Below are 127,715 nucleotides of genomic sequence, written 5' to 3'. Positions count from 1 at the left end.
GCGAAGAGGCGCACGCGTTATTCGCGTTCCCGCCAAAAGTCTTAATTCAATTCGAATCTTCAACATCCCCACCCCCTGGGGAACTCTTCCGGCATTTGAACTTTTGAATGCAACACCCCTCCCCCGAGCCAAAGTACGTTCAAATGCTACGATGCTTTGTGCGATCAGCGAATGTTCTAGAGTTTGAAGTCACGTAATAGTTTTTAGTGCTGCTGTTGGATTTTTCGCTTGTATACATCACTCTACAGTGTGAAAATCGTCTTTCTAATCCATTCGCGCAGGAATGCAGAATTATTACAGCAGCTTGACTTTTTCTTTGGATAAAATTGTTTTTCACTAAACACATTTCGGTCCATGATTTTTTGATTAACATTAACTTATGATCGTGCTTCTACAAGTACATAAGGACCTTTCTTCTCAGGCTCGCTCTTAAAGAGCTTCGTTTAATCTTATATGTCATGAAAGGAAAAAGCCTGTCCGCAGGTGAAGGATGAACGAGGTTGGAAATTAAATGACTTGCTTCTCTCTTTCTCATGGAAGCACTGGAATGCCCCAAATGTTTAACAGAAAGTGTGAAAAAAGCAAGTAGCGGACCTACACCTGAAACTGTTTCTTTAACTTTCGAATCCTCCTCAAAATTTACTTCTTTTTTCAGTCAATGTTTGTAAAGAGTGAAACGCAATGCAGCAACTTCTCACGGAAGCGAACAGCTTTAAGTTCAAGTTCATTAAGTTCGAGTTGATAGTTCTAACTTTACAACACCATTTGCAGCTCTCTTTTGAACTCCTTCGTTTGACAATTGAACGGATCAAACCGATGAACGCGGAGTCAATTATTTCGAACCCGCCTTTAAAGTTAGAAAACTCATTTGAATTACAAATAATTTTCGAAATTCATTTGCGTATTTTCGCTCAGCCTTGCACGTGGAAAGAGCTTACGAACTACACTAAATTCGAGCGTCTATTTAACCTTCTATGGAGTCTAAAGACACGCTATTTCTATACTACCTTGGATATTGTCTGTTCTGTCCCGGTCGGCGAGTGTTTCGTATGTTGGATCAAGTTGTTCAGATACCTTAGTCACGATTTTTCTTCAGGTAAATAACCTATAGAAAGATATAGTTGTATAAAATACAGTGTTCGTCTTTCCCCAAACGTTTCCACAATATCGTAGTGGTCCTTACTTACTTAGTTTACTGAGTCAAATGTAACAAGGAAAAGCGTAAAGCACATGCACGGCGCAGTTTAAGATAAATCGTCTGTGGTAGCCGCCATGACAGTTCTACTTGAACGTGACTTTAGATGCAAGAATTTTTATGGAATTTAGAAGCAAGAAATTCGTTCTTTATGTAAGAATAACATCCAATTAGATGGGGTTTTATATTTGCAACGGATCAGCACATCTAAGCCCACAAATCTGGTAAACTAAAGACAAATTTGAGTTTGTAATGAAGCAATTCTATCGCTCTACATCTCTTGGTGGCAGACATTAGTATAAAAATTACCATGACAACAGTTTGTCAAATACCCATGTCTTGAAAATACCCATGTACCCATGTATCCTAAGATAGAAGACCAACAATCAAAGTTAGCTTAGCTATTCCCAATAACTACACTTTTTTTGATGTCTAGTGAGTGTTTACATTGAAATTTCCTGATGTTCAATAACATTAAAGGACATAAAACTTATAAGCAGAAATTGTGCCGGCCCGAGATGTTTTTTTTATCACAATGTGGACCATTGTTACAATTAAAAGGAAAAGCAATAACTAGCTTATCAAATTAAACTTTTCCTACATCTTTTTAAATACTTATGAGAAAAGTTATAAGGTTTAAGTATGCTTCGTGTTTGCCCAGGGGCTCATCCAAGATCTTGAATTCTTTCTTGTCTGAATCTACCCTGGCTTTACACAAAGATTATTACTTTTATTATCTCCAAATAGATGTAATACTGCCCTTGGCTTCGAGCAGAAAAATTTGCAGTGCTATTCAGGATGCTTAACTTTTGCAAAGCAATCATTATTCATGACTAAACTCATAAAAAAGGAGCTCTTTTAACAAAGACTAGGGGGGTCTTAAGGTAAGGTCCACGAAGCTTTGACCGTTGACGGTTAATTTGTTTTTTCGATTTTGTCGATTGGCTAATAATTTTTAAAGCCTTTGACAATTGACATTTATTAGGGAAATATACATCTATAAGTTCAAATCAATACTTAGTTTTTCTGTTTTTTTGATATGATTAATGAACGTTACATTAGTATATGATGTCGGCATTTAAAGAATTCTCTTCCACTGGATTGTTACCTTAGTATCTCGCGCACTTTTAGAATTATTTTTGAATGGATTGTTACGTAAGTATCGTATGCACTTTTAGAATTATCTTTGATTGCATTGATACGTTAGTATCTGGCACAGTTCTAGAATTCTCTTTGATTGGATTGTTCTTTAGTAGCTCGCGCACTTTTAGAATTATCTTTGATTGAATTGTTACGTTAGTATCTTGTGCTTTTTTAGAATTCTCTTTGATTGGATTGTTACGTTAATATCTTGTGCACTTTTAGAATTCTTTTGTTTGGTCTGTTCCGTTAGTATATCGCGCACTTTTTTAGAATTCTGTTTGATTGGATTGTTACGTTAGTATCTTGTGCACTTTTAGAATTCTTTTGTTTGGTCTGTTACGTTAGTATATCGCGCACTTTTTTAGAATTCTGTTTGATTGGATTGTTACGTTAGTATCTTGCGCGCTTTAAGAATTCTGTTTGATTGGATTGTTACGTTAGTATATCGCGCACTTTAAGAATTCTGTTTGATTGGATTGTTACGTTAGTATCTTGTGCACTTTTAGAATTCTGTTTGATTGGATTGTTACGTTAGTATATCGCGCACTTTAAGAATTCTGTTTGATTGGATTGTTACGTTAGTATCTTGTGCACTTTTAGAATTCTTTTTGATTGGATTGTTACGTTAGTATCTTGTGCACTTTTAGAATTCTTTTTGATTGGATTGTTACGTTAGTATCTCGTGCACTTTAAGAATTCTGTTTGATTGGATTGTTACGTTAGTATCTCGTGCACTTTTAGAATTCTTTTTGACTGGATTGTTACGTTAGTATCTTGTGCACTTTTAGAATTCTTTTTGATTGGATTGTTACGTTAGTATCTTGTGCACTTTTAGAATTCTTTTTGATTGGATTGTTACGTTAGTATCTTGCGCGCTTTTAGAATTCTGTTTGATTGGATTGTTACGTTAGTATATCGCGCACTTTAAGAATTCTGTTTGATTGGATTGTTACGTTAGTATCTCGTGCACTTTAAGAATTCTGTTTAATTGGATTGTTACGTTAGTATCTTGTGCACTTTTAGAATTCTGTTTGATTGGATTGTTACGTTAGTATCTTGTGCACTTTTAGAATTCTCTTTGATCGGATTGTTACGTTAGTATCTCGTGCACTTTAAGAATTCTGTTTGATTGGATTGTTACGTTAGTATCTCGTGCACTTTAAGATTTCTGTTTGATTGGATTGTTACGTTAGTATCCTGTGCACTTTAAGAATTCTTTTGTTTGGTCTGTTACGTTAGTATCTTGCGCGCTTTAAGAATTCTTTTTGATTGGATTGTTACGTTAGTATCTTGTGCACTTTTAGAATTCTGTTTGATTGGATTGTTACGTTAGTATCTTGTGCACTTTTAGATGTCTTTTGTTTGGTCTGTTACGTTAGTATATCGCGCGCTTTAAGAATTCTCTTTTATTGGATTGTTACGTTAGTATCTTGTGCACTTTAAGAATTCTGTTTGATCGGATTGTTACGTTAGTATCTCGTGCACTTTAAGAATTCTGTTTGATCGGATTGTTACGTTAGTATCTCGTGCACTTTAAGAATTCTGTTTGATTGGATTGTTACGTTAGTATCCCGTGCACTTTAAGAATTCTGTTTGATTGGATTGTTACGTTAGTATCTCGTGCACTTTAAGAATTCTGTTTGATTGGATTGTTACGTTAGTATCTCGTGCACTTTAAGAATTCTGTTTGATTGGATTGTTACGTTAGTATCTCGTGCACTTTAAGAATTCTCTTTGATTGGATTGTTACGTTAGTATCTCGTGCACTTTAAGAATTCTGTTTGATTGGATTGTTACGTTAGTATCTTGTGCACTTTTAGAATTCTTTTTGATTGGAATGTTACGTTAGTATCTTGTGCACTTTAAGAATTCTGTTTGATTGGATTGTTACGTTAGTATCTCGTGCACTTTAAGAATTCTGTTTAATTGGATTGTTACGTTAGTATCTTGTGCACTTTTAGAATTCTTTTTGATTGGATTGTTACGTTAGTATCTTGCGCGCTTTTAGAATTCTGTTTGATTGGATTGTTACGTTAGTATCTTGTGCACTTTTAGAATTCTGTTTGATTGGATTGTTACGTTAGTATCTTGTACACTTTTAGAATTCTGTTTGATTGGATTGTTACGTTAGTATCTTGTGCACTTTTAGAATTCTTTTGTTTGGTCTGTTACGTTAGTATATCGTGCACTTTAAGAATTCTTTTGTTTGGTCTGTTACGTTAATATCTTGTGCACTTTAAGAATTCTGTTTGATTGGATTGTTACGTTAGTATCTTGTGCACTTTTAGAATTCTTTTTGATTGGATTGTTACGTTAGTATCTTGTGCACTTTTAGAATTCTGTTTGATTGGATTGTTACGTTAGTATATCGCGCACTTTAAGAATTCTGTTTGAATGGATTGTTACGTTAGTATCTTGTGCACTTTTAGAATTCTTTTTGATTGGATTGTTACGTTAGTATCTCGTGCACTTTAAAAATTCTGTTTGATTGGATTGTTACGTTAGTATCTTGTGCACTTTTAGAATTCTGTTTGATTGGATTGTTACGTTAGTATCTTGCGCGCTTTTAGAATTCTTTTTGATTGGATTGTTACGTTAGTATCTTGTGCACTTTTAGAATTCTGTTTGATTGGATTGTTACGTTAGTATCTTGTGCACTTTAAGAATTCTGTTTGATTGGATTGTTACGTTAGTATCTCGTGCACTTTAAGAATTCTGTTTAATTGGATTGTTACGTTAGTATCTTGTGCACTTTTAGAATTCTTTTTGATTGGATTGTTAGGTTAGTATCTTGTGCACTTTTAGAATTCTTTTTGATTGGATTGTTACGTTAGTATCTTGTGCACTTTAAGAATTCTGTTTGATTGGATTGTTACGTTAGTATCTTGCGCGCTTTTAGAATTCTTTTTGATTGGATTGTTACGTTAGTATCTTGTGCACTTTTAGAATTCTTTTTGATTGGATTGTTACGTTAGTATCTTGTGCACTTTTAGAATTCTGTTTGATTGGATTGTTACGTTAGTATCTTGTGCACTTTTAGAATTCTGTTTGATTGGATTGTTACGTTAGTATCTTGTGCACTTTTAGAATTCTTTTGTTTGGTCTGTTACGTTAGTATATCGTGCACTTTTAGAATTCTGTTTGATTGGATTGTTACGTTAGCATCTTGTACACTTTTAGAATTCTGTTTGATTGGATTGTTACGTTAGTATCTTGTGCACTTTTAGAATTCTTTTGTTTGGTCTGTTACGTTAGTATATCGTGCACTTTTAGAATTCTGTTTGATTGGATTGTTACGTTAGTATCTTGTGCACTTTTAGAATTCTTTTTGATTGGATTGTTACGTTAGTATCTTGTGCACTTTTAGAATTCTGTTTGATTGGATTGTTACGTTAGTATCTTGTGCACTTTTAGAATTCTGTTTGATTGGATTGTTACGTTAGTATCTTGTACACTTTTAGAATTCTGTTTGATTGGATTGTTACGTTAGTATCTCGTGCACTTTAAAAATTCTGTTTGATTGGATTGTTACGTTAGTATCTTGAGCACTTTTAGAATTCTTTTTGATTGGATTGTTACGTTAGTATCTTGCGCGCTTTTAGAATTCTGTTTGATTGGATTGTTACGTTAGTATCTTGTGCACTTTTAGAATTCTGTTTGATTGGATTGTTACGTTAGTATCTTGTGCACTTTAAGAATTCTGTTTGATTGGATTTTTACGTTAGTATCTCGTGCACTTTAAGAATTCTGTTTAATTGGATTGTTACGTTAGTATCTTGTGCACTTTTAGAATTCTTTTTGATTGGATTGTTAGGTTAGTATCTTGTGCACTTTTAGAATTCTTTTTGATTGGATTGTTACGTTAGTATCTTGTGCACTTTAAGAATTCTGTTTGATTGGATTGTTACGTTAGTATCTTGCGCGCTTTTAGAATTCTTTTTGATTGGATTGTTACGTTAGTATCTTGTGCACTTTTAGAATTCTTTTTGATTGGATTGTTACGTTAGTATCTTGTGCACTTTTAGAATTCTGTTTGATTGGATTGTTACGTTAGTATCTTGTGCACTTTTAGAATTCTTTTTGATTGGATTGTTACGTTAGTATCTTGTGCACTTTAAGAATTCTGTTTGATTGGATTGTTACGTTAGTATCTTGCGCGCTTTTAGAATTCTTTTTGATTGGATTGTTACGTTAGTATCTTGTGCACTTTTAGAATTCTTTTTGATTGGATTGTTACGTTAGTATCTTGTGCACTTTTAGAATTCTGTTTGATTGGATTGTTACGTTAGTATCTTGTGCACTTTTAGAATTCTGTTTGATTGGATTGTTACGTTAGTATCTTGTACACTTTTAGAATTCTGTTTGATTGGATTGTTACGTTAGTATCTTGTGCACTTTTAGAATTCTTTTGTTTGGTCTGTTACGTTAGTATATCGTGCACTTTTAGAATTCTGTTTGATTGGATTGTTACGTTAGTATCTTGTGCACTTTTAGAATTCTGTTTGATTGGATTGTTACGTTAGTATCTTGTACACTTTTAGAATTCTGTTTGATTGGATTGTTACGTTAGTATCTCGTGCACTTTAAAAATTCTGTTTGATTGGATTGTTACGTTAGTATCTTGTGCACTTTTAGAATTCTTTTTGATTGGATTGTTACGTTAGTATCTTGCGCGCTTTTAGAATTCTTTTTGATTGGATTGTTACGTTAGTATCTTGTGCACTTTTAGAATTCTGTTTGATTGGATTGTTACGTTAGTATCTTGTGCACTTTAAGAATTCTGTTTGATTGGATTTTTACGTTAGTATCTCGTGCACTTTAAGAATTCTGTTTAATTGGATTGTTACGTTAGTATCTTGTGCACTTTTAGAATTCTTTTTGATTGGATTGTTAGGTTAGTATCTTGTGCACTTTTAGAATTCTTTTTGATTGGATTGTTACGTTAGTATCTTGTGCACTTTAAGAATTCTGTTTGATTGGATTGTTACGTTAGTATCTTGCGCGCTTTTAGAATTCTTTTTGATTGGATTGTTACGTTAGTATCTTGTGCACTTTTAGAATTCTTTTTGATTGGATTGTTACGTTAGTATCTTGTGCACTTTTAGAATTCTGTTTGATTGGATTGTTACGTTAGTATCTTGTGCACTTTTAGAATTCTGTTTGATTGGATTGTTACGTTAGTATATCGCGCACTTTTTTAGAATTCTGTTTGATTGGATTGTTACGTTAGTATCTTGTGCACTTTTAGAATTCTTTTTGATTGGATTGTTACGTTAGTATCTTGTGCACTTTTAGAATTCTTTTTGATTGGATTGTTACGTTAGTATCTTGTGCACTTTTAGAATTCTGTTTGATTGGATTGTTACGTTAGTATCTTGTGCACTTTAAGAATTCTCTTTGATTGGATTGTTACGTTAGTATCTTGTGCACTTTTAGAATTCTTTTTGATTGGATTGTTACGTTAGTATCTTGTGCACTTTAAGAATTCTCTTTGATTGGATTGTTACGTTAGTATCTTGTGCACTTTTAGAATTCTTTTATTTGGTCTGTTACGTTAGTATATCGTGCACTTTTTTAGAATTCTGTTTGATTGGATTGTTACGTTAGTATCTTGTGCACTTTTAGAATTCTTTTTGATTGGATTGTTACGTTAGTATCTTGTGCACTTTAAGAATTCTCTTTGATTGGATTGTTACGTTAGTATCTTGTGCACTTTTAGAATTCTTTTGTTTGGTCTGTTACGTTAGTATATCGCGCACTTTTAGAATTCTGTTTGATTGGATTGTTACGTTAGTATCTTGTGCACTTTAAGAATTCTTTTTGATTGGATTGTTACTTTAAGAATTCTGTTTGATTGGATTGTTACTTTAAGAATTCTGTTTGATTGGATTGTTACGTTAGTATCTTGTGCACTTTTAGAATTCTGTTTGATTGGATTGTTACGTTAGTATCTTGCGCACTTTTAGAATTCTTTTTGATTGGATTGTTACGTTAGTATCTTGCGCACTTTTTTAGAATTCTCTTTGATTGGATTGTTACGTTAGTATCTTGTGCACTTTTAGAATTCTTTTGTTTGGTCTGTTACGTTAGTATATCGTGCGCTTTAAGAATTCTCTTTGATTGGATTGTTACGTGTTAGTATCTCGCTCACTTTTATAGTTTTCTTTGATTGGATTGTTACGTTAGTATCTCGCTCACTTTTATAATTTTCTTTGATTGGATTGTTACGTTACTATCTCGCGCACTTTTAGAATTCTCTTTGATGGGATTGTTACGTGTTAGTATCTCGCTCACTTTTATAATTTTCTTTGATTGGATTGTTAAGTTAGTAGCTCGCGCACTTTTAGAATTCTCTTTGATGGGATTGTTACGTTACTCTCTCGCGCACTTTTAAAATTGTCTTTGATGGGATTGTTACGTTAGTATCTCGCGCACTTTTAAAATTCTCTTTGATGGGATTGTGACGTTACTATCTCGTGCACTTTTAGAATTCTCTTTGATGGGATTGTTAAGTTACTATCTCGCGTACTTTTAGAATTCTCTTTGATGGGATTGTTACGTTACTATCCCGCGCACTTTTAGAATTCTCTTTGATTGGATTGTTACGTTAGGATCTCGCGTTCTTATAGAATTCTCTTTGATGGGATTGTTGCGTTAGGATCTCGCGCTCTTTTAGAATTCTCTTTGATTGGATTGTTACGTTAGGATCTCGCGCTCTTTTAGAATTCTCTTTGATTGGATTGTTGCGTTAGTATCTCGTCCACTTTTAGAATTCTCTTTGATTGGATTGTTACATTAGTAAGTGGGTCATGTTGCCTCAGTGAGGAATTTTCTTTATTGACATAGCTAAGCCCCACTCACTTAGCCAAATAAAAAAAAATGCATGTAAACGATAGGATTTTGTTTGCATTCAACAAAGTATCATGCAATTTGAAAGTTAACGTTAAGATTGAATAGTGAGATTTTATTTTCTTGTTTCTGTTCCTGGATTCAAATATCTACGTACTGGACAGTAATGAACACGGTCAACGTATCTGACTAAAATTAGTAGATGTTATTTTTTTTAACATTCTTTAGAGTTTCCAAAGTAATTAAGGCTTGCGTAAGCGTAATTTATCTCACCAAGGGGTTCAAAACCCTTCAACCACCTCCCGCTCTCTAGAACAGTTACCTCAATTTAATTCTAGTTCTTAGGGTAAACTATCTCATTCGCCCATAATCTCGTGGGTACTTAGTTTCGCGATTTTGTCGAGAAAATGTAAACTGTTGAAGGTAAATTCCATCGTCCTGGAACTGTTAATGTCCGCGGACAAGCATCTGTGCATATTGTCGCACCAAATATAGGCCATCGTTCATATATTTAGACAGTTGGCTATTCTGTATTGTAAAACAGATTACAAGTTTACTAAGAATTTCAGGGGAGACGAATGGTAAGTGTAATTACAGTTGAACGTATAGTTGTGTAATTTTGTTTGAAAGGTTCCCTTGATTTTCGCAAGAGCATTGCTGCGTGGATTAGTCGAGAGAAACGAGTAAACCCATTTCTTTTATTTACCTAGTAAGAACTCTCTTTTATGGGTTCAGTTTTAAAACATGCGTATTAATGTCATAATTTTATAATGTTTCAATGTTGTTCATTCGAGGTTCTCTCTTCCTAGAGTTCATGAAGGATGACCAACTCACGAAACCAAGGATAAATGTCAACACCCACCACGCCCATCTCTTGAAGGAAGTTTTTAAGTGGTTGTAAAAACTGTCTACCTCGCGGTAACGACATCTTGCTATACGCATGTGTCTTAAGACAGATGTTTGGTTACAAAAATGCATGCGTTTGAAATAAAAGTCACTACCACAAGTTAGACAACTTTTAAAAAGAATTAAAAAAATGGACCCCAGAGGTGGGTGTGGTGGGGGAGGCTGGATGGAGAAAAAAAAACTGTATCAAATAATTGTAATATTACTGTATTATATGATTGTTAGAGAAAGATTGTAATATTACCATTGTAATAGATATTAAAAGATTGTATGGTAATCATTTACTGTAGTGCTAGTATATTAAAAGATGTTTGTACCCCTTATGAAAACTGACCAAATGTGGCGGGTATGGGGAGAGGTGGTGGACGGGTAGATAAGTGTTATAAACTTTCTAATAGAGGGGGGTGTGGTGGGAGTGTGGCGGGGGATGGTGGACGGATCGACCCCCAATTTTTCATTTTATTCCCTGAATTGGGAGTCGATCCAATTCTGATTTCTTTCCAAGATTTATATTTGTCGCTGGTATAATTCTTAAGGTGATCGTGATCCTTGGTATCAGCTTTGGGTGGTCGAAGAAACCTGCAAAACAGGGAAATGAAATTAAGACCAAGAATTTGAGCCAAAGAACGTTACCCGCCTTCATACTTTGTCGGACTTTTACCCAAAGGATGACAAACGAACTTTTCCGGCCGAAAAACAAACCTCCACAAGCTTCTGTTCAACTAGGCACTCAAAGACTTGGAAAAATGTCCAATTCAGAAATACAATGAACCCGCACGTGTCCTGAATAAACCTTCATCACAAGGGCGACACAAATTTTTCCTGTCAAAAGACCATGAAAAACCTCTACGAACGTTACACAAGTTTTCACTCATATGAACAACAAAGCTACACTCACCAGAATAAAAAATAATCTCGTCTCTCTTGATCTTCTACACTTGTGATCTTTCAGGCAGCTGAAAGCGGAAACGTAAGCGATAATTATATACATAAAAATTAGCAGTCGTAATAATTTACTGGTCAGACCATTTATGGAACATCGTAACAGAAATACACAAGTTTCTGTTCAACTATACCACAAAAAATACACCCATTAAATCTAAACTTTTAACCATAACTTTCCGGCATCTTACAGATCAGGAAAACGAAACGATAACATTTTTTGACCTCTAATTTCGGTTAAATAATTTGTTTGCACTTGAGCAACACAAAGCAATGAAGATGAAATTTCAGGACCACCGCTTACAAACTTAAACTTATCAATTAAATTTAAAATAAAGAAATATCTTGGCAGTTCTAATAGTTTATTTGTCACGTCATTTCTCTTTTTTGCGTAATCTGAAATATTTGAAATACAACTGAAGAATCGACAAATTTAGAGATAAAATTAAAACAATTTTCCGACGAAATCTAAAAGATTGACTTTGGTGCATTTCGTTTTAACTCGAGCGAAAGACCAAGTAACTACCTACCGTTTTCAGGGGGTATGAACTGTAATTTTTTGGTACGACAGATCGTCTCTTACCCTTGAAAAAGGAGATAAAAATTCAGATCTTCCCCAAAGCAACTCATCCACCAAAAGCAAATTTTTAGAGGTGAAAGACAGCCGAAATCTTGCGTCAAATCACATCCCCCATCAATCTTTGTTCTACAATCGTAAACACATCATGTTACTAAATAAGAACACTGTACGAAACCAGTTTCACTTAACTGTACAAGTGTAAAAACCCCAATTCTAATGCTGTCGAAGCTATCAGAGTAAATGTTTAAGTTTTCCAAGATAGAGTGAAAATACTTTTGGCAGGTTTTTTATTTTTCTCTAGCAATCTGAAGTAAACTACATAACACAAATATATTTAATCACCTGAGGAATACGAGTCCTGAACGCGATAGTTTGGAATGTTAGCAAATTCCTCCTTCCTTTCCACGCTGATACTTTCTTGGACCTTTCATTTCCTTCTTTCCTTCTCTTACAGTCTGAAGGAAACTTTAAAACACACAGAAAAAAATTGCAGGTATTTTTCCATCATATGTAACTGGCAATAAATTAATAAAATATCAGTCACTGCCAAACCTGTTTAAGTGTTCTGTTTAAGATTAATTAACAACACAGTAAATATTTAAAAAAAACAACAACAACAAAAAACTAGAAGAGCTAACGAAATAACAACGATTTCTGTTCTCGACGTTCAACAATAACACATCAGTTATACTCACCATTCTCTTCTCCCTTGACTGTCATTTTAAACTTGAGATTTTTGCGTTACCGTCTGAAAGAAAGAACAATAATAATAACAATAATTTTACACCAGCGGCAATCAGAATAAAACAAACTAACTGTACATCGTTTGCCTGCACCTTAAAATAGAAATCTATGTAAACCAAGATGGCGATGGCAACCATAACGCGATGAAACAAAAGGATTGAATCAGCACGCTAATAGGTCAGCAGGAACCCCGACGGCAAATTGTGAACGCATCTTCTTAGAAGTAGACGACACCTTCAAATAAAAGCTGAATGGGAAGACGGTAGTTTCAAGCCGTATGTCTCACTAACTTTTAAAAAATTGCAGTTTTTGGCTTGAAATAAAAGAAAACAAATTTAACAGCAGTAATAGCTGCAAAAAAAAAGTTACCGGTCTCCGTCACCAAAGAGAAGTAAAATTATAACTGATCAAAAATAATATTCTCTTCATTGTTTAACGGTTGACATAGGACGCAAACGCGCCTCGCTGCTAGGTAAGCAGGACTTAGGTTTAGAAATTAACTATTCCGTTCAAAAAAATTTGTGGCATTTGATTTCCCTTTTTATCATAATTTTTTTTCGGAAGGAAGAAGAATCCATATCACTTTGTTAGAAGCTAAACTAAAGTAAATTCGGAAAATTCCACTCCACGATTTATAAGCAAAAGCCAGATCCACAACCAGAAAAAGCCGGTCATTTAATTATAGTAATTATGTCATTTCGCGAACGTGCCATTCTGAACATGGTTGATTTACAACCGAAAAAGCCCCAAAAGTTACAGTTCTATATCAGAGCCCGATAAGGGTAGTGATCTTTTCAAAACTTATTGTATTGTTAAGTTTTCCGATCAGTTTTACTTGTTTCATATCTAAAGACTTCAGGAGTAATGGGCTCCTGTAGACTTTAAATAGCTTTTTTATGCTAAATAGATCTGTACACTCTAAGTATAGACAGATGTTTTAGTAGTAGAGGACTTTATTTGCGCATGCGCAGACGAAATGCCCCTCTACTCCCAAATCTTATATAAATTATATGGTTAGAGTTTTAGTAGCCAATCCGCAGCCAGAGGAAGGTATTTGTCATAGCTGACCGAGGTAGCTGATTGGCTACTACCCCAGATCTCAATCTCGATCTCGATATTTTTTTGTTTGTCTGAATCCTGCCGAGGGGACCTTAAATACACAGTTTTCATGAATATTTTAGGACAGTTCCTTGATTTGAATATATATGACTTTCATAAATTCTTAACCGTCAGTTCCGTGATTGTTTGCCGGAGAGTCAAAATAGTTGCGACCAGTAATTTCGAAGGGGTAAACGAAGAAGTTTGCAAAATTGAGAGAGAAATACGCTCAGACTCAAAAGGACTCTGGTTGCAAAATGTCAGATTCTACTAGAAGTTGGGTAAATGGTGTCACTCTCACCGAGAGCGTAAAAGAAAAAATAAGAGCCAAGCACATGCAACCAGGAGTACAAGGAAAAAGCCTTTTCCTTCCGTTCGACGAAAGCGTCACCTGGAATCTGGTTAAAGATACATTTATGCATCCTGATGTCGTAAAACCTCACAACTCGGATGATAAGAAGGAGGTTCTACAAAAACAATTTCCTTCACAAGTTGGCAATCTTGGATGTAATGGAGCTGGGTGTTTTTGTGTGACCGTTATCTTCCACAAGGTGGATCAAAGAATAATTACTGCCTATCCAACGTGATAAATTGACAAATATCTTTTATATATATTGGAAAAAAAATTGGTTTTCTGAAGTTCGCAAATAATTGTAATGACGATATTATTATGCTTCCTATTTAAGTTTTTAGTCACATTGTGATACCTTCGTTCACGTGTAGTGTGTCACGTGACTTGTGATGTCAACAAACCCCTAAACGCACAGGTGTTCAAACTTCGGCTTTGGAGCAATAGCAATAGCAATATTGATCAGGGCGAAAACGTTTCAATGACGTCAAAAAAATACTAAGAAAGCTACGTGCGTCATTGTTCCTATCATAAAACAGCTCTCAAAAAAGTTTCCTTCTGACCCATCAGCAAACGCTTGCGAATCAAGAAAAACAAAAAGGAGAATAATTTTATGTTATCAAGGTAAAAAAGCGTCCATTTTATTTTCACTTGTCTACTATCTTTCGCAAAAATCCGGTATAACTGTGCTCCCACCGCATACCTGTACATCGTCGTGTTGTGTTTATTCGCGATATTTTCAGCTGTTTCGGGCCAAGATTCATGTAGTGTTGGACCTTGTTATCCTTCTCCTTCAAAGCATTTTAATGTTACGGCGAATTCGACTTGCAGTAATCCGTCAGAGCCATACAGCGTTAACTTGGATTGCACTAACTAATGTCTCTTGAAATATCACAGGTTCTGCTTTGATCAGATCGAAAAGAAAACGAATGGTCGAGAAAAAGTCAAATTTCACGACATGTTTGTTTCTTCAACAGAGTGCAGATTGAGGGAATTGTAGCTTGGCAACATTGAATATCAAATTTTAGCACCAGAATCACTATTTCTCTTAGTCGGGCGAGGAAGTATTGTGAGTCGCAAGGCTTAAATTCACTGCACGTAGGAATGGAAATGAAATAGTGGCGCTGATTCCCAAACTACTGCTCTGAGCTTATTTCATATCAGTCTGTTAGTCAATTGACCAAGCAGAAAGTCCGTCATTTTCCTCAGAAAACCCATTTAAACAATTAAGCACAGCTGATTTGCTGATTGTTTCAATAAACCTTGGAATTTCCAAATGAATGTGTCTATTCATTCAAAAACCATCACGTGTTTCTTGAGAGGGACAAGCTTCAGCCCATCATCAGGTCTCTCAAGTTTGGGGTTTCAGCATTTAAAAGTCATAATTAGCTTAAAGTTGAGTAAATAAGCTTATTGTTCCCTTCCTACCAGAGAACCCTTTTATCTATATTTTCTTTGATTGATCCTTGTAATACATCCTCAATGTGTAAAATAAACCATGATTCTATTAATCCACAGTTTATATGTATGATATTCATTTACTCACAATCATTCAAAAAGAAACCTTGTGATAGAAACAATAGTCTGGTGGTCTGGAGCCCAGAACTCTAGGTCAATTGTCCTATAATGATATTATCCAAGAAAATACATTTTACTCACACATTGCACTCAGGATGAATAAAAAGAGTACAGGGAAAATGTCAAGGAAAGCTCTGACAGAGTGCTAAGGCAACCCGGCTGTGCTCTGGCAGAATGGGCAATCTGACTTATAAGCCAACTTAGCTCTTTGTTACCTACTTGTGATGTTGCACCACCTTATAAGCATACTTCTTCTGCATGAAAGGTTGTTCATACAGCTGAGTTGAGTTGCACCTCTGATATTGTTAAGTAAACATTCTTTTCAGACAACTTTAAACCCTTGCAAGTGGTTATTAAGAATATATATTTCTACCCAAATATCGAAGAACAGGTTGTACAATTCCCATCAAAACTCAGTGTACCTTCATTTATCAGAAGTTCTACTCCAATTCTAATAGGCAATTTTTGGAATGATATGCTAATGGAAAAAAAAATAAGATTGCCATTTTAACTTAATTTATTTATCCAGTAATCAATTATGTACCTTGCTAGCCCAATAACCATTGTTACTCAGTCAAGTCTAACCTGATAATATTTCATAACTGAGAATGCCAGCTGCTAGCTGCCCATCATTAAATGGAAGTCCCCTTCCTATGTAGGCATAACTTATAAGAACCTGAAAATAAAAGATAAGAAATAATTGGAAAGAAAGGATTTCAAACTAAACTATATCATTCTTCGTTCAGTTAATTAAAGTCAGAAAGTCTCTGATCCAGAGAATACTACATGGTGAAGTGGATAAAAGTTTAATCTTTGAGTATAGATAGTAGTCTCTAACAAAGGAGCATGGAAAACAAGTGAGATATATCACCAACCCATGAACACAACCCTGTATCCAAATGCTGACATGAGTTGTTCTCTTCCTTGTATAGATATATTTCAGTTAATATCTAAATGTGACAATTTTGAAAAACAAATGTTTCAATCAAAGATTAAATCCACATCAACTCAGCTCAGGGTAATTCTACAAGTTCTCCAACCAGTGTACCTGCAAATGTCAATTCAAGTAGCTTTCACTACTTGGTTCAGGCAATCTGTCACTGGTTAATATTTTTTACATTTCAATCAAGAACTCTCATTAGAAACTCACCCCAGACAATGAGCCAGAATCACAAAGGAACTATGTAATATGCAATATGCGCATAGATACATGCATCTCCATGAGCCAGATGAGAAAGTTTCAAATGTGTCCAGAGAAAGCTGAATTTGAAAATGATCTCCATTCCTGTTCTAAAAAAAAGATGGATAACAGTAAATAAATATGAATAGAAATGATAAATTGGCAAAAAAAAAAAGACTTAGGGTGAAACCTCATAATATTAACTCTTCAAGGAATGATGAATGACATAACAAATGTTTTTGAAGGATGAAAACCAACTCTCTCACACTCTTCAAAGATGTCTGTAGGTCAGAATTCAATCAATTGTGTGTGTGTGTGAAAATGGAAAATTCTCTAGGGTAATTGGACTGTGTCACACTCTGTTATTCAACCCAAACATTTAAGATATCCACTCTCAAGAAATATGTGATACTCTAAATTTTACTCACCAACCCCACAGTGATGAAGCTGGTTACCATGACAACATTGTTACCTTCACAAATGTCATGTGCAATGAAGAGGTAAATTCACCCTGCACAAAAGTGGATTCATGTTTTTAAAAGAGGGAAATTCTTGTATTTCATCAATTGTCACCATCCATTCAGGATAAAGAAGGTATGGTACAATAATTGAGCCATGACATCTTGTCACTTAAATAGTTATATAGACCCCAGCTTAAAATTTATACCACAGTAAATAAAAAAAATGCAAGAAAAATTGATACACAGATCCACTTAACCCTTTGACTCCCAGATCAAATTTGTACTTCTCCTTACTGTCCACCAAAAAATTCTTATAATGTTAGTTCAGAGAATTTAGTATTGGATCAACTTATTATCCCCAAATTGATATTTTTATTTATTCTCATCACTTATCTGGTTGATATTTTATTGATATTGTAAGGAGAAATCCTGTGCTGGCACACATGGGAGTTAGAGGGTTAACCAATGCTGAGAAATGAAATCTAAAATTTTGAAAAAAACAAAAAACAAAAACAGCCCCATATGTTATGCCGCTAGTGAGAAAAACATAAGTAGATAAAACCAATGTCAGACTGTCAATAACAAGACTTCCACTGAAATAAAATTTGCATTATGTACAGAATACATTTTGATGAATTGTTCCTTGCTGCTGGTAGAAAACATTTTTGGTGAAATAAATTTTAAATCATGATTGCCATTTGGAGAAGGATCTATTCAAACCAGGTTGAGTGTAGTTGGTTCTGATAAAATATATTTTTGTCAATTGCAGAAGTTAATCTTTAACTAGGTCCATTAAATGGAATGTTTTTCATTTGATGATATTAAGACTAGTTTTTCAAAATTAAATTCACTAATAAAGCCAGTCTTAAAAATGACTTGAATGTGTGTAAAACTACCAATTATGGACTGAGGGTAAACTTTGGTTTACATGTTTCACTATAATAAATATAGTAGCATTTATCATCCAACTGCACAAAGTAGAGTACAAATAACATGGAAATAGAGTACAAATATCATGAGATGTTGTATGGTTATTTGGACAGTTGGTTATTTTGTACTTTAAAAACCCCTTTGACAGGTTGGCTACACTTGCCTTCTCTAGTGCGGTATTTAACAACTGTACCATTGTTCGTGGTTCATAGCCTTCAGCTCCTCATTCCTGATGTGAAACTGGGAAGAATAAATGACATCTTCTGTTGTCTAATTTGCGCATATTATTATTATCTAAAACTTAAATATCTCAAAAACTGACCAAGATATTTTGAGAATCATATTGTTATTGCAAGCAGTCACATTCCCTTACGTAAAGCCAAGGTTAGAAAAAATTCACTACCTTGGATGAACAGTGAGATCCGGAAAGAGATGAATAAGAGATATAAACTTCTGAAAGCCTGTGATGGCACACCCGCTACTAATAAACTCTGGGTTGATTACAAATCCTCTAGGAACAAAGTATCTAAGATGCTACGACGTGCTGAAGCTCAATATTGGAAAAAGAAATTTACAGAGACCAAGGACTCAAAATCTTTCTGGAAAACTGTGAACGAGGCCACTGGAAAACCTAAGAATAAACATATTGGCCCCCTCAGAGATGCTGAAAATAAGGAAATCACAAATGACTACGAGAAAGCTGAACTGATTAACTCTTACTTCATAAATATTGGCAAGGAACTAGCTGAAAAATTCCCCGAAGCTGATGAACCCCATCAATTCATGTACAGAGTTACCCCCACTGTGCAGGTCTTGGAGGTCAACATCAACAAACTCAAAACTGATATCAAGACAATTAAAATTAACAAAGCATCTGGTCCTGATGGCATCTCTTCTCGTAGCTTAGCTATTGCAGGAACATCCGCCCTAGAGGGCATTGTAACTGTTTTCAAGAGCAGCATGGCTCAGTCCAGCTTCCCTAACACATGGAAGATTGCAAAAGTTAATGCAATCTTTAAAAAGGAAACCCAGCAGATGCTTCAAATTATAGGCCAATATCACTTTTAAGTATCCCCAGCAAGCTGCTCGAAAGCCAGATCTGCAACATAATTGATACCCATCTGAACAGCTGTGGCATAAAAAGCTGTAAACAGTGGGGGTTTAGCAAGGGACTATCGACTGAAGGAATGCTTACCTCTATGACTGAAGGATGGAAGACAGCAATTGACAATGGTCTGACAGTTGGAGCAGTCTTTATTGACTTCCAGAAAGCTTTTGACACTGTCCCCCATTATATTTTATCGCATAAACTACACGCCATTGGAATATCAGGATCTCTTCATGAATGGCTAATGAGCTATCTTACTGATAGATGTCAATTTGCTGAAGTTAATAATTGCAGGTCGGTCACTGACTATGTGCGATATGGAGTCCCTCAAGGCTCGCTTCTTGGCCCCCGGCTCTACACCATATATGTTAATGATCTCCCTGACCACATCGACTCGGGAGATCTATACATGTATGCAGATGACACTACAGTTTACTGTATTGGACCAAATGTTGACCAGGTTATGTTGTCACTAAATAAATCATTGGAGCAAGTTCTCCTGTGGAGCATTAAGAATCAGCTAACCATCCACCCAATTAAAACTGAAGCAATGATACTAAGTAAAACCTCTTTTGTTGGGCCTATACCTCCCCTCCACTTTAACACTGGCCATATCGACCTGGTTAATTACACCACTTGTCTTGGAGTTAAAATTGACAATAAGCTGACATGGTCTGTGCACATTGACTCAGTGAAGAAATCTTTTACGCAGAAGGTTGGAGCGTTGAAGAGAATGAGAATCCTTCCGAAGAAGGTTCTCGAGGAAATATACTTTAAAACAATTATCCCCAGTGTAACGTATGGAATTTCGGTATGGGGAAATTGTTCTCCTTCCGCACTGAACTCTCTAAACCATATTCATGCAAGAGCAGCTCGTATTGTGAATAACCTCGACTCAACGATGGCAGATGACACATGTCTCATGAAATCCGACTGGCTGCCCATCTCTTACTTCTATAAAAAATCTGTACTGTTTCTCTTGCACAAAGTATATTTTGGAACAACGACCCAGTCGATATGTGAACTGTTTTCTAAAAGAGTTTCTTCTAGATCTTCTCGTGTTCCTAACCAATTTAATGTCATTAGATTTAGATCAGAGACCGGCAGGAACTCCCTACGATACAGAGGTCCTGTTATTTGGAATTTTGTAAATAGATTAGTTAAAGTACCCGAAAGTTTTTATTCTTTTAAACAAATTTTACGCAAACATGTTAAGACTATTGACAATTTTTCATTTGAGAAAGAGGCAACAGTAGTTGCCAACAGAAAGGACCATTTCATTTACTTTTAGATTTATATGTTAGTCTTAGTGAACACCATTTTATTTGTATATAGTAGTTCTAAGTTATTATTGCAATTTTTATATATATGTAATTCTTAATATTTAGTATAGTAGGTCCACATCAGCCCTTTGGCTGCCTTTCACACAACCTACTTATCAAATAAAGAATGTATGTATGTTGCTAGATATCACCTCTTCTCTAAACAAGGCTATATAGAATATCTTAACCAGATGTCGTTCTTATCAACTCGGTCAAATAACTGTGGAAGTAAGCAGTAACTAGCGAGAGCAACATGGCGCCTTAGGAGAAACTGAAGCTTACCTCGACACTGAGAGCGCAGCATGTGGGCTGTGCGTATGAGCTATAATAGCCATTCGTCCATTTCTATATTTCGCAGGCAGCTATCGAAGATATTTTCCTACGATTCTGCTGTATTCCTCCAGTCTTTCGCCGCCATGCTGAATTCATTAAGTTGTTCTCAGTCTCTCTCTTTCATCACCAAAGAGGGACGAGATGGACAAGGTGAGGACTGTGGATAATATTCATTTCCATGTGACGTCACCAGCAACTCAAATCTACTTGCGAGTCTATTTTCGTCAGCCGTGAGCGGTGTTTAATTGCTACCTAAAACGTTGCGACAAGGTTGGTTTGTCAACACAAATTTTCAGTAACCTAGAAAACCGAGTACCGTCATGATTCGATTTATCGCCTGGGGCGCTTCATTTTTTATGGTATCTCCTGGAGCCTATTACTTGGGCTCCTGGTACCTCTAGAAGGATGCTTATTCGAAACAGGGCGCTTATTAGGGACAGGGCGCTTATTTTTGAGAAACAGCAGAATGTGCAAAAAAAAAGTTCTGATGTCTATCTAAAAAGGAACAATAACAAATGTACAGTTTATATTCAAATATCAATGATAGGACTGTACTCTTTCGTTGCTATTACTAAAACAGAATAGGGGCCCTTATCACATGGGGAGTGCTTACGTAACAGGGGCACTTATTGAAACGAGGGCGCCAAATTGAGTCGTTACGGTAACTTCTGCATTGCACATGAGACACTTTTTTTCACTGGGCTCCACAAATTTTCATTACGTGAGGAGAATTTCGAAAAGGATTAGATAATCAGAGAAAACAGAAAAACGTTATCTCGGAAAAAATATTCTCCGTTCTTCCTCTCCTGAATTATTGCAATTATAATGGCGGCCTGATCTCAGCTTCAATAACTTATTGTGAGCAAGCTTCGTCTTTTTATCCCTCTTGCTGCTACTTGAATTCCAGCCAGCTATTGGAAAAAAAGAATTTTTAAATCTAAAAGTTCTACAAGGAAATTGGTAAAATTTTTCCTTGATCCAAAATGAAAATACGGTGTTATCTCGCAGAGCTGGTTACCAACTTTGCGGCTTGATTTGGAACACTGCATGTCCAATTAAGTAGAATCGCAATCATGACGTTGTTCTTTCATCATTCCTGTCTTTATTTTTTTTAACACAAAACGAGATTATACGAGAGTAAGTTGTATTTGAATTTTCAGTATTACCCCACTTACGCATATGGCAATCTTACAACGTGAAAACCTTCAGAAACTTGGAATGTCCATTTTCGAGTAAAGACAAAGAGATGATTAAAATTCTCGTAAAGCTCCCAAATGTTAGTCGTCAAAAGAGGAAAGACTGCCAGAACACTCAGGAATACAGGTTGAATAACTGCTCAAAAGCAATGTTCACTCCTCATGTACCTTTTCTCTAGAGAGATGTTTCAATGGCTTCTCATCAAGATGATGTACGTTTAAACAGAAACATATTCCAAATCGGACACTTCTTGATTGGAAGGAAGGTGAAGGGCACCACTTGGTCGAATAATTAAGAAATACAACGAGGTATCTCTAAGGAGCCCTCGATTTTTTTTTACTGAGCGAAATAAAAAATACTATTCTCGCCCGAAAAAGCGCATGTTTTCGTTACCGATGGATCCAGTAGCTAATTCTGACATTAGATAATTGAATTAAATCAATAAGATCGAAAACAATCGAAATGACTCACAACAGTGTTAGGTTTGCTCCTAAACTCGAATATTTTTGTGTTCAACGATGCTTAGTATTTGCTCTTAAAAAAATGTTGTGAAATGGAAATTCAAATGTTAAAGGTAAAAGTCGATTGGAAGAACTTAAGAATGTTGCGAGGTGTTTACGGTCTCACTTTGCGTGTTAAAGGTGAAGATCGATTTTTGGAAGAACTGAAGTAAATTCCGAGGTGTTTTTGGTCTCACTCATTATAGGCCAGTAACCACAAAATAAACCCCGCTGATTCATCATTTAGGAAGACATACATCACCAGAAATAATTGTTTTAATCATAAAAGAGTGACTTTGGGTGAACAGGATAAAATCTTAAGCCATTTCGGTATACCGTCAGTCTTTGCACTTTGGGACGACTTACGAACTTACGAACTTCCATGCAAGGATGATATCGTAGAATGTTATAGGCTAGAGGCTAGAACCCATAGGGTACAAAATTGTACCATTTTAGTATAATTGTTCGGGTGATTATAGAAATGCACGCTCTCTGATGGGTCAAGGATTGCGTCATATCTCGCTATAATCACCTCGAGGGAGGTGAGTATAGCAGGGGCGCTAAATTTTAAAATGGCTGCCTCACGTTTTGTCAACCTTTCCGACGAAGTGATAAACGCGATAGGAGAAAATTCAATTGCGAAGGGCTCAAGAGATGCCACTGAGTTTGGCGAAACACCTCTCAAAAGAAAGATATGAAGTTTTTGCTGATCATATTAAATAAACCTGCTAAAACTCCTTGCTTATCTTGATTCAAGTAATCACTACAATTGTAACAAAATATGTGCAATGCTCTCTTTAGTTGCAGAATTTGCAACAGAATTCTAAAGGACCTGAGCAGTTATACTAAAAAAATATTTATCTCAGGCTCATTGTAGAATAGTCCCCTCGACTTCGACTTCGTCTCAGGTATTATTCAACAATCAAGCCTGAGGCGGATAATTGTTAAATAGAGGAAGGGCCACTGCGGCCTCTTGTTTGTTCATACGCCAAGGTTACAGAGTAGATGTTAATTTTATTTTAATGCAGTAAATTTCAACAGTTTTACACTTATTACCAATTTCTTCTGTGTGTGTGTGATTATATCACTTGTTCTAAGCCAATAGACATGCTGAAATTTCTGCACGAAAACTGTTTTCCGCTGAATATGGTGAGTTATGGCAAAATAATGACAGCTAATGACCTTGTTCAACTCAAAACCTAGTCAGCGACCCCCATACTTTTATCTCATAATTTCACAAGTTTTAGTTCAAAATCTTAAGTTTTTAGTTTTAGAGGCAAATACAACACAGTAAATACCAACAGTATCAATATTGTTATAACCATACACGACAACAGAAATACAGAAGAGGACAACATTGCAAAAACACATTGAGCGTTCTCAGGACCAGGAGGAAGAGAGACTGGGAACGAGTTTAAGCGATAGTCACCGGGCGAACAACTTTATTAGGCTCCCAGACTCGGTTTCCAGCCACTAATAGCCCACTATTAGTGGCTGGAAATGAGCCCACCCGTTCCTTATCGGGGGTATAGAAGACTGCATTCCCGACAAAAGCGTTGGAAATCGAACTTGCTAGTCTCCTTCTCAGACGTTATTTGGACAGTCACGCAACGCTCCTCTGAGAAAACGTTTTCTCAGGGACGTCACGTAAAATCTTATCTAGTTTGTGTTGAAATACATCAAAATACATTTATGTGACACACAATCACCGGCTACACAGGCTACGAGATTTTCATCGAGTTTTTAAACTGAATGAAATTAAAATTAAAAACCACAGTACAGAATATTGTCGAAAATTTAAGTAATTTTGGCCCGCCGGTTACTTTGCCTGTTGGGTAACAATTTGACTCCCTCCATCATAATTTACCTCCTCATCGGCGGGTTATTTTATTTGAATTAAACATCGCGCTAAATCTCAATCGTCGATCTCTAAACAAAATATTTGAAACGGCCCAGTGTGAATCCCCAGAGTTTCCATTTACTAGTTGTCACAAAACCCCGAATATATCCACCTAAAATAACTATTGTTTCCTCTTTCGCGTGACGACACGTAATCGACTGTGTAATCGTAAACAAAGCGGAAGTTCAAAAAGTATTTAATCCGCTGTAATGAGATTTCGCAGGCTCCATCAGCTGGAAAGCCTGCAAGATTTTGCCACGTCTAGGTCAACGTGTTTCGTCTAGTTTAAAAGTTACTGCAGGGATTGTTTGGACTATTTCCCATTCATAGTTCACAACTACCAGTAGCACAATCTACCTGTACAATTTTCTTGAGTTAAACATGGAAGGAATCCTTTATTTTTTGGTGTGTGCACTCCTTGTAAACAGCTGTATTTGTGCAGCCACTACCGGCAGAGATAATCGGCCGAAACCACATGAAGATATCTCCTTGTCAGAAAAAGAGCATGAAGAAGATGGTGAGCATAACTCAGAGTACGACCACGAGGCCTTCCTAGGAGGCATGAAAGATGAATATGACGATCTGCCCCCAGAAGAAGCCATAAAACGGCTAAGAGTTTTGGTCAAGAAAGTGGATTCTGATAAGGACGGGTTTGTCACAGAAGAAGAGCTGACAAAGTGGGTGAGAGATGTGTTCAACAAACGTCTGCTGGAGGGAGTGCAGGAAGATTTGAGTTCAAAAGACATGGACTCGGATGGCAAAGTAACTTGGGATGAGTACGTAAAGGCGACTTACGGCCCGGAGGAAATGGGAGATGATGCCGATGAAGAATCAAAGAAGTTGTTGAAAACGGACAAAAGACGATTCGATACAGCTGATAAAGACAAGGACGGAGCCCTCGTCAAGGAAGAGTTTGTTCACTTTATGCATCCAGAGTCATCTCCAGAGATGGCCGATATTCACGTTCTGGAAACTATCGAAGGTTTGTAGTTAGTTACTAAAAATTTTACCAAAATATTTTCATTGCATTTCAAGGTCTTAGAAGATTTGACTCGTGTGCCCTCAGAGAAAATACACGTTCATATCAAAACACATCAGGCCCCGCATTGCGATGATAATTGATTCCGGAATATTGATCATTCTAATTACAATGATGAGCCGAAACAGTTTTTCTTCATTTTCAAAGTGTAACACAACCATAATATTTCTCTGTTAAGCTGTGAAACAGTCATCCATGAACATTGTTTCTGTTTTCTATCGTTGCCAAGAATTTGAAAGGAAAATTTATTAACTTTTTAGACTTAGTCTTTCTTATGTAAATCAGAGATATTGAGTTTACAAATCATTTTCCTTTTCAATAAAATATCCACACTTTTTCTACATAAAAATTGAGAGCAATTATTATTGGAATTCACACGTAAAAAATTAATGAGTTATGTTTCCATGGAGTACTGAGGATTAAAAAGATATGCCCTTAAAACGTATACTCATAACATTCAAATAGTATCAAGGTTAGTCACAATGGTTCTCAAAAAATACAGCTTTTGTATAGCTCACCTATAATCATCAAAACCTGTCTAACATTATAAATATCTCGGCATGCAAAAAGGCAGTAATAACCTCTAAACAAGTTATCTTTTTCTTCCCATTAATCTGTAGCATCTTTGGGCACCCTGGATTTTCCACACTTTTATTGGTAGATGTTTTGGTTCTCTAATGTTTCTTAATGATGACCCATTTATTCAGCTGTGTTTCCTCTGCTCTGATCTGCATTTTTCATAACAACCAGTCGTTACAGGTGCTACTTAAACATTTTTTGTCATCCCCTTCAATTTAAAGAATTGTGTCAAAATGTCTTGAAAGAAAATATTTCCAATATAAACATTAAGCCCTGTAAGAAAAAGAAGAGGGAATTTTCAAACACTTTTTGAGGTCATCTCTTTACCTGATATTCTTCACAGTCATTTGTACTCTCTCATTTATGGTCTCTACCTACTGGCTTCAAATGAGACATTTCTGCCATGTTTTTCTATTTGGGCTTCAAATCAGTGACAGTGTGAAACCTGTTCGGCCAAAGTTTTAATTTGCATGACAGAGAGCATCCAGTCGAAATTTGTTTTAATTCATATGAACATGAACATCTTTGAAATGTAGACATTATAAGCAACTGAAAAAATGCCTGTTAAAACAATGACTGACAGAATATTCATAACATTCATTATCAATTTGAGTATCTTTTGGTCCTGCTCAATTAAATTCTTCAACCTGCCTGGCACTTGTTAAGAAGTCTATACTTGAGAAACAGAATGAATATTTCTGACATCTATCTCACTCTTTAGGAAATGTGTCTTCCTTTTTAAACCTTTTTTATTGATGAATTTTGTGGGACTTTTTAAGTTCAGAGGTTGGTCTAAGATCTAAAGTGTATTTTTGTTTTGATTCTCAATTTTGCATTCAAATTGATTTATGACTAAGGGAAGAAAAACTGTTCTTTTTTTAGATACTGATAATGACAAGGATGGCTTTATCAGCAAGAAGGAATTTTTGGGAGATTTCCAGGATCCTAATGACGAGGAAGCAGAGGAACCTGAATGGGTGAAGGAAGAAACCCAACGGTTCAATGAGGAATATGACAAAAATCATGATGGCAAACTTGATAAAGAAGAGGTAAACTTATAATCCTGACTTCATGAAAGGCAGTTGTCACTTGCAAATCTAGTGAAGAGCCTGACTCGCCAAAAAATGAGTTGTGGCTCACTTAGTAGAGCATCCAGTTATAAAATTGAACCTGGCTTCTGAATCTTAAGGGACAAATCAGATTTTTGTGTTTGTTTTTTTGGACAGATACAAAGGTTGTAACAGCATTTAATTCAGTTAGTCTGTGTCTCTTTCATGGCAGTTTCCAAACAAACAGTTCAACTGACTGAGTGTATATGATGTCCCCCAAAAGAAACAAAGCCAGTTATACCATGAAGCAAATTCATCAGTTCACAGATATCTGACTATTTTGATTTCTGACTCATGTATTTCCCCAAGAACTTTCACTGCATGGTAAACTATATATTGGACCAAAATGACTTTGAATTTAAGGATTGCAAATTAATTGTGATACAAACATTGCTGACTATGAGTCTGATGATAAAAAATTGCAAAAAAAAAAAGGTCAAAAACCATCTAGGTTTGAGGCTGTTGGTAAAATTGTGCACTATGACCATTTGAAAGTTGACAAAAATTACAGACAAGTGTTGAAGTTTAAGTCCTTCTGTTCAGTCAGTGAAAAGTTAAAAACATTTTTTTCATCTTTTGGGGCTTTGAGAGGGAAAGAAAAGCGTTGTAATAATCTCTACATCTCATTATTGTTGTAGGTGAGGCAATGGATTCTTCCCGAGACGGATCACATGATGGCACTGGAGGAGGCAAAGCATCTGATTCAAAGTGCTGATGAAAACAAGGATGGAAAACTTAGTGAAGAGGAAATTGCACAACACCATGAAGTTTTTGTTGGCAGCGAGGCCACAGACTATGGTCGTGCCCTACCAAAACATGAAGAACTTTAATTGTTCTGGTTCAGTCTTGGTACTAGATTAAATCTTTAAGCATTTTTGTCAAAATTGGCTTTATAATTAACAGTTGAGTCTTAATGAAGAAGCCCTTTATACAAAGACATGTTAGAAAATGTATTAGTTCAAATAACATTTCTACTTTGCTTGAACCTGTCATTAGTTTTCAATCATCGTGTTTACGGTACATTGCTACACGGCAGGATTTTGCAGATGTTCGTTCGTTTTGCTTTTTATCCATTATTTATTCCTTTTGGTTGTAGTTGTGTAGAAGACTTGTATTTTCATTCAGCAGTTTTTACTCTTTGTGTGAAACAATTAACTGCATTTGACAATTTCTAATTTGTTACAATATGTTTTCAAAACATGAAACGAGAATCTTATTTTGGCAAAAGTGATTTCATAACTATAATATTACAGAGATGATCATTAAAAACAATTTTCAAAGACTTTATTAAAAATTGTTTTCTGTATTTTTTAATCCCACAACCCCCATTTCCTTGGGTCATGAAAGCGATAGAACTCATTTACACCAGATTGCAAGCTCTAGACCTTTCTACGATAACAGGGAACCATTAAAAAAAGACACCACTTAAGGAGGCTCAAAAGGGTTTTTCATTGTTGCAGTGTTTGTGAAACGATGGAAGATTACAAAGAAGGATATTTAATGGGGTGGGCAAACTATATGTCTCCTTGCAACTCTATTGCTGGGCTATACTTTGAGGGCACTTGTGACGTCATGTCAGTTACCATGGCAACGCAGAAGGTCCACAAAAACGTCCACTAAATTTTAGTTTTTGTTGATTATCTGAAAAACGAATTCGGTGACCTACCATTTTTATTTCTTTGTTGGAAAGTCCCCTAAATTTTTAAACTTTTCAGACAGTATGGAAAAAATTTATCTAGTAGAATTAAATATATTTAAAGAAAATGCGATTTATGGCTTACAGAAAATTCTACTGGATAATTTTTCCCGAAACTTTTATATTTGAAGTGCCATCGTGAATGGTGCGTGCATGCAAAAAATCAAGATAGGTCACCGAACAAAATTTCGAGCTAGAAACAAATGTATTTCGCAGATTTTATTTCCGGTTCGCGCAATTTCAAGCAACATTTAACTTCCGGTGTGCTGATTTTCCTTGACTTCCCCATGTGATTGATCTGGAAAACTCACACTACTTTCTCACCCAATCAGATTCAAAATTTGGGGGAGTTCCCAGTCAATTGTTGGTCAACACCCACCAACAGATGATGGTTTTCTGGGTCGTGAGTTTTTAAACTGGGTTATAACTGTTACTGTTTAACAAGTTGAACAGAAGCCTTGAACAAGGTGTGACCAAGTCTGCATATGTGGTGCTGAACGTATATGGCAAAAAATCGGTTTTTCAAAATGCCCAAGAACGGGCTGTTGTCATTACTATTGACTTACTTTCTTCAGTTGTAAATTGCTGACTCTTTATGTCAGTTCTCTCATAGACCACCGTTGCACGAAACCTTCCTTTTGAAATGAGAAGGCTTTTTTTCCTGAGTGTCTTGACGATCCTTGAGTTAATCCGTTTGAATGATGTCAAAACCAAAATTCTCATTTCTTGACAACCTTTTTCAATATTCTTATTTTCGACAAGAAAGGAATCTCTTTGCCTCTTTGCGGGTACGTTAAATCAAAAACCCCGAGTCCTTGCGAATCACTAAGACTAATTTAATATTTAACAAATTTACTATTAAACATGGATAGTTCCGTACGTCATGAGTCTAATGACGAAAAGCACCACATACTTCGGGAGTAACAAATAAAAGCGACTTGCAAACAGCACCATATACTTCGGGAATAACAAAGAAAAGCGACTTGAATGAAATATTTCAAAATTTCTGCGCCCAAGATAAAAGATTTAACTTGTCCACGCACACAAAAACGATCATTAGCGATGCATCGTTGGGTTGGAAAAAACACAAAATGGCTGAAAAAATCATGATACATGACGGTAAGTTTCTTCAACTAAAACATTTGAATCCAAACGCAAAAGGGAATGAAAATTCGGGTCGAAACACCTGTTTCCAAAGCTCCGTCAAAATTATTTGTAAAACTGCGTTTCCTTTAGAGAGTAATCTTGTAAATTCTGTTGTCGTGCTTAAAAAAGAGGAATTCAACTCACTCGATGAAAACCGAAGTAATATCTCCTGGAAACAAAGATTTACAATAGAACCGACGTTTAGAATTAGCTCCTATGTACCGCAAATCACATTATAGATTACAATAAAAGCTTAACAAGTAATCAATGAGTCAACAATAGACTAACCTACCAATAACAATAATTGGTTGTTATCCACGCAAAGGGTATGTTGTCTTGAATATCGGTGCTTACGTTCAAAAGTATTCATACAAGAAATTCCAAGTTTGGTATAAGCATATATAAGGAAAATGAAAACCGAAAAAACCTATTTATTCTGCGAGCATATTGTTTTAATACAGCTGTAGTGACGTGAAGTGAAAGTTCTTTAAGGAGAATTTCGACTTCCACGATCACGAATTAGGTGAAAATAATGTGCATTAAACATAGATAAAAATACGGCCAAAAGATCAGAGAATCACCATCAAACAATTACCTCAGTTGACAGAGAAGACGATTGTTTATGGATTTGGTGAAAGAGCAAGACTAAAAACAAAACAAAAAGTAACGTCGCCAGGAACACCTTGATATTTTAATGATTCGACGAACATATCTGAAAAACAAAAGGTTCGCATTTACATCTATGTTTTAAAATTAAACAATTTTTACGCTGAGTCACAGATTAAAGAAACTCTCTTAAGCTTCAGTTTTCCCGTTGACGAATTCATTTCAATAAAAATTGAACACGTCAGGGGTTTTTAAAAAGCATTCGTCATCAATAATATTCCTCAGCTGTGAATCTAACTGTCCATTCATGAACGATAACAAAGTAATGATTAAAATGCACAAGACAGCGATTACACAGCTGTCTACAATCGAACTCATGGCAAAAACTGATTGGTTTTTTGTTACAACCCAATGGGAATTCTTGTTTCAAATTTAAATGCTATCGCTGACGATGCTCAGACATTGTATCCACATTTCTTAATAGAGTCTTTCAAAATACCTTAAACGGCTTTAAGATTTTCACTGAACTACAGAACTAAGAAATCCACCTGTTGTTATTTTTGAAGGGACAATGCAACCTGTTACCTTCGGATCTTTTTATCTCATAGCATTTTCAGTAATTCTTAGTTTAAAATCTCCTTTTTCCGCCGCAGTAGAGCCGCACAAAGATAACTTTCACAAGCACGAGCATTTCGGTGCAAACCAGGAACACGATGTTCGCTACGATCACGAAGCCTTCCTCGGACCCGAGGCGGAGGAATTTGATCATTTAACTCCAGAAGAATCCAAGAAAAGGTTACGAGTTATTGTTGTAAAAATGATTGACACTAACAAGGATGGTCTGGTTTCGGAAGATGAACTTCGGGTGTGGATAGAGAAACAGAGAAAGGCATTTATGTACGAAGACGTCGACAAAAGAATCGCTAAAGAGGACAAAGATGGAGACGGTGAGATTTCTTGGGAAGAATACAGAAAGTCGGAATACGGAGAATGGGATAATTATGATCTTCCGAAGGACCACGTAAGTATTTTATTACAGTTGTCACATTGTAAGAAAACTAATATTTTCAATTCCATTTTTTTTTCATTTGTAACATGTTACATCGTCGACATCACAACAGGTTAAAACAAATATTATACATATCGATTTCTATCACTGCTTCTCCGGCAAATAAATCACCAAATGTATCTCTTCTGGTAAATTTAATTCCCCTTATAGTTTTGCATGTACATCCAGTATTCCACCTTGATAAGAAAGACAAAGAAACCAATTTAAAATTCTGTCCGCAAAATTTTTCAGAGAGCACAGAGTGCAAAAAAAAAAAAAAATGGAAAAGCAGCTAACCATTTGTTGCGGTTATATTCAAGGGAAAGTTTTTTTGAGCAAATGATGCAAGAAATACTCTTTGACCTGTGTGTGAAAGAAATGAACTGATCATGATATGAAAGTGGTCAACTGCAGTTACCAAAACAACTTTACAAAGTAAAGTTCGAAAAAGGAAGAATTTGACTTTCCACGGTGATTAAACCCGAGCCTGTTGAATTTCATTCCTAATCATGACTTATTTAACTCTTTACTCACATTGCTTTTACTTTTACTTCAATCAACAGAATTTACGCCGTCAAATACGAAAAAAAGAGTACAAATTCAACATCGCAGACGCAGACAAAAATGGCAAAATGAACAGAGACGAGTACGTGGATTTTGAGCATCCGGAAGAGAACATAAACATGCAAGAAATTGCGTTGGATGAAGTCATCGAGGATGTGGATCAAAATGATGACGGGTACGGCAAAAACACGAAGAATCTTTTCAACAAAGTTAGCTCTTTTTATGATTTACAATTTCAGAATGTAAGCAGAGAATGCGGGAGTCTATTTCCTCCCACACATCGCATACAGAAAATACACAGTCATACAATCACAATCATTACTCAATCCACTTAATTTGCCCCGTTTTAAAGAGACCGATCCGCCACAAATTCGGACGCGCAGGACATATCAACACGATGTACGCGCGAGACTTCCCTTGCTCGTACGCAACAGAATACACGCATGAATATTATGGGGACCATTTTTTTTTTCATTATTATTAATTTAAACCTTTCCTCTTACATATCACTCCAACCGGCTTGCAAGAGCTTTCACCAGAGCCACTCTCAGCCTGCACTGCTCTATGTTCCCCAGTCTTATTTCGTTGGCCCGAATTATACTCGACAGTTTACGCCCTTGCATATTCCCACAAGATGGCCCGATTCTCAAAAGCTTCCATGGTTTCACTGACACGGCATCTTCTCTTTTTTATTTTTAGCCTCATCACCGTCGCTGAATTTCTAGGCCAGTACCACGAGGAAAAAGAACCTCCAGCATGGGTGGTGCGACATCGGGCAGAATTTCACTCAAGGTTCGATAAAAACAAAGACGGTAAAATGGACCGTGAAGAAGCGAGAGAATGGGTCTTTCCCGAAAAGAATGATTCCCATGACGAAACACTTCATCTGATCGACGGAACAGACGAGAATGCTGATGGTTTCCTCTCTGTTGATGAAATCTTACTGCACTGGAATCTGTTTGTTGGAAGTCTAGCCACTGATCATGGCAACACTTTGAGAAAAGTTAAACATACGGAACTCTAGTTCGGTGAAAAAAGTTGAGTTTGGGTTACACTACAACAGATAACAAACTTAATAAATATATGCTAGAATCGATTCGTCTCAGTATTCTGTCAAAGCTATCTTCGTTTTCTATCAAACTAGCTTATCTCTTTTAATCTACAAATTAAAATTCTTGTAATCAGCGAGGGCCTTAAAGTATGAGATCGCTAGTAATCGCTGTATAGCTAAGATATTATCTTTCTAGACTAATTTTTTGGTTGTTAAAGGAAGCGATAACAAGCACAGTCAAAGTGATTGTAAGATGTTTGGTTAATTACATTCTGTTTTGATAATGCTGGAGCTTAACATTTCCCAATAAAATGAATGCTGATGATCTGTTTTACAAGGCGGCGAAAGTCATGTTAGAGTGTTAACGTTTGTCCGAGAAATAAATTTCTTTTCTTTCCTGAAGTTTGTGACGGTAGCTGATGTAATTTAATATGGATTACTTTTGCTTGAAAAACTGTAACATGAGGTCTTCATCAATCTCCCTTTTAACAGAAAAATAACAATAAAATGAATGCTGATGATCTATTTTACAAGGTGGCGAAAGTCATACTAGAGTGTTAACGTTTGTCCGGGAAATAAATTTCTTTCTTTCCTGAAGTTTGTGACGGTAGCTGATGTAATTTAATATGGATTACTTTTGCTTGAAAAATTGTAACATGAGGTCTTCATCAATCTCCTTTTTAACAGAAAAATAACAGTAGTTCATTATTCAATAATGATTTGAGTTTATTTACAATTCAGATCTAATAGGGCGCGACGAATTGAAAACATCTTCAAAAAAAACTAGTTTGCTCAAAAGATGCGATAAAGTTCAGCAAGTTGCACACTAATTGTCAGTGTCAGTGATATTCTCCACGATCTTCAATCTGCGACATAAACAACTGTCGAACCTTATGCCGCTTATGCATGGCAATATCATCATACCGCTGTGCATAAATCCTGTAGATCTCGCTGCGCCTCTCTCTGGTGTCGTTGATTGAAAGCCGTGGCTCCTCCTCTACAAGCCGCCGGTTGCAAGAGGGTGTCATACCGGCTTGCACCTTCACTTTTCCCGCCTTTTCTACAGTTCGCGCTTTTCCTGAAGGCTTGTTCTGAGTCTCACTCCCAATGACCGGGAGTTTAGAACCGGGGGCAGACTGGGAAAGAGGGAAAGGTTTTAATACGGTACACGTATGTCGGTTTACTAAGCCTATACCGAACCTGTCCCACCAAAACGACACTATTAGGCGCGATTTCTCATCGTTTAATGTATCAACGATACATTATTACAAAACTCATTGGTAAGAGCAGAAGACCACTTAAGCTAAGTGAGAAAAAATTTCTAGGGAAGACTTCACGTTTGAGTATTTTGCCACAGCTTGACGTGAGGCAATAAAGGTGCATCCATCTTCCGTAAAGAAGAGCACACACAAAAGTAAAAACTGTTTACTTTTGGAAAAAAGGACATCCGTAACGTTCACTAAACGGTTTGAACGTAACGTTGCTTGCTGTTTAACCTCGTTTATTGACGATCCTACAATTCACTTAAACATTAAAAGTAAAAAGAACCAATCATCAGATGTTTACCTGAGCCCGAAGTAACTGAGCATGCCAGTAATTTGATATCGTCACATGACCTGCGAACTCTTTATTTATTCCTTCCAATCTACAGAAAAATTCAGTTTCAAATCAAATGCAACTTTTTTTTTTGAGGGGAAATTAGTGCATTGGACTAATGTGTTTAAGTCAAAAAAAAAAAAAAGATCTGGGAAAATAAAAAAAAGTTAATCGAACTGTTCACGACACCGCGCTCTGTGAGTACCCGTTAGAAGGTGTGTATCACAACCGCTTATGATATTTCCAAGGCTATTTCTAGATTGAGAATATCTTACCCTACAATTCGCAACAAAAGATTGACACATTGCAAAATGGAAACGGTTTATAAATTAAACCAGCGAGGACTCAAAAGTGATAAGGAGTGTTCCCCATAAGGTCACAGAAGCTATTTTGATGTACCAATGCTACGGAATGGCAGCCATGTTGGTGCACCAAGCTAATCCTTCGGGATTTTAACTCCTTTCCAATGCAAACTACCGTCATTTTTTCGTTTAGAGGCATTTTGATAACTGATCACAACTCGAGTTAAAGTGCTCTATACAAGCTCAAGACACTGGAAACTTACTCTTTGGCAAGTGCCATCTTCAATTCATTTTCACTTCTATCAGACTTTGTAGACATCCATGGAGTCTCCATCACAATCTGCGACAGAATAGATTATTATTGTTGTTGCTTTTTTTTTGTTTTTTTGTTTTTTTTTGTTTTTTTTTTCCCAACGTTATGCACCAGGTGGCCAACAAACACTCTAGTTTCGCTACAGGCCATACTTCATACACAACTGTTAAAGTACCGTTATTTTCGACAGTCTCACTTGTTTTGGAACAAGTCGATCTCTTGCTAATTTGAAGGTTGATCACAGCTATATCGTTAGAACAATCAATGCTAGCGCTAGAGAAAGTCAGACACTCGAAGCATATACCCGTAAACCAAAACTAAAATGATAGAAATTATCACAAGGAACGACGGAGACTAAAAAGTTAAAAGAAGAGTGAGCGTCGAAATCGTGTTGGTTGTAGTCTTGTATGTGACAGTTTAAGAGTGTAGTGCGCGTTTTCTAAATAGAGTAAAGTAAAGCAAAACCAATGCAATCTTGGATTTTCCACACATTCCCATACTTAGTAGGAATAGCACTCATGGGTCTCATAGCGAATACTAAAATATAAAACTGACCTGTTTGGATGGAGTGAGCTGGGGCGAGAGTGAGGCAAGTTTGGGGGGACGTTCACCAGAAGAGACAGACTGAAACAAAAGAGGCCAAGAGGATCATGGTCATGACACGTGGTTTGGGAAATAGAATACTAGTGATGTTCTCAAAACGTTGTTGTTGTTGTTGTTGTTGTTGTTGTTGTTGTTTTAATGAGGTCCACAAGTAGTATAATGTCGCTTAAAAGTCGCTGTCAACTAAAAAATTATACTTAATAGTTTCTGTTTCTTGTATCAATAAAGGGGAAATGTAGCTCATGAGGTTTATCCACATCAGACTTTCTACTTTGACCAGTTACTGTATTGTCAATGTCTTTTTCCTATCATGCTACATAACTCACATGATGGGTTATTAAGTGAGAAAGAGAGATTCGGAGCTGCTTTGGCCTCAGAACAAGCGCTTTTATTGTTGTGTTTTCACCTCGCGCTTGCCTCTCTGTAGCCTAAAAAACGCACTGTTCTGTAGGTTAGAGGTCATTCTGGCTTCGCAATAGGAAGAAAATAGAGTATTGTTCTCCTCAAGTGGAATGCTGGTCTATCGCATTTTACGTCACTCCTCCCCACCCCCTCAGAATTTCATCTGGTTACCCAGACAGTTCGCTGGTCTCCATTTCTATTTAGAGATCTCGTTGCTGGGAGGGACTGGGAAGCACTCAAGTGCCAATCAGTAGGACACCGCTTCTCTAAGGATTAATGTTGAATGGGATTTACTGATGCATAGTGCCGGTTTAGACCAGTAACAGGAAGATTGCTCTTAAGAAAGAAAAGGTACTTACCTCACGAAGGGACGAATAAGTCCGTGTTTTCCCTTTCTCGATATAATCTGTGGAGGAAGAAGACGATTAACATTTCGTTGTTGTTATTGTTGTTGTTGTTGTTGTTGTTTCTTGGAAAAATAAGAGGAAAGAAGAGAAAGGCAAGAAATGAAAGAAAGAAAACACATTTCCACTACAACAACTTTCCCTTAAAAGTTTGCGCCTAGATTCATGAGGGGTTTTACCCCCTTACCAAGCAAAGCTGTGACCACAGCCAGTGTAGATTTCAACAGGAGCTGGTTTCCTTCGGTCTTGTTGAAAAGTAACGACTGTCCTACTTCGTAAAAGCCAAGGGAGGCGAGGAGCTGCTGCAACTCAGGATTGTACCACAATGAGCGGAGGACAAAATCACTCGTCTTCATGATCCTCTCAGGGTAACGACTGCTTAAGCTGAGCTGAAGCGGGTAAAATAGCGTATGTTTATCATAATTTACATTATGCATTAGAACGATTCTGAAATAAGTATGGGTAGTATAAGCAGTCGTGGGTATATGTCCAGCTCCACTGGAGAGTTCATTGCTGCAGAGTAAACTGAAGTGATAAGATACTTACAAATTCTTTGAGCTTTTCCATCGTGTTTTTCTTCAAGGTGTTTGTTATCTTAGCTAAGGCGTAACCTCCACTGGAAGATTCCTTCAAGATATCTAAAGAATTGAACAAATAAATACAAATAAATACTTAAAAACGAATAAACAAAAAATGAGCAAACAAAATGGTGAGATTACGCGAGTTTTCAACACTAATTTTCCATAAACGTCTAAAGAAAGATAGTCTAGAAAAAAAAGGTTAGCCCGGAAATTTGAGGCTTTTAATTTGCTATCTGTTTAAGTCTACCACATCATTAACCACGTTCGTCTATTTCTGATTCATTCTTCCTGTTTTAATGATTTTCAATATCACCAAACATATCATCGTGGTTTCTATTCCGTGAAAGGCAAATATACTTATCGAAGAAAATGATGTAAAATAATGTAACAAAGCGCCTTTACTGAAGCACATTTTATGAGGGACTACACGAACGTAGCTCATCGAGCAGAGTTACTAATTGCTCCTTTGCCTCGCAATAACCTTTACGTCCAACTTGTCCACGACTATTGATGGCACGTGAACGCTACTTACCGCAAACAGCCTGCAGGATTTGTGACGTCATAGTCAGGGTCCCGTCAGGGTCCCAGTGAGGAAACACAACAAATGGATCTTTGTCATGTGCACCGTCCTTTTGAAAGTCAAACCCTAAGAAGATGAGGAACTCTCTGGCACAAGGGGACTCCAGAACATGGGAGCTCAGTTGTGCACACATGGTTGGGTCCCCCTTAAGGAGGAGCTCAGGATGGTGAGTTAATAAGTGCATTTGATGAGCCAACTGTATCTGAAAGTTTGAAAATTGAAAGAGAGTGAGAGGTCAAGAGGTTTAGAATAGCCGTCAAGTAAAACACTCAAAACAAAGGGAATGGTTCAAGGGATCAGTTTTGGAATAACGAGTCAATACATCTCAAACTATCCGTGAAAAGATCATCTGAGATCTTAGAGAATGGTAGACTTTTGTACGACTAGGGGTGGGGCATATGACCCGATCATACACTTGATAACTTACATACATTGCACACTTGATAGCTTCGGACTTGATTATCCGAGATTAAAAAAAAATTTTCTATCCGCGAAAAGATCATCTGAGATCTCAGAGAATGGTAGACGGTACGACTATGGTGGAAATGGTAATGGTGCGACTAGGGGTGGGGCATATGACCCGATCATACACTTGATAACTTACATACATTGTACTCTTGATAGCTTTGGACTTGATTATCCAAGATTAAAAAAATGCATTATTAAAATTATTAATATTGATTATTAAAATGTATTACATATTGTATTCCAGTAAATGGTTTGAACCGGAAGGTAATATGTGATAGTGTAGTTTGATCGTTCGGGTGAGTGTAGTCCTGAGAAGGACTGTTGTCAGTAGTGGTTACTGACGTTTCGACAATATGAGCGGAAGTCATCATCAGAGACTGAGCGGAACTCATCAAATTGTTGAAACGTTAGTGACAGCTACCGACAATAGTCCTTCACAGGACATAACTGAAAGTTAATAATTACATAATACAGAAATAACAAGAATTCATTGGTAGTGCACCCGTGAAGTTAGCTCTTATCTTACCAAGTCCCGGAGAGCTGGCAGCACATGCGATACTGATGTGTGCTGTAATAAGAGCTGTGTCAGCATTTCTTGAAATTTCTTCACTTTAAACGTAACTGAAGGGACTACAAAGTTAAATAAAAACACCCAATAATGAATAAAAAATACTATTTTAGACGCCTTAAACCATTAAGCTTTCCAGATCTAACCTGGAGTTCTGATTTCTAGCTCCTATACTTTTCACTGTTAATTAGTTAAGAGAGATTGGTGTTAACCGAGATATCACCCACTGACCGATAAGTAAGTCACTTCTCATCACCTATTTGTGGATCAGTTAATGCTATTCTTAGCAGAGGTTACATACTTATCAATTCTCGGCGTTGAAGGATTCAAAGGTCCACTGCTTCGGAAAAAGTGTCCTGTATTCGACTCAAAATGCAACTCACTTTTTTTCCTTCCGTTCCTAGGACTTTGTTTATTACTCTAAGAAACGTTCCTATTCTCAGGCTTGCCTGTCAGACTGCGTAATCCGTGATAGGAAAGAGATGTACGAGAGCGAGATATTGCTGAAGATGATTGAATAGTAGACTCTCGCTACTCATTTAAACCGCCAAGAACCACCTCCGCCATAACTTGTTGATAGAAAGTTCCTTAAAAATCAGAAAGAACAAAACCGCCAGACTAACCTTTGCTGTCCAGTGTCTCTGCAGTGACCAGAGGGAACCTCTCCGGAGATGAACTTTTCACCACTTGATCCAATACCCCATCAAACAGCTGATGCCTCAGCTTCATGAAATTTACTGTGGTGTCAAACCCAACATGAACAAATGACGCCCACGAGTCTGGGGTCGACATGTGCTCAACACTCCTCAAAAGGGTCCACGCTTCTTTTAGTGATTCACTGACAGTTCGGCCCTAAAGACAACAGTTAAAAATAAAACATAACAGTCTCAAAATCACTATGACTGGCTAGCACTAAACAAACGAAGTGCTACTGATTTACGTATTTCGTGTTCTGCCTGTTGTGCGGTTCTCCAGTTTCGATATACGATAAGATTGAAACTGCCTCCTTATGCCTCATCCTTCATTTTCAATTTTTTGTAAACTCCTTGCAAGGGCGAGGAATTTGGTATTATTTAGATACACGATGAAAAGTTTATGCGAGGATCTCCTAATTTCATCTCTCCACCGCAGTGCAAATATGTGAATTTTCATATATCTAAAATCTTTATTCAATCAGTTAATTACTTTTTTAACCGACATTAATACATGACTTCCCATGATGAACACTATGTTATTTGTCTCTTCTCGGGGAGGAAGGAAGAACGGAACAAAGAGATTGACGGAAATAGAGCGTACGTTACGTTACGTTACGTTACGTTACGTACGTTACTCAAGGGTGTTATCATACCATAAATGGCTACATACCTTTTCCAAACCAGTGTAGAACTTATAAAACAAGTTCAGCATTGCAGCCTGAGGGGTAGACCACAATGGCATCATCACAGACTGTACACCAGCTGCCAGGAGAGCTGTTGCTAAGTCGAAACTTGCATGCTTCAACTGGCAATACTGGTGGCCACACCCACAGCATGCGTTTAACACCACAAGCTTAGCGGACAATTTTAACATGGCTATGTCCGACACTGTCACTAAGAATGCATCTTCCGATGGAGGGTCGCCAAAGTGATGCGTGTTTGGAGACAGAGCAATACAGGCATCTGGCCAGCTTCCGTAAGTCACTAAATGAACCACGCTTGTTTGAGGCAACATCGTAAGAAAGTGCTCCTTGGTTGCCTGGCGACCAGTGATTGGATCCGCCCCCAGCAAGGACGCAATAATGTTCACTTCTTCTTCAGCGAGACCAGATTGTTTCTTTGGACTCCATACTTTCCCATTCAACTCTACTCTTGATATGTCTGGATTTCCTTGAACGAGAATCTCGAAAGAATCTGCCACTTGTTTCCCTGCATTTGATTTAAGCATTTCTCCTTTCTGTGAAATTGTTCTAATGCATGGCAGAGTTCGAACATTGAAGAATTCATGCAAGAATTTCCCTTCTTTGTCTTGTAAACTTGAAAAAGGAACTGAATTAACTTCCAAGTCTGGAATAATAACCAGTTCATTGACGCCACTTCCAAGCTCAATTTTCAGCTCATCCTCAATAGGACTTAAAAGCAGATGATGCAGCTTCTGAAGCGGTGTCAGTTTGGTAGAGTACAAAAATTCACAATAATAGCAAGATTTTTTGTCTTCTTTTTCATTCACTGACTCACTGCGTTTCCCAGTTACAGATTCGGGTAGGGCTCGGTGATCAAAATTGTAACTCTCCTTGTAGTTGCCGTGAAACTCTTCGATACAATGTTTAATTTTGTTGGTAAATGTAGAATGGTCACAACTCTTGTGCCAATGACATCTCACGATGCCCTTCCCTGGCGACAAAACCCACAAGAGGAAGCCAGTAGGAATAACAGAAAAGAACAACAATGCTGCTTGCTGCAAATCAACGATACTCATTATATCCTTTGCTGAGTATGCTGTAACAAGTCGCTGACTTGGTGTTGACGAGGCCTCTGAATTGGCTAGAATTTTCTTATGTCTAATAATGCTGACAAGAATTCGTGATCTGCAGTGTTCGGCAATTTCTAAGGCCTCCTCTTCTAGATTCATCTCAATCAGGGCTTCTTGCAGGTCCTTATAACACTGATCCAGCTTTTCAAGCAAGGGATCTCTGTAAATCAATCTATTACCATGCTTTGACAACAGCTTGTCTTCCAAGACAGGAATGGCTTTGTTGAAGTACAGACGGGAAGTTTCAAAATTTCTCATGGCTTTTGAAATCTGTGCAAGGGCAAGATTACATTCCAGTTCTTCTTCTAGATCATTTTGCTCAACGGCCAATTTCAAACATGTGTCATAATAATACTGAGCATGGTGTAACTGGTGAAGGTCTCTGTAGCAAGCACCAACAAGTCCATATGCCTTACATTGAAGTGCCTCCATCTTGTTCAATCTGGCAAGCTGTAAATGCTGCTCAAAATAACCAAGAGCTTTGGCATGTTCCCCCATGAGTTTATAAAGACATCCAAAGTTCCTAAATGCAATAACTTCTGAGACTTTATCATTCAAGTTCTGTGCGAGTTTCAAGTGTTGCTCATGATTGACAGTTGCTGATCGAAAGTTTCCCATGTTTGCATACACTGTGCCAATATTGCCAAAAGCATAAGCAGCACCATGACGATCATTAAATTTCTTGCAAAGTTGTAGTTCAATTTTGTGGCACTCCAAAGATTTTTCATAATTACCTTGCAGTAATTCCAGTTCACCTAAATTTGAATAAGCTGTGGTTAGATTTCCCTGGTCAATAAATTTCAATAATTCCATGTACTCTTGGGCATGGTGTAGGGCTTTTTTGTAGTCACCCATGAGTTTGTATGCTGCTGATAAATTCCAGACTGCTGTTCGTTCAATGTCATTATTCCAGTATTTTTTAAATGTTTCTTTATCCTCACCACTTCTCTGCAGATCTCTTCCCACACCTAACAGCTTGCCATTGTAAGACACAGCTTGAACATACTGTGCAAGTCTATGATGGATGTTTGCAATTTTAATGTAACACTTTATTTCATATTCTTTGTCCTTCAAATCTAAAGCTACAAACAGACACTTTTGAGAGACACAAAGAGCTTCGCTGTATTGGTACAAACAGTAGTGAGCTTCAGCCATAACAAGCAGTGCCAACATAACTGCTCTGCCATTCTGTAGTGACCCTTGGCTGTCTTCACGGCTTTCCTTTTCTTCTGTTCCATCATTACCAGTTGCAACATAAATTGATGCAAACCCATACCCAGAATGAGAGACTTCTGAATCAAACTCATTAGAGACATGGTTGTGGCTTTGCATATCTTTCTTTGTCTTCTCAAAATCTTTTTCACCATGCTGGTGTTTGATGCTTGCTTGTGAGTACAGCAGCTGTTCATCCCAACCATAATGTGCCTTTAAGGCTGTCATGGTGACACTTATGCAAATCTTGTAGTTTTCTGTTTCATACAACCTTTTGCCAAGTTGGACAAAACTATCAAAGTTTTGAAAGCTTGCTCCTGAAATTAACCAGATATAAGACATGTTAATCACAACTACAATGAAAAGTCTAACAATTTAATTACCTATATATATGAAATGTTTCATTATAATTAAAAAATGAATATTATTGACCATACAATAACTGAAGACTTTTCTATTTTAAGTTTTTGAGAGTCTTTGCATATTAAGGCCTCTGAATCATAAAATCTTGAGCTCTCTGCACAGGCATAAGCATAAGCCTATTAGCATAAGCCTAATAAGCCTGCATCTGGTTGAGACAGTTGCGATAAGCAAAAACTATTTACATATCAAAAGACTGAAAATGTGTTATTGACAGTACCTTGGTCTGACAGAGAAATTTCTTCCATCTCTGACATTTGGCAGATGCACCCAACAGCTCCAACAATTCTTAGCATGAGTTCAGTTGGGTGTCCTGGGTCCAGCTCATAAGCCTTCAAGTATGAACTTAAACTTTCTCTGTAGTTTCCAAGGTTTTCAAGTGAGACAGCTCTCAAAAAATGGCCCTGTATTTCCAAGAATAACCAGGTTTTTGTCATGTTTTAACCAGACTGGTTAATGTATATATAAATATAATTTAAAATAAATTTGCAACAAGGGCCCATTGGGCTTGAGCTTATTCTAGTTTCTTGTCATCAAGGGACCACAAGTATATTGGTTGATCATGGATTACCAGTTGAGAACATTTTTTTCCAGGTCTCCTTAACAAATCACCAATACTCATTTACTTCTCTTGGTGAAAAGAAGTCATATGGAAAATATCAAGGAAAACTATGACCCAACAGAAGCTTTACCTTGGACCTCCCAACCCAGAATACAACCACATCAACCCTTTACTGCCAGTCATCTGTTGCATACAAATTAAAGAACAGTTTTTAAGATAGCAATTGACTGTATTACCTCCAAAAAATTATAAAATCCACTATCACAGATATCAAAGCTATTTGGCACTTATAGTCTTAAAAAATGGGGTTGATCACAAACCTACCAACTGTTGAAATCTGATCTGTAGCTCAAGTGACTACTGTTCATGATAATATCAAATTTATTATGAAATTTTTGAAATGTTATGGTTACAATTAGAAACTGAATTTCTTTTTTAAAAGAAGTTAAAACTTCCTCAAAATCATATTATGTGATTGTGCAATTTTTTACCTTGGGTTTCTGTGGAATTATGCTTATAAGACTTTCAGCATCCTTTTTGGATTCATTGAACATGCCTAACTTGGCATACACCACTGATCTACAGCCAAGAACATCTTCATTATAAGGTGAAAGCATCAAAGCATCAGAGTAAAAACTGATGGCTTGAAGGTACTCTTCATTTTTAAAGGCTCTGTCTCCCTTTGAGCAAAGTGCTCTCAACTGCAAATTAAGAAATAAAAAAAAAAACAACCTCGGTATAATTCATCTTTGAATCCTCTCATTTTCCAGCTTAGGGTGTCAAACTCAAGTTATTTTGAAAATCACTCTTTAGCCCCCTTAAATAGTAAAATGGTTGCCAGAAGAAAATTATCCAGGCACTGAAAAAAGTATGCAATAACTGGATCAATGTCAGTATCTGAGCAACTACACACCTACCCCTCCCCTGATCTAACAACAGTCAACTGATGACAATTTAGGGTTAATATTGGATTAGGGGAGGGGTATGTGAGCAGTTGTTCAGTTACTGACATTGATCTCAATATTTAATGGAATACTCCTTTGCTAAGCATATCGCTTGTCTTTGAGAAATGCATGGTCAACAGAAAGTGATGGAGTCGTTATAGCATTGTATGCCATTTTTCATCTCACTTCAACTTTACATCATAAACACCACATTTTAATACGAAAATTAACCCTTTCACTCTCAAGATCTTACTGGAAATTTTCCTTACTGTGTGCCAAATATTTCTTTTCAAATCAATAAGCCATTTTACAGCTGTGTACTTAGTTGCCAAGCCTTTGATTTGGAGTGAGGCTGAAGGTGACCTTGTTGTGATAGAGACCAGTATCTAGTTAGCATGATAACAAAGTAATTTGCATTTGAAAAGCAGCAAGGTTTGTATCATAACAAGGTCACCCTTAGCCTCATTCCTGTTCAAAGGCTTGGCAACCAAGCACATAACTGTAAAATGGACTATTCCAAGAAACTAGTGCTGGATCAATAAAAAATTCTGTAGTAGATATTTTTCTATCATTTCATCATGTGTTTGCTTGATATTGAATTGAAATTTTAAGAAGAAATTGTGTCTTAGTAAAAAAAATTGGCGACTTTCGCTGCAAATTTAATCTCCAACGTTTCCTCTGACAAGCCATTAGGCAGCCTGATAGATGGCTGTAGCTCAAAGCCGCTAGCTTAAATTTCTCTCTCTACTATAGAATAATTTAATGCAGTTGGGATGATACAGCAGATGGTTAACAAGGATTAAGATGGTGTCTTGGACTGTCGGTTTAAATGTTCATCGTGATTTGGTTCACTCGTCATTAGCTTACTATACCAGTATCTTCCACAGTTAACATAAGACAAGTAAAGATTTATATGATGTTTAGTATCATAATTCGTGATATTTGTAGGGACAAAACAAATCTGACTCACCTTTTCCATGGCTGAAGTTCTTTTTCTTGGATTAATAATTCCAGTTAAACTATCACAGAATTCAACAAGTCAACTATTTTTTAAATGTAAAAATTTGATTCAAACTTCGACTTCACATTACAGCCATCCATGGAAAGAAGGAAGAATAAAAACACAATTAAGACTTCAACTCCTTGAGTCTAAATTTTCACATTTCAGACGATAATGAGACTACTTTAACGCCACTTATCAAATAAACTTCACTTAAAGTGGCTTGTTTACAACATAGACGAACTCTCCGCCATATTGATTTGCTTGGCAACCAGCGCGACTCGGTCCTAATCTCTTCGCAGTTTAACCAAAAGCGCCTTACAAATTATGGCCATTTGCCTGCCTTGAAGCTGTTAAATTTTTAATAAGACCACATTTCTTTGATTTAAGGATCTTTTCTTTCCCCCAAGGCTCCATTGTATCAGACGACGTTTCATCGACGTATTTGGAATTTTTCAAAGGAATTGTCACAACATTTATGAACAATGAAAGCTAAATTGACTGCAGCGAGCTCTTTACTATTGACTGTCCTCTTCCTATGTTTCCTCAAAGGCACGGAATTAGTAACTAGTGGTGACTTGATTGAGTTCCGTAAGTGGTTTGATGATCGTGGTGGAAAATGCCGTTGTAAATTTCTGGAAAGGAAAGACCACAAGCTCACTGCTGTAGCAGATAGACGTATTGTAGACAAAGAGTCCATTTTGATGGTTCCCGAGTCTTTACTAGTGAACTCTGCCACAATTGAAAAGTACAGTAGCGCCATCTCTAGAAGTATACATATTTAAGCTGTTCTATTTAAAAAATACATTCGTTTCTTGAATCCATGTTATACTGTCAAAAGTAGCCAAAACCGGCTGTTGGGGTGTTTCAAGTTTGCTGTTCAAATTTGAAACTTGAGCGGTGAAGTATACCTTGTTGCCCCGTAATACTGATGTTAAGTCATGAGATGCGAACATTGTTGCTATATCACTTCTTCCCAAAACAACCTCTGATACCCATGCTAGTCTCAACATAGTCCTAATTTCAAACTAGTCCTACTTAAATAGTCCTACTGTCAAACTACGTATTAGAGGTTTTATATTTTGGCAGAAGTTATATAGTATCGATGCCTACATCTTACAATTTAATAGGAAGTCAGGTGAAGCAAAGGTGAATGGCTGAAAGGAAGATAGGAAGAAAGGGGGCTCATTTTAAGAAAAAGATATCGCATTTATGAGCCTCTGGAATAATAACTATAAAGGGTATTATGACCCTGAAACTTAATTGTGTTCCCAAATTCATTCCCTGTCCCTCAAATTGAATTTCAATCACGCTGTCACTCATATTGTTAGCAAATGGAAAAAAAAAAGGATCGCCCCGACAAAGAATTTCTACCTGGAAGGGATCTAGCTGGGATCCATTGTGGGAAGCTAGAAAATACAAAATTCCATATGGTGATAATCACAATGCAATAAGTATTTTATATTGGTAACATTTCTTGTTAATCCTGAACGGGCAGTTCAGAGCTAAGTATTCAGTGATTCTTGTGTGGTTTATATCATATCAGGTCAACCATTGGTCCAACGTTGGAGCAGCTATCTCTTGTTCAGCACCAGATCCTTAACCATCCAGATTACTTGGAACAACAAGTAATGCGGTTTATGCAGATGGCAATATTTGTGCTTTATTCTGTTCACACCAGCGATGAGCAATGGCTACCTTACTTTAATATCCTCATAAACCATCAGTGCAATGCTTTGTGGATGTGGAATGAAGAGGAGCTGAGGGAGCTGCAAGATGAAAAACTACTAAAGAGAGCAATTGAATGGAAGGAAATGGTCTCCAGGCTGGCATCTAACATAACACCAAAACTGAATGGCTTTGGCTTGTTCTATGGAAAGGACCTTACTCCAGAGACCTTGGTAAAATATTAAGAAATACCTTAACACCAGTAGTTGATGCCAGTTTAAGTAGAAGGGTACCTTATCAGGGATTATTCTTATTTTTGTTTTGCTTGTTTCATGTGACAAATATCTCAGTGTCTTTTTTTCAAGGTTGAGTAAGCAGGTGTTTCCCTTGATCTGTAAACCCTTTAACTCACATGAACAGTTCCTTCTGATTCCAATGTGATATCTTGCTAACAAAACTTATGAAAGTTTGAGTCAAGTAACATCACATTACCAAGGAGTATCATATAGTTGCAGGAATTTTTTGCAGTAAGTACTGAGAGCTTTACAAAGATAGTGGACTCTTGTTTATGTGACACTGCTTGTGCTGGAAAATTTAATTAACACATGAATGACAAAAGGAACAATTCAGATCTATTGTATACACCTATCTAGCAGTAAGAAAGAGGGTAAGTTTCTAAAGAAACTGTGGTGCTGCATTCAGTGGGAGAGTATAGCAGGTAATTTAGTGTTGACAGCTGAGTTGAAAATGTAAATTGGCCACCATAAAGGGTAAATAAGCTGATGTTTCAAGCCATCATTCCCATCACTCTGACAAAGGGCTAACACACAAAACGTCAGCTTTTTTATCCTTTATGGTGGCCAATTTACATTTTCAACTTGGTTGTTAACACTAAATTACCTGCTATCTAGCAGTAAGGTTGTTATATAAAATAGCAAAAAGGAAAAATTGCCAAATCTGAATTAATTATCATATAGCATAAGTACATGGCATTGTTATGTAGATTTTTTTATTCTTGGAATGGCTTGAAATCTCTAAACAACATCTGGTACTCTAAAGAAGTTTAAAATAACTTTTTGGTATAAAAATTGCATGAAAATTGTGCAGCTGCCAAGCAGATAGCCTGAGGGTTGTTTTAAAGGCTAATAAACTCTTTGGCTTTTTCCTTTTTGGCGTTTTTTATTTTTTTATGACAAGTTATTGCAGTTAGGTGTATGTTGAATTTGTTTGTTTGTATGTTTGCTTCAGATAAATGCAGTTTGTGCAGTTCAATCAAACAGTTATAATATAACAAGTCACTCTGGACGCCCGGTCAGGACCCTGGTGCCAGTAAGTTAATTTTCTCTACAGTCTGATTTGTTATTTTTCCTCAAGTGTTCGACCTTAAACTACCATTTTGCTTCTTTCTGTGTTGAATAAGGAAAGCTTTCTGTGTTGTCTTATTTTCACATATCCACCAGGAAATTTTTATTCTATCTACAATCACTCATCCTTATCTTTATGTCATGTGATGCATACATTGGAGCTCACTAAAGAATACCTGATCAAATGCACAAGTATCTGAGTCGTGCACCTCTGCCAATGTCATTTTCTGCATAACTTGCACTTATTGCAAAAAGTTATACATTGGTGAAACACGAAGACGACGAGGTGACCGATTCCAAGAACACCTTCGCGACGTTGGAAGAAATGACAAGGACGCATCCAAACCAGTCGCTAGACACTTGAGTCTCCCTAATCATTCTAAACAGATGTAGGGAAAGGCCGCAGTTTGCGGCCTTTCCTTAAATCTAGGCAGTTCGGAAAGTCGTAAAACTCTAGAACAAAAATTTATCTCCCAATTCGGCACTCTTAATTCCAACGGTATCAACGAGCGCTTTTCGTTCAACTAATTTGTTCTTGTTTTCTTGTCAACATATTTCCACCAACAGCGTAGCTCCATTTTCTGCATATAAACCCACACACAACCCACAATTCCTCCAATCACTCTGACGAAGGGCTAACGCTCCAAATGTCAGCCTTAAAACTCTTTGCGGTGACCAACTTACGTTATCAACTCAGTTGATAACACTAAATTACCCTGTTATACTCTCCCACCGACGCAGCACCACAGTTTCTTTAGAAATTTACCCCCTTTATTTAGAAATGGCTTACTACTCAGCCAGGGCTGGACCCTAAAATGCCCGCCATTAAACCGACTCCTCTCCTTTAAAACATAAGGTTTGTGGATCTCTCTAGAAACTACCATCGTGTTAATCTTCAATATTTGGTGCGAAATTCGGATCGAAAAGTTTAGCTTCCTTCTTAACAAAGTCACACTTGTTGTTGAAAACTCATGTCATTTTCTTTTCAGGGCCTTAACATGTTCGCATATCGGCCCAGTGTTGGTGGAACATGGTGGACCAAGGGTGGCGCCCTACGTTACAGACGTGTTAACACTACAATTGAGGAAGGAGACACTATATTCATTGACGTTAATCCGAATGGTGACAGCGTTCAAACGCTTCTGCAATATGGCTTGTTCGTTTCTGAGGGAAGCAAATTCTTCACTCCTTTGCCAGAGCAAAAAAGCAGGATGCGGCGAAGATTTGTGGACATGTTAAAACTCAAGAAGAAAATAAAATACAGCGAGAAATTCACTTTTAAGGCAGCAGGTCTTCCAAGTTTCAGAGTACAAGCGCTTTCGGACAAAGATGTCGACGCTTTAGTGAGAGCAGGAAGCAATCCGAGCAGATTATCTGAGTTAAAGAAAGTATTTAACAGTCCATCGCTTCATGTTGGAACCAACCCTTCATACTCTTGCAAGGACGAAGTGGTCGCCTTAAATTTGTTAACGCTTCACCTCAGAGATGAAATGTTAGGTAGAACTACTGGAATGCCACAGGATGAAGAGATCTTGACCAAGGATATTCCAACAAGGCAACGTATTGCTGTGGAATTTAGACTGAAGTTTAAAAAGCTTGTTACGAATTATCTTGATATAACCAGCGCTCGAGCAATAGAGACAAAAAGGGAATGTCTGTCTAGAAAGAGAGATGAACTTTAACCCTTTTTTCGCAGCCCGTAACTTGTGTGCGTTCCACCATACTCGAACTACCAAATTTAGTCTGAAAATATCCCAGGAAAGTTCTCCAGTACTGAATTAAAATTTTCAGATGGCTGAATTCTAAAACGTTTACCAGAGGCTCACACATCTTCAAGGGCTACGTTTGAATTACTTTTTATTAGTATGTCAAACCTCAGGTCCAGAAAATAATTTATGTTTGCTATTTATGTCCACTATAATTTCCTCGATTAATAAATGCATATTAAGGATTGGTCGTTTGTTTGAAGTTTCAAACGCTAAAGACTCTGCGTCAAAATGCGTTGGTAGGTGAGTACCCAAGGTCGGATTGCACTAATGAATGCCCTTGTGTGACATACTTGATCTCATTTTCATTAACAACATGGGCGACATTTGGAGACCACGTTACAAACCGACTTTTATTCAGTCAAGTCTTTACCTGACAAACAGCAAATAGTACTTGTCATAAAACTCGGAGTGAGATGGCTCAATGCCAAAAGTTAGTCTCATGTTATGGTTCTTTTTTATTGAAATCCTGTTCTTCCTCATTAGGGGCGCAATTAACATTCCAGCAGTTTGACTATGTTTCAGGATCAAGTTTGGATTCAAAACAACAGCAAATTTAGCACGTACATTGGGTGTGGTCACCATCAAGAGAACTTGGTTATGGTGAACTAATCGATTGTATAATTACAGTTGACAAGAAGGCAGAAGCTTCCTATCATATTTTGCTTTCATACCCCATTAGGGAAGTTATCAGATGTCTGTTACTTTCAAGCGATATCTATTTGAAGATTGTCATTTCAATTTCGATCGGGCCATCAGTTTCAGTCAATAAACTTCCTCTGCCTGTCGGTATGGTCTTGATTTGAAGCTCGCTGTTGCTGTAGTCTGGAGGAAAATCTTCATCTTCCAAATCCTCCTCACTGATGAAACCTGATGATTCTACAGCTCCACGGCTTCCACGACGTTTTACATTAAATATTTTGTCAATGCTACTCTGAAATCGCTCTAGTTTTTGTTTTCTTTCCCTGTGACGCTTAACTCCAATACGGACAAGGACACGTTCCATGCTCCGTCTGACTGCTCGTCGAATCCTCGATGGAAGTTTTCGAATCCTACAGAAAATTTTGCTTAGGGTTAAAAGCTAACCTTTGATGACTTTTAGATTCTGAGTTTTTTCTAAGATTTCTAGAAAGACAGAAGTAATACAGCAAACCAGATCAATGATGTCAATCAGGTGGTACGAGCATATCTAGAGGGTATTACCGTGCATTTAGCACTCTTTTTGCTAAGATATTTACAACAATTTTGATGAAGTGCTTTGACATGTCTCAAATGCTTAAAGACCTAATGCGCAATACTCCTCTCGAGAAATTCATAACCTCCCCCCCCCCCTTCCCCCAACCCCCGCCTGCCTTGCCCCCGCCTTGATCAACATATTTTCTCCCATCAGATGCGTTTTCGATGTACATACTTGAAAAAGAGCATTTGTTGTTACACACGAACAAACCGGTGGATTTCTGGAAATTAAAGTTGGAGGCACATTATGCAACAAAGAAATAACGAAATCCGTGCCAGTTCACTTAACTGTCTCCCGACCATGCGCAGATTTTGTTGTAATCTTGGAAGAACAAGGTCCATCTTGGGCAAAAATTTCAACCACTGGCAATGAAAATAATTTGCGCAGTTGTCACCCTTTCACATAATAGCAAGCTTCCAATTAGAAGCAAAATACAAAACGAACTCGAAGAAACTTATCACTTAACGAAGTACCTTTGTAGTTGGCACACTTTGTCCCGAAAGATATTTTGCAACACATTACCAACTGTAACGTGGTTTTTCAAAACTATAAAACAAAATTACTATCTCTTGATTGTCTTGCATGTCTTGTATGTCGCGACTTTGAACAGAATTTAATTCAAATATGACGTCACAATTTAGATAATTACGAGCGCAAAGGGAAAGTCAAATTAAATCGTGAGATTGTCAGTCACTGAGATAATGAGCGTTTACTTGTAGACAAAAAGGGTTACTTAGGCTTCGTCTTTTTAAACTACGAAAAGGTCAGAGTGTATAGCCGGAGAGTCGAGTCACTTCTCTTTTCTTTACGTCATTAAAAAATGTTTCCTTGTGTGTGTGTGTGGGTGTGTGTGGCGGGGAAAGATTCCCCTGTATAAGATAAAACACGAAAACTGAGGAAGTCATAAATATCATGAAAGAAACCAAGCTCGTTAAGGATTACGCTTCTGTAAAGAAGAGTTGGCTGGGAAGGCAATACCGAAATGCGGCGCACGCAAAGTTCAGTACAGCGGACAAGTACTATAAAGATATGCGCGCCAGGAGGTAACATGGCGGACGAGCTGAAGATTTCGATACAATTTAGGTAAGGTTCTGCTCCAGGTTTTCTCCCAGCCTTACAACCGCAGATCGTTTTGATGAGAATATAAACTTTGACTAAAACTTTCTCTTCTTTAAAAGTGGCGGCGCCGAGTTACTGTTCAATAGAGTAAAGGAACATGACGTGGTCTTACAGAAGGATGGAAAGCCATGTGAGTGTCAGATTATCGTTATTTATTTCTGCTAAGAGCTTATTTTCCGAAGAATTTAGCGGTTCACTTAAGCCTTTCCGCTAAATCCTTAATCGGCATACAGATGTTAATAAAATTACTTAAGATGAAAATGCTTTGTTGCAAGTCTCTCATCAATCAAAAAATCAAAAATTCGTATCCTCTTTTTTTGGTCTTTTTTTCAACAGGGAATATTAAAAGATTACTGGCATGGATCAAAGACAACTTGCTTAAGGAAAGACCAGAACTGTTCGTTCAAGGAGAATCAGTGTATGAATCACTGTCTATTGTTAATGAAATATTGCATGTAAAATGCCTTCCTGGATTAATCTAGCTAGATTAACAAGTTATTAATAATTATTTTATTACTCCTTCACTGCTTAATGGGATCAACATCAGACAATTAAAGTACTTTTGTTGCATTATGGTTATCTCAAGTTGAATAAAAGGATGACAGCTGTAGTGGTTGGTACTCACAGACAGCCTCAGAAGTCATTTGAGTGATATTTTGAATAAAAGTAGACTAATGAAATACTCAGAAATAGTTGTGTTTTTTCCTTAATTTTCAGACGGCCTGGTATACTAGTACTGATAAATGAGGCAGACTGGGAATTAATGGTAGGGACAAGGATAGATTTTCTACAAAAACAGCACAAAATACGTCTCCTTGATAACTGATGCTTTTTGCTTTCTGTTAATTAGAAAATTTTCCTTAAGCTTGTAGATTTTGAGGTTTAAGAGCCAACTGAGATGAGCATCAAGTAAGATAAATGAACTTTTTCTGATTTAATAAATCAGAGTTGGTTTCAACAGAAAAATTTTCCTTCCTAAACTCATTACATTCCCTGTGATATCTTTTCATTATTTTTTTTTACTGAAAATCAAGAAAATTTTCTTTCCTCTTTATCCTGGTTTTTAGTGAGTTTTTCTTTATCAAGAGTACACATGAACATGGCAGACATACATTAAAGCACAGGGTTTTACATTAATAGCCCATTAATGCTTTCTTCAAATTATGTAAACTAATTTCAATGTTGAAAATTTCCTCTGCTCTGCATCATCCAGTTTCTGCTCAAACATGCAGAGCAATTGCTTAGGTGTCAAGCACTTATTCCTTTTAACTGCAATGCATTCCTCTCCTTTGATTACTTCACAGGGTGAACTGGACTATGAGTTGCAAGAAAATGATAACATTGTTTTTATTTCTACTCTCCATGGTGGATAAGACTGCATAACTTTATAGAACATTTTCATGGACTAAGGATCAGATAGATGTTGACATTGGCTTGTATTCCATGGGCTCATGATCAAGGTTCAACCAAGAGGAACATGAAGGTCTTAAAAAATTCTTAGAATTTGGAAAGTTTCAATCAAGATGGGAAAATCATCCTGCAATAATCTGAGTTTCATGGAAATGGCAACCAGTTGCAGAGGTCCAAATCTACTTTTCAAGAACAATGGAAATATATGTGCTGGACATTGTGTAAAGACAACAATAACATCTGTGAAATTAGCCTGTATGTTTACCTAAAAAGGAACACTAATCAAGACATATTTGGGTGTACCCAAGGGCTTTCAATGATAAAATAGAGACATAGTTTTATGATGATTTTCACACTCAATTTAGACATTAGATATGCAAGTTATAAGCAAAAGCATTTGAAAAGTGTGTGAAAATGTTGTCCCCTTCACACAATATTGCACACACTTTTCTACTAATTCTTGAAGCCTCTCTGAAGAAAATGTACTCTGATGCATGCACTTTAGAGCCTCAATGGTGATTTGTGACTGAACATGGACAAACCATGATTTCACTCCTATCATGGAGTGCTAAGTAGCAATACCAGAGGTCACACTGGCAAAAATTGAAGATGTGGTTACTAAGATATTCTTGTACAAAGGTTTCCTCAGTGATCATACATTTAGAGGTAAAGAATATTGTCAGCCAGGAGACACTAATCTAACCATGAAGTTTAAACGATTTCATTCTGCAAAGGTTCAAAGACTATTCATAAATACCCTGTTCAGTGAATAAGAATCATGATAACTACATCATATTCAGAGATAAAATCATGAATACAAATGAGTGGCAGACCAGTAGCCTTACCTGAATCTCTTACTATAGTGAATTTATCATGAGCCAATCAATTCAGGTAAACATTATTACTAAGCATTGGTCCATGTGATGGATCAAAGATAGATAATTGCCCTGGATGAAAAACTCCATCCCAAGATTCTCTCTTCAATCCACCAAATGGTTCTGTCTCCAGGGAGGAAAAAAGTTTTCTCCCTCATCATGTGTTGGTGAGTAAAGGCCACTTTTGCTCTGGAGGAGACATCCCAAGTGAAAAAAAAAAACTTTGAGGGGAAATTTTCACTTTGCAAACTTTGACTCTATGGTCAATCTATCAAAAATACCCATTATTTAGCAGTAGCTGACCATAAAACCTGAAAAACATCCACAGTTAGACATTCCACCTACATTTCTATTACAACCTAAGTAAAGCTGGGTCATAGCTATCTCAAGCTTCTAGACACCTCTGTAGAAAATTTTGTGATCAGAGAAATTTCTCTCGCTGGAGGTGGAGACTTCTTGCCTGAAATGAAGGCATATCTGTCATAACTCCCAAAAATACCCATAACATGACAAGTGGCTTGTAGTAAAGATGACAATAAGAACTAGTGTTTGATGAAAGGAGCCTTTTTACCCTTGTGGCAGTAACTTAACCTGCTAACAAGGACAGTGTCGAATTTAGCAAAAGTATCTGGTACTGAAGTATTGAGTTACAAGGAATAGATAGCATTTTAACATGAATTACAAGCAATCATGGTGTTGGCAGATTTTTTTACTGTGTTTTCCTTAGAATAAAATTTTATAAAAGCACTTCCCAAGGAGAAAAACAATTAAAGTACTGGCTTAAAACACAAACCAAGAAAACAACATTTCTTGTTATTTATACATGGCATTTATTGAAAAGCAGAAAGTTACTCCTTTACAGCATATTTTCTCAATGAGAAGTGTGCGAGTTTCTTCTGCTGCTTCTTGGTCTTAAGGGATGCCTCATGCTTAGTAAAAGCACGTCTCATGGCACGCGTCTTCTTGGGTCTGAGATCAAGAGGTTTAAACTTCTTGGATTTGTAGAACTTGCGCAGGTTTTCACGCTGAGTCTGGCTGATAACAGTCAAAACTCGAGCAATGGATTTGCGAACAAGTTTTCTGCAAAGAGACATATTCCTAGTTAGGAATTTATAACTCTGAAAAAATCATCAACAAAGTTTACAATAGTTCTTAGTAGTTTGATAATAGTGTTTGCCAGTTAAAGAAATCAAGGAGAGTCTCACAAGACTAAAAAAAATATATATTCAAGGAACAAAATCATGCTTCTTAAAGCCTTTTTATGATCTGTACCATTAAATAATTTGTTTTAAATCAATCCACTAGCATCATGATCATAATGAAACACAGCCAAAATCATTAACTTGTTACTTATCTAGATGCCAATCTATAAGCAGCTAACATCTGCACCTGATTGGTTAAAGCTGGGTTAAGATAACCCAGGGTTAGTGTGAAATCTGATTTCAGATCTGAAAGCTTCAAAGAAAAATTCAGTATAACTCTCCTTTTCTAAAATTAATGATTGGATGCTTGAAGAGAATATAGAAAATTATCCCATAGAGGCTTTTGAACAAAGGAATAAAGAAACCTAGACTGAAATTTAACCTTGGGTTAGCACTAATCTGCCTTCAAACAACTGGATCTTAATTAACTTTTTCTCCATCATTTCTCAAACATATGTTTCAATGATGTTCCAATATATATAAAAAAATTTCAACTTGATTGGGAGACTGTGCATCCAAATAATAACAAACATTTCTAATTTTCACTAATTCCAATGACGTTGGAAATTGAGCATAATTGCTTACAACAATTGACAAACATTTAATAACAGTTGTGGGAATGTACTAGGCATTTAGATGAAGGCAAAAATAATTAAGGGATGCCTGTTTCACTTCACCCCAGACTTAAACTGACTCTAGAAAACTTCCATCTGCCCAAAAATTGTGTTTTATGGCACTAAGAAAATCAACTGCTGCGAGACTTCCAGAAAGTCTAAAATCATGCACACAGAGCATTACTCTTTTGCAAATCTATTTTTCAGCAATAGTAAATTGGGTGTAGGAAATCATTTAGTAATGAACAATTTTATCATGTTTTCACAGTTAAGATCTAGCTTTAATGTGAGTAGAAATAAGTACAGGTTTTGGAGTTCAAACAGAGACAGTTTTGGAAAAAATCATGTTATCACTATTGGTTTAACAACTTAGGATTGGTTTATTAATTCATTTCAACTCACATTTTGGACAGCTTGGATGCAGCCCCTCCAGTAACCTTGGCGACTTCTAAGGAGGCCAACTCATTCTTCAGCTCATCGAGCTGCCTTAGAAGATCTTCTTTTTTCTTCCCTCGAAGTTCGTGAGCTTTGACCTTCACCTGAAGTGTATTTAAATACATATATATGTACTTAGCATCTTCGCATCGCGTGATCAGTGACAAAGGAATATATCAAGGAATGTACCAACGTATTCACGAGTCAAGACAAACCTCGTTCGAATGGATACTCTTACACTTCAACTTTATTTTCAAACTCTCGTGTTTCCTTTATTATTTTGCACGGAGTTCGCTCCATAGGAAAATCTACCGATTACTCGATCCTTAACAGCTAACTTAACAGTTGAGTTCTAATATTTTAGATTTTGGTAGTAATATACTTAATATCTTAAGTCGATGATTCGTCACTCAGTGAAGTTTACGCATAACGAGGAGCTGTTACCAGAAGTTACGAGTGTACAAATTAACGCTTTGATAATCAGCTATATCAAGGTTGAAACGTTAAGATATAACTATCAATGAGGAGATTAAGGTTTATTGTCACTAGGGGAAACTGCATGGTGAAGTAAAGACAATAACAGATTCGATGGAAAAGGATGTTTACAACATAGATTTTCACGAAAACCCACCATTTTGGATGTTGGTTAAGAGAGAAAGAACTATGGGATTTTGAGTAGCCTCATGGGTAACGAAACCGCTGAAAGTTTAAGGAGATCGTGGGCCCAATATCGGCTCGAAGGATCCGGGAAAGAGGGAAAGAAAAATTTGAGAGAAGTCTAATTGAGAGGTTTGGCAAGGGAATACGATCAAGAACGGTTACGGCCCAAGATAATGAGATTCATGAGTGAAATATCGTAGAAACTAAGCAACAAAACAAAAAGGGTAGGAGCCTACTCGCGTGTGCAAATTACTACAGACAAGATTATTTTTCTAGCCTTGAACCATATGCCCCAGGAGGTTTACGTTGTATTGCATCCAGCATAGAATCCTGATTTTTCGAATGTGAAATATTTGATTTTCTCAAAATCTTATGAAATGGAAATAAAGGAACAAATTGTACTCTCATTTGTGAGTCAAGGAGAGAAATCATTATGACGTAACTGAGTACTATTGTTACGCGAGGATAATTAATGTGGAAGAGCTTCCACATCTATTGGGCGAAATCAACGTATTGGTGTGATTTAAAAGACCAAATTTAGGTAGAAGTAAGACTTGGATTTGCAATTTTTGCCCCTGCATTTCATTCTTGCCCGCCCCCTTGATGATTCAGATGGACTCTGGTGATTTTGAACAGACAAGTAAGTAGATTTCCTGCAACGAGAGCTATCTGAGTCTAATAAGGATAACATCAGAAGTAGAATTGCTTCCACTATACAATCAGCGTCACTACATGGCATCAACTTGACTAAAGACGAACAAAATGCCCTTAAACGACTGAAAAACGACAAGGACAAAGTTATTCTACCAGCCGACAAAGGACGAGTTACTGTTGTCATGGACAAGACTGACTATCACGACGAAATGGACGCAATAGTTAACGACAAACAAACCAACGAAGAACTCAAACGCGACCCGACTTCTGCGCTTCAACGCAAACTGAACAGCACATTACTGATACTTAAGAAGACAAACGCCATTGACAGCCAACGCTACTACCGACGATGGTGTTCAGTACCACAGCCACCGAAACTTTATGGTCTGCCGAAACTACACAAACCTGGTTTCCCAATGCGACCTATTGTTTCTTTCTGTGGTTCTCCGACATGCCATGTCCAAGTACCTGATGACAATAGTGCAACCGCTCACCGACAAATCCAGACGTGAACTACACTCTACCGGGGACTTCATTAACGCCACTAACACTATACAGATACCTAACGACTACAAACCAGTGTCACATTGTTTCGAAGCGTAAATAAGATACTTTCGAAACACTTCAGATTCGATTGTCTAAATGGACTCCCCCAGAGGGCCAATTTGCATCTTTCGATTATTTCATCGAAAATAAAGATTTTTTCATCATCAAAAATGCAGCCTCAAATTTAAATTCAATCGTAACACCAAATTTTCTAACCTTTCTTCAGAAGAGTGGTCGGCACTAAAATGTCTAAAAAACGCAAAGACATAGTTATTTAATTGGCTGACAAAGGCGGTGCAGTCGTTGTTTGGCGGGCCGACCCCCTACCAAAAAAAAAGAAGCACGCACTTGAAATTTTTCGTTATTTTAATTTCCTTAGCCAAAACAAATTTATTTTCACTATGAATATTACATCTCTTTATACTGTCATTCTCGATGACAGAGGTGTCCGGGCCCTCAAACTTTTCTTTTTCAAGCAACGCACTGTTAAGGAACCTAGCTCTGAAACACTACTCCGTCTAGCTGAACTAGCATTTACAGGCAATTGCTTTCATTCGGTAGCAACTACCACAAACAAACTGATGGCCTTGTCATGGGTACTAAAATGGGATCCAGCTACGCAAATCTTTTCGTTGGTTTTATCGCACACCAATTTTTTAGTCAATACCACGGCCTCAAACCTGAACTCTACGGCCGATACATTGACGACTGCATCGGCGCTACCTCCAGTGTACCAGAGTGGAGTGCACTCAGTTTATAACCGCCGTCAATTCCTTTCACCCGGCTCTTAAATATACCTGGGAAATTTCCGACACTTATTTGGCTTTTCTAGACATCAAAATTTCAATTGAAGGCAACGGTCTATGCACTAGTGTTTACTACAGACCTACAGAGTCACATAGTTGTTGTATTCATCTTCGCATCCATCACACGTCAAGATTTCCATAACTTTATCACAGTTTCTCAGACTTCGTCGTTTATGAGTAGTGACGACTCTGATTTTTTTGAAAATCAGAGACAATGTGCCAGTTTTTCTACAAACGTGGCTATCCTGTTTCTGTCGTTCAAGCGCGCCACCACCGTGCTCAACAAATTGATCGACGGACAGTACTACAACTGGATTATTTAGTGTCAACAGCTGGGTTGAAAACGTAAATTGGCCACCATAAAGAGTAAAAAAGCTGACGTTTCGAGCGTTAGCCCTTCGTCCAATTCTCTGACGAAGGGCTAACGCTCGGAACGTCAGCTTTTTTACTCTTTATGGTGGCCAATTAACGTTTTCAACCCATTTGTTAACACTAAATTACTTGCTATACTCTCCCACCGACGCAGCACCACAGTTTCTTTAGAAACCTACCCCCTTTATTTATTCGTACGACAAACGGCTAAGAAGGAAAATACTAATCTCATTCCATTCACTGCTCGCATTTCACTCTTACAACCACGCAGTTAAGTCTATCAGTCTTGAAAAATTTAAATTACTCCAAAACGATTCAGAGACTGGTACTATCTTTCGCAACTACCACTAATTTCATTTAAACGTGATAACAAAATAGGCAACTTTTTGGTCAGAAGTTAATTTCAAACCAATGACCAATCTGGAACTTTCAAACGCGCGCGCTCGCTCACGATGCAAAACTTGTCGTTTCATTCATAACGTAGAGACAGTGTCGGAATCCAAGAGATCCATTAACATCACTGATCACTTCACGAGCACCTCCACCAATGCCACTTACTGCATAACTTGTACTTATTGTAAAAAGTTATATATTGAAAGAAATGACGAGGATGCATCTAAGCCAGTCGCTAGACACTTAAATCTCCCTAATTATTCGAAGCAGCATATGGTGGTTTGTGGCCTTTCCCAACATCTAGGCAGTTCGGAAAGCCGCAAAACTCTAGAGCAAAAATTTAGCTCCCAAATTAGCACTCTTAATCCCCACAGTATTAACGAGCGCTTTTCATTCAACTAATTTATTCTAGTTTTCTCGTCACCATATTCCCAGCAATAGCGTAGCTCCATTTTCTCCATAGAAACCCACACACATCCTACAATTCCTCCAATTGCTCTGACGAAGGGCTAACACTCGAAATGTCAGCCTCATAACTCTTTCCTGTGGTCAATTTACGTTGTCAACTTAGTTGATAATACCAAATTACCCTGTATCTTTTTTAATGGTTAGGCCATGCAATTTTGTGCGACTTTAGCACTGACAATGTGGTCAGATATATCTGAAATATCAATATATTATCAAGATATTTCATATATTTATTTCATAGGTACTGAGATTTACCCACAAAAATCGTAGTGAATAAAATTCGTACTGATTCTAAATGTAGCCAATCAGGAGTACGAACGACAAAATTTCACCGTGAGAAATTATCGTTCGTCCAATCAGCAACGCGAACGACGAAATTTCACTAATGATGAATGAACGTACTGAAAAGAACGTCATGCGAGAGCCGTTGCACAAAACCCGCGCGCTTTGAAAAATGGCCGAGGGAAGGTTCGCTTCTGTTTACTCAGTTGAAGAATTCATTTTAGAACACGAAAACAAAAATACCGCTCAAAAAACTGGAAGAGATGTAAGATTGCTTGAAAGATTTTTGAAAACGAAGGACGAAGACAGGAAAATTGAAGATATTCCAGCGGCTGAGTTGAATGAATTCATTAGCGAATTTATTATCTCCGTACGCACTAAAGATAGCAACGAGTACGAGCCGACTTCGCTTCGAAGTTTAATGGCCAGCTTCGAACGACATTTTAAGAAAAAGGGCTATTCTGCCCCATTTGTGCTATTTGTCTACCAAAGACAACACGAAAAAATCTCAGCACCTATGAAATAAACACATTACAGCATGGAAAATGCTTTGTACGATTTTCATTCACTCGTTGATACGTATCAGAAAACTCACTCGTTCGCTGCGCTCACTCGTTCGTTTTCTGATACTACACAACTCGTGAATAAAAATCGTACGCGCGCATTTTCCATGAAGTAATCTCTGTATCTGAAGTGTCAAACTAAAGACTTAAAACTGGAAAAATCTGAAACAAAAAAAGCACGATGGATGACAAGAGACCACAAGCTACTCATGTTCTCCAGTATAGGATAGATCGCATTGAGATACTGATAAATTGTAACTCTTATAAAAGGTTGTCTTTTCCAAGTTTATCTTAATCTCAATGAAGATCTAACTTGCGATATTGAAAAATTATTTAGGTTAGTAGGTGAAAGTTACTTTCTTAACTGATAGGATGATTAATCTACCTTTCAATTCAAAGTTTACCAATGATCGCACGTCTCAATGAACCAGAAAAGAGGTCGCATATGAAATGCCTAAGATTTCATGATCTATCTCATTTAACTCCCTCGCATACAATTTCTTTGTTTGAATTTTTCGAAAGTATTTATTTGCATGTTATAATTCCTTTTTCAGCTTATCCTCGGAATGATTGAAAGCGATCTCCTCTTTCCGTGGCTGGATCCTAACATTCACGCCATGAGAGACCACTTGAGGTATCTCCATAACTGCCAAGCGATGAGCAAAGCGAGAAAATTCACCCATTTTGTCCAGAGACACCCTGTGGCTTCAGTCTTCCTGGGCACCTTCATGATAACTGGTTTTCTTCCGTTCTTTTTGTTCCTCGCCTTCGTCGTAGGATCTTCAGTATTTGTACTGTTCTCTATTCTTCTGTTTCAAGGCGGGGCTCTTGCGATAGGCTTATTGTCTCTCCTTGGAGTTTTTGTCCCGATCGTGCTATTTGGAACTAAAATAGCAGCCCTTGTCTACATCTTCTACATCATCACTGCAACAGGTCTGAGAGCAATACACGTTTTTACCGGCACGATCGTGTGGGTACCGTCAACGATTTTCAAAGCCGTGAACCAAAAATTTCACGACACTTTTCCATCTCTGGGGGACGAAATACGATTAGAAATCCCGCATCGACGTCGCTCTAGTTCATTTATGCAATAATATGGATAGTCCAAAACTTGGTGAGGCAAAACGACGCGCACACGTCTTTTAGGTTTGATGTTACAGAGCCATCGCAGATGATACCAGAGAATAAACTAATAATTTGCTGAAGCTGCTTCCACCAGTAAATCTCACTTTACAAATCACTCTCCCTATAAAACAGAAACGCTTTTTTTCGGCCAGGGGAAATTAAACCGCACAAAGCATAACGTCTTAAAAAAGATAGAAGAAATTAAGATAGCTAAAGGGAACTCAGACAAATCGAGCGAAGGCCTGATAGCTGAGGTCTCTAAAAGATCGTTAGACTTTCACCGATCACAGTGCCCAGCGCTGCAGAGCCATCAACAAAGATTTCACTCAATTCCTTTTTCCCTCAAAGTTGAAGAAAATGCTATTAACTTCAGTGTGGTTTCTCATTTGAAAACTTTTGGCTAGAGAATGTAATATTGCCCGAGTGAAGCAAGAAATTTGGAATAATCCCGAAAAACCAATGGGCTTGTAAATCCTACAACATTGGTTTAAAGTTTTACAATTTCTCAAAATTCAATATGGATGATTCAGAATTAATGCATATGAGATAGGGATGATTCAGAATTAATGCACATGAGTAAACCCAATCAGGAAATATGATAACAATCCTCTCAATCCTCAGGGTTATTTAGTTTCCCGTACTGCAGGGCTTGGTGAGTAGTGAGAGAAAATCGCCTGGGAACCCCCCCCCCCCCCCGCTTATTTTGACCCCGAGAGAGTGAATTTTCTTAAAGACCAAAGCTGTAAACCAACACATCTTCAAAATGTATGTCGACGTCATCGTCTGAATAAGACAAGTAGTTGTAGATAAATACTTTGTAAGCCAAAAGATTGTACTTCATATAATGTCCCTTAACCCTTTACATCCTAAGATCAGTATGCATTTTCTCCATACATTTTTAGAGGCTGACAGGGAGAATTTCTTATACAATCAAGAGGTACTTTAGTTGGTGATCATCTCCTCTATTCTCATGACTTCTATTTTTGATTCAGGGGTGATATAGTGAGGAGAAATTAGATTCTAGTCACTCTTAGGGGCTAAAGGGTTAACAAGGGAATAAACCTCTCCAGTACCAACGGATGCTTCGTACTTTACTTCTCTAAGACACTTTAATAAATATTTCTCCTCGATAAATCCATATTTACAAAACGCATCTCAATCGATAACAACCGAATCAACGGCCGATCTCTTTGGCTGGGGGGGACACGGAGGGGAAACCATATCACGACTTCGCTTTCCGAGTATTTGCCGTTGCACGTCCCGATCATCTTCGGAAACGGCGTTTTTCGTGTGAATCTCATTTAACATATGTTGAGGAACTAACACAGGAGTGTGGCCGTCTGAACTACCCCCCGTGGATGCTATCAGACGCTTGGCATCCTCTATCGTAGGGACGAGTACCACGAGCCCCTGGGGAATGTTTTGTTCGCTACTTCGTGACGATCGTCTCGACAGAATGATCGGTTTTTTTGTTGGAGACGTGATTTTTTGAGGCGTAACTGAGCTTTCAGCGTTATTAGGTAAAGAGATAACGGCCATGGGTGGGGCCTGGGAGGCCGTCATGTGACAAGTTGACGACAAAACTGGAGACTTTTCAGGAGCATGCTCCAGTTTGGAAACTACCGCTGCCAATGACACAGGCTCAGTCGAATTGTTCAGTGCAGAACTAATAGCTTCAGTCTTAGGTGAAATGAACGGCATACCGACATCTGAATTTAGGGGGCTTGTTCCTGTATATCTCCTATTGGGTGAAGAAAGGCCGTTTGCATCGACCCGCGTGTCTGTTTGTTTGTTTTTCTCCGGCAAAGACGTAAGCGAGACGTAGCCAAGAGAATCACTAGAAACTCGACTTGGTTGTGATTTGTCATCAAATATATTACACGATCCTTCGGTTCTACATTCCTCCAAAACTCTTTTTCCGTCTGGAGCACCGCTTGGCTGTTCGGGTGGTACATGTGACCGGGCTGAAGACACGGTATCAGTCTCCTCGCGCGTTACTGAAGATGACACGACCCTCTCGACCAATAAGCTTTCGGTTAACGTTTTTGTTTTCTCCTTCGCGTCCTCCTCTTTTTCAGGGCGATCAGTCGCTGATGCTGGCGGGCTGTCATAAGAGTAGCTACTGGATGGAACCACTAGGAACTCTGGCTCAAGGGTAGCAGCCAGAACAGGAGCAGGCACTCTCATCAACTCTAAGTGATCTCTGAGCACAGTTTTTACTGAAAGACGGAAAAACAAAGCAAACTTCAATAGCTGCATGGGGCGCTTCTCGATTGACTGTCGTAAAACTAAAACCTGGCCAATCAAAAAAAGGAAAACCGTAAAGAGCCAATGAGGACTCAAAGTTAAAACAGGTCAACCACCTAAAGCGCGAGAAAACGCGGGCGACCAGGTCGCGATACGCGTTATCTTTTCATCTGATTGATTGAGAGAGTGGCGGGAATTCTCTGAACCAATCACAGAGCAAAGTAACGCAATTCCGGATTACTTTTGACACTCAACTTAAAGTTGCTCTGATCACATATTACCAACGAGATCTGAAATTTGAGTATTTAGGCTTCGCAGACTTCGGCTCTAGCATAGTTGTTCAAAGTTTAACTAATGTTATCCACCACATAAATCACTATCCGCTTGATATCATACATTGATTTGCGAAGCGTTATTTGTTAAATAGTGATATATTAGGCAGTAACAGTTAACCAACCAATCACAGCCAGGTCAGTAAAAACAGCTGCAGTAACGACACCATGCTCGAGATTGGTTAGTCATCAAGGTGGATATTGTTAACCCTTTAACTCCCAAGATCTGATTGTCAATTCTCCCTTCTAGCTGCCGCACATTTCCTTGTAAATTAGTTACGAGAATTTGGTGTTAGATCTAGATAACAACTTCTACCTGGTACATTTGAGTATTCTTATTACCTGTTTGCTGGATAGTAAATGGATATTCTAGGGAGAAGTTACTTGTTAATCACCTCTGGGAGTTAAGGGGTCAAAATAATAATTACTCAACGTATATATTTAAAGCAGGTATTACCTGAAGAGTTCTTTTCTTGAAATGCTGCTGTCAGAGATTCAGAGGATATCACCTTAGCGGGACTCATGCTTTGCTTGCGATGTCTTCGTGAAAACTTGTGGAAAGAGACGGCACCACCTCCATATGGGATGTTAAGGTGATCACCTGTCATTGCATAACCAACAGGGACACCACGAGACATGGACGAAAGTGTGGTAGACCTGCGGGAGCAACCAACTTCATCATCAACCGTTTGCAAGACATCAATTACCTGAAGTAACTGATGTGCCATTGGAGAAGTTGAAGCAGACTCTTTCCTTGAAGAACTTCCATCCTCGCTTGAGCTGTTTTTGCTCTCCTCTTGACTCAGTGCACTTTTACTGGTAGGACTGGATTGAGGTAGGCTTGTTGAAACATTTGTTGGTTCCGTTACCACCACACTGTTGGGAGACATGCTCACCGCATGAAGTGGAGGTGGAGGCACATCTGGACCTACTTGGATGATAGCTCTGGCAGGAGAGGCATGACATTGGGAATGAAATGCCTGTGGAACATGATGGACATTTGCACGGGAAAGGCATGTTGAGCAGTGACAATGCACTGGGACTTGATGCATAACACATGGCACTTGGCCATGCTCATGTGATGTTGCACAGTCTGATGGAGTGGCAGCTTGATTCCCTAACGACAAACTTGACTTGCTCAACTTGTATACCTTAGGCCCCTCACTGTCATGAACAATCACCTTCTGTTCATCAGATGTTACAGTGGGAGGAGCCCACAATGGTTGAGACCTACTCACTCCTGCTGTAGCTGCTGCACTCTGTGGCTGTGGTATTGCCAATCCAGTGGCACTACCTTCTGTCAAAGTGCTAACAGTTCTTTGGGCTAGGTCAACTTGATCCTGAAGAATGTTCAGGGTGTCTGAGGCGTGCTTCATTTGGTTTCGAAGAAGACTAAGACACTGGTTTGCAAAAGAGACCTGATTTTTAAGAACAGTAATACTTTCTTTAGCATCCTGAACCTGACGTAATAGAGTTCCCTCTGGTGCTTTAGGTTCCTTCACAATACTGCTAGATTCACTCTGTGCATTAGCTGATGTGGAATAAGAGCTCTCAGTCACAGGAGCTGACTCCATGATCATATGAGATCAGCTTCATACACAACTGAAAAGAAGAGAAAACCAGGTTTGGATCAATTCTAAGTAATCAGTGTAATAGAGAAGAAATGAATTGCAAGTAAAGTGAGTAGCATATCATCACATAAAAATTTTCAACCTGATTTATAAACAAACAAAGATCAGACCAAATGAATAAAGGGGTACATTTTCAAACAAACTGTTGTGTCAGTGGAGGTATTACAAGATATTTTTATTTTATCAACTGAGTTGATAATGTGCATTGGCCTCTGTAAAGAGTTGCCTAAGCTGAAGTTTTGAGCATTAGCCCTTTTTCAGAGTTCTGACAGCTACAAAGCTCTAACCAAAATACTGACAATTCCCTTTAAACAACTTACTTCTTCTTGGAAGGGTAAGAATTAAACATTAAGTTAAATTATTTTGCAACCTGACCCAATGAAATAAAAAATTAAATTCTGCATTGTAACTTCACCAGTGTGTCACTTTGAATTAAGCATTACCATACTCCATAAAGGCTTTCTACATATACCTAATTGCCATAAGGTTGCCATAGAAGAGGCAAAACAAAAAGGAAAAAAGCCAAAAAGGATCCTATTGGTACATAAAATTAACCCCTTGTTACATGATGTATATCACAGAATTTCCATGAACCAAATAATTTTCTGATTGTTATATCATCCTTATAAAATATGTCCTCATTAAATTTGGATCTCTTATACATTTATTTCTAAGCACTGAGACACTAAGAGAAAATAACTCAATCAACACTATAAAATCTATAAAAGACCTCCATAGAGAATTTATGTTAAAAATATAAAAACACAATATTTCCATTTTGTGCACCTCCTCAAGAATATACATTCATACAGCCTTTTGTGAGTTAATGAGGCATTGATCAATTAAGACTTGATCAATTAAGACTTCAAGTGTGAAATAACCTGTTATAGGCAGGGTTAATTTCTGAATAACAACCCATGTTGGTGGAATGTTGGATACAGATAATTAAAGAGATTTAAAAAGAAAAATTAAAAATTTTTGTAAACATAACAGAGAAACCTATACATGTATCATTTGTAATTGATAGAACTTGAAGCACTAATACAATAAATTAATTTAAATTTGAGGCTTTTGCCAATTTCAAACAAAATCTAAAAATGAAACAAATGATACCATCAATATTGCTATGGTCAACTGAAGAGAACTTAAATATATATATATATATATTAAACAAATAAAAAACACGCCTAGTGCATTGTTGAGTTATATAAGCATGCAGGAATTTTTAAGAGCTGAGAAGCACGAGCCGAAGGCCAGTGCTTCTTGCACTTCTTGTGTGTTCTTAAAAATTCCCAAGTGCTTATATAACTCAACAATGCTCAAGGAACAAGTTTTTCTTTTTCTTTTCTAAAATGTATTGTGAATTGCACATGCTCATACTAATGACATAAGCTGCATGCATTATATCTCAAAAGTGCACTCCTGTAAGGCGCATGCTTTATGGAAATATAATGAACTAGTTCTCACCAATCATGGCATGCACATTTCTCTGAACATTTTATAAATAAATATATATCTATATTGCAATTACACAAACAATAGAGCAGGGGGGAAGGAGCAAGAGAAAGTTTTAGATTCAGTCAAGAAGTATTTTTTTCATTGCCTATTTCATCAGCCATAAGACTTTGTTTGAGAAACCTTCTAGTACTTATGAATCATCATCAATTGATTACAGACACACTGGACACTGCCAAGATTGCAAGAAGCATTGCTTATACCAACAAACCACAGAAAGGATATTTGAGAAATTATGAAGGGCTGTGTACTTTGCTTCATGTATGATCTGCCCCCCCTGCCCCACCCACCCCAGCCATTTCCAAACAATTTCTCACTTCTGATTATCAATCATCATTCTGCACTGTATTACTGAGTTTCACTGTACACATCATTTGCTTAACAAGCATTAGCACATTATCATAGTTCTAGCAAGGCTGTTAATGAGAGGAACACTTTTATCAACAAGTTTTGTTGGAACTGAAATAATTCACCAGAGCTCTGAGTGGCTGAAAAACATATCATTAATTGTAGGAGTAAATCAATAGAAAACTACAGCTTATAAATTTGATGTTTGAAAGCAAAAGACTGCACTTTTCATGTTCATCCAACAAAGCAACCTCCTTGGAATGCTAGGAGAACACCCAAAAAATTGTTAATCACTCAACACCTGCCTTTGACTTGTGTTCTCCCTACATCCCTTAAAGGTTTTTAAGCTGCTTACATAATAGAGAGTGTAGTCTATGGTCTAAGTTTAATCGATTTACATTTTTTATCCACTGGACAGAAGTTTATCCACGAAGAGCATCATCCAACATTTAAAACAAAAAATGTAAGCTTCATAAGAACACAAACGTAATAAAAGCAATAATTTAATTTTGCCCATATCTTTATCTTTTTCATAGTGTTGAGGAAACATGACACCAGAAGCTGTTTTATGCATTTGAGACAGACCTAGATTTTATGTGTGTAAAAAAGCTGACCTTTGATTTATCTTATTCAGTGTAGTCACAGGACACTCCAATGATTTATCTCAATGAATAGGAAAAAAAATATATTTATGAGTAATGATCAAAGGTGAATTTAAATCAATCAGAAAATTGCAAACAGCAAAAGATCTGTTTATGAGAAGTTTGAAATAAAAATTGCCACTCTATTTACACCAGTGTCCATATGTATAAATAACTTGAAAATATAATTTTCACGCGAATTCAGTAACTCGAGCACAAAGACATCAAACAAAAAATTATAGAATATTTGATACTCCGTAGGAACAAAGTCCCATAGACATCTATTTAAGAAAAAATTGTATTTGGTTTTTATAAAAACTTCTTTAATGTTGATCACCACATGCAGGGCAACCTTATACAAAATATTCGATTTTTACAATAAACTGTAAGATACCACATGTGTCGACTGACTTACGAGTTTGAACCATGCGCTGAATTCTACGATCAAAAGTACGTGTCTCTACAACGAAACAACTCAACTATCTCGCAGTGCTGAATTAAGGTTTACGTACTCACTTGAATTAAGGCTTTTCTTTCGGACTTACACGAACAAATAAGCATGGTCACGCGGTTGAAAACAAAACCTTACACACGCCACGATTCGGTGAAAATAAAATCTACGCAAAAAAGTACATTGTTCTGTAAATTATAGTGGTGCTTCACACCGTAAATTGTAAATTTTTCGCACCTGTTGAGTAAGACTTCGACTGACGTACCAGCACCGAAAAAAAAACAGCCCCTAATTCCCAAAAGATTAAGAAAAAAACACGATCGAACGAGAACCAATGTACTCGACTGCACACAATCGCAGCCCAAATTTTCCGCAGGCAATATTAAATTTCCCGGGAATATCACTCAACCCTGTAAAATACGATTTTTGGTTCGGAAGCGTTCAACCGATAAGTGATCTTTTAGAAAATCAATCGCAACAAGGACAATGAAGCAAATTCAATCGGACCGAATTCAACACACAAGAAGTGACAAACACGCAGTCTGTAGCTCGTACTCATCGGAAATTATAACTACCTTTCACGCGATGATTTTCCTTGCCAAGCTTCAAATTTACTTCCCTTTCGCGCCCGTCGACAAAGCTTTCACGAGTACACATCTAAAGATCGCAAACGCCGACGAGCGACGCAAGGTTTCGCATCCAAGGATGAAATCTTCGTTTAGGAATCGCCTCAATAGATGGGTCTTCGTTACTGCGAAGGCAATTAGAATATAAAGGGTATATTAGCCGCGGATTTCATTTTGCAATTAGGTGCCATTGTCTCACGAACCAATTGGAGAACGAAATGGGACAGGCGGCAGTCTCGTTTATTTCTTGGGCAGACCACTCGTTGATTCCAACCAATGATAAGCAAGGAAACCACAATGAATGCCAATCAAGTCGTTTTAATCACGGGCTGTTAATGAGACACCCAGCCAATACCGAACTCGCTCGTTCATTAGCTTACCATGCTATCAGAGTTGATTTCTCAGAACATAACAACCTTGAATTGATCCAGATAGAGTTTCAACTTTTGATATCGAATGAATAGATGAGTGTTATTTTGCAGATGCAAAGGAAATCGTTAAAGATAACGAGCAAGACAAGTCGCTTATTAAAATCGCATCTCTGGAGAATTGTAATTAAATTCTTTTAATTGTTACAATATACTTCGCGGGAGATATACCTTAAGCTGGGGAACACCTGCACTATCTTCAGTAATAAACAGCAAAGTGATTCAGGAAAAATACTACTGTTCATACCATTGGTAGAGGCAAGAACACATGAGGAAATCAAAACTCTGTTTTTAGATTCTTTCAAAGTAAACAGTCTAATTTATTTAAACACATCAATTTTATACATTTGCATTTTCCTATTTGCGTTCCCATCCACCTTTGCGCCCGCAAATTTCGATATTCAGGAAGATTTCATTATAAGGAGCCTACTTCACATCCTCAAGCGAAAACTTCACCTCGTTTCGAGGAAAATGAGAGGAGGTCGGTATGATGGTTTGGTTTATCGAACGCCAATATGCTTCCTAAGAAATCACGCTTAATTTTTTGCTCTAAGAAAGTGTTAAAAGGAAAAAGGAAAAAGGAAATGAAAACTTGTTGACAGTTTAAGAGCATATGCCCGGTCTTGCTTACTAGTCAGGTATGGAAAATAATCCATGGCAATCTGACAAGCAATGCGGGTAATCCGAATTCAGAAAATATACTAATTCCATCGGATTTTCCTCTGTTCCACTCAGAGATAAGTCTTTACAAGCTGTATCACTTGTATAACTTGTTCACTGCTATTGTTTTCCCGCTAATACATGTTCACCTTCAGTTCCTATTGGTTATTCGTGAGAATTGTCTCCGTTCGGTTTGGTTGCCGTGATTTCCTCGGTTTTAGTTTAAAGGTGTTATGAATCACTTGGTGGAAAATCGTTCTATTGACCCTAGACCGATGTGAATCGTAGCAGCAGCAGCAGCAGCAGCAGCAAAACCTTTGAAGGATTCATATCCAGTTACGTTGCTAGAAATCAATTCTCCGTTGAGCTTTTCTCAGATTCTCTTTACTTCCGCTAATACACTAAAAGGAAGGCGTTGGTGTTCGTTGACTTCCATGGTAACAAGCCAAGTCGCCCGAAAGTCATCTCGTCCAAAGTCAAGTCGCCCGATATAGAAATCGGAGGACATGATTTAGGTTTTTGGGCGACCTGACTACAAGTTTCGGGCGACAGGACTTCGGGCGCGATGACTTTCGGGCTACTTTACCGCGTAAACCACTCCCACAGTACCTCTCTCTTCTCTTGTTCGCATTGTTGATAACTGTTGGGGGTAGGTTATCAAGGCAACCTCGGTGATTTTAGCATGGCACTTCAGGGGAGCGGGGGAGAACGGGCAAAGGAAAGAACTCTGTCTGCTTCCTGAGAGCTTGGAACAAAGGCTAAGAAGTTCCTCTGGTGGATGGCCATTTCATACTATGAAATGAGAGGTAGCTTTCTCCGGGCTCTCGGTAAGTAGAGACGCACGAGACACCCTGCTGTTAACCAGGGATCTGAACGTGTACGTGACTATCAGGAAGCTTGGAACCTAAAATATAATCTTCACTGAAACATTCTCGTGAGAGTCGCCGAGCTGAACAATTTATGCACTGATCTACAAAATCCTTGCGAGGTTGTAAAATATCATGTCTAGATATCATAATCGTAATAATTTTCCTTTCCCCTCACACGAAACCACCCTTAGAAAAAGTATGTTTACGTAAACAAAGTAGGAAACTGGCAAAAGGTTTAGAGAGTTTTTTACGACAATTGTTTCAATAAGACTTGAAGCGAGACACGTGCAACTCAAGTGTAATTGAAATTAGTTTTAGCTTTTCAGGCAATTCACGGATTAGCGCCACTGTATGTTGGTGATTTAATTAGTGTTAAATCGAAGTCGTCTTTCAATTTTAGATGCAATGGCACCTTTTTACTGGAGCCACATAAAGAGAAAATGCTTTTTACGCTTGTTGCTATATCCTATTATCCCGCTACACCATGTTTATTGAATAGTTCGCCCGCTAAATTGCGTGCAATCCCATCATTGACAATTGCTAAACGCAAGACCTACCCTTTTGGGTGGGTTTTTCTTTAACCGTATTACATCAGAAATTTTATTTTATTTCAGTTTTTGAATATTATTTAATGTGAATTATTTTATTTATTGTAAGTATCATTTACATTTTACATGGTATACTTAGATTGTTGTAGAATAGTTTTGTAGGTGAATCATTGTAAAGCACTAATGATCATTTCTGCGTAAATAGCGCTATAGAAATACTCGAATTATCAAATCATTGAATAATCATTTTATCTTTACTAGAGAAAATTAGCAGCCAAACAGATGTTTAGACAGTCACTTTTCCTTTTCCAGCGTAGTCCCGTGCGTATCCTTTTCTACGGCAACTCCTTATTTGTTTACTGGTCTTATCGTGACAGGTTAACTGTCACGCAAGAAGATTGAAGAGTTACGCCGACGTGACAAGGTACGGGGCTTTCCTCGAGTGGTATGTCAAAGCGGGAGATGTTGCTCAATAACTTATTTACCTCACAGAAAAGAAATATAATTAAAATCTTTTGTTACCCTTTCGTGAAACCGGAATTGAACAGCTGATATGCAAATGACAAACAAACCACAACAGGTGTCCAAAGATAGCCAAGAAATTCATTATCTCAGTTATATTACCACTAAATAACCACAAGATTTGAGCCCATTTTTTATTTCTTGGTCGGTTGGCGAGAAAGGGTAGTCGCTTCTATCATCAAAGCCTTGAATTTAGTTCTTTGGGCTTGGACAGAGTAAAATATTCATGGAAATCTACGTAGAAATTTTAGTGTCAGCGGCTGGATTGAAGACGGTCACACTAAGGCGTTTAGTTACAATCTCAAGCTTAAGCTCCTTTGCTGTTTCAGTCTTTCATATCTTCGTCTTGCCTCAAGTTTGTGTAATTGGTTTTGTTCTAGTTCGTCATGACCAGGGTGACACATGTTTGCAAGTGTTCTCTCGATGTTTGCCGAATATACAGTATGCGAGGGAATCACTCTCCGATGAACCTGCAGAAAAAAACAAGATTTTATCAACTGCGGAAGTTAATTTAAAAATGTAACGCTTTATCCTTTGAAACTGGTTACCAAGGGACTCTCCCGGTCTTTGCCCTTTCTACTGATTTTATCTCCCTTCCCCTCCCCTCCCCCTTCCGCTTTTCTTATCATATGTTAGGGCATGGAAGGGGCAACTTGCCACCGGGCGTTCATCTCGATGGAGGAAACGCGAAACTCCGTTACGCGAACGTCCGCAGATGTGAGAAGAGAAAAAAGATAGCCTTCTCCTCAAAAGAGATACCTAGGAACCGGAAGAGGCCATCAACTCAGGTTATGGACGAGAGTAAGACCCACAGACGTTTTCGCCCCGCATTTGGCACTACGACTATTTTCGTCTGATTGACATGATGAGGAAATGCTTTTTCGTTGAAGTCCACTAGTAACTATAGACATAATTAAATCTCCAACCTACCTGTAGAGCATCCCTAAGATCCATAAGAGAAATTGGAGGTTTAGCTGTTCCCGTACTATCACTGCTGGCAACTGTGACCGCTGCCTCAGCTTCGGCTTGCTCCAACGTTCGACCACTGTTGCTACTACTGCTGGCAGCACCATTAACACAGCCTAAAGATCTGAACCAACACAAGATAAATATGTGGGTGAGTCTAAACTAGTTTCTTGACAATATTGGCAGTACCAGACCTCAAAACGCGAAGCAATTCTTTTACGAATATCAGAGTCGAAAAGCAGGCTCTCATTAGGGTTGTCTTCTAAGCGTGAGAGGTCCTACAGGAGCTTGCAAGTGTCTAGGCTCGAAAGTCATGCCAGACCCCACACACGACTCTCGCACGCTTGATTCGCGAGGCAACACGAGTCTTGTGGCCCTCGCCGCTCGTGCCACAGCGTTAATGAGAGCTAGTAGCATTTTTCAGACTCTACTTTCACCGCTCTTTTTTGTTCGTAGTCGATTCCACAGCGAAGTTTTTTCTCTCCCCGAACCCATGCCCCTCCCCTGTTTTTCGCGCACGCCATTTCGCTTGTTTCCGCCAACCAAAAGCTGGAAAGCTTAGCGCGGGCTCACTTCTCGTGGGCTCACATGCCTAGTTTTCTTTTGCTTGCTTTTTAACTATAACTTTTCTTTCTCGCTTCTCAACTGATAGAAAAGCCTGGATAAACTTTCCGCGAGGAAAAGCAAAAAAAAATTCCATCGTTTGATAGGGGAAAAATTGTTTATTTCTTAGTACATCCTGATTGATTCGTAAACTCTACAAAAATCGATTTCAACTTGTATTTTGCTGTTCATGCTGAAGTTGTTGCTATCTTCATCTCCCTTCTGTTGTTTTCCTTCTTCGTGTAAAAATCTTGGAGTTGAGAAGTCATAGAAACCATTTTCCTGAGTAAGAAGAACATAAAAACCCACATTGTTCGTTCTTATTTTCTTTCTTTCAGTTCAGTCAGTACCTCCCCTCCCCCAATACTGAGCCAAGACTTAGAAGTATGGTTGCGTTAACTTGAACAGTCCATATACAGCTACTGCATCAAACACCAATGAACAGCCAATCTTCACATAGCGACAGACGCGACCAGTTAATGTGTCCTGCTCAGTGTTTCTGGCCGGTTCAGGCCCCTTCTCGTCTGCCGCCGTTGTCTCTTCTCTGACTTTCATCCTCTTCCGTTTACCCGTCATTTCTTGGACAGCAAAATACAAGTTGGCTTGGAAGACGGCATCTCTTTTTGCTATCTCTTTTTTGGCCTGAGCTTCCAGTCGAATTCTCTCAACGTCTTTATAGGAAAGATTCCGCGAAGATTCCTGTCTGCTTTTAATCGAAGTTGAAGCCATTTTTCGTTATGGAAACTTGCTCAAAACGCTTTTTCTGTAACAAAACTGGCAACTTGAAGGTCGCTGACAGAAAGTTGTGTCCTTTGCGTACGCTAACTTTTCTGCAACTAACGTAACAATGGCCTTTTTTCCTTTGTTGTCAAAGCGCGCGCTTTTACAGGGAGGAAACGCTCGCGCTCAACTGCATGTTTTGCGTATTGCAGAGGAGGCGGCGGTTTCCATGGTCAGCGCGCTAGTCTTCGAGAGACCTGGGTTAAAACTCTCATCGGGTCATGGCAACGGGTCTCACCGCCCGTAAGTTGATTCGCCCGGAAGTCGATTCACATGAAATGATTGTGACTGAGGACTACGGTTTATTTATTATCAGATGACGCGTCCCGCGCCGCTCGTGCAATCCCATCGAAAATCACAGTGAAAACTGACGTGTGTAGGGCCGAACGGTTTGACGCGAACTACGACCCCTGCGCGGGAAAAAAAATAGCCCGGGGCTTCATTCGCCAGCTTTTCGTATCCAGTGTGTTCGCTTCTTCACCCAAATAGAGTATCATCTTATGTGGTAAATGAAAAAGGTAATAATTCGATTAAAGAAATAAAACATCAGAATTTTCATCTAAGCTCGCCTTGAATTTGAAGTTAATTTTTTCAAAACCTTGCGAGCTGTCATTTCATGACTTCCACAAGACACAACGGGCTGAGACAATCATGAACCTTGGGGGGGGGGGGGATGGGGAGTAGCAATACTAGAGAAAACAAGATAAACTTTGGCAAGTTAAACCATTAAACTCCCGTTCAAATTTAACCATTATGGCCTTTGAAAGTTTATACGTAGGGTGGTTGCTTGTGTAATTTCAGAACTGTTCTGGCCTCCTCTTATAGTTGCAAGAACTAGGGCTTAAGCAGAAGCAAGACTGCTTTAAAATTTTCAACAATTCATAAAACCTACCGCTTAAGGAAATAATACACGCCTTTAAAAAATTCACAATGCTTACCTTTCAGCACCTGGTGGCCAGGGACTGGTACTATTTCTGAGGTGCATCCTGGGGTAGGTCCCACCCATGGCATAGCGGAAATGTCCATCCCTGAGTCTAAAGTTGCTCCTCATTGAGCAGCAAACTGTCAAAATATCTTTCACTAGGTACTGATAAGAGAAAAAAATAATTGAATGCCATTCATTTAACCTGAATAGGAATGAGCACTGGGGGGTGTCTTGAGTTGGAGATGTTGATGATAGGGAAGAAAGATTGAAATTGCAGGTACTTAGAAGTTGAGAAATTTTTAAATGAGAACCAGTTTCCGCTTGAGTACATGTGTTTTTTCTCAACTGATACACTTCAAGCCCTTTTTTTTAAACATTATTTTGCTTCTTTGTGATATTTCTCTAAGAGGTAGTGTGGCTGAGTGGTTAGGGCATTGGTCTTGTTATCTGTTGGTGCCAGCCCTCCATCCCACTACGCACTGGATTTAATAGTGGTTGTCTTGAATTTGACAGCTTGGCTGCACTTTGTAATTAGCCAACTGGTCTGCCTCCTGCTATTTTGGGGTCCTTAAACACTATATTTATGTTTATTTAAAATTTTCAAAGAAATTAACTTCTTACCTACTCTGTAAATTCAAGATAAAATAAAATCAAGGTTTCTCTTCCAATATTTTAATTTAACAATAATTTATTTCTTGGCTATTGTTAAATGATGTTTAATATAGAGGTTCTTTAATGATAGAAGTGCAAACCAAAACCACAGCTTCTCCCACATTCAACCATTAATGTAAAGAATGAGGCAACAAAGTAAAAGATTAAACCTTACTAAAGAAAAGAACATTGTGCACTCAACCTTTAACCTATTACACTAGGACAAATTTGCAGTGACATTCCAGTACCTCTGTGGCATGAAGCATTAGGTTCACTGTTTCATCCGCAACACTGTCCAACCCAGCATCCCAAGCACCAAGAAACAATCTGCCATATATGGTAGCAGAGTCCGGTAACATCAAGTCATATGAACAAAGACCAATTTCACTGTCTTCTGAAAGCTCTGTAAAAACACAAAATGCTTAACCCTTTCACTCCCAAGATCTAACAAGTAATTCTCCTTACTGTCTGCCATACAATTCTTATGATGTTAGCTCAGAGAATTTGGTATTGGATCAGCTAATAATTCCCCTTATTGATATTCTTCTCTATTCTCATCACCTATCTGCTTGATATTGTATTGATATTGTAAGAAGAAATTTTGTCTTGGTCACTTGTGGGAGTGAAAGGGTTAACCCCTTAACTACCACAACTGATTGCCATGTAAATTCTCCCTATACTATCCATGCATTATACAGCAAACAAGTTGTGAGAATACTCAAACTCATCAGCTACAATTTATTACCTTGATTGAACACCTAATTCTTGAAATCAATTTACAAGGAAATGTGTGGTAGCTTCTCTGGAACTATTGTACATGTTTGCACTATAAAATATCTATATCATACTGCACAATATTTGCAACATCTTTTTTCATTTTCACAATTGTGATTAACCAAACTTTTGTGTATGGATCAAAAAATTATAATATTACAGACGGTGATCTCCCTTCATTTATGCACAACTGGTAAAATGTTTTTAAATGGGTAGAACAATCTTTTATGCGATAAATTTTCAATAATCCCAATAAATTCTAAGAAGTGAAAGAGGTACTACAGGCAGTAAATTTTTCTGGTTACCACCAGAAAAGGAGAACGCTTAGAAGAGAGGAGAACCCCAATAAAAGAAGGTGAGATATCACATGCATAATTGCCCTGAGATTGCTGGAATTTATTCCCCTCAGCTTTTTGTCAACTTTCCCTGACAGTTCACAGGGACCCCATTAACACTCCTGGTTGACAAAAGGCACTGCAAGAGTAAAGTATCCTGCTAACCATCACCACACATTGAGCCCAGGGAGGGTGCTTACCCAGATGTCTGCACCCTCAACCACATCTCTGAGAACAACATTTAGCTATAATCAACATATCTTATATGTGCATTGACTTTTCATAATATTCTACTAAAAATCTAGCAATGTTTTAATAAATGGATACAGTATTTGCTATGATCATCATCATCATTATTATTATTATTGTTATTATTATCATTATCACGAGTGGTACTTACCCTATATATGGGAAATTGCAACAACATCAGCCAAAGGAGAAAACATATTAAAAAAAACAAAAAAACAAGAACATATGTGGTTGAGAATACAAGCAACCCATGTAAAACAATGTATATTATGTCTAAGTTTCAATTTGTTTAAATTTCATTCCCAGATGAAATAATAATCAATAATTATACTTGTGTTTCTGTTGCTCACAGCAATATATGAACAGGAACTACAATCAGCATCAAAACTAATTGATATATCATGTTTGAAAAGTTCTGTCCATGTGCAGAATAACACTCCTGTTTCTACCACTCTCTAAATCATCAACAAGAACCCCCCTTCCCCCATTCAATGTTACCTGTATGCAGCTTAAAGTTCATGGAATTATGATACAACATTGTTTTTTTTTTGGGGGGGGAGGGAAGGAGGGGGTTTCTATGTTAAATAAATGGGGGCAAAAGAGAAAATATTGAAGTCATAAGGGTTGAAAAGATCTGATTGTAAGTAGATGATCTGAATATGTTTAAACAAACCTTCAAAGACAGCTGTGGAGCATTCTGTAAAGGGTCACATGGAGCAAATCTTTGCTGGTGATTAAACCAAAAATTAAAAATATTAGTCAACACCTATTCAATTGACTTTTCATTACAAGTATCATACTGTATTACCAAAAAGAGCATGGACAAGGATAGTATAGTGAAATATGAGGAAATGAGATTTCATTATGACCAGTGATACATTATCCCAAACAAAGACTTGAAAATCACTGTACCTCAAAATTGGCCCTTAACACTTTCTTTTGCTTCTTAATTTTTCCTTTCTTAATCAGCTGTGGTTTGGGAGGTAACTTCTGTGGAGTTTTTGGATGAGGTGCTACAAGACAGGAAGAAAATTAGATTGATTTCATCAATGTTTACTGCAAGATGATATGATAGATCTGAATGGCAATTTAACTCTGTTAGAATCATTTAAAAAGTCTTAATTTTCAGTGACTCACCTGGAGAAGATCCAAGGGCTTGACATTTTGCCAAAATGGCAAGAAGAAATTCATTATGGAAATGAACTACAAAAGAGAGAAGAAAGGAATTATCTTAAGACTGCAAAAATAAACCATAATCTCCCCTCCCACACACAGTCTCAGGCAGCTGGCATATCAAGCAATGACATCTGTTGTTTTTCTTGCTATTGAATTATAATGATCCATATGCTTAATACAAATTCATTTGATCAAGTTATTTTTTCTCCATAAGCTAATTTTTCCAGAGGACATGTCAAATGAGGTTGGATATGATGTTCAATACATTCTCTTCAATTTGTTCCAAATAATACAATTACATTTCAGGCTTGTTTAATCTGATCATCTGATTAATGAGTTATATTTTAAAGTATTTAAATTTTTTTTAGTTATAAGCCTAACTTAATAAAGAACTAGGAAAATCATAGCAGAAAATTTAGTAACCATTTAACTCCCAGAAATCTTAATCTCTTAAATATCCACACTATATCCACTAAACAGGTGATGAGAAATCTCGAACTTATCAGGTAGAAGCTGTTGTCTTCATTTAACACCAAATTCTTGTGACTAATTTACCAGGAAATGTGTAACAGTTGGAGGGAAAATTAAACAATAAGATCATGCAAGTTGAAGGGTTGATATAATTTGTCAGGTGTGGCACAAAATGGATTTGTTTTGAAACAGTATCTTTTGTGAAAGTGGTGAGGAAACTAAAGATTTTAATCATTTGTAAATCGTGACGCTATTTACTTACGGTTATCATTCCCAAGACATTTCTTGGCTTGTGCATCAAAATCCTCCTTGGAAATCTGTGTAAAACAAACTCAAACTAAGAAAACATCATCCCACAAAAATTAATATGTGCTTATCAAAAGAAACATCCATTATCTCTGCCATGGTATCAGCTGGCAAAACTAAGAGGGGAATGTAAAATAGGTCCAAGGAGATTTAGAGGGGAGGGGGGCCTTGGGTCTGGGTTTCCTTCCCACCCTCTGACGGATATCATAAATGATCACAATAAAAACACCAATTTCTCTCGTTGATGTGGCCAGGTTTAACTTCTGCTCATAAATATTTCACTCTCAAAATCCTTTTGAACCTGATTTGCGCTCTAAATTGACAACTAGGGGTTGGTATAATATTTAACACTGGAGTTTCTACGCGACCAGCCAACGGTTCGCCATCACCGTCTTTCTACGCAAAGTTGAGAATAAGTAAAAAACATAAATACATCTTGAGCCAGGAACACACTTTGAGGCTCTCTGTTGGAGGATAGTGCTGTCAAGCTTGACAGCCCATCACCTTGAGAGGGTAGATGTGAAAGTTCACAGTTACTAACCTTTTGTTTATACCAGAGCTTCATGTTGTTCCAGTACCTTAAAGATATAGGAAATCAAACATAGCAAAATTTTAATAATTGTTTAGCTACAAAAAATACAGAACAAATGATCATACGTTTGAGAGTAGTCCCCAAGAGCCTCTGAAAGTTGTCGGCGTGCTGCACTCAAATCCACCGCCATCTTTGTTCTTATCGAAGTAACTTTAAGAGCGAAACCGCTGAGTAAGTATGGCTCAAGATTAGGAAGTGTAAATAGAAGACAACTACAACAACGTGATCAGAAGAAAATTCGAACTTTCTTGTATACTCAAAGATTTTCCTTAAATCTTCTGCAAATAGGGCTTATCTACTAAGTTCCGAGAGTTCCAGAGATGTCCTTAGATGCGCGCCTCGTCGTAGGAAGAAAAGGGGAACGAAGAAATTTCCCGCATTCGGATACAACAGGAACAAATTACAGCAGCAACAACGATGATAGCTACAACAAAATGAGTAACTGTGAAATTCCAGTAAAAATGAATATTTTTTGTGCAGTATCAGGAGGACATGGGCTCCTGACAGAGTCAAAATTCCTCGGGCCCCCGGTCAGTCTAAGCAGTACCACCCCGGCTTATCACAGATATCTTTCTTTTTGCATCTTTCCTAAACCGCTTTTTTTAGAGCATTAAAAATCCTTTTTCAATTCTTTTTTTTTGTTTTTCGTTCTGATTTTTTTGTGGGAGGGGAAGGGAAGGGGCTGAGAGTGTATTCGCTAATTTTTTTCACTTTTTACCTCTTAACATTGCGTGACATACGGTTCTTCTGGAACTGATTAGTGACGTACACTTTCAACATACTCACAGATCGAGTTTCTATTTCGCTTCGGACGGATCTCTTTGTTGGCCACCGATGCGGTTTTAGCTAGTTATCGTGTTTACTAACAGTGATATTTCGCTTCGGGATATTTTTTGTCCTTCAAACTGTTTTGTTCTTCATTTTATGGGTCAGTTTATGCAGTACCCAGAATATCAGTGGATATCTTTATTTTTGCATCTTTCCCAAACCGGCTTTTTTCAGAGTATTAAAAATTCTTTTTTTTTCTTTTTTCGTTCTGTTCTTTCTGTGAGAGGGGGGAAAGGGGTGAGAGTGTATTCGCTAATTTGTTTAATTTTTACCGCTAAACATTGCGTGACATACGGTTCTTAGGTGATTAGTGACGTATACTGGTGCAAGTCCAAGTCAACATACCCACATATCGAGTTTCTATTTCGCTTCGGACGGATTTCGATGTTGGCCACCGATGCAGTTTTAGCTAGTTCTCGTGTTTACCAACAGTGATGTTTCGCTTCGGGATTTTTTTTGTCTTTCAAACTGCTTTGTTCTTAATTTGCGATCGGGCAGAGGCATCAGCTAACTCTACGCACTCTACGGGTGAGTAACAATGCACGCGGTTGCTTATATTGAATGTCTTAGCGCATAATCACAGAAAGCTGGCTGTTTGATATCAAATACACATGTATTCTAGTGTAAACTTACAAATCATAAGATCATTGCTATATTTTTCGCATTGCTTTAACGAGCAATCCTTTAAATGAACCTCCTCTCCTGATTCTGTTCTTTACAATCGCAAACAAAAAGGCAAATCACGCCGATCGACCTCCGCGGTTGTCTCAATAAGGAAGCGTCTGTCTTTTCAGTATGCTTTGAATGTAAGTAAGGGGCATTTCAATTCTGTCTTCCTCCCGCAGTGTCAAGTCACCATAAAGAAGTATGATTGAATTAAGCCGGAGTTTCTGGAGCATTTTTTCGGATTTGTTTGCTTTTCCATCTTGCCAAACATTGAAGTTCTATAAACCTTCGCAGAAAATTCCGCGTTGCTATGGGCAAGAGACTGCGCTAAAATGCTTTTGAGAAAATCGCTCCACGAATTTCCTCATTCAGGTTTATCAAACTCGGTCTCAAACATGTAAGTTATTCGATTCTTAGTAGTTTACGTTCACCTACTGAATTAACTTGAATTAAAATGCGTTCATAATGCGACGGGATAACCGGTGCAGAAAGAGAAGTGTTTGTTAGTTTCTTGTCGATGGTGACCTCGGAGCCATGCAATCATTTCTTTACAAAGATATTCTGACAGATATTCCTGTAAGAGACTGCATTATATGAGCATAGTGATCAGCCGCAGAAACCTTTCCTCACAAGTGCATCAGTATTCACAGAATAAATAAATCTTGGGTAGTTGCAGGAGCCCACTACCCGTACATTATAGCAATGAGCTCCTGGTAGTTGTAAGAATCCACCGATTCACTACTATCACTCGTGGTATATCGAAAAGGAAACAAATTGAAAAATGGAACAAAATCGCAAAGTTTCGTAAATGTCTACCTCTTTTAACCAGCGGAAGTGGGTTTTTCCACCAGAGAGTTACACGTAGGCAATATTGATAATGATATCCCAGATATCTATGGATACAACAAATATTTTCCATACAAGTGACAGAAAGGCGTCTTAAAACTTCGGATGATTAATAATAACCAGATTAAAAGCAGTCTTAAATTTATTTCATTATAGTTGTATATTGGGGCTGAACTTTTAGAGAATGCCACCGTTGAGACTCTATTACCTTGGAAAATCATCGAGGATAATTTTCCAAATATATGTTTCGAAAAAATGGTTTGTGTAATGCATTTTCCGCCAGTTTCTCCAGCAGCCTTCACGCAAGCTCAAATAAAACCGCTTTAAACTGACTTAGCTCGAGGAAGAGGTTTTCTTACAGGGTCTCCCAGAGAGATAAGTTGTAGGGGTAGAACTTGATTTTAGTAAAGGAATTTAAAACGTGACTACATCATGCTCGCTTTTTCAACAGCACTTTATTCCACGGGAACAGTACTGGCAACCATGACCGCTTCAACAGGTACACAACTCTAAAACGTCTTTTTTGATTTGTTCAAATACAAAAATAAAAATTCAGTCGAAGGATTTAGATAGAAACCAACGAGTGAGATGTTTCTAGCGTAAGGCGATTGAGATAGTGGAAACCGCAAACTAAACTGTTTACAACCCCAGTCACTTTCTAACCCAAGTGAGACTGTAAGACTTATCCTAGGAGATAGATAAAATCAAAGTTAGACAGAAGTGTATTCGATTTTTCATCCATTTCCTCTCTCGGTTTCAGTTGCCTCAACTGGCATAACACCGTCTTCAACATTTTCCGCAACCACAACGTCTGCGCCACCTGTGACCAACTCAACCACAGCACAACCAACTGTGACTTACCCTACTGCGACCACAGCACCACCAACTACGACCACAGCACCACCAACTGCGACCACAGCACAACCACCATCTGGGGGAGAACAAGAGGCAGTGGTGTTGTATATATCGGACATGACAGAAGCTAAGGTCAGAGAAGAATTAACTATTGTAGAAAAAAATAGCAGAACTAAAAATATCGCACATGTTTTTGCCTTGCTATTTACTGTCTTAAAAGTAAATTTCGACTGTCGTAAAATTAAAACCAATCACGGTAACCACTTCAGTCAATCGGAACAACAGAATTCGATGCATTCACTTCATTTCGAATAAAAGATGACTTCTCCTGGTAAAATCATGCCCTTTAACATTCAAGAGTACCTAGCATCTACGTTCTCCTTACAATGTCACCCCTGAATCAAACATTAAGGTCATAGGCATACAGAATATGATCACTAACTATGAAGCTTTGGAGCTTACCAGCTTGTCAGCACCTACGAAATGTATGGCGAACAGTATGGAGAATATGCATACTGATGTTAGGGTGTAAAGGGTTAATTTAAAGTTTACAATAGTTTTCTCGATATTGCGTTCTTGTAGTTCGAAAAAAGAAGAGTTAATTTTACTGTCGCCGTGAAGAAAATTGTGGGAAACTACTGCTCCAGTACACCACAAAAATGTGACGAATCAAGTCCAGAGAGGTATGATGACGATGACATCATAACTTTTAGTTGAGTTTGACATTTTAACCACGCCACATTCCAATTGCAAGATGTTAAACATCGCTGACTAGTTGGCATGTTAGAGTGTTGATCGCTGATCAGTTTGCAAAGTTGTGCTCCGAAATCTGATTTAGAATCGTTAGCAATTTGGCATAGATGAGTAGGTATGAACCTGGAAAAGTAAACACGACTTTGTACCAGCAACGACTTGGTTAGCGTATTTTCTTCCATTCAAGTTGGAATTTGTCTGCAAACTCAGTGCTAAGTACATCAAGTTGAAGGCGAGTTGACCAAGACCATAAACTAGTTAATTAGGGGTAGTCGTTAGTAAGTTGGCTGAGGTTGTGAGTGAATTTATGCGTAAGTGTGTAAGTGAATTTATGCGTCAATTCGTAGGCGAATTGACTTCTTCTATTGTTGATGAGTGAGAACTTTGTTACTTTTTCTTATGCTGGTTTTTGTCTTCTGATTTAACTGCCAGTTATCAAGTTTACATAGTCTCTGAATACCCGATGGAGGACCCATACAGTCCTGGAGAGCTTCTAGTGGCGTTTTTTATCTCAGTAGGAGACGGCAAATTTTTATCGAAGAATGTGTTGATTACCCTTGTCAGAGAGCCTGCGAATGAAGAAATCCTCAATACCGCATTAGGATGTCAAATCACTGGTTCGGCAAGGCTGCATCTTGACTCCATGAAGCCAACAGAATTTGATGGGACATCGGGCAAGACAAAGCTATTATATTTTTATTTTGCTGCATTTTGTGGTGCTGTACTCTTAGCGGGGTTGTGTGTAGGCGTCACATGCTGGTAAGATATCAGATGTTATTATTATTACTTGAAGTGATGCAAAACCCTATCCTGAACATTTTCAATACTCGCAAGCATGACTATCGTTATCACTAAACAAAAAACGTGGGATCAGTCTTAAAGGAGCGCTTTTAACATGCCCTGTCCCCAAGGTAATCGTTTACCCCGGCCTGTCTCCCTAAGGCAAGCGGCCTGGCTGCTAAACAAAACAAAATGCAGGATTCGAACACATTTGAAAATATTTTGTTTAAAGATTAGGGTTTTCTTTGGAATCCCAAACTGCGTTGTCATCATAAATTCATTTATACTTTTCAAAAGGCAGTGGTAAATCACGGATTGTAAATGTATGGACTTGAGCAGGACAACCCCTGGCTGTGGCTCTACCCTCCTTTGCAGTCGTTCTTTCGGCTATCACCTGCGCGACGATCTTGCGAAAGATTTGCGTGACATACCGAAAAGCGTCTCCGAAGGAGACTACGAAAGCTCTCGCCATATTGTTCTTTATCAAAAAAAGTAATGATAAAATAAAAAATAAATAAATAAAAAATATATATATATTGCTCTTTATAAGCAGGGGCGTAGATAGCCCATAGTCTTGTTGGCCCTAGAAGTCTTTTCTGCCCGCCTGACTTTTATAACAACTCTTTCAAATTTGGGTACAAAAATTTAACTTTGTTAGGATACAGGCCAACAAGTCGAAAAGTTGGCCACGCCCGTGATCAGGATTGGAGGTTATAATGCTCAGATGTGACAATATAACTTAGCTTTGCAATCATTAATTGTTTTCCTAGGTATGGCCTTAAAAAAGAGAAAGACGATGAAGTTCGTCCTTTGACCACAAGTAACATGCAACTCGTCGACAAATGATGAGGGCCGTAAAAGACGCCATCCCGCCATAGTGTTGAGGAAATCATTATAGGTGCAGAAGTTAACTGTGTCACCAATGATTCTGGTGTACATTTGTAAATAAACTTCCCACGCTTTTTTGTATCTGTAAATAACTCGCTTTAAATGGCAGTTTTCTTAAAATGAAACTTTTTTACAGATAAATAGGAAGCAATAACTAATTTAGTCGAGTGCCACTGACCATACGATATTTTGAGAAATCTTTTGCGCTGTGCAAAACTTATAAAAGTATAGAAAAACGCCAAAGAGGCAGTGATAAACTAAGAAGGCGCAAGGATGGCTTAGGGATGTTGGCTTCATTTTTCAAGACCTCACAGGTCATGTCTCCGCCTCTTAAAGTCAATGTTTCTTACCTTCCATGTGAAATTTGCAACTCGGTAAGTTAGATGAAGATTGCTCTGAAAACGTATTGGTACAATTTTCCTTACTTTCATAATTTTATAGTCGACATGTTAGCAAAATTATCGTTTCCTTGCGGAAATGTTCAATTGACCAAAAGTCTTTTGAACTCTCTTGGGTTTGTCTTTCATATACTTGTAGTTAAGGGAAGTCTAAGTCTTGCTTTTCAGTGCAATTTCGTAAAATTGTATTTGTATATAAATGTTTGAATTTTTTTATGTTTACACTATTGTGTTGTACACAACCCAGTATTTGAGAATTATTTCAGTTCATGAGATTTTTTCAGTTTATAATCTCCTGTTGGAATGGTTCAAGTGACCAGCCGCCCTAGTATTTGAAGAAAAGAAAGCGCATGCGTTATACTATCTCCGCCTGATCTGTCAGACTGTCTTGATACACCAATGCGACGAGATCACTCAAAAAGATTCTTTGCTTATTACTTACTGAGCTGAAAGACATCCTGAGACACAACGTTTTTCGTTTTGTTACTTTTTTTTTCATCACAGTTTAACGAAGTCAAAGCCATGTATGTTTTATAAATCAATAATCCAGGCCGGCATAAATTTGTAGCGGTGAAAACAATTAATAATTACAATAATGATGGCAGTAACTAATCAATAGTGCTTTTAGGGCTGTGAAAAAAAGAACTCCCATGGTAGTTAAAATCCCAGGGCTCGAACCACTTCGACCCAGTGTGCTCTCTTATTTCTAATCGCTGACTCAGTGCTTAAGCAGCTTATTGTGCCTACATTAAGAATAGGAAGTAAGCGAAAGAATGGTTGATTGTTTCCCACAGGGTGTTCATCACTTTCCTGAACCTCCTAAATGTTTTTTCATGAAGTCAATCATTCGACCAATCGACAGCTCAGCTATGGATTCGTTATAATTTCTGCTGTGCGGATTGGTGAAAGCGTGACCAGCTTCGTATTCATAGAATTCGTAATTCACGTCTCCGGCGTCCAGTTGTTGCCTGAGCTTGGTATATTCTGTAATGTTAGCTGTGTTGGATCGGTCTAATTTGCCAAAGTGACACTGCACCGGTATTTTAATGGTAGACATGTTTGCGAGCCGAGGATCAGGAATGCCATAAAACGGTGCAGCGGCAGAGATTTCTGGCACAAGAGCTGCGGCGGCGAGTGATAAGGCACCTCCCATGCAGAAGCCAGTAACACCAACTTTCCTGCAACCTTGTTTTAGAAGGTACTGTGCCGCACCTTTAATATCCTGGATGGCACCTGTGAAATGAATAACAACTGAATATCAACGCTCGACCAAAACTGCAAACCCCATTCCCCTCTCAATGTCGAGTTGGTCGAGTTAGATAATGTCAAGTCGTCAAATTTTTCGCTAATCACATTGACAAAGAAGACAAAACGGCTGAAAAAACTCCTTTTAATGTCACGCGCGAATCTCGCGAGTAATTTACGCAGCTGAGCTGAGCGACTATGCCTGAATATTTTACGTTTCACGTTTGATCAGTTTCGAAACCAATGGTCAGTCACGAGCATACATATGAAGGAAATGATATGCCACACTAGTAAATCGTCGTCTTCTAATCCGAGATAAATAGACGACCGCTCTAGTGCAAATATGGGTGCTCGTTGTGAATTAACTTACCCGCGTAATCCAAGTTGGTTACAAGATGGAACGCTTCCGTGCTGTTCTCAGCCACTATTCCCCGGTATAAATCAGGTACAATTGTCGTCATACTTCCCAAACCGGCTATATCTAACGCTTGTTGTTTTATCTGCTCGTTCATGCCCCACCATTCTTGGATGACAACAAGACATTTGTCTGGGTCTCGCATTGCTCCGTTCAGTGATCCGGGGCAATCACCGACAGGATTCAGCGAAGTAAAATTTACGGGTTCTTTCTGTACGTATGTCGAGTCGAACCTCATGTGCAGGTTTATCAAGACTGTTAGAAACCCTGGGAGTTCTTCCAGGAGTAACATGTTCGCCGTCACTTGCTGTTGTCTTCTAAAAGGTTGATAATCAAGCGATTATGTAACTAATCCTTGCTGCCAAGTGACTCAGCAAGTTTGTTCTAGTCACGCTTGATATACTGCGAGTTGAAGGGCCCGGAGCGCTCATATATGCTCATTTATGTGCTTAGTAATTAGCGAATATTGAATCACTTTGTCACGCAACATTAGACGCTTTATCAACATGTGAATAAACAAACATTCGTCAGATTGAGGCATTCCTGTATCTCCTTGGGTCGTATTAAAGAGATATACTTAACCATCGAATTCATGAGGGCAAATCTGAGGACTGGTTTATCTTTTACATTCTTATATCAGTATGCTCATTCCGTCCTCTTCTCATAACTCATGGTACTGACAGGGATAATTGGTTCAACAATCAAGAGTTTCTTTGGGTTGGTGATCGTTTCCTATATTCTCACGACCTTACTATTTAAGAGGTGATACTTTAAGGAGAAATAGAAAGCTCATCACTCTTGAGGGTTAAAGCGTTAATAAGGAAGGAGAGATGAGAAGAGGAATATACAATGAAGAAAATAAAACGATAAGAATATGGAACAAGAAATTACATGAAATGCAACAGTGATGCAAACCGTTGCAAACGATGTTCTATTTTGCTCGAGGTTAGCCTTCATTTTAGTTCAAATAGTCCTTGCGGGCGTTTGATCCTTCAACCTTCTGACATCGATAAAGACACCTAAAGATCATTCATGGCTGTAACACTACGTACCTACGCTTACAATTGACGTAACCACTAAATTACTCCTTTGTTAAAACTAAGTAATTCCCTTCAGAACCCTTCCGCAAAACACGATGGCTACACAAATGTTTAACAGCTCGTATAAATATTCTATCCATTTTAATAATAAAGACCTTTCTCGCAAATCGCTTAAACGAGAGAATACAGCCGTGTGTGTCAGTGTATTACGATAACATTTTTATCATAAGGTAAATGGCGATCGTAATATAACTTCATCTTAAGATGCGATTATTTAAAAGCAGCAAGGATAAAAGTGATTTCCTAAATTGAACAAGCAGTTTGTAGATAATTTTGTTAATATTTGTAAACTCAAAATTTCTGGCAGAAAAGTTAAAAAATCATGGAACCAGTGTGGTCTGGAACAGACAAGCCAGAGAGAATAAGAAGGGATGAGAAAGGAAAGAAAGAAGGAAAGCATATAAAAAGAGAAAACAGGATAAAAATGGAGAGAAAAGATTAACCCTTTAACTCCCAGAAGTTATTAACATAAAACTTCTCCCTAAAATATCCATACATTCTTCAACAAAAAGGTAATGAGAATATTCAAACTTATCAGGTAGAAGCTACTATCTTGATCTAGCACCAAGTTCTCATAACTAATTTACAAGGAAATGTGTAGCAGCTACAGAGGAGAATTAACAATCAGATCTTGGGAGTAAAAGGGTTAAGCAGATTTTAAATCATATGGAGAGATTAGACGCCATTTCCAGGCAACTTCTGAATTTCATGCATCTGTTAAAATTTTAAAGTTAAAAACTAACGATCAAAGGAAAGGTCGAGAAATTATTTCTCAGCAAGACTCCCTGGCAACAGATCAGATAAAAGTTTATCTTAAGGGACACAAAGCCTAAACAAAAAAAATATATATTTACAACAATATACTATGACCGAGCACGATCTTGCATAATATTTTACTCCCATGGAAAATTTATATGCGATGAATTTATATGCGATATTATCAGCCAATCAGCAAGTGACATTCCTACGCTCTCCACATGACAGTGATACGTCATCCAGTCCCCTAGCTTTTAGAGCGCTCATATTGGGTTAGTAAAAGACGTCACAGTCATTCATAACCTTCTCGGGTTACCCTTAGGTTATCCTCGTCAAAAATTAAAAAAAATAACCACAACAAAATGTTGACTCCAGCTTTAAAATTGCTGTCCATGACGGAATGTCTTAAAACATGAGAATTCATAAAAACAAAATTAAAGTTGGTGCAATTATATCAAATCGAATAGTCCATATTAATGTTGCTAGACTTCCTATGCTATCACAGGCAGGAAAACCGCCTATATTTTCAAGCTTTTTCTCTCTGTCGTGTATTCTTCTCTTTTACTCTTATATCGCGTTTACATTATGCTCTCATTCGATATACATTTGCCCCAAATCAGACCATCGAGTATTCTATCTAACGCCAAGGTTCATTCTCAAGTGTTCGTACACAACGTAACTTATACTGACTGCAGGCGCAACTTTCATAAAGTTAGGAGCCAGTCCCCTATAAAGTCCACGTGGTCCGTCTTCTTTTATAATGTTTTTAATTACTGAAACCATTGTATCTCCCCTGCCTGCAGTGCGGGAGCGCGCTGGAAAGAAAAGACGTTTCATATAAATGTTACAAAAAAAGGATGATTTACAATTCTCTAGCTAAATATGTCATTGCCGATGTCTGTAACGAAACCGCATGGGATAGCTAGCGGGGTTTATCTCGGTTTGTGTTATGAAGCAACAGGGAGTAGTACCGCTCTACCTGGATGGTACTCTGGTCCATCGCTGGTTACTCAGCAAATCCTCAAGTTTCCCTGACAGCTCACGGTACCGGTGCATACTACTGGGATGACGCACTAGTAGAGGAGAGTGCCAAGAAAATGACCCCCGCCAAGTTCCAGCCCAAGGCCTAGTTGTATAATGGGCGGATTACGCTATCCAACCGATAAATCGCTATTTAGCGGATAAGTGATGGCAAAACGTACTGCACTATCCACCGGATAAAGATTTACATAGTGGATAGCGTTATCCAACCTTCAAACAGCCGTGGCCTAAACTTAAGCGCATAGCCCAAAAGGCCATCGCTCTAATAGGCGCTGCGGCACGAGTGGCGAAGCCTGTGATGTCTAACATTTTCGTGGTTGACCCCTCTCGCAGCCATCGCCACTCGTGCCACAGCGCAAACGAGACCTTGCTATCAGGCTACACCTCATTCAAATGGGAACAGCGGTCAAACGTCGGGCATGCGCGAGGAAATCAAATCTAGCCGTTAGCACGCCAATTTCTTACGCAAATTATGAAACTAAAACAAGCAAATGACAATTGAAACATTTATGGAAATCTTTACAAGGAAACACAGAGACGAAAAGGAGTACTTGAGACTTTGAACTGAAAGTATATTCAAGTAGGGATATCCTATTGATTTGGCATTCTATTTTGAGTTCCTCGTAAGGAGAGACAATTTAGCATTAACAACCTAAAAGCACGTCACCAATTAATCACAACGTTCGCACATGCGCAGACGTTTGGCCACTGCTCTCTGCCCTCTCTCTACCATCAACCCCCAGCATTGTTTTTAAGTACATTGCAAAAGCACGTAGCTTCATACCTTGCGCTTGTAATTTGGTCCTCACTAATGACAACGGATAACTAGCTAACTGACCACACGTGCTGGACGCTGTACCACACGCTAACAATAAAAACACCCCTGGGTCGGCTGACTGGTTTTTGTGGTAGTTAAGGTAAAAGTTTTTGAGTGTCTGAAAAAAAAGACAATGATGATAAAAGGTTATTCAACTGTTTCAACTCAGAAAAATGAACGCGCTAATGTAGCGCGGGTTTAAAGTGTAACTGAACACAAAGGAGGCAATGAACCAAGAAGGAAAATTAAGATTAACCTCGTATACAGCAAGATCTATTCCAGCATAGGGAATGATTCCTAAAAGACTCGGGAACAGCCCTCGATAAAAACTCCTGATTCCTTCAGTAGTAAAGATGACATATGCCGCATCGACAAGACCCTTGTACTGTCCTGTCTTACGAAGCGCCAGTCTTGTTTTCAACACCTATAAACCAATAAGGGCATTGATAAGAACATTACATTACATTACGCCTTCTCATGAAACGTAAGAAATAAGGAGTTGGTCGGCAAAATAGCCACAATGAACAATACCTCCAATTGTTTGTTCTTTTTACTTTTTTTCTGAATGAAAAGACAAACGCTGGGATATTTGAGGTGGCTCCATGTTTGGCACTATTTGCACTAATTTCTTGGAATTGCGTTTCAAATGTAAACTAGGCATGCACTGCTTTTCGTGTGACTCTACTCTGTGATAAGTTAAAAACTAAACTTCATTTAATCTAAGCTCTCGTTGATCCCTAAAAAGCGTCAAAAAGAAAGGCTAGAGGATTAAGAGCAACATTTTTTCCAATGCCTCATTTTCTTAACCTTTCTATTCTCAGGCTCCTGGCTTTTTCTTTGACAACTTCTCGTCATTTATTAACAAATTCTAAGATAGATTTTCGTAATTTATTTTTACAACTATTTCAAGAAGTTTCATTCCTTGATCGCGCTGGTTTAAGTACCTCCAGTGGGTATATACTTGTCTGTGAAGCTACTCCAGCCATTGAACCTGCCATAAGTCTTTCTCTGACCCCCAGCTGCTTTTCATCTGCACCCAACAGCTTCTTTGCCTGAAGAACAAACAATCCCAGCGTGAACTACATATTGTACCAAATGACAGAACGTCAACGAACATGAACGATTTTAGAAGGTTTTTTAAGCCTAAAAACTGCCAGAAAAATTATGGCAGATAAAGATCCTTTGGTAGGTCTTAGGAAAGACCTAAAGATTCTTTTAAACCCTAGGATCAGTATGAATATTCTCCCTACTGTTCTCTATACATTTCTTATGGTACGGACAAGTAGAATTTGTTCAACAATCACAAGCTTCTCTCGTGGTTGATCATTTCCCTTATTCTCATGGCCTTTTTGTTTGATTCAACAGTAATACTGTAAGGAGAAATAAGATGCCAATCACTCTTAGGTGTTAAAGGGTTAACACAAAACTTTCAATGTTCTGGTGTCTCTTATTAACTGAAACATACCCTTTCATAAGCAAAGAATTTTATGGCTGATTCTGGTGCAATTTTGACCACATTAGCACCATTTCCTCTCCAAAGTGATTTGATTCCACCTTCCTTGATCATCATGGAAAAACCAGAAGAAATTCCTATTCTATTTTGGCTTGATGCTTGTACCTGGAATAAAACAAAATTTTCCCACTTTAATAATCTGTCTGCAACCATTTGACTTATTGTTATTGTGAAAAACGAGAAAGCACAAAGCATTCATTAATTGTTCCTTCCCTCCCAATCTAGTCAAACACCTTACTTAGATAGTCAGTAAGGTTAGTAAGCAGACTGTTATTATTTCTGCTGGCCAGCACTCCCTGATAAAAATGTAGTCATGTGTATCACCTGTACATGATGACCCCTTCAATTTTAGATACTTGCCTGTAATAAAACTTTTAATCTGTCCAAAGGAGCAGTTGACGTCCTTGACACTGGAATGAAACAAATTTAAAAGGGTTAGCACTAAGCTTGTTGTAATCTGAAAAGCATCCTTGCAAAAAAAAAATTGCAATAAATTAAAAAAAACAAAAACAACTTTGGGCTAGCTGGATTGGAGATAACTGCAAGCTAACCAGGATGCATTTAAAGGAGTTGACCCTTACATCACTACCCAGATTCTCCATTCTGTTCTCCATACATCTCTCATAGTTCTGATGAGGAGAATTTATTGAGCAATCAAGAGCTTCTTTAGTTTCCCATCATTACTTTTATTTGTACCATCTTAGACGTTTAATTCAATATTTTCGACTCAAATTCCTTGACTGAAAGGCATGATCTAGACAAGCCCAAGTTACACTTACCAACTCCTGCTCCACCCCCTGCCACCAGCTGTCTCCACCACATTCCTGACACTTTTTCTTCCTCAGTGAATTCATCTGGTACAGTCATATCCTCCCCAATATCAATAACCTGAGGACATCAAAGATAAATGATACATATTGAAAAAACTAACAAAGACGAGTAATATCTAAAACAGAAAAGCCACAGAATATAAGTATTCAGGGGAATCTAACACAAATATTGAAAAAATTCAAATGAAGATGCTTTATTTGGGTTGATAAAAGGTGTTGAAACACAAATTAACTGCAGGGTCTACAAACCAAAACCATTATAACCTGGTCACTCACAGAACTGATCAACATTTTTCTTTCAACAAAATTAACACATTTTTACAGAGACCAGTGAAGTATAGGTCTGGAGCAAGCATCAAAATTCATAGCAGGCAGATGCTGGGAGAGATCATAAAAAGATCATGAAAATGAAAAGGTCAAAGTCACTTACATTAGAATGTCTCCAGAACTGAATGATGTCATGCATACTATGGCCGCTGGGATTCAACAGGTGATATTCTCTCCATTCTTTCCAGTTAACTTTAAGGGTTTTGTCCTTGTCCATGCTGACAATTTTAAAAGGTAAAGTGTTTCTACAGTACATTAATAAAAACTATACACTACAGCTTGATCTTCCAGGTGAGGGTAGCCTTAAAGAGGATTTTTTTAAATGACACATGACTGTAATGATGAATTTTAAGAGAGTCCAAATGTCTCTCACAGCATCTGTCAACAAAAATTTTGTTCAGCTCTACCCTCATCCAGACAACAAGGGTTTCAGTAAAAGCTGGTTACTGGCAGTTTACCCCTGCTTATATAAGACCACTTATTGTTGCCTGTTTAGCCTGCCAGACAGCTCTTGTGTTTTTAAGTTTCACCTTTTGGCACATTCTCTGTACCCATTCTCTGGGTACAGTTACCTATTACACCATCGGAAGCAGCTTATGGAATAAAGTATTGAGACCCCTGGACCAATTACAAGCCATGACTGGATGTTACTCAAGACATGTGCCTCCTACAACAGAAATGCATCTCTGAAGTTTTAAAAGTTGGGGTAATTTTTGTATTTCACTAGTTTGAAAAAAGTTTAGGCAGTTTTGATACCATGAATGTCAATATTTTTCATAACAATATCACAGAGTATCTGTATCATTCAACCTTTCTTCACTTGAAACTATCTGTGCATCTTTTGAGCCAAAAATAAAAAAGAAACTGGACAGGGGGGTATTTATATTTTCTACAAGATTAGTGACTAAAATAAATAATGCTGTTGATAAATATTTTACCTTTTCAATAACAAATCCACTTCCTGGTCTGTTACCTTGACATCCACAGCCTCAAAAGCTTTCTTAAGTTCTGTTTTATCCACACATCCTGACCAGCAGACAATAAGTCCAATGACACCTTTGCCTTTACATAAATACCTCTTACTAACCCAGTTCAAGGTCTCTACTTTAAGTTACAGAGCAAGTTTTTCCCAATACGATTTATAGCCCAGGGTGAAGTGAAACAAGGTCCTGTAACTTACAGTATAGACCAAGAAAACAAGGTTAGTCAGATATTTATCACATCTCTGGATTCAAATAGAGGGGGAGGATTTAAATTAAATGAAACCCCTGAATTTAGCAGGCTGTATAGTGAAATATAGCCTGCTAGATTGACTGAGATATATAATGAACATTACCTTGCCTTTGCACTTAATATATGGGAGTTGCATCACAGTTAATGCATCTTGAAAAATTTCCCCTCAAATCAGGCTTTTCATTGAGAAATGTTGCAGCAGGGAAAAAGTGTTAACTTATAGGAGAATATTCCCTGTGTCTGAATTAAAAAAATAATTCAGGCCATTGGAATTTAGTTGGAAATTTGCCATAATAGAATTCTCTGATGTTCCACATCAAAAAAGCACATTGCTAAATGCAAATGTCTCAAGTTCATTAAGTACAGCCCATGTTAATCCTTGACTACCCTGTTCCTTATTTGTTTCTTCCTTTAGTTGAAAATGACACTAAAAACATTTTCTTGAAGTTTCCTTCAGTCTGTAGAAGAACAGTATTATTCTCAAGTACCCTAATAAGGCCAAATTATATTGTGATGTAGCTCCCAAAATTATACTTCAATACTAAAGAGAAAATCAGATTTCTTAATTTTTTTCTCTTGCACCAGAAATTTTCGTAAAAAGATAAAATGTAGAGACTGAAGGAATCATATTGACCCATTTTAGAGACTAACCATTCATTTGTAATACAAAAAGGTCTCTTTCCCTAGGATTTCTAATCTCTTTTAGACTCCTAAAATTAGCAATTAATTTATAGATATTGGTTACCACTGCCATCTTGATCAATAGACTGGAAAACTATCCACAATTTTTTCTGATGGTCAGTCACATATTTGACGAACTCTTCAAATGACATCTGCCCATCAAGGTTCTGATCGCCAAGGTTCATAATTTGCTGAAATGGACATCACAAAACATGCTGTAAGCCGTACTCTCTAAAAGCCAAGAAACACGTTAAAAACAAAAGAATAAAGAAAGGAAAGTAAATTGTATTTACTGGAAAAGTATTTTAGATTGGTGTAACTACCAGTAAATTGAAAGAAGATAAGATCAACTTTTTAATTCAGTCACTTTTTTGTTCAGCACAATCTAGTTTTCATATAAGACAAGTGTCCACAACACCCCAACTTTTCCAGAGCATCTGAGTGGGATAAGCTTTGATCAATCATTTTGGAGATCATTTCATAATGGTAATCTATATTAGCTAAGAGGACAAATATAATTAGAGCAATCACAAGAACAAGTGATTCCACTGGATTTCAATACTAGATTAGCTGTCAAGTGGTCTGTATAGCTACCTAAGTTTTTTCAAATACTTTCTCCCAATTCTTATTTAACTATGTAGTAATTACAATTTGTTCTTTTCCTATGATTTTTTCCTTGTAATTTTCTGCCAAACTGTAGGCAACACAGATGAAAAGATGATAATGCTGACCATAAAAGTTAAAAAAAAACAGTCCACAGGGGCTCTGTTATTTAGTAGCAGCAAAATTTGCTGATATAAGTTGATGATAGTAACAAGATTCCAGCCCTATTTTACAAGTTTGAGAGAAACTCTCATCAGATAATGGGAGTGAAGGAGAATTTATTAAATGGAGAATAAACAGTACCAGAAAAAGTGTGGGCAACAGATTAAATTGCTCAATGGTTTGGTTATGAACTTCAAGATTTAATTTCAATCACTTTCAAACCTTCATTGTTTGCTTGCATGCTTCTAACATTTTTCTGCATTGTTAATTAATTAATTTTGTCTCTAATAAAGAGGAGACAAGGGAGAAAACCTAAACCATACATTTTTGGATAGCATGAATTCTTGCCATATAAAATCACAAACCACTAAATTTAATAGTTGAGAACTTATACATTCACCTGTAATCTCCATTTAACTATAAATTATGACAATTGATAGAATTGGAAATGTGTCTAAAATATCAAAAAGAATCCTAACATTCTTGACACTACAATTACCCGCACATATACTCAGAAAAAAAATCGTTGCAGGTATACAGGAAAATTCAAAATATGTACCAAGTAGAAGTAAATTTGCATATTTTCTGACAAATAGGTATGTCATAAAATTGTAAGTCTGCAGTAGAATTTACTACCACAAGCTTAAATTGTCTTTATAGGAAACATTTCTAGGACAGTGTAAAACAATCTACAAGAATAAAACATGCAGTTCAGAGATGTTATCCTTCGTTAATTGTGTACATAACACGAGTGTAAATTTTCCTTCATGTTAAATGACGTGAAATGTACAAACATGTTAAATAAGGAAATTTCCATTTGCAACTCTATTTGAATTAAAGTGCAGGGAATCATACAAAATCAATAATAGCTACACCTTTTTGGAAAATTAAGGTAAAGGCTAATTTACTTGAATTCAAGCGTGAAATAGTCAAGGATCGTACAGATTTATTTCTACCGGTGAGGTAAATTTTCGGGCTGTTCGATAGTACCCATAAATCGACACTAATCAATCAAAAACGAAACATTGTACATTCTGTACGAAATTAAAGGGCAAATTTCTTGATTATCACATTTTTTACCGCACACCATGATTTCAACTGGGCACAAAATTATTCAAATCGAGCGAAGCAATTTACATCCCAAACGAACCAACTTAAAACCAATATTTAGTGTACGCAAATACACAGATTGCATTTATGACCGGTGAAATTCGTATCTATGCCTTAAGGCGAAAAAAAAGGAAGATGGAATAAAAAAAGAAATGTTTCAAAGTTATTCTAGATAAAATATTCTTTGGCGTCAATTTTGCTGCCTGTTTTTATTATAATTTGTACACACCTGAGCTTGGCCGGCCTTGTATCTTGAACCATGCAGATTTTTCAGTCCTTCCGCAAGTTCATTTAGGTCAATCCTTCCATCATTGTTCTTGTCGAGCTTCTTAAACAAATCCTCCACTTCTTCGTGATCCATTTGATAGCTTTTGTCGTGATTGTTATCTAATCCACCCCCATTCAAATCCATGTTTACAACTTCGAAACCATGATGGTGGTGGCTGTGAAGCTCGGGCTCCGTGGCCAGGCCTTGACACATCCTAATTTGATCAAGAAATCTGAGCAGATACTTACAGACTTTCCATTTCGAAATTAAAAGTCACGAAGAAAAGCTTTTAACTGCCTTTAACTAGGCAAAGTATATCGTGCTTAAAATAATCCAAAACGGGAAGGACATACAAAGATTTCATATGGATGATTTATGAGAAGGGAAGCGGTAAGTACTTTAAGTACCGTCATTATTGTATATCGTAGTTAGACTCTCTTAGGAGCCCACTATGGGTAACGGGCTCATGACTCTCTCTTAATTCTATATCGCTCGTATGGTTTATACCACGTCATTGAACCAGTGAGAAAAGTCAGCAACAATCGGAGAATTAGTGGTGGATCCAGACCTTGAGCTAAAGGAGGAGGGGAGGGCGGTTTTTTTGTCGCTTGCCTTTTACCGGCTTTTCTTCCTTCTGTGATTCTTTTTTTTTTTTTTTTTTTCTTTTTATAAAGGGGGTAAGTTTCAAAAGAAACTGTGGTGCTGCGTCGGTGGAAGAGTATAGCAGGTAAGTTAGTGTTAACAACTGAATTGAAAACGTGTGGCCACCGTAAAGATTTAAAAGGCTGACGTTTCGAACGTTAGCCCTTCCTCAGAGCGATTGACGAAGGGCTAACGCTCGAAACGTCAGCCCTTTAACTCTTTATGGTGGCCAATTTACGTTTTCAACTCAGTTGTTAACACTGAATTACCTACTTTTTCTTTTTACCTAAAATATGCGGGGGGGGGGGGGAGCCCCCCGGGCCACTCCCCTAGATCTGCCACTGAGATTGCCTGGGCAGTGGAAATTAGTGGTCTCCTTCGCAGCTATTATTTGGATGTCACCAGGAGCCCATAGCTGGTTTACTAGTGTCACGCAATGTATCCCACGAAAGCCTCTAGGGGGTTTTGCGTGACATATCAAGGAACGGCTGTAAGGGGATCGGAGGATATTTTTGTACCCGCTCATCTGCAACTGCCTAGAACAGGGTATCGTAATGATCTATATTTTCTCAAACATTAGAATTATTTAACTGATGTATTTCTTCTTCCATTTTGAAGGATTGAGTCCTTTAAGACCTTAACTTGTACTAATTTCTTTTAAACAAAGACCGGACTGACAAGTTTAGTGACTGGATTCGATGAACAGTGCCCCGGGAAAAATATCAGCTTCGTGATTGGCCAAAATCTTGAACTTGTAGCCAGTCTTTCTTGTTATTGAACGCCTGACTCCTTCTAGGCAGAGAGTGGTGTTTTCGTGTTTTACAATGCGCCTTTCGTATACATGGTGTGATTGAGATTCTACGTGTACAAATATTAACTGCAGTTTGATTTCAAGTGAAAGATGTGGCGCCTGGCGAAGGTTTTGAAAGATACGCGACAGGTTGCCCTAAATCGTTCTACCTCGTGCCTTTGGAAAGCTACTCGCAATGAATCTAGCACGTCTAAAGATTCAGATGTGAAAGAAGTTCCCTACAATACATTGCAGGTAATGCCGTGTAATCGCTATAACTCGATCTTCATTGTTATTTTGATGAACAGCATCAGACACTAAACAAATTTTTTTGACGGTCTTACAGAAATGCAATGAGCCCGAGTTGAATAATTATTAATTTTGATATACAATTTCTTGTCTACGTTATAATTTTCACAAGGCTACTAAAAATTAGGACACTCTCATACATAAATATGAAAGTGATCTCGCGGTAATGAACCCCAATTGAGCAGTAGTGAAAATAAGGCCTGAAGAAAAATTCAGGCCTGTAAGGGTTTTGAACCCATGATCCTAACAATAGCTAGTTACTAGGTTGCTTCCAAATCAACCCCTGAAGTTATGAATGAATGATCGAAAATATATGAAAATCATACATGTAACTACGGAGACGTAAATATGAAAGTGATTTTCGCAGTGGTGAGCACTACTTGAGTAGTAGTGAAAATAAGGCCCTTATTTTCACTACTTCTCAAGTAGTATTCATTACCGCGACGATCGCTTTCGCACTTAAGTCCATATCCGCAATTCACAAATATGATTTTTAGATATTCACAGCCATTACATTCACATATACAAATGATTTGGTGAAAAAAACCAATAACCTTGCTACACGCGACTCTTCAGCTTCAGTGAAATGCGAATATCATTGTTTGGTTTACAGTAAGATGCAATTGTATTTTATTGTAATTCGTTTACAATAAGATACATTTAAAAAAGTAGTCAGTTCTGATTGGTTAGGATAAATGCGGTTTCCAGGTTATTTGATGCAGATGAGGGTTAATTCAGTGCAAAGAAGTAACAAACCAGACTGAACAATTCCTTGAGTTAGCGAGACTCTACTTTTTTGCGTGTTAAAGATGTGAAATATCATTGTATATTATTGTTTTGATCATAGGTGGTTTTTTTGACTAAACACACAGGTTTGAATAAATTATTTTTGCACTTGATGCCCACACTTTGCTTCTGCATAGTTATGATAACCTGTCAAATTTATTTATGTGTATGTAATCACATGATTTTCTTGTGCAATTTGGAATAAATAAGCACATGTTGATTTCTTCAAAGACTACAAATTGCACTTGACCTACAGGCTGGTGCAATTTTGTTAGTCTTTGAAAAACTTTCACTCATGCTTATTTAATCCAAATTGCACTTGAAATCATGTGATTAACTATACAAAGTATGGTAATCCATGTCTATGATAAGAGATCAATCGTTTGCTTTATTTTGATTCATTTCTGGATGAAATAGGCTTTATATTAAAGAACACAAACATGGCAATACTTATTGAGCAAAATGTAATTATGCAATGGTCATACCAATTCAATGAACTCAACGTTAAGTACAAGAATAGAGACCATTGGTGAGGTACATTTACATGTATATCAAGTAGTCCTCTTCAGGAGTCATAACAAGATCTCAATATTGATTCTCCTTACTCCCTGCAAACATCTCTTATAATACCAATAATTAGAATTTGCTATTGAATCAAACAATATCACCTAACTGACATTTTTCTTTACTCTTATTACCTTACTGCTTAGCAATAATTGCTATTATAAAAAATTATTTTTTTATATTGTGAGGAGAAATTACACTTTCGTCTCTTTTGGGGGTAAATGAGCTAAAACACAGATATTTCAGAAAATGCGTTGTCATGTATAGTTAATCATTTTAAGATGTATCATTTCAAAATATCAAAAATCTTCCTTATCAAAGTGAAGCAAAGTGCTAAAATATTTCTTGTAAAGATAGGGTAATGAGCAAAGCATGTTGCATGGTGTGTTATCAACAGTCTTAAAGTCAGTGGTGTTCTCCTTTTCTGGCAGTAACTGGTAAAATTTACTGCTTGCAGTACCATTTATTACTGCCTAAAATCACATGGAGACCCTAAAAATCCAACAAGTAAAAGGATTGCTGTTCCAGTTTTAAAATTTTCCCAGTGAGTTGGTAGATTTAATTTTAATTGAAATCTAATTTTTTGAAAAGACAGAAGATAAGCGAGCTCCAGACAGCATTCCAGCAGAAGCTGATGTTGTTATTATTGGCGGAGGCTCCGTTGGATCCAGTACACTTTACCACTTGACCAAACTTGGGGTGAAAAATGCTGTCTTATTAGAGCGCGATCAGTTAACGTCAGGAACAACCTGGCATAGTGCTGGGCTGGTTTGGAGGTTACGTCCTAGTGATGTGGAAGTGGAATTGTTGGCAGCCACAAGAGTGCTTGCAAGGGATGTCTTGGAACAAGAGACTGGACTTTGGGCTGGATGGAATGAAAATGGAGGATTGTTCATTGCCAACAACAAAGAAAGATTGGATGAATACAAGAGGCTGATGACAGTAAGTACCTCTCAGAGCAATTAGGAATTGATTGAGATACATCAATTTTTTTTCTTTACTTTGTTTCTGCATAATTGCTCTAAAAATGTGTACCAATATCCCATCCAATCTCATCCAATTAGATGCGATGTAATTAAAATAACTTAAAATTTATCTAGATGGGATAGCCCATTTAGGTTGAAAGGTGGTATCCATAAGGAGCCCTTACATGTAGGAATTACTTGCACTTAGGAAAGTAATTTCATCATTGTTTTTGCTGTAGATTCTCACCGGTTCCTTATATCCCCAGTTCTATCAGGATATGCTACCTCCAAAGTCAATCACTAGCACAAAGTTGCATGCAGAAACATTGAAAATATCTATTTGAAGGAATAAAATTCCCTGAGGTCTTGGGAAGTCATAACTGAAAATAATTTACCTTAGTTAATAATAGCATTGCAAGGTTGTCAGCAACACTAACAGTATAAAACATTTTTGGAGGCAAACCAATTATCTCTTTACAAACTTAAGAACTCCTAGTGGCTTGTACACCATTTGGCTAAACTGCCTCTTTTGAAATAGAACCAGAAATGACAAATAATTTTTCATTTTGGTTTCATAAACAGCTTGGCAAGGTATATGGTGTTGAATCATTTGTTCTGAGTCCTAAGGAATCCGAAGACCTTTATCCACTGCTGAACGTGGATGACTTATATGGAACCCTCCACAGCCCTGGTGATGGAACCATTGATCCTGCTAGCTGGGCTACTTCACTTACAAGAGCAGCTGTAAAGAATGGTGCTCAGGTATTGAATAATATTGTAAAAAATTTGACTAGGCAAGAACATTTGACTGTGTAGCTATGCACTTATTTTCAGGTGACACACTTTTATTAATTTTTCATGGACTTCCTTAAATACCATCACAGATTATGAGGAAATTTCCAGCTGTTGCATCCAATCGTGTTACATCTTTTTATTGCATTTTTATAGTTATTAAAGTTGTGATAGTTAACTGTAGTCTTATTTGATGGGGATGAGGTCACCTGGAAACATGACAAATTGTTATTAATGTATCTCAGCAGGATGAATAATTACATTGTAATATGATACTAAAATCTTTTTAATTTGTAGGTGTTTGAGAACTGTGCTGTTACTGGAATTCAAACAGAAGTCAGTGACTTGGGAATTAGACGAGTTTCTGCGGTACAGACTCCAAGTGGTACCATCAAAACAAACTGTGTCGTCAACTGTGCAGGGGTGTGGTCACCATATGTTGGTTCTTTGTGTGGTGTCAGTGTCCCTTTGGTTGCCATGTACCATGCATATGTTGTGACAGAGAGGATTGAGGGAATTCAGAACATGCCTAATGTCAGAGATCATGATGCCTCAGTTTATCTCAAGCTCCAGGGAGATGGCCTGTCTGTTGGTGGATATGAGCATAATCCAGTTTTCTGGGATGAGGTAAAAAAGTTTTCATTTTATCATCACCAGCTTACTGGTTATGCCACAAAATTTGAATCAAAAGGGTTAAGCTCTTGCAAAAGTTACAGTGTAATTGAACTGGAATGAGTAGAATTTTGTCCTGTCAGTTATACTCAACCTGCTAGAAGGACTTAGACTAAGCCATCTTCATTTGTGCTGGTAAGCATAGGGTGTGGACTGTGGATCTCCACCAGACCCTGTTTTTGGCTGTTCTCTTTGCTTCTCCCCAGGTGATTTTATTTTTGTCTAATTCATCTTGGACAGTGCACCTCCAATACTGCTTTGGATGCCATCCAAAGCAGTTCTGGAGGAGTACCATCCAATATTTAGAAGGACCTACTGACAATGTAATTTATAGATCTCTTTTTAAGCTTTGGGTTTTTTTTTTCAGGTCAGCAATAAATTTGCGTTTTCCCTCTTTGATCTTGACTGGGATATATTCAGTGCTCATATTGAAGGTGCATGCAACAGAGTCCCAGTAATAGCAGAAACTGGTGTCAAATCCACTGTCTGTGGACCTGAATCATTTACTGCTGATCATAAACCATTGATGGGGGAAGCCCCTGAGCTTCGTGGCTTTTACCATGGCTGTGGATTCAATTCTGCAGGTATCATGCTTGCTGGAGGGTGTGGCCAAGAATTGGCACGTTGGGTGGTTCATGGTCACCCTGAACTTGATATGTATGGATATGATATCAGGTAACTACACACAATAATTGAACAATTCTAGAAGAAACAATCAAGGCTTGTTTGCACAAAATCTAGTTAACATTACTCCCAAAATAAATGATTTTCATTTACTCAGCTGTTATTTCTATCCATTTGATTGAGTTCATAGTCTATAGAGTGCATTTTGAGCAAGTTTTAACCCTTCACATCTTAAAATAAGCATGCATATTCTCCACACTGTTCTTTATAAATTTCCCAAGGTGCTGACAAGGAGAATTTGTTTAACAATCAAGAACATTTTTGGTTGATGATTATTTTCCTTATTCTTGTGACTTTAATGTTTGATTCTTGGGTGATAATGTGAGGAGAAATTAGATGCTGGTCACTCTGAGGGGTCAAAGGTTTGATACTTGTTAAAAAAAAACTGCCCTAGAACAAACTATAAACTACTTACCAAACAGATGTTTTCATTCTTAAAAATCCAGTGGTTGTCAAGTATAATCGACCAGTAACCTTCAAAAAACTGAAAGAAAGTGAATTCTAATGCCAATGTTTAAAGTCCTGATTATGAGTTAACAATTTTTATACATTCTTATATTTACGTCTTAAGGCGCTTCCATTCATCGATAACACCCAATCAGAAATGGCTCAGAGAAAGAAGTCATGAGTCCTATGCAAAGAACTATTCAATGCTTTTCCCACATGACGAGCCCCTTGCTTCCAGAAACATGCGACGTGATCCTTTTCATCAGGCAATGTGTATTTTGATTATAATTCATACAAATCATGCAAACTATTAGATGGAAAACCAGCTGAGAAGAATTGGGGCCATGAATTTCCTTAGAAATTTTGAACTTAGCAAATAATTTTATTTTAACTTTTTACTTTCTTACACTTTGCCTCATTTTATTCTTAAGGTATACCTTGTAAGATTTTGGCCTTTTTAAGGAATGGTGCAAGAATGATGAAATATGAATGACAGCTGGAATATTTATAATCGGTGGTAGTAGTAAATGAGTAAGCAATCCCCTCTGAGGTTGAACTTTTGATTCCAGGTTCTGTTAGATAGAGGGTGTGTCTATCAGGAGCGTCATGGATGGGAAAGACCAGGCTGGTTTGTTCCTACTGAAGTAGCTGAGGTGATCATAATTCTTTCTCAAATTAACCCTTTACATCCTAACATCAGAATACATATTCTCCATACTGTTCTCTATAAATTTCAAAGGTGCTGACAAGGAGTCTTTGTTTAAAAATCTAGAGCTTCTTTAGTTGGTGATCAATAATGTTTAATTGAGGGGTGATTTTCTAAGGATAAATTAAATGCTAGTCACTCTCAGTGGTGAAAGGGTTAATGGACTAGGGAAGAGACTCCCATTCCGTAGTTGCAAAACAAGACAAAACGAAAGGAAGTTAAGTTAAAAAGTTTGACTATGTTCATTTTGTTTCTATACCTTACATTCTTGTTTGAGGGGCAAAAGTAATCAGAATTCTTGTTGTTTGGAGAGATAAATGGTAGTGTGCCAGATGTGTAGAGATGACTAGCACCTTGAAAGTTATAGCCTTTGAAACAGAAAGAATTACAATCAATAACAAGATGTTCATGGGTTATCAAAAATATTTGGAAGAGTTTATCAAAATTTGTTTATGATCCATTATGCTCTGACAAATTTGTGACATTGAGGACTAATGGGTAACATTTTTCACCTTCATCAAAATGTACTGGTAAAGGTCATTTCACTTGGCAAGGCTCTTCAACTGTCCAAATGCCTTACTCTCCCCATCTCTTCCCCCTTGGAGCAAACATGGGTACCTAAGGAAATGTGGAGAAATGCCAGGGCTCCTCGCCAATACATTGGCTTCCTATCCAGGTTGGGGGGGGGGGGGGTTAAAAACACCTAGAGATGCTTAATCACTTGGAGACTGGGTATACGCTGCAAGAGCATGAACCATTTAACTCATATAAGATACAGCCATGTGTCTTATCATTTAGAGTAACTGAGTAGTTTGAAGGTGAAATTTAACTTTGAATCTTTTCCTCTTTCATTGTCAGGTGAGGGAGTATGACTACTATGGGGCTTATGATGTGAAAGAACACCAGGATTATAAATACAATGAGTTACTGGGTCAGGATTACACTTTTGACTTTCCACCACATCATGACATTGTAAGAAACCAAGTAAAATATTATTATAGATAAAATGATTACCAATACATGAAATGATGGTTTTAATTTGGAAGGTTACCTTATCAGTGAGAAGGGGTAAAGGGGGGGCAAGGACCTCGGCTTTGGAGAGAAGGTTTCAGTTACTATTTCTGTGTGGAGAAGGTGATTGTAGGGTGAACCCGATTAGCTCAAGCAGGATTATGATTGTACAGCCCCTCCCCCCTAAACTTCACAGCAGCCATTTTCCATTTTGATTGGATAATAACAGTTGAATTCTCCCTCCCCCCCCCCCTCCCCCACTTCCACTCCTATGACTAGAAAAATGATCTGCCAACAAAAGGTTAAAAAAATTGTAGTATTATTGTATGGCATATTCCATGGCTTGGTATTTGTTTCTGCAGTGTTTGAATGAATTTTAAGGATTTTGTTTAATTTGGCAGATTGGAAAGGAATGCCTTGCTTGTAGGGAGAGGGTAGCTGTGTTCAACATGTCCTACTTTGCCAAGTTTTATTTGACTGGACCTGATGCACAAAAGGCAGCTGACTGGATTTTCACAAATAATATGGCAAAACCACCAGGTACTAGACAGATTCCTCCTGCATTCACTGTGTTGTTCTCCTTTGAATGTAATCTTCACCAAAATGTGTTGTTCTAGCTAATTAAAGGAGCAATGTTGAAAAAAAAGAATCATTAGGTAAGAATTTTTTAATAAAATAGAAGCTAATGGTTCATTATATAGAATAACAACTGTCATTCTTGGCAAGTAGATTTTTTTGTGGAGGCAATGGATTTTCTTTTAATCTTTAAGCCAGAAGGCTTGACCAAATCAATAACTGTTATGATAATTACTAAATATTGAATACTTGATAGGGCGCACAACTTACACATGTATGACAAACAAAGATGGTGGCACAGAAGCTGACATCACTGTGAGTGTCTTGGAGAATGGTGATGGATCAAGTATTGTAAAACCAAAATTTGAGGGTAAGCACCATAAGATCTAATTTATGTTGTAAAATAGGTTGTGGTTATTCATCATGGTAAATAATACTTCAAAAGAGAAATATAATCGTTTGTCTCATGATGTGGTCACTTTGGATGTGGATCGAGTTTATGATCTAGTTTGCCATGAATATTATTTATTGACTTTCTTGATAGCTTTTAATTATACCAGTTGCAAATGACAAGAAAGATTGAGGCTTTAAAGAAAAATGTTAAACATTGTCTTGTTGTGTGGAGGGTAAAGAGGAGAGAGGCTGGGACAGAAGGCTGAGAATTTTCTTCATCCATTGCCCTCTTTTCTCCACACTTTTGACTCTTGTCTTCAGCTCTTCAATGCTAAACACTATCATATTTAAAAATTGACAAATGATGTCTTTTTGCTTTTTTCTACTGCTTCCTGTGTTTTCTCTCCCCTTGTGTCACTTCTTCTCCTGCCCCCCCCCCCCCCTCTCTCTCTCTCTCTCTCTCTCTCTCTCTCTCTCTCTCTCTCTCTCTGCCCTGTGGATCCCAATTCCACCTACTGGTAGTTAACTTTATGAATTCACAGCTAAGACAGAGAATTCAGAGGCACTTTGTTCATATTTGACAAGTTTCCAACACACTGCTAAAATAATCTAATATATTTATCAAACATCTGCAGTCCATGTAGATAGAGAAAATTTTTAGCTATATCTCTTTATAAAGAAGAGAATTCTTAACTTTCAATCAATGGTTGTTTATCACTCAATGTGTACTTACATGTATGAATGTGAGTTTCACTGCCCCAAATTTATGTAAAATGATGACCTTGTAAGTGAATTACTATCAGAGAATAATGCAGCACAATATAACTGTGTTTGTAGTTATCATATTTGTAATCAATCTTTATTTGTTAGGTGATGGATTCTACATTGCTGTTGGTGGTGGTATTGGTCAGCATGGTTGGTGTCATGTGCAAAATATTCTTCAAGACCAACAGTACAATGTAAAGTTTGAAGATCATTCAGAGAAAATGGGGATGTTGAGTGTTCAAGGGCCCAAGAGGTATATATTGACACAAAAAATTATTGGTGTTGCTCTGTAACTTAGGTAGGTGAGATGATTTTTCATCAAAGATTGCAGTGTGCATTCTTTTGATTTTACATCTGTTTGGGTCTCAGTTCTCCATTAAAAAAAAGAACGTATCTCTAGGCAATGATGGGGATTGAATCTGGACATTCTGCCTTTTTCCATTTCTTTAAGGGTTCTTGGCAAAAAAAATTAATGACTGCCTACATTACAAGCTCATAGCTCATTTTACTTGCTGTACTCTTTATTTTCAGTCGTGAGCTGCTTCAGTGCCTGACCTCTGCAGATCTCAGCAATGAGGCATTTCCTTTCTCCACGCACAAAATCATCAATGTTGCTGGCCATGATGTTCGCGCCCTAAGAATCACTTTTGTTGGTGAACTTGGTTGGGAGTTGCACATCCCAAATGACTCCTGTGTACCTGTTTACAAAGCACTCATGGAAGCAGGTATAGAATTTGGTGTTGTGAATGGTGGCTACAGGGCTCTTGACTCACTCAGTGCAGAGAAGGGCTATAAACATTGGCATCAGGATTTACGACATGATGACACCCCACTTGAGGCTGGCTTGGGATTTACTTGCAAACTGAAGTCAGATACCCCATTCCTTGGGAGAGAAGCTCTTGAAAAACAGAAAGCTGAGGGTCTCAAGAAGAAGCTAGTTTGCTTTACTATTGAAGAGTGAGTGAAAGACTTCTGAACATTACAGATGGTTTCAAATGAGAGAAAATAAGGAATGATATTGAATTTTTAGGTTTTATCTATGGCACTATTACACTACTTCTTACTAACTAAATGCTAAGTCTGCACTGTAAGTTACAGACTGAGTTGTTTCTACTTGGATGTATGGGTAATCATACTGTCCACATACATAAAATAATTGAGAGATGGCTAAGAATAGAAGTTGATACACAGCAATTCATTTTTTAAATCAATAGATGTAACTTTTAGTGTAAAAAGATGTCAACTGTACAAAGAACTCGCTACTTGAAGTGGTAAGGCTAAAATAGGGGTTAGGCCAAAATGGGGGCAAGGCCATGAAGGATACTTTAGAGGGTGAGAGGTTTATCAGGGAGTGAGAAGTAAAGGGTAATTCATATTAAATTTTAAACTTCCAATAAATGAATAGGCGTAAAGAGGTTGATCAAGTTTTATTAGTATGGGTGGTAGTTCTTCAAAAGGGCTTGAACCTTTGACCTTCAAGCTCTGTGGTTGAATGCTCTAGAACTCTTGAGTGAGCTTGGCCAAATGTTAAGATCATACATGAGTTAAATATTGTGAATACTGATTGGGTCAACAGCATTGAAGGTATTTTGTGTTACACTAAAGAAGATGGAAAATAGAATTCGTTTGACCATACTATACTTTTTTATTCTTATTTTTTTAGTCACAAAGCTCTTTTGGGTCTTGAAGCAATATGGCGAGATAATGAAGTGGTTGGTTTCATCCGAAGAGGAGAGTTTGGATATGCTATCGGCAAAAGCCTGGCTTATGGATATGTGAGAGATCCTAGTGGAAAACCTGTCACAATAGAGTTCTTGAAGACTGGAAAATATACCATTGAATCTATGGGAGAGCTGTTTCCTGCCAAAATACACCTGAAAGCACCTTTTGATCCAAAAAATCTTAGAGTACAAGGAGTTTATGATGATGAGGCTTGCCCAAGTTATGGCACTGCTTCCAATTGACTCTGATATCATAAAATTGTTGTGCACGATTTTGTAAGATAATATATTTTAGCTGGCTATCACTATTTTCTTTTTTTTTTGTGGGGCATGACAAGAGTAAGTAAAATTGACAATTTTCTGTATCTATCTGTTGCAGTTTTTAACTTGTAATATCCAATCACTCTGAGGAGACAAGGAACAGTTTATTTGCATGAGCTAAAGTTCATCCAGGCTGTACTATACTATCACTCAAACCCTTAACACATATATTTCAGCCAAATCATCACCAAAATCCTTTGTTTTCTAAATTGATGTTGAGTTTTGGTAATTGCACTAGGTTTTTGAATAAATACAGTGTTATTCTGTGTCTACCTACATGCAATTTCATCTAGTCAAGCCGTGCTTATCTTTTCCATGATGGAAATTAATGTCTGTATAGAACTATATTCCATAAAGTGGCAAATCAGAGAAGGGACTCTCTTTAAGCTAGACCGCCAAACTATCCTAGATCCTTTGAAAGGTCAACTTTGTAACACATTTTTTTTTTCTTTTGTTTTCAATGTCAAAATTCAACTTTGATTGATTGCATCTTGATATAATACAATAGAGTAAATGGTAATATTACCTAAAATTGTAAATAGAGTACACAAACATATCTGTCAGTATTGGAGGGGCACATAGAACTGTTTACTCCGTACAAGACAAAAAATAATTAGCTGATGAGCCAGATAGCGTAGTTTTGGCTGAAATAAAAGACAAAGCCAAAGAAAAAAATACTGGTCCTTTTTTATTTTACTCCTTTTGTAACATATGTTTAGTTTGTGCAGTATCGTTTAAGAAAATTGTTCACAACTAACTGAACTGAACCCAGTTGAGAAAAGGATGGATAATGCTATCTGGTGGATAATCACAACCCAGTGGATAAGTGGTAATGAAATAAGCTGCAGTATCCACCTGATAGAGAGTTATCAAGTGGATAGCATTATCCACCCCTCAAACATGGTCTTGAACTCTCACAAAGTAACCAGGTCAAAATAAGAATTTCATTCTACTTCCCTTATGCAAATTGCAGCCTTAAAGGATTTGTAACTCTATGGTCAAAGTATGTGGTGTCTCTAAGCAAATATTTAACTGCAAAACCTTTCCCTCTCCAAAAGTTATGAGGATTTATTTCATAATAATTGAAAAGTCAGGTTACATAGTTTAGAGTGTATTCACCACTGAAAAAAAATATAAACATCATTTAATGATTAGAAAAGGGTGTCTTGATATACATTACAGGACTCTGGTAAAAATAAAGGAGCAGATGTACTGCTGGATAATAGTTCCCTTTCTTCAATTTTAAAGTTTGGTTTTTGAAATCTGTAAAAAGAAGCTATGGGTAGACCCTAAAGTTGTACTTTTGCTGTTCAATAATAGTCTTTCAGTCTAGAAAAATCCAAAATTTAAGTAGTGGTAATAGTACATTTAATCCTTTTCATCTTAATATCAGTATGCATATTCTCCATACTGTTCTCTATACATTTCCTAAGGTGCTGACAAGGAGTAATTTTGAAACAATTAAGAACTTTGGGGTTAATTATCATAATGGCAGTAATAATTAGAATGCTTTCCATTAAAAAATCTGCATAGGACACCTCCAAGAAAAATTATAAGTAGTTGAAAAATGTCCACTTGTGCTCTGAGAATTACTGTCAAATCCTCAAAACCACAAACACCTGGATATGAATATTAACATGTTCTGACCAGTGACACTGGACATTAGGGCATACAGGTACCAAAAAACAAACCAGACTACTGATGGCAAAACTGTATTGCTTCTTGGAGTAATTTTGGGAAGAATTCAGTACAACCCCAAACTATTCTAAAACAAAGCTGTTGTGCCAAAGGTAGTCTATTGTTTTAAGCCGTTATTTTCATAATACACAAACCGTATACACAATGATGTATGGGGCTGTGTACTGGTTGACCCTGCACATACACTGAGCCATGGTTTGATTTTCAAATGGAGATGTTTTTACAAAATAATGTTTTGTTTGAGAATGATAAACTTGTAAGAAGTACCCTAAGAATGTTACACAGGTTAAAATGAAACACCATAGGTACAATCAATTGTGACAAAATTTTTGTTGCATCTCTGACACACAAACTCTTTGCAAGGAGCATTGCCAGAGAAGACAGAAAAAACAACCACAAAATACTTATTTGCTGTAAAATCTTTTGAAACTCATTCGCAGGGGGTTCTCAAACTATCATCTGGTGTACTCCTGAACATGCTATAACCCTTGCTAGGAATAGCTACATAGAATGAAGGGAGCAAATTTCTAAAGAAACTCACTATGAGAGAATAACAGGGTAATTTAGTGTTGTCAACTGAGTTGATAATTTAAATTGACCACCATAAAGAGTTTAAAGGTTGACGTTTTGAGCTCTGATGAAGGGCTGATGCTCGAAATGTCAGCCTTGAAACTCTTTACAGTGGCCACTTTCCATTATCAACTCAGTTGATAACACTAAATTACCCTCATAGCTACATAGAATTGACCAAAAGCAGTCCCAATCCCTCTGGCAAAGCCACTTTCACCTTAACTTCTCACTCCTATGATCCCAATATCAATTCCCTTTCCTGTCTGACATACCTTTCTTACAGTTTCACCACTGAGTAATTGGAGTTCAGTTGAACTAAATCTACCAAGAGGAACATTTCTTTCTTCCCATCACATTTCCATTTGAAATAGATCTGATTTTTAAAAAAGAAATTTATAATTGATCACTCCTGGGAGTGACAAGGTGGAAAGAGAAAATAATTCCATTTAAGAGTATGAAAAGTCATCATCACAATTAACCTTAAAGAGAAAGAGAAAAGGATCAGGATCTGTTTTCACCACTCATGGACTGAAATTGTTTTTTCAGGGTTGACCTTGAGGTAAGATGCATTACTAATATTTTAGCTTCTAGATTCAGTTTGCATGTAATTATGTGGCAGACAAACCAGAGTTAAACCACAATTCCTGGTCAAAATGTAGGCCGCATCAGCATCAATATAGCCTAGCAAGACAAGAGACACCCAAGTTCAAAGATCATCTTTTTGATGAATGAAGGAGTTCCACTAAGGAAGCACTTGCATTGATCTGTCCAGTAAGATTCAACATGAAAAGGCGTTCTAGGCTCTTGGTGCCAATTGATCTCAGCTCAGGTAATCTTAGAAGAATGTTTCCAAATCGATTAGGTTCATTAGGGTGAAAGTTGTTGTTGTACTCCAACAATGATGCATGCACTTTATCCTGCAGTCTTTCAACCAGTTGTTGATCCAGCAGACCTTTCACATCTGAGCATGGACAAAATCAAAATGAACATAATTAAAATAACATTGTATAATGAAGAAAAGTAAAATGGTTTCCGTGTTTACATAGCCTGATGTAAACACGCAGGAGGTTGGGAGAACACGAGATAAGCGTAGGAAACCACGATGCAAAGTGGAGTGGTTTCCAGCTTATCGAGTGTTCTCCCAACCTCCCAAGTGTTTACATCAGGCTATGTAAACACGGAAACCATTTTACATTTCTTTTATAAAATAACTAATGAAAGAGGAACGAAAACTGTGTTTACATATGCTCATGTAAAATGGTTTTATGGCCAATCAGAGCGTGCGTACTATTTGAATCATTTTATAATGTATAATGTACAATCCAACATTTAATGAGGTGTAATTCACAGGGTGCTACATCACTGGGTGTCATTTTCTCTAATGATATTAAGGGTTGGTCAGGAGCCAACTCTAAACAAAGAAGCTTAAATTCTTGTCACAATTGTTGACACTTACCAGCCTTTCCCCCTTAATCGATCTTGGTAATGGGAAAATTGGACTGAAACAAACTCAACATTCAACGAAACTTGATAACAATTCTAGATATGTTACCTCTCTTCATTGTTAAATGTGTAGTCATTAGAAGGACATTGAAACAACTAAGTTAGAGCTAGAGAGAGATTTTTTTCCCCTCTTGTCAGAAGTCAGGCCACCCTTGTGAAAAGACAGAAAACATATTCCTCTATTTCATTACCATGCCCAAGCCCTATATTTGTTTTTAGAGTTTTTGATGAAGGGGAGTGGGGAAGCTTAACCCTTTAGCTCCCAGATCAAATTTGTAATTCTCCTTACCGTCAACCATACAATTCTTATAATGTTAGTTCAGAGAATTTAGTACTACATCCACTAATTATCCTCAAATTGATACTTTTCTTGATTCCCATCACTTATCTGGTTGATATTGTAAGGAGAAATTCTGTCTAGGTCTAGGCTTGTGAGAAACTTGGAGTTCTAAAAGGTGTGTTTATGGACTGTTTGCAATGTATCTGGTCCACAATAACTGACTCATCAGTAATATCATGTATCATATGTAACTGGGAGAATTATGTTGCATATGTGTACTTCACCTGGGTTTAGTAGAATAATGACTTTGATACAAACAAATTCTGCATCATCCAGACTAAGTTCTTTAAATTTTGCAGTCAGTTGCATTACGCGGTGCATGATGTCACCAATTCCTGTTGCTTCTGCAGTAGTAAAGTCCAAAACCTGACGAGGACAAAGAAGCACTCCATTATCTAAATGTAAAGACTGCTTTGTCAAATTAATCAGCATAAGTTCAATCCATGCACTTCCTGAAAGAATCCGTTTATCATTTTCACTAATGTCACGAAGCAATGGCAAGCATTTAAACCATTCCAAATTTCTTTTGATTTGTTCCTCTGCTTGTTGTGTGACATGTGCTAATGTCCTCTGCCCATTATCTGCAATATGACATCCCTGGCATTCTGAAGATTGTACATCAACTGGAGGCTCATATCTCAACAATTCTTTAATAAAAGGAGGAAAAGTTCTGGATGGAATTTTTGTACATGCTGCTCCATCAACTTGGTCTGAAGATGAGCTGCTCCTTGAGCTTGTTCTTGCTTGTTTAGCAGCTGGTTGTGATTTGATGCGTGAATTTGAAGAAAAAGATGAGTTCTTGTGTTTACCACCTGGTGTGCGATCCTCCCGGACAGCTGTAAAATGGAATAAGAGGCAAACCATTTAAAGATAAAGGTTTAAATGTTTCTTAACCAGTTTGGAGAGATGAAGTGATGAACAGAAGGAGACACAGACAGACAGACGGTCAAAAAGGTAGAATGATGGTGACAGACAGACACAGATAGATAGGCACACAGACAAACAGACAAATGGACACTGAGGTAGCAAGCAGGCAAGAGAAAGTCAGGCACACCGATGGACAAATGACAAATACATGTAAATAAACAAAAGAGGTTGAACACCAGAGTGATTAAAATTCTAACCAGAACCCTAGACAAATGTGACAGTGAAAGGCCAAACGGACACTAACGGTTATCTGTTTGAGCGGGAAAACTGTTTGTTATCTGATGAAATTAGAAGATCCTCGCAGCTAAGAACACTACTGAAACTAGTAGTTGTAAGTAGGACCTGAAAAAAATTTCAGTGCAGCGCTGTACCGGTATCGCAGAGGTCATGGGTTCAAATCCTGTACGGGCCTGAAATTTTTTTCAGGTCCTACTTACAACTACTAGTTTCAGTAGTGTTCTTAGCTGCGAGGATCTTCTAATTTCATCTTTCCACCGCAGTGCAAATATGTGAATTTTCATATATCTAAATCTTCATTCACTCGGATGTTTATTTGTACCCAATTCATTGACCAGCTCCCAGTTGGCTTGTTAGCTCAATTGGTAGAGCGCTGCACCGGTATCCCAGAGGTCATGGGTTCAAATCCCGTACGGGCCTGAAATTTTTTTCAGGTCCTACTTACAACTACTAGTTTCAGTAGTGTTCTTAGCTGCGAGGATCTTCTAATTTCATCTTTCCACCGCAGTGCAAATATGTGAATTTTCATATATCTAAATCTGTTTGTTATCTGTTTGTCATCTGTTCGAACGCCTAAAAAAATCAGTTCAAAGCATTCGACAAACCGTTTGAACGGTTTGCATATCCGTTTGAAATACATTAGCATCCATTTGAAGTATTGCGGCATCCGTTCGAACGATTTCAGTATCCGTTTGAACGGTTTTCCATCCATCTGCCAACTAGAAGTGTCCGTTTGGAGAACTGTGGCATCCATTCGAATGGATTGGCGCCCGTTCTGTTCATCCGTTCAAAAAGAGAAAATTGCACTCGTCGTTTCTCTACAGTTATTCAGTGTAGCAGTCGAAACATTATGATCCACATCCATGTAACTAAATCGTGAGACAAACAATTAACTCAGCTGTCATTTTAAACTACGATGACAAACACCTTTCATGGGATATTCAGTAGTTTCAGACAATAACTAAAAATGTTATTTCGATGAGAAATTGGAATAGTCTCAATTTTTGATCATAAGAATGAAATTGACAACAACGTCACATCAAATGAAAACAAAACACAGCAACCTTGCCTGTTCCATGATCAAGCCATGCGTTTGAACGCCATTTAAGCAATTTATCTGCACGATTGATAAACCAATCGTACAACCAATTGTACGGATTAATAATATTTTCATCCATTTGAACGGCTTGCCTGTCTGTTCAAAATTTTTACTCATCCATTCAAATGGCTAAGCAAACCATTCAAACGGCTAATCAAACCGTTCAAATAATTTATTCACCCGTTCGAACACTTCAAGGACCGTTTGTTATCCATGCGGTTTTCTGTTAGTGTCCTTTTTGCCTTTCACAGTCACAAATAATAATGAGCAGTCAAACAAAGCGAGATCCGGCTGGTGCCCAATTGAACAAAAGACAAAAAAAAAAGACTGATGGACAGATAGGCAGATGATAGGCAAAGAGCTAGACAAAGAAAATATCAAGTTGATAGCAACCTAAAATATGGCAATAAATAAACTGTCAGATTGAAATGAAGAATTGCCATTTTTTGTAAAGTCCACTTAAAATATACATAACAAAAATACAAAGAAAGAGACACCAACCTTCTTTCAACATTCCAGCTTTGATACACTTCTGCAATCTACAAAACTGACAGCGATTTCGGTGTCGTTTATCTACAGGACAATCTTGAGTCAAATTACGGCAGGAGTAGACTTTCTTATTTTGAACACTTCTCTTAAAGAATCCTTTGCAACCTTCACAGCTAGTAACTCCATAATGATGACCAGTTGCCTTGTCTGAGCAAATAACACAGATGTCATCATCAACTGGTGAAGGAACAGTTTGCTGAGGGGTCCCAGGAGATGATGGCGTTCTCGGTGTCAAGGGTGAAAGTGATGGTATTGGTAATGACGGTGTAACAGGAACTGAATCAGGAATTGTGTCCTTAATATTTGCTGATGAGTTAGTCACTATGACAGACTCTTTGAGTGCACAAGGGGAAATGTTACCTTCCCCCTTTCTGTTACCTTTAGAGGGTGAAACAGAAGACTCTGAAAATCCATTTTGAACAGTGGTTGTGGTATGAGGTACAGGTGAGTTTCCAGGCAATTGTATCAGTGAGGGGACTTGGGGAAATTGTTGTGGTGTGGTGTGCTGCATAGCTGCCAATTGATGAGGTGAAAAGAAATGAGGAGCATAAAAAATGCTAGCTTGGGTGAGGTATGGTGATGCAATAGACACCATGCCTCTGTCTCCTTGAACCAAAGGCTGTGGAACAAAAAGTTGCTGTCCATTTGGTGCCAAAAGAATGGCACGAGGAAACATCTTTGGTTCTGTTGGTGATGGCAATCCAGTTGCATGAGGACTTGAACCTACAGGTTTGAACAGAAAGGACAACATCAGTAGGTTCCTTCTATTGACAATAATTCTCCACCTGCTGATTTGCTTAACCCTTTAACTCTTTGAAATAATTAAGATAAACTTTCTCCACATAATAATAGGGATAGCCTTTAGTAAACAGTTGATGGGAAAATTCAAACTTATCAGTGGCAGGGAGGAAACTTGATATACACATGTAATACCCACTTCTATTAACTGATTTATATAGAAATTTATCACATCTGCAAGTGAGAAATAATAGATCTTGAGAGTAAAGAGGGAGAGAAAAAAGAATGAAGAAGAGCTGTGTAAGCTGCAACTGCGCTTGTAATATAACCACCTGTATAATTCCAATCCAATTTTTTCGTATTGAAATTAACTGAATGCCCAATCATTGTCTCTTTCATTTACTTTCTTAATCTGACTATCCTATTATTAAGCTAGTAAAAATTGTCAAAACAAATTAGGTTGTCACATCATTATGACCCCAATCCCATCTTAACCACAAAAAGAAGCTATTGAGCAAATATAAGCCTATTAACTTCATTGTTGAAGTGCACGCACATCAATCTTGCACAATAGTTTCTCTCTTTGGTCACACTGACAATGATGTCATGGTCAAAATAAATACTTGGTATTTCTAGCTAACTTCTTCCTGTTTGTTTAAGCTACAAATAAATATCTATGGTTTACCTAGGGTCAAATTAGTGGGGTTTATTTCCCTCCCACAAGAGAAGAAGTTATTTCAGTAATTCTCTTGCTTTAATTACACATGTTAAGAAATCTGTCGATAGATAAGGTAATTATACTAGCTTTCTTCTACATTACAAGACAGCCTATTAGTTGCTCATGGCCAGAGTGCTTTCTACCTCTTGAATGCAGTGTAAGTCCACAACAAAACTTCCTTTCCATTCAAGATTGTGACATTAAATCCACAGATCATCAACTTGTCCCTAACTATAAAAACTAGTTTTCAGAGATCATTTTTTTTAATGAAAATTTGGTACTATCTCATCCTTAAGTACTTTAAAAAATTACACATACATATATGTAAAAAATAGGTTGTATGAAATAAGTTACTGGCTAGATTTTATAATTTGATTACAGTTTCTCCCTCTGGGGTACACCAGGGGGTGTATTCATTGCTAAGTTATGCATCTAATAATACGCACAATTGAACTGATTTAGGCTAAGATCATGCAACAACAACAGAAAGTATTATCTACTCTACATAAGGGCTTCTTGTATTTTACTCTAATTTATCAACTAGCTCAGAGCTGAAACCAATTTCCTTGACCTTGGCATTCATCTGTGAGTGTTGAAACATAAAGTAGATTCTTGTAGACATATAATCTTGTATACAACTCTTTCATTTTGTTTGTTTTTTATTTTAATACGTAGAAAACAATTTCTGGGAAATTCTTTATCACAAAAATTTTCAACAAATTGTCAATTATTTTTGGCAAGAATAACACGAGACATTGAGATCGTGAAATTTCACATTGGAGGTAATATCGAAAAATTAAGATGATATAAATAAGCAAACTCCTATATTCTTCAATGGAGTAAAAAGTTTTCATCTTATGAGAATGTTTTAAAAATTTATAGTTTATGTTTATTTTTAAATTGATTCTATCAATAATGCTAAAACCCCTCCCACTCAATTTCAAATAATCAACAATTGTGCTCAAGGGTACCAACCCAACACTTTCTTTGGTAGCACTTGGTTAAAAGTCAAGGAAATAACACAGAGAATAAGGGGTTATATAAATCTTTTGAATTTATAGAAATCATGATTATTGTGTGCCTGAAAAGTGTAAATTCATGTATGGTATTGTACTTTTTTAATCTTTTTCAGTATTAATTGAAAAATTACCTCGTTGTGGTTCTTGGAAATGAGCAAATATTCCTGACAGCAATGTAACAAAGTAAAATTATCAGCTTTCAAAATAAGACTTTGCGGAAGACCTGTCTACATAGCTGACAAAACTATTCAAGCAAATGAAAGATTAGATCCTTTCATACTCGAATAAGGTTTATGGTCCGATTTTCGTTGTAAGTGATCGATCGTCCTTGATAAATCGGTCATTCAACCACAAAAGAATGCCAAAAGTCGACCTTTGATACGTTACAGTATCAATATAAAAGACAAAATTGCGGACAGGATAAAGAATGGCACAATGTACCAAATCGAATTGCGTTTAACTAGACCTCGTGTCTTATTTTAAAAACAGCAAGAAACATGTTTTAACAGACGTGTCAATTCATGATACATCGCGATCTGAAATTACATGACTTGTATTTTGAAAACGTGTCTGATTTAACACTTTAAACTGAAAAAAATAAACTGCAAGACGATCTCGCCAAATGACTTTCCCAGCTACTAAGCGGCAATGAATTACAATTCTACTCCTCCTTCTTAATCTTGGAAATGTAGCCCATCCGTGAAAAAATGAAAATAACAACAAGAAGAAGACATGCAGCCAACTACGTGACTTGCATACGATTTCTGACCGTCGAAGAATTCTACAAATTTCCTAAATAACCAGTAAGAAGAAAAACAATCGAGACACCACTGCATATCTCCACGATAAAGAGCTAAAAGCGAGAATAATGCTACCCCTGAAGAAATGACGCCGGAAAAACAAATAGGAAAACCTTTCTCAGCGCACGTAACCTACTCTAAGAGGCTATTTGTCGCCCAAAAGTGCCATCGTAGCGCGTGCTTACTCACCGATCCTGTCGCTACTACCAACGTTTCTTCCTTCTCCTACCGACATTTTTCCGAATGGCCGCCAGTTTAAACGATGAACGCTAGTTTTTAGTCTCGAAACTCTTCACAAGCGAGATAACCAAACACAGATGATGTCCCCATAGCACTACACAAAGGTGGAGGCGTCTGCAGAAAGCGAGGGAAACTCAGACAAGACAAGCAGACACAAACGTTGTCAGTGCACCTCTCAGTTGGTTTGATGGAAAATATCACGAGAACATCCGGGGTTTTCCACTGCGCATACTCTATCCCAGACGATTACAACAAAGTTTTGATGTCCACAAAATTGTATTGTAAATCTATTTTGAATATTTTGAATGGAAATAACCTAAATTGATAACAACAATGGCCGAAAATAATAAAGCCTTTGGGGGCGAAGAGAAAATTGATTCACAGATTTCCGCAGTTTGGGATGATTCATTCTATGTCTAATTGGCAAAGTTGAGTTCCATGAGGTCCGCGTGGCGTGAACAAAAAACACCGAAGTAAAGTCAAATATCTTAATTTATAGGGGTGTAATAATTTTTCAAGTCACCGGCTAAGTGGAAAAAATAAAACTTGAAATAAAAACATGGCTCGAGCGTATGTATGAAACAGAATTATTATAATACGTAAAAAAAAATCGTTTACGCCAACAGGTAAATTTTTTTGGGGTTTCACATTTTAGTGTAAGATAACCGTGACTAAAGATTCGAGTTTTTGATGAAAACCATCTGTTATTTTAAATTGTGGACTTTCGTCCTGTGATCATGTTTATTTTTGATTATACGCTCTAGGGGTCGCTCGTGGGGTCAGGCTGAACAGACATGCTGGAGGTGTACATGATCACATGCAAGGCGAACAAGTAAACATGAGGTAGCACGTAACAAGCACGTGAAATAGGGTACAAGTGGCAGGTGGACAAAAAACATTCGTAGCGCTCCCTCAAATGAAAAGCGGTCATAGTTCACACGGAAGTAGCCTCAGTTGATGCCTTTTACGGTTTTTGTTTCACAGAGGATGGAGGGAGGGGCCCAGGGGGGTAGGGAGGTGTCAAGATCGCGTTTCACAAAATGTCTTACGCCATCTCGAGAAAAACAAATTAGATATTGGTGGGGGAAAAAAGACTCGTTTGAAGGATCGATTCTTGCTGAATTACATCCAATGTGAAGCTCTGTTTGTTTTCTTCACCGACTTTACACACCTCTTTCTGTCTCATCACGGTAAGCTACTGATGTATGTAGTAATCTGAGTCACGCTCATACATTAGTCACGCATTCCACTCAGGACGTCCTCATTTCAAAGGCCATCCGTAAGATATTCATGGTTCGCGTCCATTGTTGCCGAATCACACTTCACGAAGACAAACCAGGTCACGATTCATGAGAATTAGAAGCGAAGTTCGATGGATCTTTGACAAATTCTTTTTCAATTTTTCCCCGTTCTTCACACGCGTGTGAAACAAGAGGCCGGAAAAGAACGGAGAAGACGCCTGCTGAACGCGGAAGTAACCTATTTTTTAATTTCCTTTTGGTTTTCTTTCTGTCGATCATGCGAAATAATCGAATTTTTGTCTGTCAAGCAAACAGACCTCTCCTTCTCAAAAGTTGCGACAAAAATTTGAAAATTATCTTCGTGGAGAAAAGACTCCCCCACCCTTTCCCCGCACAAAAAGTATATTGTCCGAGGACTTGAAAATGTCAAGTTAATGAATTCAGATAAGCGGATAATTGACGGTCTGGAAATGTAAGTGTTGATAAACGCGTGGGTGGTGGTGTGAAGGATGTTTGGCTTTGTTTTGTTTTGTTTTGTTTTTATCCTCAAATTATCTCATTTTTTATCCTTTTTTCACTAAGTTACACTTTCACGGAGCAAGAGCTTTCATGTTGAGAAAAAGCATGAAAATAAAAAAAAAAAACGAAAAGCATCAGTGATATTGTTTTTTAAACGCTTTTAGAAAATTATTAATCATGTTAACCAGTCCTCTGTGATCCTGTCTCGGGCGGAACTGATGGTTATACTGGTCTGTCTCTAGACTGAATTCTGTCGTAAATCCTAAATTTTAAAGTCAGACATGCTCATCTTTTAAGTTAAAATCATTTTTTGTGTTTTTATTGGTAGGTAAGTATACTTAATAACATGACTTCGAGTGCAAATTTTTCAAAGACAACAAAATTACACGAGCCCGTAGGGCAAGTGCAATTTGTAGTCTTTGAAAAATTTACAAGTGCTTATTTCACCAAATTGCACCACAAAACATGTTGTTTCTTGTTAATAACGTTAATAAAAAAACATCACAGAGATTCAAGAGAGAAGTAAATTTTAGCAGCCTACTCGCTATTTGTAATTTGTACTCGTGTTACAACTTTGCACTCGTGTTACATGAGATTTCACTCGTTGTTAGCCAATCAGACGCATGCAATTTTTTCATGTACATTATTAGCGCTGTTACTGAGTGACTCTCGAACCAGCCTCTCTCGTTTTTCACGTGCGAGAAATATGAAAAGTAAAATCACTGGTGTGAGGTAAATTTTTGTTTTTTAAGCAAGGGCACATTTCGACTGCGAGGCGTAAATCCAAATCGAAAAGATCACATTTCTGAACTACAACATAGATAAAATCCTACGTGGAGCGAATCAGAACTCAGAGTACAATTTAGCAAACTGCCCGCAACATTCGAAAATGTGAGTGGCCAAATCGTACAACTAGTTTCAGTTTTGCATGCGATTGGTCCAGAGGATTATGGTGGCGCGAGTTTTCTGAACCAATCACAAAGCGTAGGAAAGCCAAACTAATGCTTTTCCGGATCACCTTTTAACATTCATCTTAAAATTGTTTTGAAAATCACACACTAGATTTATTAGTCTTCTTATATTTATCATAAGGGAACAAATAGAATGCGTGGAGTGAGGGGAGGGGAGGGGAGGGGAGGAGAGGGCGGTATTGCAGAGTTGAGAAAGGTAATCGAAAAAGGAAGGATTCGCCAAAGACATTGACGCAAATTACTCCAAATTGCGGTTTCCGCAGTGTTCAGTGTTCTCTCAAGTTTGAAGGCGATTTTCTTAAGGATTGAGGTTACACAAAATGTTCGGTTTGATTTCCAGCTCGACAATGATGAAGAAAAAATATCCACGTGTTAAACAGAATCCTATTTCAAAACACTACTTCTGTTAATGACAGTCCTCTTTGTAGAATCGCAACATCGATTTGAGCAATTTTAACACCATTATTGAAACCAAAAGACTTCAAGCAATCCAGACTTTTCACAATTATAATGTATTTGAGCACTTAAAATGTTTTTAACATTAGATTTGTTCCTGTAAAGAACTTAGGAAGAATGAATAAAAATCCTCAGCTGGTTATTCCATTAATTCTAGTTTGTTTTTCCTTAAGATAAATACATTTTAAAATTTTTCTTCCGAATATTGCATAAATTAGGATAAAATCGTTTTCAAACAATTTCCTTGAAAATAATCATTGTTCTCTACCTGGAACCAACTGTCCTCGATTCAATACATTGAAATAAACTTTCCCAACGGAAAATCTAAATTTGAAAGCGTAGAAACACAGAGAATCTTATTTTTTAATAAGTTTTACCTCATACCTTTCTGTGAGCAAAATTGCAAATCTTATTTACGAAAGGGCAACTGACGTCATTAGGCTGAATCTAACAGCCGATCCTATTTGTTTCATAGAGAAACAATTTCCCTGACAACACGAACTGACTTCAACTGAGTAATGAGCACGCTCGTATTCGATACTTATTTGATATTCTTCTCTCTTTACTGCATAGGGTTATTTTGAGTGTTTTGCGCGATTTCGCAATCTCTTTTTGAAAAGTTTACAGGTGTGCGCGTACGCCAGATACCCAGAGATCAAAGCGAACCCTGATAAACTGGCTTGCCAATTTTAATTGCTGTTTGACGCGTGGGTGGTTTTGGACATAAAATATTAAGGCTGTGAGACTCAAGCCACATATGCATTTCGCAAGGCTTAGAATGAACAAGTAATCCCTAAGAAACAACAAATCTTTCGTCCAGAACTTCGGGGGTCATCCATTCGCTGACGTAGACTGAGTGAGGTCTTCCAAATTCAGTTCAACCAGGCAGAAAATGCAGTAGTTGAAACTAAAGAAGAAGGAGGATTTTCTTTCAAAAGGGGGGTTTTCCCAAGGAATTAATTGTTTAGATCATCAGCTGCTAGCGAAACATTCGATCTCTCAAATGGGGTTCACAAGGCTGTTCAGAAAGTTACGTTTTCGTGTTGTGCCATTTTCTGGTAGCCGAATTCGTCGGCCGGAAAACTGCGAAAAATTCACCAGCAGTGAGGACCAGTCCATCAAAGAAGGCTACCTTTGGAAACAGAGCAAGTCAATGCCGCTAAAACGCCGTTGGAAGAGGAGATATTTCATCTTGTCCGAAGACAAACTGTATTTGTTGAAAGAGAAAAACGAAGAGTCTGTTTCGGCGAAAATCATTCGTATACTAGACATCGTCTCTCTCATGGCAGAGGACTTCGGGTTTCGACGGAAGAAATTTGGTCTTCGCCTCCGAGCGAACAACAAAGAATCGTACGTTGTGAGTTGTAATTCTGAAGACGAGAGAAACGACTGGATCACGGCGGTGCTAACTGCGAAATCTTGCAGTCTGGTAAAATACGAATAAGTTTGAATCAAACCCCTGAATCCAAACTATATTATATGTATTAGGAATGTTACCGTTTAAACCTAAAATTAATTTTCATCACAAAAAACGGAACTCCTGCAAGACTAAGCTGAAAAAATATTCGACTGAAATCTTGAAAAATCAATTTGAAATGGCAGCTGATTTCCTGGCGCGGTGACATTACTTGGAATTAAATTTTTGATGCAGAACAGTATTAACCACTTTCCTGACTATTCTATTGACACCAGATATTGGACAAAACTTCGACATTTGCGACATAAAGGTGTCTATTTTATTGTCACTATAAAAGTTTCTGTGTTTTTTAGATAAAAATTTTTAGTTGCGAAATTCTGAGCTGTTTACTTATTTCATTAAAAGTTTTTAATTTTTTCTTGGAAAATTGAGTTGATTCCCTCACGTAGTATAGTTTAAGTGCAGTTTAAAAATATAGATTTTATCAAAAGTTATTTTCAAGAGAATATGTTCTCTTGTTATTTCTTAATCAGGAATAAACATCGACAACTTTTGAGGCTTTCCGGTTTTATTTCATAGCTCTAAAGCTCTGA

At 37.5% G+C, this 127,715-nt stretch overlaps 13 protein-coding genes, 1 long non-coding RNA gene and 1 pseudogene across 17 annotated transcripts; 7 read left to right on the top strand and 8 right to left on the bottom strand.

The window, feature by feature from the left end:
• Positions 1–9,307: 9,307 nt before the first annotated feature.
• Positions 9,308–20,827, bottom strand: LOC131796027 (uncharacterized). 3 transcript variants are annotated; one of them, XR_009341073.2, is made up of 10 exons: positions 20,668–20,827; positions 18,119–18,195; positions 16,993–17,075; positions 16,535–16,674; positions 15,970–16,060; positions 12,311–12,363; positions 11,958–12,080; positions 11,566–11,619; positions 10,992–11,049; positions 9,308–10,672 (listed from the first exon to the last, which is right to left on the bottom strand). It is a non-coding gene; the product is annotated as an uncharacterized lncRNA (long non-coding RNA). The 3 variants fall into 3 exon arrangements; XR_010717226.1 differs by lacking the exon at positions 16,993–17,075; XR_010717227.1 differs by lacking the exon at positions 16,993–17,075 and having other exon boundaries at positions 16,535–16,669.
• A 3,724-nt stretch (positions 20,828–24,551) lies between these two features.
• Positions 24,552–28,324, top strand: LOC131796008 (calumenin). Its single transcript, XM_059113654.2, has 3 exons — positions 24,552–25,297; positions 26,816–26,982; positions 27,681–28,324. Exons 1-3 carry the CDS (start codon positions 24,697–24,699, stop codon positions 27,870–27,872), a joined length of 960 nt encoding a protein of 319 aa, XP_058969637.1. The 5' UTR covers positions 24,552–24,696; the 3' UTR covers positions 27,873–28,324.
• A 2,648-nt stretch (positions 28,325–30,972) lies between these two features.
• Positions 30,973–33,711, top strand: LOC131796038 (calumenin-A). The gene is made up of 3 exons (XM_059113692.2): positions 30,973–31,511; positions 32,102–32,277; positions 32,802–33,711. The coding sequence occupies exons 1-3, from the start codon at positions 31,062–31,064 to the stop codon at positions 33,124–33,126; spliced, it is 951 nt and encodes a 316-aa protein (XP_058969675.1). The 5' UTR covers positions 30,973–31,061; the 3' UTR covers positions 33,127–33,711.
• LOC131796014 (tetratricopeptide repeat protein 28) lies at positions 33,636–45,860 on the bottom strand. Its single transcript, XM_059113661.2, has 14 exons — positions 45,587–45,860; positions 44,164–44,373; positions 43,331–43,514; positions 40,336–43,007; positions 39,594–39,822; positions 38,929–39,032; positions 37,887–38,136; positions 37,320–37,411; positions 36,961–37,162; positions 36,729–36,775; positions 35,920–35,988; positions 35,315–35,391; positions 34,720–34,798; positions 33,636–34,289 (listed from the first exon to the last, which is right to left on the bottom strand). The coding sequence occupies exons 1-14, from the start codon at positions 45,593–45,595 to the stop codon at positions 33,993–33,995; spliced, it is 4,521 nt and encodes a 1,506-aa protein (XP_058969644.2). The 5' UTR covers positions 45,596–45,860; the 3' UTR covers positions 33,636–33,992.
• A 90-nt stretch (positions 45,861–45,950) lies between these two features.
• LOC131796015 (uncharacterized) lies at positions 45,951–50,602 on the top strand. Its single transcript, XM_059113662.2, has 4 exons — positions 45,951–46,364; positions 47,163–47,517; positions 48,533–48,613; positions 49,638–50,602. The coding sequence occupies exons 1-4, from the start codon at positions 46,102–46,104 to the stop codon at positions 50,328–50,330; spliced, it is 1,392 nt and encodes a 463-aa protein (XP_058969645.2). The 5' UTR covers positions 45,951–46,101; the 3' UTR covers positions 50,331–50,602.
• Positions 50,603–52,693: 2,091 nt separating this feature from the next.
• Positions 52,694–54,768, top strand: LOC131796000 (ubiquitin-related modifier 1). The gene is made up of 5 exons (XM_059113645.2): positions 52,694–52,734; positions 52,830–52,900; positions 53,107–53,188; positions 53,488–53,536; positions 54,075–54,768. The coding sequence occupies exons 1-5, from the start codon at positions 52,700–52,702 to the stop codon at positions 54,141–54,143; spliced, it is 306 nt and encodes a 101-aa protein (XP_058969628.1). The 5' UTR covers positions 52,694–52,699; the 3' UTR covers positions 54,144–54,768.
• Positions 54,769–55,861: 1,093 nt separating this feature from the next.
• LOC131795998 (large ribosomal subunit protein uL29-like) lies at positions 55,862–57,987 on the bottom strand. The gene is made up of 3 exons (XM_059113644.2): positions 57,938–57,987; positions 57,274–57,410; positions 55,862–56,135 (listed from the first exon to the last, which is right to left on the bottom strand). Exons 1-3 carry the CDS (start codon positions 57,938–57,940, stop codon positions 55,904–55,906), a joined length of 372 nt encoding a protein of 123 aa, XP_058969627.1. The 5' UTR covers positions 57,941–57,987; the 3' UTR covers positions 55,862–55,903.
• Positions 57,988–58,578: 591 nt separating this feature from the next.
• On the top strand, positions 58,579–61,139 carry LOC136280291 (uncharacterized; annotated as a pseudogene).
• Positions 61,140–64,265: 3,126 nt separating this feature from the next.
• LOC131796002 (platelet binding protein GspB-like) lies at positions 64,266–71,148 on the bottom strand. The gene is made up of 3 exons (XM_059113647.2): positions 70,916–71,148; positions 66,212–67,356; positions 64,266–65,394 (listed from the first exon to the last, which is right to left on the bottom strand). Exons 2-3 carry the CDS (start codon positions 67,332–67,334, stop codon positions 64,331–64,333), a joined length of 2,187 nt encoding a protein of 728 aa, XP_058969630.2. The 5' UTR covers positions 67,335–67,356; positions 70,916–71,148; the 3' UTR covers positions 64,266–64,330.
• A 2,423-nt stretch (positions 71,149–73,571) lies between these two features.
• LOC131796012 (transcriptional adapter 1-like) lies at positions 73,572–81,982 on the bottom strand. Its single transcript, XM_066166067.1, has 10 exons — positions 81,887–81,982; positions 81,771–81,807; positions 81,186–81,240; positions 80,414–80,479; positions 80,189–80,289; positions 79,950–80,003; positions 78,167–78,322; positions 77,281–77,429; positions 74,924–75,083; positions 73,572–74,463 (listed from the first exon to the last, which is right to left on the bottom strand). The coding sequence occupies exons 1-10, from the start codon at positions 81,949–81,951 to the stop codon at positions 74,287–74,289; spliced, it is 1,020 nt and encodes a 339-aa protein (XP_066022164.1). The 5' UTR covers positions 81,952–81,982; the 3' UTR covers positions 73,572–74,286.
• A 1,002-nt stretch (positions 81,983–82,984) lies between these two features.
• Positions 82,985–88,051, top strand: LOC131796021 (uncharacterized). 2 transcript variants are annotated; one of them, XM_059113669.2, is made up of 6 exons: positions 82,985–83,177; positions 84,613–84,660; positions 84,922–85,148; positions 85,599–85,699; positions 86,202–86,528; positions 87,320–88,051. In XM_059113669.2, exons 1-6 carry the CDS (start codon positions 83,084–83,086, stop codon positions 87,393–87,395), a joined length of 873 nt encoding a protein of 290 aa, XP_058969652.2. In that variant the 5' UTR covers positions 82,985–83,083; the 3' UTR covers positions 87,396–88,051. The 2 variants fall into 2 exon arrangements, with proteins under 2 accessions (XP_058969652.2, XP_066020917.1); XM_066164820.1 differs by having other exon boundaries at positions 84,916–85,148.
• On the bottom strand, positions 87,750–89,924 carry LOC131796022 (protein usf-like). Its single transcript, XM_059113670.2, has 2 exons — positions 89,451–89,924; positions 87,750–89,068 (listed from the first exon to the last, which is right to left on the bottom strand). The coding sequence occupies exons 1-2, from the start codon at positions 89,785–89,787 to the stop codon at positions 88,638–88,640; spliced, it is 768 nt and encodes a 255-aa protein (XP_058969653.1). The 5' UTR covers positions 89,788–89,924; the 3' UTR covers positions 87,750–88,637.
• A 721-nt stretch (positions 89,925–90,645) lies between these two features.
• Positions 90,646–100,289, bottom strand: LOC131796001 (mitochondrial adenyl nucleotide antiporter SLC25A25-like). Its single transcript, XM_059113646.2, has 11 exons — positions 99,898–100,289; positions 97,858–97,984; positions 96,818–96,905; positions 95,983–96,097; positions 95,502–95,610; positions 95,083–95,132; positions 94,675–94,827; positions 94,154–94,261; positions 93,466–93,633; positions 93,177–93,327; positions 90,646–92,166 (listed from the first exon to the last, which is right to left on the bottom strand). Exons 1-11 carry the CDS (start codon positions 100,147–100,149, stop codon positions 91,985–91,987), a joined length of 1,503 nt encoding a protein of 500 aa, XP_058969629.1. The 5' UTR covers positions 100,150–100,289; the 3' UTR covers positions 90,646–91,984.
• Positions 100,290–101,361: 1,072 nt separating this feature from the next.
• Positions 101,362–112,516, top strand: LOC131795951 (sarcosine dehydrogenase, mitochondrial). The gene is made up of 13 exons (XM_059113591.2): positions 101,362–101,623; positions 103,619–103,969; positions 104,575–104,754; positions 105,082–105,411; positions 105,824–106,131; positions 106,712–106,853; positions 107,157–107,240; positions 108,152–108,265; positions 108,706–108,844; positions 109,137–109,250; positions 110,144–110,291; positions 110,570–110,995; positions 111,702–112,516. Exons 1-13 carry the CDS (start codon positions 101,480–101,482, stop codon positions 112,000–112,002), a joined length of 2,781 nt encoding a protein of 926 aa, XP_058969574.2. The 5' UTR covers positions 101,362–101,479; the 3' UTR covers positions 112,003–112,516.
• A 232-nt stretch (positions 112,517–112,748) lies between these two features.
• Positions 112,749–122,714, bottom strand: LOC131795952 (retinoic acid receptor RXR-alpha-B-like). The gene is made up of 4 exons (XM_059113592.2): positions 122,468–122,714; positions 118,956–119,726; positions 116,416–117,027; positions 112,749–115,309 (listed from the first exon to the last, which is right to left on the bottom strand). The coding sequence occupies exons 1-4, from the start codon at positions 122,511–122,513 to the stop codon at positions 115,062–115,064; spliced, it is 1,677 nt and encodes a 558-aa protein (XP_058969575.1). The 5' UTR covers positions 122,514–122,714; the 3' UTR covers positions 112,749–115,061.
• Positions 122,715–127,715: the final 5,001 nt, after the last annotated feature.

Source organism: Pocillopora verrucosa, chromosome 4, assembly GCF_036669915.1.
Source record: "Pocillopora verrucosa isolate sample1 chromosome 4, ASM3666991v2, whole genome shotgun sequence".
In the NCBI taxonomy this organism is placed as follows: Eukaryota; Metazoa; Cnidaria; class Anthozoa; order Scleractinia; family Pocilloporidae; genus Pocillopora; species Pocillopora verrucosa.
Note: the sequence above shows the minus strand (reverse complement) of the source record. Positions and strands in the feature narration are given on the sequence as shown.

Coding starts and splice junctions, on each gene's coding strand:
- LOC131796000 (XM_059113645.2), top strand. CDS start 52,700: ATGGCGGACGAGCTGAAGATTTCGATACAATTTAG. Junction 53,189..53,487: donor TTCGTTCAAGGAGAATCAGT/GTATGAATCACT, acceptor CTTAATTTTCAG/ACGGCCTGGTATACTAGTAC. Junction 53,537..54,074: donor AGGCAGACTGGGAATTAATG/GTAGGGACAAGG, acceptor ATTACTTCACAG/GGTGAACTGGACTATGAGTT.
- LOC131796002 (XM_059113647.2), bottom strand. CDS start 67,334: ATGATCATGGAGTCAGCTCCTGTGACTGAGAGCTCTTATTCCACATCA. Junction 65,395..66,211: donor TCAAGAAAAGAACTCTTCAG/GTAATACCTGCT, acceptor TCCGTCTTTCAG/TAAAAACTGTGCTCAGAGAT.
- LOC131796012 (XM_066166067.1), bottom strand. CDS start 81,951: ATGGCGGTGGATTTGAGTGCAGCACGCCGACAACTTTCAGAGGCTCTT. Junction 80,004..80,188: donor TGTTAAGGGCCAATTTTGAG/GTACAGTGATTT, acceptor TTTAATCACCAG/CAAAGATTTGCTCCATGTGA. Junction 77,430..78,166: donor TAATGCTTCATGCCACAGAG/GTACTGGAATGT, acceptor TTCTCTTATCAG/TACCTAGTGAAAGATATTTT.
- LOC131796015 (XM_059113662.2), top strand. CDS start 46,102: ATGAAAGCTAAATTGACTGCAGCGAGCTCTTTACTATTGACTGTCCTC. Junction 47,518..48,532: donor ACCTTACTCCAGAGACCTTG/GTAAAATATTAA, acceptor TGTTTGCTTCAG/ATAAATGCAGTTTGTGCAGT. Junction 48,614..49,637: donor CGGTCAGGACCCTGGTGCCA/GTAAGTTAATTT, acceptor TTTTCTTTTCAG/GGCCTTAACATGTTCGCATA.
- LOC131796008 (XM_059113654.2), top strand. CDS start 24,697: ATGGAAGGAATCCTTTATTTTTTGGTGTGTGCACTCCTTGTAAACAGC. Junction 25,298..26,815: donor CGTTCTGGAAACTATCGAAG/GTTTGTAGTTAG, acceptor TTCTTTTTTTAG/ATACTGATAATGACAAGGAT. Junction 26,983..27,680: donor GCAAACTTGATAAAGAAGAG/GTAAACTTATAA, acceptor TTATTGTTGTAG/GTGAGGCAATGGATTCTTCC.
- LOC131795952 (XM_059113592.2), bottom strand. CDS start 122,513: ATGTCGGTAGGAGAAGGAAGAAACGTTGGTAGTAGCGACAGGATCG. Junction 117,028..118,955: donor AGCTGGAATGTTGAAAGAAG/GTTGGTGTCTCT, acceptor TCCATTTTACAG/CTGTCCGGGAGGATCGCACA. Junction 115,310..116,415: donor CATTATTCTACTAAACCCAG/GTGAAGTACACA, acceptor GTCCATGCTCAG/ATGTGAAAGGTCTGCTGGAT.
- LOC131796014 (XM_059113661.2), bottom strand. Junction 37,163..37,319: donor TGGAAAAGCTCAAAGAATTT/GTAAGTATCTTA, acceptor TACCCGCTTCAG/CTCAGCTTAAGCAGTCGTTA. Junction 34,799..35,314: donor AAGATGGCACTTGCCAAAGA/GTAAGTTTCCAG, acceptor ATTTTTCTGTAG/ATTGGAAGGAATAAATAAAG.
- LOC131795998 (XM_059113644.2), bottom strand. Junction 56,136..57,273: donor GCATCCAAGCTGTCCAAAAT/GTGAGTTGAAAT, acceptor GTCTCTTTGCAG/AAAACTTGTTCGCAAATCCA.
- LOC131796021 (XM_066164820.1), top strand. CDS start 83,084: ATGTTTCGCTTCGGGATTTTTTTTGTCTTTCAAACTGCTTTGTTCTTA. Junction 83,178..84,612: donor TAACTCTACGCACTCTACGG/GTGAGTAACAAT, acceptor CTTTTTCAACAG/CACTTTATTCCACGGGAACA. Junction 86,529..87,319: donor TGTGTAGGCGTCACATGCTG/GTAAGATATCAG, acceptor TTGTTTTCCTAG/GTATGGCCTTAAAAAAGAGA.
- LOC131796038 (XM_059113692.2), top strand. CDS start 31,062: ATGCAACCTGTTACCTTCGGATCTTTTTATCTCATAGCATTTTCAGTA. Junction 31,512..32,101: donor ATGATCTTCCGAAGGACCAC/GTAAGTATTTTA, acceptor TTCAATCAACAG/AATTTACGCCGTCAAATACG. Junction 32,278..32,801: donor GTGGATCAAAATGATGACGG/GTACGGCAAAAA, acceptor TTTTATTTTTAG/CCTCATCACCGTCGCTGAAT.
- LOC131796001 (XM_059113646.2), bottom strand. CDS start 100,149: ATGTGTCAAGGCCTGGCCACGGAGCCCGAGCTTCACAGCCACCACCAT. Junction 97,985..99,897: donor ACAAGGCCGGCCAAGCTCAG/GTGTGTACAAAT, acceptor TGTCCATTTCAG/CAAATTATGAACCTTGGCGA. Junction 96,098..96,817: donor GTGGATTTGTTATTGAAAAG/GTAAAATATTTA, acceptor TAAAATTGTCAG/CATGGACAAGGACAAAACCC.
- LOC131795951 (XM_059113591.2), top strand. CDS start 101,480: ATGTGGCGCCTGGCGAAGGTTTTGAAAGATACGCGACAGGTTGCCCTA. Junction 104,755..105,081: donor CTGTAAAGAATGGTGCTCAG/GTATTGAATAAT, acceptor TTTAATTTGTAG/GTGTTTGAGAACTGTGCTGT. Junction 108,845..109,136: donor TAATATGGCAAAACCACCAG/GTACTAGACAGA, acceptor AATACTTGATAG/GGCGCACAACTTACACATGT.
- LOC131796022 (XM_059113670.2), bottom strand. CDS start 89,787: ATGTTACTCCTGGAAGAACTCCCAGGGTTTCTAACAGTCTTGATAAAC. Junction 89,069..89,450: donor AACCAACTTGGATTACGCGG/GTAAGTTAATTC, acceptor TTCATTTCACAG/GTGCCATCCAGGATATTAAA.